This window comes from Microtus oregoni, unplaced genomic scaffold (genome assembly GCF_018167655.1).
Source record: "Microtus oregoni isolate MIOR12 unplaced genomic scaffold, Mior012 000094F_ref0000399, whole genome shotgun sequence".
NCBI classification, from domain to species: Eukaryota; Metazoa; Chordata; class Mammalia; order Rodentia; family Cricetidae; genus Microtus; species Microtus oregoni.
The window spans coordinates 1,845,922-1,990,100 of record NW_024544707.1 but is presented as its reverse complement, the minus strand read 5'-3'; the positions used below and the strand labels follow the sequence as shown (position 1 = coordinate 1,990,100).

Sequence of the window (144,179 nt, the reverse complement as noted above, 5' to 3'; positions counted from 1 at the left end):
GACATGCAAGAGCGGCTCAGTTATTTTAATTCTCTTCAAAACTGGGCTCAATTTATAGTAACTGACTCCAAATTAACGTCCCTTTTGTTTTCTTCAGAAGGATTTTTGAGGTGTGGTCCCCAAGCTAGAAGCACCAAAACTATTCTGAGATCTTGTTTAGAAAGGTAGAATTTTGTATTCTGCCACAAATGAGCAGAAAGTACTAGAAGGAAAACTCCCACCCAAGGAGGTCGGGGCTACATTAGCAATCTATAATATATTTTAAGTGAGCTAAATAACTTGCTTCAGAGGAGATGTAAGTCCCACTTTAGAAAATGTAGTATATGTGTTTACCACTTAGCATTGTCTGAGAGCTCCTGCAGATAATTAAAGGAGCAGACTGCAGGGAAACTGTGAAGTTGAATCAGGCATGCTTTTTAAGCTGTTTCGCTCTGACCAATCCTCCATTCCATAATTCTATTTTCTATGCTTATTCCTCCCGAGTTTTTTACCCTGTCTCCTTTAAAACTTCCCGAACTCCGCCAAAGCGATAATTAGTGCACCTAAACACCTCTGCACATCTTGAGGAACGTTTGGTTATTGCGGCCATCTCTGTCTAAACTAGCTCTTGGCTATTGGGCTTCTGGGGCTTGCACTCTGTTGGGTTTTCCTCGAACGCTTGCCCCAGCCACCTGCAATAAGAGCACACATTCCTCAGACCCTAGCAGTTCCAGGTGGAAAGGTCCTTAAATTGAAAATCCCCCTGGAAGTGCGCAGGCCTGTCAGGTTTCTTATGCCCTTATAAGGTCTGCTGAAAATCTGCTAACAAATTAATGGTCCAAAGGTTAAGTGACAGTTTGACAAACATGTGTCCAGGAGGGAAGGCACATGCCAGAAGAGTGCCCTTGTGACACTCTGCCTGTGGGGGGCAGTTAAGGCAGCATCAAGTTGCAAGCTTTGGGGCCAGTTTAAGTAACACAAAAGAAAACAGTGTAACATGTGGCAGAGACAGACCCACAGAGAGGAAAATAGCGAAAGAAACGGCTGTGTGTAGCCAGTGGTAAGTCCTCCTTGCTCAGCTCTCACCACTTTTACAATAATAAACAATTATATCCCCTGTGCTTGGTGCACAAGCAGGTATGATAGAGGAAGTCACTGCAGTGTCTAATAGCCAATTACATCAAGTTCTGCTTCAGCCATTTAATATAGCAAAATAAATGTAATGGAAACAGGCTGAGCTAACCATGCTCCATCCTATCTTGTGAGTTATTTATCCTTCCTCGCAGAGATTTTCCCTTTGAGTTTCATGTAGTATCAATAGGCCACATGGCCCTATGAAAATCATTTCAGGGTAGTTAGTAAGATCTCCAGTTTAAAAGTATGTGTGCATGTGAAACTAACATTTTCTGAAAAATTCATGCGGGACCTAAACTTACATCTTACATAATCTTCTGAAAAGATCCTGAGAGAAAGGTGTAAGTATTACAAAGAAGAAAACCAAAGTCTAAGTGACATACTAAGAGATGTGGCTAGAATTTTAGAATGCTGCGCCAACACAAAATTCTGTTCAATACAATGTAACGCAAAACTGAATACATTTGAGAGATGGGTTTTTTTTTGTTTTTTTTGTTTTATTTATTTATTTATTTATTTATTATTTTTTTATTTTCGAGACAGGGTTTCTCCGTAGCTCTTTTGGTTCCTGTCCTGGAACTAGCTCTTCTAGACCAGGCTCGCCTCGAACTCACAGAGATCCGTCTGCCTCTGCCTCCCAAGTGCTGGGATTAAAGGCATAGGCCACCACTGCCCAGCTGAGAGATTTTAAAGTACATTTTATTTCAAAGTCAATCCTCAACGAAGCAAGCTGTTTAGGTCACTGAAAACATTATATTCTTTTGAGTTTTACACAACAAAACCGTTTTCTTTACATCACCGGCGTGTTTCTCTCATATGTAGAACAGGATTATCCATTTGTTCTTGTCTCCTGAGTAACCTAAAGCAAGATTTCTACTCTTTGGACGACTCCTTTTTAATCTGTTCCTAATTGCCAGTATGTTCTCTTCTGCACTGTCCCACTGTCTTTAAACTTTACTAACTGTACTGTATTCCCATCTTCTTCTGGTAAGCCGCACAATAATGTTGTGGACAGTATGGCACTTAGCTCTTTTTGCATCAGCTGCATATCACACACATACTACCTCACAGTCTCAGTAAATCAGGAGTCAAGCCACGGCTTAGCTAAAGTCCCTGCTTTGGTGCCTTGCAAAGCTGCAAAGGAGCATCACCTGAGGCTGATGCAAAACCATGCGGGTTTCTACTGAGGAGAGCTATTACTCTGAGTTCACATGAGCTCTTTGAAGCATTCAGTTATTTGTGAATCATTGGATGAACTGAGGCTTTTGCTGCGTGTAGGTAGGCAAAGGCTTCCAGAAGTTCATTATTATGTATATCTCCTAACATGTCTCCTTGCTTTTCCAAACCAAAATCAGCTAAGAAGCGTCTTCTCAGAAGATATATAGTATAAACATATACAATATAATAATGTTCACACAAGACACAATTCCTGCCTACACTGAAGGAAGTTGTGATACACAAAATCATGCCTACCAGGAGACAGGATCATAATGGCTACCTTAGAATTTTTCTTTCACAGTGACTTTTCAAAATCAAAAAAAACAAAAGCAGATTCTGGCTTCTATTCTACCCTGCACCTCTTTTGTTTAATAAGGTACCTTCCATATCTTCTCAAAGCAGTGCACAGAACTGTATCTTGTACTTTGTAGGAGTATCCACACTATAAACGTGATTTGGTTTATTTAACTCTTGGTCCCTTATTAACAGTTAAATTGATGCCACATTTTTCTATAGACATCTTTGAATATATATCATTGAGCACTTCTATAAGCCCATGTGCAGATAAAATTTGCTTCTAGCCGGAGGAATGACTCAGTAGTTAAGAGCACTTGCTGCTCTTTCAGAGGTCCCAAGTTCACTTCCTAGCACCCCAATCAGGAGGCTCACAACCACCTGTCACTCCAGCTCCAGAGGATCCAATGCCTTCTTCTGGCCTCCATGAGCACCCATATCAATATCCAAATATATGTACATAATAAATAATAAAATAAATGCTTAAAATTCTGTGACACTTCTGTTGTTTTGTGGTACTTGGTTCTGAACCCAGGACCTTGGGCATAGCAGACAAACATTCTACGAACTGAGCTCTATCGTCTTTTTTTCATATTTTTTTTATTTTAAAAAATTACTTTTCAATTTACATACCAACCACAGTCCCCCTTCTCTCCCATTTTCCTGCCCCTACCTCCCCCATTTTCATCCCCCATCCACTCTTCAGAGGGTGTAAGGCCTTTCTTGAAGAGCCAACAAGGTCTGGCATACCAAGTTAAGGCATGCCCAAGCCCCTCACTCCTGTATTGAGGCTGAACAAGGTATCTCACCACAGGGAGTTTCAAAAAAAATAAAGTGCATGCACCTGGGATCTGTCCTGGTTCCCATACAACAGATCAAGTCACATGACTGTCATCTGCCTTCAGAGGGTCTAATTCAGTCTTATGTAGTTTCCACAGCTATCAGGCCAGTCTGTGAGCTCCCACTAGCTGTGGTCAGCTATCTTTGTGGTTTTCCTCATCATTCTCTTGACCCTTCTTGTTCATATGATCCCTTCTCCCTCTCTTCAACTGAAATCCAGGAGCTCAGTCCTGTGCTTGGCTGTGAATCACTGCATCTGCTTCCATCAGTTACTGGATGTAGATTTTATGATGACAATTAGGGTGGTAATTAATCTGTTTATAGGGGAAGGCCAATTCAGGCACCCTCTCCACTATTGCTAGGAGTCTTAGCTGGGGTCATCCTTGTGGATTCCTGGGGTTTTCCTAGCAGCAGGATTCTCCCTTAACCCATAATGACTCCCTCTATCAAGATACCTGTTTCCTTGCTCTCCTCCTCTGTACCTCTCCCAACTCAATCTTCTTGATCCCTCATGTTTTCCTTCTAATTCCCCTCTCTTTTATACCCTCCCAGTTTACCCAGGATATCGTAACTATTTTCTATCCTAGGACCCCATGTGTGTCCTTCTCAGGATTCCCCCCCTCCTTTTTTACCTAGCTTCTCTGAGGTTGTGGACTGTAGGCTGGTTATCCTTTGTTTTATTTCTAATATCCACTTATGAGTGAATACAAACCATATTTGTCTTTCTCGTTCTGGGTTACCTCACTCAAGATGGTTTTTTCTAGTTCCATCCATTTGCCTGCAAATTTCAAGTTGTCATTGTTTTTTTTTCCCTGCTAAGTTGTACTCCATTGTGTAAATGTACCACGCTTTCTTATTTATTCATCAGTTGAAAGGCATCTAGGTTGCTTCCATGTTCTGGCTATTACAGATAATGCTGCTATGAATATAGTTGAGCAAATATCCTTGTGGTATGATTGTGCATCTTTTGGATATATGCCCAAAAGTAGTACTGCTGATCTTGGATGGTTGATTCCAAGTTTTCTGAGAAACTGCCATACTGATTTTTCTGAGTGGTTGTACTAGTTTGCTTTCCTACCAGCAATGGAGGAGTGTTCATCATACTCTGCATTCTCTCCAGCGTAAGTTGTCATCAGTATTTTTGATTTTAGCCATTCTAACTGTTGTAGGGTGGTATCTCAGAATCATTTTGATTCGCATTTTCCTGATAACCAAGGATGCTGAGCAATTCCTTAAATGTCCTGTGGCCATTTGAGTCTCCTCTGTTGAAAATTCTCTGTTTAGATCAGTAACCCATTTTTATTAATTGGATTATTTGGCATTTTGGTGCCTAGTTTCTTGAGTTCTTTATATAGATTGGAGATCATCCCTCTGTCAGATGTGGGGTTGGTGAAGAACTTTTCCCATTTTGTAGGCTATCTTTTTTTCTTGTTGATCATATCCTTTCCCTTACAGAAGTTTCTCTGTCTCGGGAGGTTCCATTTATTTATTGTTGCTCTCAGAATCTGGGCTACTGGTGTTATATTTAGGAAGTGGTCTCCTGTGTCAATGCATTCAAGGCTACTTCTCACTTTCTCTTCTATTGGGTTCAGTGTAACTGGATTTATGTTGAAATCTTTGATCCACTTGGACGTGAGTTTTGTCCATGGTGATAGATATGGATCTATTTGCATTCTTCTGCATGTTGACATCCAGTTATGCCAACACCATTTGTTGAAGATGCTTTCTTTTTTTCCATCATATAATTTTGGCTTCCTTGTCAAAAATCAGGTGTTCATAGGTGTGTGGATTAGTATCAGGGTTTTCAGTACGATTCCATTGATCCATGTGTCTGTTTTTATGCCAATACCAAGCTGTTTTCATTATTGGAGCTCCATAATAGAGCTTGATGTCAGAGATGGCGATGCCTCCAGAAATTCCTTTATTGTACAGGATTGTTTTTGCTATCCAGGGGTTTTGCTTTTCCATATGAAGTTGAGTATTGTTCTTTTGAAGTCTGTGAAAAATTGTGATGAAAATTTGATGGGGATTACATTGAATCTGTAGCCTGCTTTTGGTAAGATTGCCATTTTTAGTATGTTGACCCTACCTAACCAATGGCATGAGAGATCTTACCATTTTCTCATATCTTCTGCAATTCATTTCTTCAAAGACTTAAAGTTCTTGTCATATAGGACTTTCACTTGTTTGGTTAGAGTTACCCCAAGATATTTTATGTTATCTGTGGCTATTGTAAGGGGTGATGTTCCTCTGATTTCCTTTGCAGCTCATTTATCATTTGTATATAGGAGAACACATGATTTTTTTGAGTTACTCTTGTATCCTGTCTCATTACTGAAAGTATTGCTTTCTTTGTTTTTAATTTATTGATTTCAGCCCTCAGTTTAGTTATTTCTTGGCGCCTACTCTTCCTGAATGAATTTGTTTCATTTTGTTTTAGAGCTTTCACATGTCGCGTTAAGTTGCTAGTGTGAGATTTCTCCACATTCTTTATGTAGGCACTTAGTGCTATGAACTCATCACTGCTTTCATAGTGTCCCATAAGCTTGGGTATGCTGTGCTTTCATTTTCATTGAATTCTTGGAAGTCTTTAACTTCTTTATTTCTTCCTTGACCCAGTGATCATGAAGTTGAGCATTGTTCATTTTCCATGAGTTTGGGGACTTTCTGCAATTAGTGTTGTTGTTGAATTTTAACTTTAAGCATGGTAATTAGATAAGATACAGGGGTTTAGTACAATTTTTGTGTGTCTGTTGAGGTTTGTTTTGTTACCAAGTATGTGGTCAATGTGCTGAGAAGGTATATTCTTCTATATTTCGGTGGAATGTTCTATAAATGTCTGTTAATAAGTCCATTTGAGTCATGACATCTGTTAGTTCCCTTATTTCTTTGTCAAGTTTCTGTCTGGAAGACCTTTCCAGTGGCAAGTGTGGGGTGCTGAAGTCTCCCACTATTAGGGTTTGGGATTTGATATGTGATTTAAGTTTTACTATTGTTTCTTTTACAAATGTCAGTGACCTTGGATTTTGGGCATAGATATTTAGAATTGAGACTTCATCTTGATTTTCTCTGTGATGAATATGAAATGTCATTCTCTGTCTCTTTGATTAATTTTAGTTTGAAGTCTATTTGATCAGATATTAGGATAGCTATACCTGCTTGTTTTTTAGGTAAATTTTCTTGGAAAATCTTTTTCCAACTCTTTACTCAGAGGTAATGTCTGTCTTTGAGGTTGAGGTGTGTTTCATGTATGCAGCAGAAAGATGGGTCCTGTTTTCATATCCATTCTGATAGCCTGTGTCTCTTAATCGTGAATCGAGACCATTGATATTGAGGTATTAATGGCCAGTGATTGTTAATTCTTGTTATATGTGGTTTTGTTGGTGGTGATGGTGGTGTTTATGTGTTTCCCTTCTTAGGGGTTTGCTGGTGTGAGGCTATCTGTTGCCTGTGTTTTTGGAGGGGAGTTTAACTTTCATGGGTTGGAGTTTTTCTTCTAGTACTTTTTGTAGGGCTGGATTTGTGGATAGGTATTGTTTAAATCTGCTTTTGTCATGGAATATCTTGTTTACTCCATCTATGGTGATTGAGAGCTTTGCTGGGTATAGGTTGTCTGAGCTGGCATCTGGAGTCTGCAGCACATCTATTGAGGACCTTCTGGCTTTCAGAGTTTCCATTGAGAAGTTGGGTGTAATTCTGGTAGGTCTGCATTTATACGTTACTTGGCCTTTTTCCTTTGCAGCTTGTTAGGCCCCATGAGACCTGGGCATGAGGCCCAGCCTAACTTCCCAAGCTTAACTTGAGTTTGATGAGGCCCAGTGTAACTTCTTGAGCCTAACTCAAGTTTGGAGACATTTCTCTGGCTATAACTTCCACACAGAAAGTGACTCAGCATAACTCAACCTAGGCCCGCCTCTGCTCAGCCACCACTAACGTGGTAGAATATATATTGGCCCTTGTTCCTTGCTCTGCTTCGACCCATCCTAGGCTTCCCACCCCTTATCTCAGCCCATTTAAGTTCCTGCTTAATACAATTAAATGAGATCCTGCTTTGACAGACTCCCTACTCAGTGTGTGTTTTTCTCCCAGGTGACTAGAGGGGAGGTCTGGGTAGTCCAACACACACCATCCCGCTCAGCCCCTGGGAAAGTCTCGCAGGTCCACCTCTGCCCCTGCCCTTTCAGCCAGAGAACCCAGCAGCAGCTCTTAGTAGTCTTTCTTTTATTCCATATGTTTAGTGTTTTGATTAATATGTGGCAAGGGGACTTTTTTTTTAGACTAATCTATTTGGTGTTCTGTGAGGTTCTTGTACCTTCATAGGCATAATCGTTAGGCTGGGAAAGTTTTTTCTATGATTTTGTTGAATATATTTTCTGTACCTTTGAGCTGGAATTCTTCTCCTTCTATCCCTATTATTCTTAGGTTTGGTCTTTTCATGGCGTCCCAGATTTCCTTGATGTTTTTGTTAAGAATTTGTTGGATTTACCGCAGCGTAGTACACTAATGTGTATATATTCCACACTTTCTTCATCCATTCTTCCATTGAAGGGCATCTATGTTGTTTCCAGGTTCTGGCTATTACAAATAATACTGCTATGAACATAGTTGAACAAATGTTCTTGTCATATGATAGGGCATCTCTTGGGTATATTCCCAGGAGTGGTATTGCTGGGTCCAGGGGTAGGTTGATCCCGAATTTCCTGAGAAACCGAAATTGGATGGAAATAGAAAACACTATACTGAGTGAGGTAACCCAGACCCAAAAAGATGAACATAGGATGTACTCACTCATAATTGGTTTCTAGCCATAAATAAGGGTCACTGGGTCTACAATTGGTGAACCTAAAGAAGCTAAGTAAGAAGTTGAACCAAAGGAAAAACATATAGTTATCCTCTTGGCTAGGGGAAGTAGACAAAATTGCCAGGAAGAAAATTGGGATCTTGGGGGTGGGGTGGGATGGGGGTAAGAGGAGATGGGGAGAGAAAAGGGAGAAGAGGAGGATGGGGAGAACTTGGGGAAAAAGGATGATTGGGATAAAGGAAGGTTGGATAGGGGAGCATGGAAGCAGAATTCTTAGTTAAGGGGGCCACCCTGGGGTTGGCAAGAGACTTGAACCTAGAGTGGCTCCCAGGAGCCCAAGGCGATGTCCCCAGTTAGTTCCTTGGGCAGCTGAGGATAGTGAACCTGAAATGACCCTATCCTATAGCAATACTGACGAATATCTTGCATATCACCATAGAACCTTCATTTGGTGATGGATGGAGATAGAGACAGAGACCCACACTGGAGCGCTGGACTGAGCTCCCAAGGTCCCAATGAGGAGCAGAAGGAGGGAGAACATGAACAAAGAAGTCGGGACCACGAGGGGTGCACCCACCCACGGAGACAGTGGGGCTGATCTATTGGGAGCTCACCAAGGCCAGCTGGACTGTGACTGAAAAAGCATGGGATAAAACTGGACTCTCTGAACATGGCGAACAATGAGGGCTGATGAGAAGCCAAGGACAATGGCACGGGGTTTTGATCCTACTTAATGTGCTGGCTTTGTGGGAGCCTAGCCAGTTTGGATGTTCACCTTCCTAGATATGGACGGAGAGGGGAGGACCTTGGACTTTCCACAGGGCAGGGAACCCTGACTCCTCTTTGGACTGGAGAGGGAATGGGAGAGAAATAGGGGGAGGGGGAGAAGGGTGGGAGGAGGGGGAGGAAAATGGGAGGCTGGGAGGAGGCAGAAACTTGTTTTTTTTCCTTTTCTCAATTAAAAAAAAGAATTTGTTGGATTTAACATTTTAGTTGACTAATGAATCTGTTTCATCTATCATATCGTCAATGACTGAGATTTTCTCCATCTCTTGCATTCTGTTGGCTATGCTTGCATCTGTAGTTCCTGTTCATTTACCCAGATTTTCCATTTCCAGAATTCCCGTGGTTTTTGTTTTCTTTATTGCCTATATTTGAATTTTCAAAACTTGCACTTTTTCCTTCACTTGTTTGATTGCTTTTCTTTGGTTTTCTTGGCTTTCTTTAGGGGATTTATTGATTTCTTCCATTTTTTTGTTTTTCTTTTCCTCCATTTCATTAAGGGATTTTTTAAATTTCCTCTTTAAGTGTCTCTATCTTCTTTATAAAGTTATTTTTAAGGTCATTTTCTTCTGCTTCATCTGCATTGGGATGTTTAGGTCTTGCTGTTGTAGAACCATTAGTTTCTGGTGTTGCCATATTGCTCTTTATGTTGTTGTATGTATTCTTACAGTGCCATCTCCCCATCTCTTCCTCCAATTGGTTCAGGTGGGGTCTATAGCTCCAGTGGTTGCTCTTCCTTCAGGTACAGTTGGGGTCTGTGACTCCAGTGGCTGCTGTCCTTTCAGGTGCAGTTGGTGCTAGTGGGACCAGTGGGGTCACTGGTCACTGGTGCAGTGGAGGATAGTTAACAGGAAAGGGTGCTGCTTCCTGGTCACTGGGGATGTCATGGGTGAGGGTGGAACAGGGACTAGGGCCTTTGGACAGGGCTCTCCACCTGGGATATCAGGTATTCGTCTGTTCCTCCAGGTGCATGTTGAAATAGGAGCAGCGGGCTGCCTCCCCAGCACCCGACCGCCCCCAGAGCTAGCTTTACCTGAAATAATTACACGGAAACTGTATTCTTTTAAACACCGCTTGGCCCATTTCTATCTAGCCTCTTCTAGGCTAGCTCTCGCACCTGGACTAGCCCATTTCTAATAATCTGCTGAAGCCCATGAGCTGGCTTACCAGGAATGATCTTAACCTGCATCTTCCTGGAGTGGGAGAATCATGGCGACTCCTTGACTCATCTTCTTTCTCCCAGCCTTCCATTCTGTTTACTCCTCCCACCTATGTTTTAACCTACGAGGGCCAAGCACTTTCTTTATTGCTTAACCAATGAAATCAACAGATTGATATATGACACTCCCACATCACTTCCTCTTTTTCTGTTTAAACAAAAAAGGAAGGCTTTAATTTTAACATAGCAAAATTACATATAACAAAACAGTTATCAAGCAAGAATTACAGTTACAATATTTATATCTATTTTATCCTTTATCATAACTAAGGAAAACTATAACTATCTATCCATTCTTCAACTCCATCAAAGACTCCAGAAGGATATAATATTACCTAAGTAAACAAGAAATAAGAAAACTCTAGAAATGACAGAAACATCTCGCTGCCTATACAGTCACCCAAAGTTCCTCTGTACCGTTGGGGCATCCATCTTCAGCCTTCAGGCCCATAGTATCCAGCAGACATTTCCATGAAGCAGGAAATTCCAAAGACAGTTCAGTCACTTTCTGCTGTATCCTGCAGAATGTCTCGCAGACTCTTTCATGAGTCAGGAACCCCGAAAGACCACCTCACCTTTACGCAAGTTCAGCAGTCCTCTCTCTGGGGCTTCTCTTTGTCCAGTTTATGCAACAGTCCAGGCAAGAACAGTTTCTTGCCCAAATGGCTATCAAACTCCATAAGGATCCTCTTCGATGCCCATCTTCTTCTTGAAGTAGATTGGTGCTGCCAACAGCAGAGTGTCTCATTGTCATGAAAAGTCCTAAGTTATTGAAATATTTTAAATGCCATATTCTGCAGCCTTTGAGAGATATGAAGAATGCCTATCTGAAATATATCTCTATATATCTAGAAAATCTAACTAACATGACTACAAGCTTTACTATTATCGATGATTATCCATTAACAACCTATATTTCTTAATTATACAGTACATTTTTAAATGAACTACACAATCACAATACCTTAATTAAGATCAAGAAATACATATACATATAACAAAATTGACCTTAAAATCCACACAAATGCAAATTATTCATACCTATATCATTTCCCCCTTTAAATGTAAAAGAACATTTATAAACAATATTTTGGGAACATGGGCTCAGTTTTTTTCTCTCCAAACTGCTTCCTGCTGAATGGGGGCACTGTTAATCAGATCATTTAGGGTGTAACCTGTGTGCCAGGTTTATCTCAGTTCGTAGTTGAGTGAAGTAATTTTTTGAGGGTGTTCACAGGAACTTTTCGGGAGGTCGTGGTCTATCATACCATATCGGGATAGATGCAATCCACAGGGTCTGGTCCTCTGTGAAAACAAAAGACCCTCTCCAAAGTATCATATCCTTAGACCCAAATTTTGAAGTCATACCCTCATGATATCCGTTTTGGTTCCACTTGGCAGCCCATATAATGAAATGTCTCTCTGTACTTAGCTCCTTCACAGTCAAAAATTTTAAAGAAAACACAATGTACATAATCCAGACTCTCTGTGAATTTTCCATTTTTACATGATTTATTTTTCTTTATTTCTTTTAATCTCTTAACTATCTGTACTCTGTCTCTTTAAAGACTTTACCTTTTTTTAAACCATTAACTTTATTCTCTATATTCTTTTTCTTCTCTCTCTCAAGCCTATGTACATTCATCCAACACTGTGACTCATTTAGTGGTCTGAATCTGTCCTATTGTGAATCTGCAATTTTTTACTATCCAGGAGCACTTTTGATTTCCGCCTTTAAATCATTAGGCGCTTTAGAATCTAAGCTGTGACATTCCTAGGTCAAAAACTGGTACTGCCTGCTGGCCCCGCCCAGTCCAACATGGTGGAGCCACTTGTGCCTCTGATCCTTGTACATTTCACCACTAGCATGGCGGAGCTGCTTTTGCCTCTGAGCTGCGGCAACAATGTCCCCCTTTTAGGCACACAGCAGTCTAGTTGCCATCAAACAAATCGTAGCACTTTACTCCAAATGCTCCATTCAAAAGCTCTGTCTCCCGCAGGAACCAGACAGAGATTGCGATGGCGGCACAGCCCAGAAAGCCAGCATTTTAAAACAGCCAGTTTTTTTCCTGCTGCTGAGTCAGGAAAATTTCAAAATGGAGGACATACCATTTTGTGCTAGCTCTGGGGCCGCCAGGTAGGAGCGGCACTCAGCACTTTAATTCTGAGACTGAGCGTGCAGCACAGAAATTCTTTTCATCCAAGATACAGCCAAATCTGACAGGCAGAGCACTGAGCAGTCTGAAAACACTCCATGCCCTTCCGCCTGCCTAAGCCTGATTTGGCCATCTGCCCAGGCACGGTCTCAGAGCAGTCCTCCTTCTGATCCCAAGCGGGAACACAAACATCCAGTCCCATAAAAGCCATTGAAATGCTTTAAAGCCAGAGTTCACACTGGCAGCACGGCCCCAAGAGTGGAGTCAGTGGTTCTGGTGGGTCTGGTGGTTGCTGTTGTGGTGGGAGATGGTTGACTGGAGAGAGTGCTGCTGCCTAGTCACTGGGAGTGCCATGAGTGGGGGAGGGGCAGGGGCTAGGGACTTAGAGCAGTGTTCTCCAGTTGCAATATTAGATACTCACCTGTTCCTCCAGGCGCAGGTGAGGCTGGTGGGTCTGATGGTCACTGGTCTGGTGGAGGGTGGTTGGCAGGAGAGGGTGCTGCTGTCTCATCACTGGGAGTAGTACTGTGCATTCTATCTTCTTTTTAAAACTATACACTTTTCACTTTAATATTTTTGAAAATATTTAATATTTTCACTTTAATATTTAGTGAAAGGGTGGGGTGCTAAATTAAGCATTTTCATGGTTGCTGATAGAATATAGCATAATATTGCTATTTTATTTGGATTCTTTTAAAGAAAAAAGAGTATGCTTATGTTTTTGGAAGTTTACGCATAATTTTTGCAGTACCCTTGATTGGCTTTTCTAATGGTTTCTTCTGCTTTTCCCTTGGCTTTTTAGGAGTGGCTGATTCAGAGAATTTTATCCACCTGGAATTCATATATTGAAGTGTGATCATCAATGTAATGAATTTAAGAGGTGGGACCTTTGAGAAGCAATTAGATAACAAGTCTAAAGTTCTCATCAATGAGCTTTGTGTTCTTACAGATGAGGCCCAAGGGAGTTTGCTTTCCCATTCTACAGTGGAAAAACGTGGTGAAAGATGCAATCTACAAATCAGGAAGTAGACCCTCATCAGGCATCGAATCTACTGGTGTCATGATTCTTGGAATTTTCAGAGTACAGAACTATGAGAAATAAACGTCTGTTCCTAAAGTAGTCTGCATGTGGTATCTTATTATATCAGCAATAAAGGACTAAAACAAAGGTTTTTTGCATGTTAAAAATATTATACTTTTATTCTATGCATTTCACTTCTTGTAATTTTATATTTACCCCACCAACATGTTTGGGATTTTTGACAATTTTTAATGTGCAAGGCTTTGGTTTTAAATGCTAGGTTTTATCTATTTTAGTAACAGATATTCATTCTGTTTCTTTTAGGTTAACTGTTTCCCCCACTGTGTAAAAATTGTTTGTATATGTTACAATTCTAACACTGTTAGATTGCTATTAGGTCTTATGCCTTCATCTATTCATTCATTATTTTTTACATAAAATTAGAAAATCGGCCTTGGTTGCTCAAAGGGCTAAATGGTCCTATTGATCATCTTAATTTCTACAAATTTGAAATATTTTCTGCATTGTTTCTTTCTTGTTTTGTGTTGCTAAAATATCACTGAAGCTTACTGCATAACAAATTGATTTGCCTTATAATCCCCTCTAGCTATAGAATCTAGAGCTGGTGTCAGTATTTTAGAGAGGGCTCCTTGTCTGCATGAATGTTGCACAAGGGGTAAAGGAACTGTCCACTTGCAGAAGGGGGCATGTATTTTAGCAAACAAACAGAGCAGTGGGACAGGTGTTTTTCCTATGTATCAACCTACCCTCGTGGAAACTTTTTATGAGTTCTGGCTAACTCCTACATAACAGTGAACTTGTGAGGGTGAAGCCACCATCACTTTCCACCTTAGTTTCATCACTTCAGGACTGTCTCCACAAGAAGCAAACTTAGCATATATTAACTGCTGGGAAGCAAACTGAATCCAAAACACGGTGATTATATTTACTCCTTTTTTATTTCTTTGAATCTAATTTAGGGTACTCTTTCTATTCCTTCTTGTTTATCTTCATGGTAGTAGTAGATTGTTATAAAGCAGAGAATGTGCACAATATTTTTTATTTAAAACCCTTTACTATTATTTTATATGTATATTTTTCCATGTTGAGAATTATTACATGATTTTCAACACTTAATTGGAAGCTTCTTATGATAGCACCTTAAAATTACAGGATAATTAAAAGAAAATTTATGGCTCTTAAAAATTATAACACCTTCTCCCCACTTCCCACTCATCAACATCTGAGGTAAGTGGGAGAGCTGGCCCTGAGGACAGAAAGGCAGGAGAGCTGCCTCTGCCTGCCGTCAGTTGCAACACTTGGGAGAGCACGCCCTGCACCTTGTGTGGGCAGCACAATACAGTAAAAACCATTGGCAGAAGTGTAGGTGAGTCAGTTCTGAAGTTGTCAGCATGGAAGAGCTTTCCCCATTATTCACCTGTCATGAGTCTGCATGGGCCTGGGAGAGATTCCCTCCTACCCCGCCCAGTGCTGGCTTTAAGGTCATAAGATCAGAGAGCTTGTCCTGCCTCTCATCTGCTACAGCACTCAGGAGAGTGGCACCTATACCATGCGTGGGCAACACAAAACACAGTAGGGCTGGCCCTGTAGGTGTAGGTGAGGGAGATATGACCCTGAGGACAGACATGAAAGCAGGAAAATTGGCCCCATCCCTTGCTCATCATTGCAAGGCGATGCAGGTTGCCACTCTGGTGGCAAAGATGGGGGAGAGAAGGTAGGCTGACCTTCCAAGGCCCAGATCCAGAGCTATGTGTTGACCCCATCTGTGACATATTGAAGCACATGATGGGACTGGTCCTGCAGACCCAAAGCTGCAGGATTTCTGTAACACGGGGCAACAACAGGATAACCATAAGGAGTTCCTGTGAGAATTCAGCATCCATAGTGGAGCAGAAACCAGAGGCCTCAAACAAGACCTTCTGCAGTGCACACTTGCAAGAAAAGATATATGGACAAAAGGATTTAATGCGTGATTCACTATGTCACACTACAGCTTCCATGATGAGATTCTCTCACCCCTTTTCTTTTCTTTTCTTTTCCTTTCTCTTCTTTTCTTTTCTTTTCTTTTCTTTTTTCTCTTAAATTTTATCAGGGGTGGCTGCAAGAGCAGAGGGTGGAAACACAGGGGAATGAAATGAATGGGATCGGGATGCATGAAGTGAAAGACACCAAGAATAAATAAAAAGAAAGTTAAAAATCAATGGAACCTCAAAAAGAATAAAATATTTAATACAGTTACCTAACATATACACATACACATAGTTATGTGTTTCAACAATAAAACAACTATTTGGATGTCCTAAAAAAATTGAAACAACTTCTTCTTTCTAGGCAAGGAAAATAAAATCTCTTTCTATTCTGTCAAATTTCATTCTACCCTGATCCCATATAGATGTTAAGTGTTTCTTTATACAAACACATCTTGTAAAATGTATTATTAAATTTTGAGGTCAAGATATATGTTAAATTTCATAGAATTTTTCTGTGTCATATATTGAACTCATTATTTCATAATATATAAACTGACACTTACTGCATAAAATGTTATTTGCCTTATAATCCTCCTAACTGTAGAATTTAGAGCTGGTGTCAGTATTTTATAGAGGGCTCCCTGTCTGCATGAAAATTGCATGAGAGTGGCAAGGGGACTGTCCACATGCAGAAGGGGGCATGAATTTTAGTAAACGAATAAAACAGGAGGACTTGCATTATTCTTATGTAGTAACCTACTATTATAATTGGTAGTATAATTACTATTATAATTAGTATAATTATATATTATAATTATATTACGTATCAACCTAGTATTGTAGCGAGTTATATTCATAATACTCAATATATTTTCAAATTTCTATCATTAACATCTTCTTGTCATCCTAGAATTAAATTGTATTTGGCTAGAAGGTATTATAAAGAACAATGGTGTTATTTCCTAAGTGATTTACATTATACAAACTCAGCAGGCAGAAAACCTAAGTTAATAAAGAAGAGTTAATGACAGACAAAAAAAGATACAAAGATAAAATATCATTTAGATACTTAAAATGATTGCACTTACCATTCTGCAGAAGTGTGCATAACAGAATTTCATGCTCAAGACATGAAAGACTAATTAATGTAACCTGCTCCTTCAGTGGGTGACAATTTCCCAGTTCTGATTTCAGTATGTTCAGTGTTACTCCATTGTTTCAATTATTTACCTTATAACAGGATTCTGTGCAGCCGAAGGAGCTATGAATTGTTTCAAGGCTGAAGGGAAAATTCTAAAGCATTTATATATGTGTATCAGTATACATAAATGTATATGTGTGTATATACATGTGGAATATATATATATATATATATATATATAAACATGACAAGTCATATATACAATACTTTCTTGACAGTGCAATTTTAAATTGTGTATTGTAAATAACTAAAGGCAGGTCTCAAATATGATACTAGAAAAGTGACTGTGTGAATACAGATTAGTTACATAGCTTGATTTGTCTTCTGTTATGGTAACATATAAAAAATAGTTCCTCCATAATATATAATAAACAATTATGTTATTATATACAACATATATTTATTGTGAAGAAAAATTTAAAACTTACAATTGAAAACACATACTTGAAAGTTCAGACAGACAAATTTTAGTTGTTACATTATTCATGAGAAGGAAAGATTGCAACAAAATGTTAATAACTGAACAATTAAACAAAATATGATATGGACATTTGAATGTTATTCGGACACACAAAGGAATGAGCTCCTGATAGATGGAATATTATAAATTAGCTCCTTTGAACATTATGCCAAATAAATGAAAGAAGAATAAAATATGATAATTAATGTTCTTCCATTTGTATGGAGTGTACAGAATAGGTAATGCTGAAAGAGAAAACAGTGGATTCCAGGATCTGAAGAGTGGGAAGAAATTCAGAGTGACTGCTTAATAGGTAAAAGGGGTTTTCTTCTGGTTTGCCCAAAGTAGATTTAACAGTGATGGTTATACAACACTTTGGAACTACTAAGTGCTATTTAATTATATATTTGAAAATGGCTAATTTTGTTATTGAATTTCACTTTAATAAACATATATATTGAAATGTTAAAGAGGAATTTAAATCATGTGCATTTTCTTTGTTTGGTGACTTCAGAATTAATTTCTGACTTCATTATTTGTCTAGATTATTTGGCTACTAATTGTTTTAACTTAATCTTTTAAGTATTTTAGACTTTGATATTATTATATAATAATTAGTTTCTTCCCTCCAAACCTTTGTACCTCCTTTTACTTTATTTCAAAATTACCACCTATTTTTCTTTGTTCCTACATTTTTTGAATTCATATTTTTAAGTGAATCTTAGCTAAGTAGTTTTATATTTTTGTCCACTTATAATCTCAGATTAGCACCCTAAAATAGTTTAGTATATGTTCTCTCTTTTATAAAACTTTGTGTATCTTGTTTTGTAAGTGAACGTCTAGACTTATGGCTAACAATTGCCGGTGTTCTATTAAATGGTGTCATACCCAGGCATGCACTGGCAGCCCTACGTAGACACAGTAGGTTTGGTATTGGTGGTGGGGATAAAGGAGGAGCTGAACAGAGGAAATGACGTGGACTTGATTAGAATATATCATATGCACACATGGAATTCTCAAACAAAAATAAAATAATATTTGTAAAAATAAAAATATTAGAAGAACATGTGTTAATCTTTGAAAAGAAAACAAACTTTCTTTTGAGACTAAAGAAGGTAAAAGAAAGATGAGAAGGAAATAGTATTTATGATTGACAGCCCAAAATGAGCAATATGAGTACTCTTTTAAGTTTTCTAGTTCCTAGTTTTATTTTTTTTCCAAAAGCGTTGTATTTGCCTTAACAATTACAACAGTCTCTGCATCTTCTATACTACTATCATGTAGATCTGCATCCACAAATTTGCATCCAAGTCTCCAGAGTTTTCTCAGTCCACACTGACATTCAGGATGGTTACTCAGTCAGGGAAGAATAAAGGCCGTCAGAATTTGGAGATATACAAACCAGGAGCCTCTGCTTTGCAGTCCACCTTACCCCATCATGACAGAAGATTCCTCTTCTTTTGGGCTCCTGCCATGGCACCAGAGAGTATCAAGGTGCAGGGAACTCTCCAGCACCCGCATGTAGCACAAATCACAGCTCTCCTACATTAAACTATGTCTTTGCAGAGTATTAGATTCTTCATCCGTATATTTTGCAACAATTTTGTTTCTATAATTTCTTTAAACGTGGCTGCTAAGGGGGAGTTTTACCTTTCTCTACTTTGTTGCTGAGTACCCATTGTTAGAGTTCTGTTTTTTGTTTGTTTGTTTTGTTTACAAATGTAACATGCAGAATTTCTGGATTTCGCTTGGTTTAAAATAATATACTGTTAATTTTTCACTCCCTTCTTTATCTGACCCAGTCACTTCTCCCAGCACTCAGGAACCTTTTGTTTTATTTCAATTTTGGAGATGCTGGGTGTCAATAATTGGCCATCTTCTCTTAATATTACATCTTCTTCCTCTCAAATCACTTTTTTTCTTATTATTCCTCCAAATTTTTTAAATTTGATTAATTAATTCTTTTAGAAAACAGTCTTTTGTCATTTTACATAACAATCCCAGTTCTCACTCCCTCACTTCCTCTTGTTTCTCTGCCTTCCCCCATCTGCTCCTCAGAGAAGGTAAGGCTTCCCATGGGGAGTCAACAAAGTTTAGCACAGCACTTTAAGGCAGGATCAAGCCCCTCCCCACTATATCTATGCTGAGCAAGGTATGGGCTCCAAAGAGAATTGGCTCCAGAAAGCCTTTTCAAGCAGTTGGGAAAAATCCTGATCCCACTGTCAGGGGTCCTACAGATTGTCACCCACGTTCAGAGTTTGGTGCTATGCTGGTTCCCTTGTTCCACAATTTAATTAATGGACTTGTGAGAAACCTCAACAACAATCTCATCTCTATCATTGTATCCCAGTGAAAGTAAAGAACTGACTCCCCAAATTTGTCCCCTGACCTTCAGATACTTACTGTGGCATTGCTGCCATGAGGACCAACCTTCAGCAGCTCAGGGATTGAGGGGGATGCACAGAGTCAGCGAACTAATAACTCAATTTGACTTTTCTATCTGAGGGAGTAATACTTAATTCTCTGGGGTCTCTGAAGCCAGGAAAAGGGAAAACAAATACTCACACACATTCTCTCTCTCTCTCTCTCTCTCTCTCTCTCTCTCTCTCTCTCTCTCTCACACACACACACACACACACACACACCATATCCCTTTAGGGCCTCTCTATATCATCCCCTTTTATCTCTCTTTTTCTTTTCTTACCTCTATCCTGATGTATTCCTTCTGTTTCTCTCTTGATGTCTTCCTTCTAAATTAACTTTTTCCCTTACAGCTTATATACCCCAGGAATATTTTTCAAGCAGTATAAAAAGTACATTTTGGTTGCATTCTATTTTTAAGTAAATAATTACAATGAATACAAGTAAAAAGCATCACGTTTTTCATATCCCGTACATTATTAAAAATCTTACATTTTATAGGTAAAAAAAGTATCTCTAAGAACCCATATACAGTTAAACATTTGTCTTTCAGACTTCTCAAAAGCAAGGAGCCTTTTATTCATAACCATTTATATAGGCAGTAGTTTTTATAATTACCAGAAAAATAGGTTACTAGTTTCACTTTCATATTTTAGAGTTTTGTCCAATCACGTTAACTAATGATCGGATTCTTTGTTTTCTAGTTCCATGAAGTCATTTGTTTAGAGATTCATTTTAGGTATGTTGCACAACAAAACCCAGGAACACAATATCAGAAAGAAATGGAACTAACTCCTGGGACTAGAGTTTGCCTTAATCATTAATCTAAATCATAGTCTATATGACTCCTCAAGAGAAACTCATAAATCCTAACTGTGTGACACTTCCTTGATCCTATTTTATGTCTTCTGCAACCCCTGCTTATCATGTGTGGGGGCAACATTTTAAACAGTACAGCTTAAGAGGAAATCATCTTTGTAATAATTCACAAGTAAAATATCCCACTAGACTGAGATATTTCCATGAGATAATCTCACCACATTAAAGGCAGTGGGGATCCCCCCACTCCCATTCATACCATGCCAGATACCAGAGAAAAATGACAGTGGCAAACATGTAAAGGTACAGTAGTAACGAGAGACATTCTGGAACCAAAGCCTTTGCTGGGGGGCTTGCCTATCCAAGATTCACCCATCAGTTGTAGGCAATTCTTCTTTCCTGCCCACCAGTTCTCAAATTACCAACACGGAGACTCAATATTAATTATAAATGCTAGGCCGATAGTTCAGGCTTGTTACTAGCTAACGCTTATATTTTAAATTAACCCATATTCTACCCTCTGCCACATGGTGGTGCCTTCTCTCAACATGGCACATTTATCTTGCTTCTGCCTGTGTCTCTCATGACTTCTCTGACTCTGCCCTTCTTCTTCCCAGTGTCCTTAGTCTGATTCTCCTGTCTAACCTTATCCTGTCCAACCATTGACCACTTAGCTTCTTTATTAAACTAATCACAGCTATGTATATTTACATAGTGTAAAGGAATATTCCACAATCAGTGCCTTGCATTCTTGTGGGCAGATCTCCTTAAGTCATTTGCCACCTGCTGCTAGTCTGACATGGCCACTGACACCGTGGAATGTGTGCATCTGTATATCTGTGCCTCCACAATAACAGTAAATATGCAGTTAAATTTTGACTGTAATATTTCCTGTTTCACATAGACTTTTAATCAATGTAGTTTCTTTTGGAGCTGTCTGTGGGTAGGATGTTCAGCTATTTTTCTACATTTGTCTAGTTTTCTTTCATCATTTCATTACATACTTTTTTTCTTCTCTCTTTTTCTGTTCATTTGGAATTACCAACATGTATTCTTGTTTTGTTTTGTCCCATAAAGTTCCTTGTCCTCTTCCAGTTCCATTTTGATTGAGTTCCTTTAAATGGATAATTTATAACGAAATGACTCCGTATTTACTAAATTTTTTAAAAAGCTTTTATTACTATTTTATTCTTATTTCTATTTTCCACTGTGTATATGTATGATTGTGGGTTCCCACTTGCCACAGTGCATGTGTAGAGGAAGAGGACAACTTGTGGGAGGCAGATGTCCTCTTCTACTATGTGTATTCAGTGAATGGAATTCAGGTTGTCAGGCTTAGCATTGACTATTTCCCCCATTGAGCCACCTTAACATCTCACATCTAATAATTATATCATATATTTGGTTTGTTTGCTGTCAAAATTGTAGAATTTTTTGGTTTTGTCATTGTATTCTCCAATGCTCAATTTTTTATTACAATTTATACTTCTTGAATTTTTTGATATATTTTGGCTTTTTCATTCTTGGTTTTCTTTTTCTTTTAGCTCAGAACCTTGTTAGGCCACTATTTTTTATTCTTTGTTAGGCAGCTCATTGATCTCTGTTTAGGGTTGATTGCTGTGCTTTAGTTTTTTTCCCCTCTGGTAGTGTCACCTTTTCCTGATTTTTCATCGTCCTAATGTGGTCTGACTTTGGTGTCTGTACATTTGAAGCAATAAGTAACTATTCTGTATTTATAGACTACCCTCAGTATGGAAAAACAATTGCTAGGACTTAGAAATTCCTCTCTAGTCAGTCAGTGAAGTGCATTATCAGGTCCACAGAATGAATGCTTACATAGGCAGAATTTGGGATTGAGATAGTGTACAGGTAGGTCTAGATCCTGGGCTTACAGGTGTGCTCCTGAATTGTGAGTTTAGAGGAGCAATCTTGGAAACTAGTTATCTTCTGAAATAAGCCTCATGAATTTGTTGACATGTTCAAATATAGAACCTCCGAATAGGAGTTTCATCTTACTCCTGAGTCTTCAGGGATAGGGTTATAGATCATACTCTTGAAGATGGTTCTAAAACTTGAACATGTGAGCATTAGTCTAAAATAGGAGTACATAGGAACTGAACTGGTGCTGGTGCAGGCAAGGAACTTGACAGTATAGGAGATGGTGTGACAGGAGATAAGGTCTGGTCATAAGGCTGTGGGGCTGGCCTGGCATGAGGTCTGGTGAATGCTCTTATAAGCAAAAAAGTGACATATATTCTAAGGTCAAAAATCATAACAAAAAATCATTAAAACATTTCAGAAATCATTTCATTGATGAGCATACTGTTTTTGTTATTTGGGGACTACTTTGTCCACTGCGAATTAGTAAAAATACTGCATTTATGGTGGTATAACAGAATGTCAAACATTCTGGCATTACCCAAAGGAGATAAAGGAGAAGAATAATGAGCTTTAAAAAGCTGGTTAGAGTTTAACTTAAATTGAGCAAAACACACTATATTCATATAGTTAAGCTTTTTGTCTGTTTTTATTTAGAAATATACCATGACCTTGGTATGCCAAAATTCAACTTAATTCTGAGGGCTCCTTGGAACTTTGCGTTGTGAGATGTGTCTGTTGAAACACCATTATCAAGAGAATAGCATTGTCTTCTGCCATATGGGTTGTGGTCACAACCTCCAGAATGAGTAAATGCTTCCCTTGATTCTGTGTTGTTCATAGTCTTACATTTATGGAGGACAGTGGAGACTGCTGCCAGGTACGCTGTTCTCGAAGTTGGATGGGGATGAGTAGCTTATTTCCTATCTGTCTCTTCTGAATTGCTAGATGGAAAACTCACTGACTCTTTTGAGAAGGTTCATGTGGTATTCCATTAATCACTAACTTCAGAATCAAAGAATTGAGCATTTCAAATAGAGTATGCAGTAAAGTCCAATGCCTCTTTCTTTCTTTCTTTCTCTCTCTCTTTTCTTTCTTTCTTTCTTTCTTTCTTGTTTTGTTTTTTGAGATGGCAGTTTCTCTACATTCAACTACTCTCTAGTTGTCCTGAAACTCACTGTGAAGACCAGGTCGATCTTGAACTCATAGAGATTCACCTGCCTCTGCGTACCATGTGCTGGAATTAAGGGTGCGAGTCACCACACCAGGCCCATTTCATTTCTTTATTCAAATAGTTAAATTATTTTATTGCTCTACTAAGAATTTTGTGTGAGTACACATATGTGCATGTTTATATAGATGCATGTGTGTGCAGGGGCATGTACACACATGTCATTGTGTCATTGCTAGGGTGTCACTCTCAGATGCCACTTACCTTATTGATTTTGATACAGGGTCTTTCACTGTCCTCATTCAAAATAGAGGTTTGCTTTTGATTTCTATTTTCTTTTTTTTAAATAAATGCAAAGGATAAAACGTATAGAAAAAAATCAATCACTACAAGCTTGGTAATATTTCAACAAAATCAGTAATTTCACAGTTTCATGCATTCTGGTATGAATGTGAGAATATTAAACATGAGAAGCAAATATCATGTAGGCCATATAGGTTAGGTTGTTCGCTAGCTTGCCACAGAAATAATCTTGTCTCTGCCTTCCCAGAACTGTAATTTATGAGCTTGTGTCATTTCACTTGACATTTTTGTGGTAAATAATTTTTTTTCTAAATGATGTTCTTATTTAAAAAAATTATATAATACATTTGATCATATTTTCCCCTCCTCCAATGTCTTCCAGATTCTCTCTACCTTCCTACCCACCCAAATTTATGTTCTTTCTCCCTCATCCCCTCTTTTCCTCAAGGAAAGAAAACAAAAAATGAAAGTCAAGCCAAAAATGAGACAAAACAGGGCAGTGGTGACATACGCCTTTAATCCCAGCACTCGGGAGGCAGAGGCAGGTGGATCTTAGCCTGCTCTTCAAGAGCTAGTTCCAGGACAGGCTCCAAAACTACAGAGAAACCCTGTCTCAAAAACAAAAATAGACAAAAAAAATACTAAACACCAAAACAAAACAAAACAAAGAGTTTTGTACTGGCCAACTATTCCAGGGCATGGTGCTGGCCCTGGAGTATGGTTGGTATACACACTGGCAAATCACTTGAGAAAATTGATTTTTCCTTTTCCAGCAGGTATGAGTTGAAAAGAGTTTCCTGGCTAGGGGTGGGAATTTGTGCCCAGTTCACTGCACTGGGAGTTTGTATGGCTTGAATTTGTACAGGCTTGTGTGTGCTGTAACAGTCTCTGTAAGTTCATATGCCCATCAGTCCTTTTGCGTCTTCCCACTTCCTCTTCCACATAGATCTCCGAGTCTTGACGGGAAGGGTTTGATAAAGACATATGATTTAGGACTGAATGTTCCAAAGTGTTTCAGTCCCTGCCCATTGTCCTGATGTGAGTCTTGGTGTTAATTACTATCTACTGAAAGAAGTTTTAAATACATGTACTTAAATCCAAATGGCTATAGAAATTAGGTAGCTAGTAAGGGACTAAGGCAGAACGTATCTTTCTAGGAAGGGGAAATAGAGTATAGCGTTATGAAAAATTAAAAAGGAGACTGGAATGGGAGGAGTAAATGGTGAGGGGGGATGGGAGGACAGGATAGGGGAGGGAATATGTGGAAAAACACTAACTATAGGGAACTCAAAATATGGAAGCCTACTATTGTAGACGCTTCCTAAAATATTTACATATATGAAAGAAATCTAAAAAGAGTCACCAAATAACGGGGACGGTATTTTTGTTACTGTTCCATTGTTGTAAAGAGTCACATGACCGCAAAGGAAGGCATTTAACTAAGGGCTTGTTTACAGTTTCAGAGATTTAGTCCATTATTATGATGACAAGGAGCATGGTGGCATGCAGGCCTACTTGGAGCTTGAGAAGCAACTGAGAGCTTTATCTACTGATTCACAAGCAGCAAGCAGAGAGAGACAGACTGTCTGGGCTTTTAAAACCTCTAAGTAAATTTCCAGTGACACACTTCCTCCAGCAATGCCAAACCTATTCCAGCAAGGCCACAACTTCAAACCCCAACAGTTCATCAACTAGGCACTAAACATTCAAATACATGAACCTTCTTTTAAACCACTACAGGGAGACAATGTCCAAAGTAGACATCTTAAGCCATGAAGTAAAACCTCCAGTAACATGAGCAGATTACATCTTGTTGCATCTTTGGTCACAGGGGAACCTAAAGGCCCTCACAACATCACTAGTTATAGCCAAGGTAATTTGTTATTCTTCATAGCCTGATTGTAAGGGCCTATTGCTAAAAATACTTGTTACTTCTGCCATTGAACATAGAGAAATTGAGCTGGTGCCCAAATAGAAGCTTCATCCTCACTGACTAGCATCTATGGTTCTAGAAGGCATTTTACTACTAGAGGAGAAAAATTATCATCAGTATTACCCAGCTATAAACCCCATGACCTACAACGGCAACCTGCCTGCAATATATACTGGTTCGATAGTGGCCCAAATGTTATGGGAGTAACCAAACATTCTTTGTTTGAAGGCTCACTCCATGAAATAGAACCCATGCCTTACAATACTAAAGTGGCCAATAACTTGAGAATAGAAAGGTCATGGATCCTATGGGGAAACCTATTACTACTATTCTGTTAAAGAAACATAGCAATAAAATGACTCCTGATGACATAGTTCAGAGCCTCGCTCAAACCACATCTGACTATTTAAGTAGGTTTTGGGGATTGACCTCAGGTCCTCCTGGAATGCAAGTGCTCTAATGATTGTGCTATTACCCAAAATACTCTATGGTTTGATTGAACTGTTCTGTTTGACACATCGGTGGATCTCTCTTAATTTCCATATCTGTGATCCTGTAATGAACTGGCTCTTCCCAAGCATCTTTTCTGCTATTCCAGTGCAAAACACTCGATATTTTTTCATGATGCTTCTCTTTAGAAATTGTGCTGGATTACCTGGCCCCACCTCTCCCTAAGGGAAGGAGCTCAGTCCTGCCTCAATTTGAATCACCATGTTTTGTGCAAACCCATGGAAGGCCTATCCCTTTCTGGATGGATATGGAGGAGGAATGAATGGGAAGGTGGGTAGATGAGAGTCTGGGGAGGGAACAGGAGGAGATAAGGGAGGGGAACTGTGGTCAGTATGTAAAATAAATGAAAAAAATATTATTTAAATAAAAAAGAATGAACTTTTAACCAACTTTACAGCATTTTTAATGGATTTTTTTTTTAAAAAAAAGTCTTGTCAAATTGCAATTTGCTGAATTTTTTTCTGCTCTGATCCTTTTTGTTTTGGGTTCTTTTGGTAAACAGCTAAAAGAAACAATATCCATGACATCTGAATGCTCTTTCAATTACGTAGAAAGTTCTTTCAAGGTCACCTGGGAATTATTTTCTTAAGACTCATATTCCAGTGTTCAGGCATTGGAGAACTTGGACCACTGCAGCTGAGCTTTGGGTGGGCCTCTGTAAATACAGCTCATGCCAGTTGGAAACCTTAGTGTCATTGACATGACACTTTCGTAGAGTTTGTAATCTGAAAGCTTTGATTTCATGGAAGTTTCCAAGGAGATGGAAATGTCAGACAATGTGTGGAATGGTCAATTTTTTTAGGCCCACACAGACAGGGTAAAGTGTGAAGCTTTGATAGAGTAGGCTAATATTCACCAGAAACCCAAAGATAAGAGAAGCAAGGATGATGGTTTATTTCCCGAGGGAAGCTTTAGGCAACTAGCAAGGCCAGCGCAAGAGTGGTTGTATGTGCTTCAGCTAGCAAGATAAAGGCGGTGGTGCTATTGCTGCTATTTGGTGCTTATATCATGCCATCCAGCATCTAGAATGACAGACATGTTGTTTTAGGATTTGTAGTTAGCATCATTCCCTTTTACTGTGCCTCTGATTCAGTTCCTCCTTATTGTTTGCCTATTCTTCCTTTTGGCTTGAGGGTTTTCATCTTGTGTTATTTTGTCTTGGACATATACAACTTTTGCTCTGTTTTTTAATAGAAACTTACAGTGAGATTGCCTTGAGTTTGGGGGGACCATAAAACTTAGACCTTGAAGCAAAGATGCAACAATTAAAACTCTGGGACCTTTTGGAGAAGGGCTAAATGCATTTTGCATTATCAGATGGACAGAACTTGAATATGAAATGAATCGTGTGATAAAGGCTTCGTTGTCAGCCTGTGATGCTACTTAGAGGTAGTGGAACCTTTAACATGTGACCCTTTGTGAGGAACAGAAGAAACCCTGAGTGTGTGAAGTCCTGGGTGTTCTTAATATGAGCATGGGCATGTCAAGGATCCTAGCCTCAGACCCAAAGGGAACTGGCAAACAAAGTTTCCATTAACTGGAGTGCGGCCAAAAGGGTTCTGTCAAAGTCTTCACTGGGAGTCTGAGTATAGACGTTGATAGAGTGTACAGTAGATGTCCGCCATAGTTTTCCCATACCCCAGAGACAATTATAGCCTAAAAACTGTTCCCCTACTGAGGCTGCTCTGACTTTGCTTAGCTAAACCTGTCTCCTTGATCCAAATGTATGTCATAAACTCTGACTCCTTATTATTTGTATACAATAATATTGCTTCCATGTTCAGTTATATTCAATAACCCCACCCCTCTGTTCAACTTTATATATTAACTTGTTGAGCTTCCAAGGTGCAAAGATTTCTTTATTCCCAGCTTTATGTCTGTGTGTCTATTTGTCTGTCTGTCTTCTTCTTTCCCTCACCACTCCCAGTCAGGCTCAAGCCCCTGCAGCCACACACACACCCAAAAAATGACAGGCCCAACTGGAAGAAAGTTTACTGGTCTTGTCCACTGATGCTATTTTAGTTACATATTTGTGTCTTATGAGGGTGAGTGACTATGACTCTGTACAAGAAACATTTTACCAGTGTTCACCAAGTAGCAAACACTTACATAAAAATTTTTAACATATGTATCAATGACACAATGGGAAAACTGGATTTAATACTTTGTTGTATTCTAAATGTTGCAGAAAGTGACCAAATAAGTAACCCTGGACATTTTAAAGCATAGTTTCCCACAAAAACAAATCACAGTTTCTCAGAAAAGTATCTACTACCAAAGTCTAGGGCAAAATACATACATACATACATATATACATACATACATACATACATATAATGAATCTGGCTGATGTCCCTCACTTTTTAAAATTATACAATACATTTTAGCAATGATTTACTTAAATTTTTTCTGTGGTTTTTGTTTTTCTAACTGACTGCTACAACTCCTAATGAATTCCTAGAATTTACAGATAACTATAGAATTACTTAAAGAGAAATTACACTAAATCCTAACTGATAGAAAGAAAAATTGCCACATGAAAACTACCTTTGTTGTTTATAATGCACACAGTGGATAATATTTTGCTGTCGCTGCTTACATTACTTAGCGCAGTCTCTAAAGAACAGAAGCTTGGCTAAAGCAATAAGTTTTCCTATTTCATTGAGAACTTATTTTTAAGCCTTTAGACAGTTTTTTCAATTGGTTTATTTACATATTATATTAGTTAATTTGTTAGTTACTTAGTTATTGTGGTCGCATGTATTGTCATTTCATATGTGCAAGGATGAGACTACAGCTCAATGGTACTCAGGTCTCTCTCTTCACCATATGGATTCTGGGAACTGAACTCAGATTATGAGGTGTGGTGGTGAGTACCGTTATCAACTGAAGAAGGCTTTTCTCTGACTTGAGTGTTTTTTTCAACATAATATTTTTATTGATTATTTGGGAATATCACATAATGTACCCCAAGGACACTCAGTTCCAAGTCCTCCCAAGTCCGCCCCCAAACCTTGTGACCCCGTCCAAGAAAAAAGAAGATGAAAGAACAAAAAAGAAGTCTATTTTGTGTTTTCAAACTCCCAGTGGGTAGCCCCTTAAAGAAAACTGAGTCCTTTCCTACCCCTACTCCCACAAGAAGCCATCAACTGTGAAGAGCTATACTTCAGCATCTCTATCACAATTTTTAAGAGTTCTCTTCAATGACTTCCTGTCTAGGCTGTTTCTTTTGGTGGGTGGGGTGGGGAAGTTGTCATTGAAAGTCATTGATATTAACAAGGATTTAGGTGGCAGCACAGCCCACAGATATCCATATGGCCTTCAGTGGTAACAGAGACCACGGTCATCCACACTGTCTTCAACTGCAGCACAGTTCTACAAGCTACGCATTTAAATATTTGTTAATTGGAAGGAAAAGATAGATCTCTTCAAGTAATTTAAGTAATATACAATGTATACATATGTAAAATGTTACATGATATCTTATTATAACATATATCTTATTGTTTTAAAAAAGATTTCTTAAGAAATACTGATATATTTTTATGAGTATGAGTGTTTGCCTGCATGTACGTAAGCGTGGCATGGGTATGCTTGGTACTCATGGGGCTAGAAGAGCATGCCAGATCCTCTGAAACTGGAGTTACCAACAGTTGAGAGCCGTGTGATGTGGATGCTAGGAATCAAACCCAGGTTATCTGGAAGAGCAGTCAGGTGCTTTTATCCATGGATTCATAGCTTGAGTTCCAAATTTTGTGTTTTTAGTTATCAATTAAAAATTAAAGTAAAATTATGAAATCTGAAATTATATAGAGGCAAGTGCCAGTTTGTGAATGACTAAATATTGTGCAATTAAACCACATAAGGGGGGCCTGGATTGATGGCTCAGCTGTTAAAGGCTAGACTCAAAACCAAAATATAAGTAAACCACATAAGGGGATTATTGTAGTAGTATAATTGAATAAAGTATTTCTATAGGCAGTAAAGTGGAACTACCCCAAATAGAGAATTAAAGTTGCAGAAATGTATGAATAGTATTATACAAAACATTTTAAACTAATTAACAGATAATATTAAATGTCACTAACTATAGCTTGCAATAATTCAACTAAGAAACCTATCTACCTATAATTGATTTTAAGTGATTTCTATTTTGTGGGTACATTTAAGTGTCTCTAAATTCATGGAAAAGGTTATGAAAAGATACACATCAAGCTAATAAAAAGATTTTATTTTTAGAAGAATTATTTATTTATTCATTCTTCTCTCATCCTAATTGCAGTTTTCCCTCCCTACTCTCCTCCCAGTTCCTTTCTCCCCAGATTCACTCCTCCTCTGTTTCCCTACATAAAAGGGCAGACCTCCCAGGGATATCAACCAAGCAAGGCATAACAGGTTGCAGTAAGACTAGGCACAAACCGTCATATTAAGGCTGATTATTTTTAATTAAAAGCATGTGTGTGCTCCTGTGTGAGTTTCTGTATGTCATGTGCATAAAGGTGTTCATAGAGGCCAGAAGATGGCATCAGATTCCTTGGAACTGGAGTTACAGATGGTTGTGAGCTACTTAGTTTGGGTGCTGGGAACTGAACCCAGGTTCTCTGCAAGTGCAATACACACTCTTACCTACTTAACCATTTATTTCATAGCAATGTTATTAGTGAAGAGCATAAGGATGAGGTTTGGGAGTGGTGTTAAGAGCAGACTCTAGATTTACACTTAAAAGTGTAGGGGTTTTTTACATAAATGTTTATGTAAAAATTCATAATTTTATTCTAAGTGTCCCATGACTACCTAATTACACATCTAAGGAGTGCTTATTATGTGTAAGTCTGTTGTAGCAAAGTTATGCATACTTTTATGTTATTATTCTCCCAATTGAGATCACTGAATATTTTAAAATTAGGGTGTACTTTCAATGGGCCTTTAATGTCTTTCCAGTTGGAACTACACACAATGCATGCTGAGGATTAAATAGCATTTGTCATACAAGGACAATATTTTAAAATAAAACTTATTGAGCATCATTCAAGCACTTCTTCAAATTTGCCTCAATGCTCCATAAAGGCTAGAAAACTTTTACCATCATGGAGGAAAACATTTCAGTGGTGCTTCCTAGGTTGAGAAAACTCTGCATGCATTCCAAGCTACTTTTGGGGTGAGAAGGAAGTAAACTCAAGAGTGACCTGTCAGCAACTCCCTAGGATCTGAAGGAGCCTAACACATGCTCTGCACATTCTGACCTTTGCTGTCAATCACTATTCTCCAATAACCCATTCTTCTTATACAATTATCATCTGTTCCCCAGACGTCAACGTTTGGCTATAATTTTTGCAGGCTGCCATTTATCATTATTTGGGAGAGTAAAGACACTGTTAAGCATTATTTGGAGTGCATATCTCCTTTGCATTCCATATATTCTGTGCTTACAGAGTAGAAAATGTCTTCCTTTATATATACAGACACACTTTAGCAACCGATATGCTAAATTTCAATAGTAATTTAGAAGGAAAAAACTGTTATTTGAGGGCTTTTAAGCTTCTATAACAAGGAAGTTTTAACTTAAAATACTAAGCCACATAAACTGCATCAATTAATGTGCTAACACAAAGAATAAACAAACTAAAACAAATATGACTTTCAGCCATTTTACTAATTAATTCAATTATATTATTATTTGAAATGGGAAAAAGTCGTTGCACTAAATTGTTCATTTTCAAATTAACTCCCATTAAGTGATGTGACAGGCTTGTGAATTTTTTGCCCTTTAAAAAAATTCTCCTGTGAAAGTGTCAGGTATGATCTCAGCTCTGGTTTCCTCAGTATCTTCAAGTGAGTTTTGTTTTAAATCTCCAAAGGCCACAGAACTTCAGTATATTTTACATATGGAATAAATAAGTTAAAGACTCTCTATATTAACTTTACAAAGACATTTTTATTGAGCTCCAGGATATTATGAAATAATGGGAAATTACTTTTAAAAATTCAACTGCTTCTGTACACAGCTGCGCTCTCAGAGGAAGAATATGGAAGTGTCGTTCTCCTTCGCTATTTACATTATCAGCCACATGTATTTATACAGCATTCTCTTTTTCAAAAGGCATGCATTTCGTAAACATTATGTCACAGATGGAAGGCTTTACAGAAAGAAGAATGAAGAAAATCAGGGCAGAAAATCGCAGAGTGTCATAATATTAAAGAAGGAATGGAACTTAAAAATTACTTCCATATTTCATAGATTAGGGATCTGAGCTTTATAGGTCAGTTGCTTAACCAAGAGCACACAGCAGTTAGGGGCAGGGCTGAAACTGGAAATTGAGTTTGCTGACTTCCATACTAGTTTATTAGCACTAAAACATGCTAAGAAAAGATTTAAGAGAATCAGATAAAAGAAAATAGAAGATAAATATCAGCTTTTGTACAATTTGATGACAAACACTCTGAAACTGATATGGAAACCCATTCACACATTTGTGAGATTGGAATATAGTGGAAAGGAAGAAAAATAATGGGCTAAAAAACTCTAATTACTACAAAAACAATTCAAAGCATAGATTATTTACATAAAATTGTCATAGTTGGGTAGCCCATGTGACATGATTTATGGCATTATATTCTATTCTTTAAGCCATTTCTAGGGTAATGGAGACTATTTTTGAAGAATTTTATGCATGAGTACTATGCACTTTGATCATTTCCACCCCTTCCTTTCTCTTTACCTCCTCCTATGTTTTCCTCTCATATTTCACTCTAAAATTTATATCTTCTATGTATATCTATCATCTATCTATCATCTTTCCATATAAATGAATCCAATCAGTGGTGCCCATATTTATATGGGTATAAGACATGGGCAACCTACTTCTAGGGTATTCATTGCTGAAAAACCTGAATCTTCCTCCCTTAACAATTGCCAGATCTATGTAGTTCTTTTAATTAGTTAGGATTTTTATTGCTGTGAAAAAAAACACCATGACCAAAAACAACTTGTGAAGCAAAGAGTTTATTCCACTTACATTTCCATAGCATAGTTTATCATCATTGAAGGCAAGAACTAGAACAGGACAAGCACCTGGAGGCAGGAACTAATGTAGAAGCCATGGAGGAGTGCTGCTTACTGGCTTGTTCCTTATGATTTGCTTAGACTGGTTTACTATAGTACCCAGGACCACTAACCCAAGGGTAGCACTTCTCCTAGTGAGCTGAACCCTCCCATACCAATCATCAATCAAGAAAATATCCTTTTTATATTTGTATTGTCCATACCCATAGGCCAATCTGGTGGACATATTTTCTCAATTGAGGTCCCCTCTTCCCAAAAGACTCCAGCTGTATCAAGTTGACATAGAAGTAACCAGAATACTTCTTTAAAAAAACACTATTTGGCCGGGCGGTGGTGGCACACGCCTTTAATCCCAGCACTCGGGAGGCAGAGGCAGGCGGATCTCTATGAGTTCGAGACCAGCCTGGTCTACAGAACTAGTCCCAGAACAGGCTCCAAAACCACAGAGAAACCCTGTCTCGAAAAACCAAAAAAAAAAAAATACTATTTGCAGTGAAACTATTATAGTGATTATGACAACCAGAACAGAGATTCTGGCATCCTGTATGTTATATAACTCATAAAAAATCTTTATTTGCCTTTCATCTAACTTTAAAAGCTTTCAATATACTTTCTTTGTTATGTATACATAGTGTTTTAAATATGCTATATCCTGGGCATTTTCTGGTCTTCTCAATTTGGTGTTTCATGTGCTTCTGGTATGTGTATGGAGTTGTCTCTCTTTTGTTTGGGGAAATTTTCTTCTATAGTCTTGTTGAAGATCTGGTCTATGCCATTACTTTGGATTCTTCTCCTTCATTTTTGTCTATAATTTCAAAGGTTTGATTTTTCATGGTATCACACATTTCCTGTGTGTTCCTTTCCTATGTTTTAAAAAAAGTTTTCATGTTCCTTACTTATTTATCCTAGATCATTTATCTTCAAGATCTACTATCCTGTCTTTAGATTGATTAATTCTACTTATAATGTTTTCCTTTAAAGTTTAGAGTTGAGCTATTGTGTTTTTCAATTCCATCTTCATTTCATTTTGAGCTAGGCTGTTTTTATCCTGCCATTAATGGTCAGTGGCAGTTCCTAACAATGCCTAACTTCCTAATGGTTCTTAACATTCCTAACAGTACCTAATAAGTTCTAATATTTCTGAACAGTTCCTAAGAGTTCCTGAGAATTACCAACAGTTTCTAACAGTTCCTAAGAGTTACCAACAGTTTTTAACTATTTCTTTTTTGTTTGTTTATTATTTTGCTAGACTAACAGTTTCTATTTCTAAGATTTCTTAACAGTTTCTAATGCTTCCTAACTATTTCTAATATAATCTGATATTTCTAAATATGTATGCATTTTGAATTCTAAATGAATTAATATAAGCTTTTTGGCACTTAGGAATTTTCAAGGATAAAAATACATTGTAATTGTATATAAGTACCATGTTATCCAAAGGGTGCCCTGAACTTATTCCTCTCTATATAATTAATTTCATAATCATTTTAAAGGTATCAAACTTTCTCTGTATTCACCTTGAATATGTGAGCAATGAATATTTTGAAATCCAGGAGCTGAAAGAAACAAATTGAAGTGAGAGAACAAATACATAGATATTAACTTACTGTATTTCAGTTATTTGAGTAATCTGTATTTGTCACACTCAGTGTAATTTGCTTTTTATTTTTTAATTTTATTTATTTATTTATTTTTGGTTTTTTGAGACAGGGTTTCTCTGTAGCTTTGGAGCCTGTCCTTGTACTAACTCTTGTAGATCAGGTTGGCCTCGAACTCACAGAGATCCGCCTGCCTCTGCCGCCCGAGTGCTGGGATTAACGGTGTGTGCCACCACTGCCTGGCTGCTTTTTATTTTTTAAATTTCATATGTTTTCATCTTTTCTATCTTTTTTCATATCCACTTTATTCTCCTTTCCATGTTCTTTTCATCATATTTGCTCTTCTGTTGTTCTATCAAAAGTGCTTTGCCTTTTCCCTTTTCATTCTTTTCTTTTTTCCTCTTGACCCTACATTTTCGAATGATTTGTATTTGAGTTCACAGATTATTTTGCCTGATTAACCAGCAACTGAGTTTTTTTTTTTTTTTAGAATTTCTTTTGATGTTTCTTTTGTGTTTCTCAGTGCTGTGGCTTGTTTGGATTTCTATGATTTCTATCTTTTGCTGAATTTAAAAGCTTTGTTTGTTTCTCTGATAGTTGGTTCTTCCCACTGAAGTTTCTTTAAGTTCTTGCGAAAGTTGCCAAACTTCTTCCTAATTATTATTTTAGAATTCTTTGTTTCAAAGTTTCTATATAACAATTGTATTTGTGCTCTTCTCTGGGAGAGTACAATATAATCTTTTTGTGGCACAATGTCACCTTAGTTTTTCATCTTTCTTTTGTATAAATTTCTTAAAAATCCAAGCATTCCCTCCTGCAGGAAAGAGGGAGTCTTATAAGGCTCAGTAAGGTAAGACACTTTTAAGACTAAGGAAACTCAGAAAATTTCAAGATTCACAATGCCTAGAACCAAATTTATAAAAGTAGTAACTAATTTCTGGGCTGTTTAGTTGGAGCTGCTTACAAATTGGAATAAGGATCTCTGGAGATGGACCTTTCCTGAGTTGTCACCCCTGCCGGAATGGGAACCATTGTAAAGATGACCGTGAGTTCCCAAAATCCTGTAAATAATCTCTCACCTGTGCTTCCAAAAGTAACTCATCAGTACACTAAATTAGACTTGGATATAACTATTATAGCTAGAATAAATGGATATTTGTGTCTCCCCAGAAAAAAGTCACAACACTTGTCATATGTGAAGAAGTCTCCACTATCCCAGTCTTTGCAGACTGTGCCATCTGAGCAGCCTTCACCAGTTAGTTCAACCAAATTATTATTATTATTTATTTTACATCCTGGCTTCAGTTTCCCCTCCCTCCTCTCCTCCAAGACCCTCCTCCCAACCCTGCTCTGTTCCCACTTCCCAATCCACTCCTACTCCATTTCTGTTTAGGAAAGGGCAGTTCTCCCAGGAGTATCAACAAAGCATGGTATATCAAGTTGCAGTAAGATTAAGCATCCCTTATTTATTAAGGCTAGACAAGGTCATCCAGTATGAGGAGTAGGGTCTCAAAAGTCAGCAAAAGAGTCAGAGATACCTCCCCCTTTCACTGTTAGTAGTCCCACAAGAGGACCAAGCTACACAACTGTCACATATAGGCAGAGTGCCTAGGTCAGTCCTATACAGGCTCCATAGTTGTCAGTTCAGTCTCTGTGAGCCTCTGTGAGCCCAGATTAGTTGTTTCTGTGAGTTGTCTTGTGATGTCCTTGACACCTCTGACTCCTACAATCCTTTCTCCCTCTCTTCAGCAGGATTCCCCAAGCTGCACCTAATGTTGGGCTGTGGATCTCTGAATCTGTTTTCATCAGTTATTGTACGAAGGCTCTCTGATGACAATTGGGGAAGTCACCAGTGCAATCACAGGGGATGACCAGTTCAGGCTACATATCTACTATTGATAGAAGTTCAAGCTGGGGTGTTCCCTTTAGATTCCTGGGAGATTCCCTTGCTCCAGGTTTTTACCTGACTCCAAAAATTCCACCCCTTTCCAGCAGTCTCTTTTAGTACTTCCAGACCCCCACCAAAACCTGATTTCTCATATTCCCATCCCCATTCATCCTTAGACCACTCGGGAAATCTTTTTTATTTCCTCTTTCCAAGGAGTTCCAAGCATCCCTCCATGAATCGTCCTTGTTACCAATCCTCTCTGGGGCATCCTTTACTTTACAGCTAATATCCACTTACGAGTGAGTACATACCATGTTAGTCTTTCTCAGTCTGGATTACCTGACTCAAAATCATTTTTTCTAATTTTATTCATATGCATTTAAATTTCCTGATGTCTTTGTTTTTAACAACTGAGTAATACTCCACTGTGTAAATATACCATTCCTTGGTTGAGGGACATCTAGGCTTTCTAGCTTCTGGTTATTACAAATAAAGCAAGTGTCCTTGTGGTATGACTGAGTGGTATAGCTGAGGTAGATTGATTCCTAGTTTTCTCAGAAATCACCATATTGATATACAAAATGGCTGTACAATTTTGCACTCCCACAAGCAATGAAGGGGTGTTCCCTTGCTCCATATCCTCACCAGCATTGGCTATCACTTGTGTTTTTGATCTTAGCCATTCTGACAGGTATAAAAATTAACAAAAAGTAACAGTAAAGCAAAGTACCCATCAATAGGAAAAAACAGCAGCCTACAAAATGGGAAAAGATTTTCACCAGTCCCACATCAGACAGAGGGCTGACTTCCAAAATATATAAGGAACTGAAGAAAATAGATATCAACAAACCAGATAATTTAATTTTAAAAATGGGGTACATATCTAAACAGAGAATTCTTAACAGAAGAAGCTCAAGTGGCTGAGAAACACTTAAGGAAATGTTTGACATCCTTAGCCATCAGGAACTAAATTAAAAAATTAAAATCAAAATAATTCTGAGATTCTATCTTACAAAAATAAAAGTATCATCTCAATATATGCAGAAAAGGCCTTTAATAAAATTGACCGTGCTTTCAAGATAAAAAGTGTTAGAAAGAATATGATGGGAGGTGTACAAATAGGAAACAAATCAAATTATTCATAGTTTTAAATGATACAAAATTCCACCCAAAACTTTTTTTTTTTTGATTTTCAAGACAGGGTTTCTCTGTAGCTTTTGGTTCCTGTCCTGGAACTAGCTCTTGTAGACCAGGCTGGCCTTGAACTCACAGAGAGCCGTCTGCCTCCTGAATGCTGTCCACCCAAACCTTTAAAATGATCAACATACTCAGTGAAGTAATAGGACACTGAAATAATTTACAAAATCAGTAGACTTTTTATACATCAATCTCAAACACGCTGAGAAAGTGACCATGAACACACTCCTTTTTCTGTGACCTCTAACAATATATCTAGGAAGAAACCTAGCCAAGGACGTGAAGAATTTCAACAATCAAAACTTCAAATCTCTAAAGAGAGAAATCAAGGAAGACACTTGAAGACGGAAAATCTTCCTATGCTCATGGACTGGTAGAATTAATTTTGGAAAATAAATATCTGATTCAATATAATTTATAGATTCAATAAATCCCAAACAAAACCTCATGACATTCTTCACAGAAATAGAAAGATTCTAACATTATAGCAATCACGAATGATCCCGGATTGTCATAGCAATTCTAGGCAAAAATAATAATATTGGATGGATTTTCATGACAGCTTTCAAGTTATATTATAGGGCTATAGAAATAAAAACACAAAACAGACCTATTGTTCAATGGAAGAGAAGACTTTGATTTAGATCCACATAATTTCATCCACTTAATATTCAACAAAGATGCCAAAAACACACTGGAGGAAATATAGCCTCTTGAACAAATGGTGCTAGGAAAACTCTACATGTAGAAGAATGAATTAACCCCCTTATCTGTTATTGTAAACAAGAGAGCACGAGTAAGGACTGCGAGGGGTGCACCCACACACTGAGACAATGGGGATGTTCTATTGGGAACTCACCAAGGCCAGCTGGACTGGGTCTGAAAAAGCATGGGATAAAACCGGACTCTCTGAATATAGCGGACAATGAGGGCTGCTGAGAAGTCAAGAACAATGGCACTGGGTTTTGATCCTACTGCACATACTGGCTTTGTGGGAGCCTAGGCTGTTTGGATGCTCACCTTACTAGAACTGGAAGGAGGTGGGAGGTCCTTGGACTCCCCACAGGGCAGGGAACCCTGACTGCTCTTGGGGCTGATGAGAGAGGGGGAGTTGATTGGGGGAGGGGGAGGGGGAGGGAATGGGAGGCGGTGGCGGGGAGGAGACAGAAATCTTAAATAAATAAATAAATAAACTTTCAATGGATCAAAGACCCATAAGTGAAACAAGAAATTCTAAAACTGCTAGAAAACACCACAGGCAGAACCCTATAAGATATAGGGGCAGGAAAGGATTCTCAGAAAAATATTCTACTCATTCAGTAGCTAAGGGCCACAATTAACAAATGAGACCCCAGAAAGCTAGAGTTCTGTACAGCAAAGGAAATGAGCAATTGGGTAAAGAGGAAGTCTGCAAAGTGTGAAAGAATCGTTTCCAGCTCTACATCTGAAACAGGATTAATAAATATCCAGAATACAGAGTCAAGGAAACAAGCAAAGCCAATGTACAAATGAAATCATGACATTTGCAGGTAAATGGATATTATAATGGATGAGGTAATCGAGACTCAGAAAGATGAATGCCATGCATTCTCTCTCATCTATGGCTATAGTTTTAAATCATCAGATGTGAGTATATAACCTGGACTAATTACAGAAACCGGGGGAGTAAAAGCAGATTATGGGGCAAAGCAGGTAATTATTTTTAACCTCAGAGCTAACTTTCTAGCTCAGCTTTAATTTTAAATTAAATTTAAAAATTAATGCATTTTTATTTAAAATTAAATTAAATTTATAAATTTAAATAATAAATAAAATTTAATTTTTGAGAAAGAGTCCCACTATGTAGCACCACTGTCCTCAAACTCATTACTCAACCTCTTGCCTCAGGCTGGCAAGCACTGTGATTACAGGCTTATGCCTTCATGACTGCATGATCTTTTTTGCTTTATTTACACCTAAGCTTTCTCTTATATCTAAATCTATGTGATAAAAATTATGTGTCTTATGATATGAAAGTTGACAGAGGGCATGTTGAAGAATGCTTGAGGTTTTCAAGTTGCCTTGTTGTTACACTCGGCTCAGAAGTCTGTTCAGCTCTGTCGAAGCACAGCTACAACCCCGACTGTAAACTGACTTCGAGGGATTGTAGGACATAACAATTACTCTCAGTATTTGCTGTAGGCCAGTGCAAATTCCTTCCTCACCAACAGATACAGAATTGTGTGACTTCACTAGGAGTATGTTGAACTGTAAGCCCAGCTTTCGTGGCCTTGACGTCTCATTGTGACACACTTGTCCCTTCTCTTGCCATCGCAGTCTGATTCCAACATGCCATCAGGCAATGGCACAGCTGCCCCCACCTGTCCTACCTCAAGCCTCTTCGGGGTGAAAATCTGAGTCAGGGAAGAGATTGCATAGTACCCCGTGTCAAAAAAGAAAAGGAAAAAGGAGTACTCCCCAAAACTCCCTACCACAGACACAGAACCGTGAGGAGGGTGGGAATCCAAGAAGTAGAGGTTGCAGGAATTACAGTTCGAATAAAGATTCACCAAATAACTGGTAGCAAAATTATAGCTTGAAAAGGAAGATACAGATATCTTGTCCTGGTCAGGACTTCAATTTCCTCCACGTTTTTTTTTTTTTTTTTTTTTTTTTTTTTTTTTGGAGCTACTTGTTGCATGGGTAAAAGCTTGTAATCGCCATCTGCTGGTCACAGGATTTTAGTACAGGCTATGACTGAACCAGCAAGCTTGTTTATTGTACATCCCTGAAAGGAGATTCCAACCTTGGATTTCACAGCTCAAAGTGTTTCCTGACAAGGTTAGACTTGTTTGTCAAGGATAATTTCCATAGAATATGCAGCTGGGGGAGTTTTGACTACAGTTATCAAATTATAATTTTAGTAAGCCTCACCGAGAGGGGAGGGAATCCAAGCCAATTCACCAAAGTGCTTTTCCCATAGGAAGAATTTAATGAGTGTGTTCGAGTAAATGTTTTTGGAACTGTCCCCTTGACTCAGAAGAAATGTTCCCTTTTTGTTCCCATCAATGTTGACTGGCTATCCCAACAACGGCCCAAAGCAGTGCCTGTCTGTAATATCTTGCTCTCTAAGTCATTTCCCATTGGCTGCTAGCTTAATTTTCTTGAAGTTGAGCTCATTGTTGATATTAAAACATTTTGAAACGTCTCCACTGACTCCAGGAAGTCCCAGAATAAAGTTCAAAAGCATCCTTTGTCTTTCACCATTCCTTCTCCTTTAAATCTGAACATGTCCTAATTTACTGATTTCATGTCTTGTACATAACCTTCACAATCAAAATGAATTGCCGACCCCCAATACATGTTCACTTCCCTGTCTCTGTACCATAGATTCAGAGCTGAGCCGCTCCACTTTCTGCTCTGCACATTGCAGAGTTGATCCTGGTCACACACTTGGGGACTAACTGCCTTTCCTCTGAAGCCTGGTTTGTCAGCATCCTTTTCTTAATGCCTTTTTACTTTCTGTTTTCTGCTTTGTATCCTGTTATTTGTCTGCATACTCTGTTACACCTCCTATGTTCTGAGCTTCATAATCACAATAGCAAGTGTGAATAATTTATTGGACAGCAGTAACAGGCCAGAGTTTTTTCAGGGTAGTATAGGATCTACTATGTAGTAGTGGCTGACTAATGATTATTACTTCTACTGTTGTTTCTCTTCATTTAATACACTCTCAAATGTCCAGTGTTGTTTCAAAAATATTTAATTTTAGAATTCTATTCTCCAAATGTTTCCTTAACCATATGCTTTTTAAATTTTTATTTTTTGTAATTAATCTTTTGAAAAAAAAAACACTCGGAAGACAGTAACAATTAGCCATTCTGCCAGTTCTGGCTTTATCACTCCACAGCTATATGACTTTGTGTATATTAACCTATGTCTGCTTCAGTTTCCTCATCTACATAGTGGGATTAATAATCTATCTATTAGGCAGATCTCTGTAAATTTGAGGCCAGACTGGTCTACAAGAGCTAGCTAGTTTCAAGACAGGCCCTCAGAGCTACAGAGAAACACTGTCTCAAAAATCCAAAACAAAAAAATCTATTTAACGGGGTCCTTGTGATTATGCAAATTAATGTAAAGACATATAACAATATCTGAAGCAACAAACATTATAAATCTGGTAGCTGTAGTTATTTACAGAATAAACAGGCATCCAAACAGTTTTTTATTCAATACTCAAAATGACTCTGAAAAGTTAGATTTATTATTATTATGTTTGTTTTGCTAGCAGGAAGTCAAAAGTTTAAGAAATTTCGTATTCTAAGAGCACACAGCAGCAGGGCCAGAAGAAAATTCAAATCCAGGTACACAGGGGGCACACTAAAAATCTAGAGACCTAAGAACATTTGTAAATCATGGGGCGCTCGGTCCTAATGGACACATGTATATCAAAGCTCCTGTATCCGTAGCTCAGCACATATAGTGGAAGATGGGGACAATAGATTATAAGAGCCAGAATACCAGGAAGTCTGCTGTGAAACAGCCTCTCCTAAAAGTGGCTGCATGAATGAGACGAGACGGTGGCAATATCAATTGACATGTTAACATGCAAGAGGGGGAATGTCATGGGGTCTCACCCCTAGACAAAGAACTAGAGGCAACTGTTGACTGCTGGAGGATAATTAGCCTCTCCCAGACATGAGCCCCTTTATTGTTTGTCCAATGCAGAGTGGTCAGTCCTGAAACCAAATAAACTCAAACAAACAAAACCGACTCCGCGGGTAATATGAGACTCACCAAAAGGAATTGTATGGTATTCATAAAATGTATAGTAATTAAATCAAACTAATGGAAAAAAAAATAATAATTAAAGAAAAAAAAAACCTTATCACCAACTTGAGAGTGGAGAAACATAGGAGCAATTAGAGGGAGGGTAGCTAGGGGTGGGGAAAGTCATGTAGGTCTATTTCAATTAAAATGTATTTGAAATAAGAAAAAATAAAAAATAAAGAATAAGCTGCCCACAAAATAGATTTGAAGGAGACCTTGCTACAAACTCCTTTTACATACTTCCGTGCTACATGTTAGTAACATTGTCATTCCTTCCTTTTGTGAGTTAAGACTTGTCTTTTCACTCTTGGAAGGAATAAACAACTTAGCATTAGCATAAAGGAGCTTTTAACCAATCCATAACATCAGTAAGAATGCTTGAAAGAGAAATCTCCAAAGGGCTCTTTTTTTTCCTCAAACAAACTCTGCTATATTCCACTCCACTCAGAAAATCTGCTCCAACCCACTCTAACCTTAGATTGCTTCACACCTCGACGTGAAAACAGCCAGATTGGCGTAAGTATGATAGGCTTTCACACCCCAACTATGTCACTTCCTAATCAGAGCACCCTGGGCAAATCACTAAAACTATTTCCTTATCTAGTAAATGAAAATAAAAGTTTTATTTTTGCTGGGTGGTGGGGACACCCAGCACTCCCGAGGCAGATCTATGTGAGTTCAAGGCTAGAGCGAGTTCCAAGAATAGGCTCCAAAAGCTACAGAGAAACTGCTGAACATAGCGGACAATGAGGAATACTGAGAATTCAAGAACAATTGCAGTGGGTTTTTGATCCTACTGCACGTACTGGCTTTGTGGGAGCCTAGGCAGTTTGAATGCTCACCTTAGAGACCTGGATAGAGGTGGGAAGTCCTTGGGCTTCCCACAGGTCAGGGAACCCTGATTGCTCTTCGAGCAGATGAGGGGGGGGGGACTTGATCGGGGGAGGGGGAGGGAAATGGGAAGCGGTTGTGGGGACGAGGCAGAAATCCTTAATAAATAAATAAATTTAAAATAAAAAAAAAAAATCAAAATGTGTTATTTTTACTCTCAGATGATCACTACTCAATACATATGAATCCAAACATAATATTGTGACTCATAAATATGTAAAAATACAACATATCAGCCAAAAAGTAAAAATTTAAAGTTACAGTAATAAAATAATGCTCTCACATGGCTTGACAGGGCAGGTACTTAAAGAATATTAGCGATTTTGTTTTGAATTCTGTTGGCCCCAGTGTAGGACGTACCTTGTCTTCATGAAGGAAACTTTATCTTTGTGGAAACAATCCTCCTGACATCTGCATGGATTTGTTTTTAATAGAGTTTATAAATATTTTCTTTTATACAAAATTGTGATGAAAAGTTTATACCTATTGTATGTATGAAGGACTGAAGACACATACAAAAGGTCTAGACTTATTCCTGATTGCACTTTCAATGACTAATGAGCATGTCAAACTCACTCTCCATTCCATATATTTATCCTTCTTCACCAAATTAATAATAAAAGATTGAGATAGGAATTCTCACAGTTGTCAAATATCCTGCTTACTGTCCTTCCTTCCTTCCTTCCTTCCTTCCTTCCTTCCTTCCTTCCTTCCTCTCTCTCCCTCCCTCCCTGCCTCCCCTCCCCTCCTGTTCTCCTTCCTTCCTTCCTTCCTTCCTTCCTTCCTTCCTTCCTTTCTTCCTTTATGTTTTTGGTGTTGTTGTATAGCTCTGACTGTCCTGGAACTCACTCTGTAGACCAGGCTGGCCTCAACCTCAGGGATCTGTCTGACTATGTCTCCTGAATACTATGATTAAAGGCATGTTCCATGACATGGCTCTCATTTAGTTTCTTAACCATATATACTTTTTTTTTATTGAGAAAAGGAGAAAAAAACAAAACAAAACAAAAAAAAAACAAATTTCCACCTCCTCCCAGCCTCCCATTTCCCTCCTCCTCCTCCCACCCTTTTCCCCCTCCCCCTATTCCTTTCCCCCTCCCTCTCCAGTCCAAAGAGCAGTCAGGGTTCCCTGCCCTGTGGAAAGTTCAAGGTCCTCCCCGCTCCGTCCTTATCTAGGAAGGTGAACATCCAAACTGGCTAGGCTCCCACAAAGCCAGCACATTAAGTAGGATCAAAACCCCGTGCCATTGTCCTTGGCGTCTCATCAGCCCTCATTGTTCGCCATATTCAGAGAGTCCAGTTTTATCCCATGCTTTTTCGGTCACAGTCCAGCCTTTTAAAAACCAACGACCTTCCTGTTTGGTCCTGTAACAAAATACAAGAGAGAAATTTGCTAGCCACTTTGATATCTACTATCTTCACCAGATCTAGTTGTCAAGAAGTGACAGTCTCTACATGCATACACAAGTCTCTACCAGGAAGCAGTTCAGAGGGAGAGAACATAAGCAGACTATCCAGGAAGAAAATGACCTGTATTCAGCAGGTAAAATGCGGTAGAAAGGAAGAAAGAGTTTGTAATTTCCTGTTTAGTTCTTTCCCTCCCTCCCCCTACCTTTTTCTCTCTTCAAAAATACCAGTGATGCCAAACTTTTGAGTTTCCTGACTTGTCAGTTAAAACAGTCTTAAAGTTCTTAAACATTATTCTAGACAAGATTTGGGGATACCCATTTTTTCTATTAACAGCATATGTGCCTCATTATATGGTTTTCTTTTCAGGCATGTGGAATTATATTGCAATGAAACAGAGGTCAAAGAACTTTTTTTCGTTCATTCTTTTTTAAAATGGGTGAAATCAAGTGGGTTGTGATAGATAATTTTCAGAAAATAATCGCTAAAGAGAGAAAACTTTTAAATAATCAATTATCTAACAGGATAGCAATAGAAAGCAGATAACGCCTTTTTTTCTCTGTTTCCCAGCATCAAGGGAAAGACAACAAGCAGATGTTGACCTTCACAGGTCCGAGCTAGACGGATTTCATGACTGTCCTACCTCTCTGTCTCACGTTAATCTACTACCTGACATTAATCAATGTTTGGAGGCATCCTGTATCAGTACTGCATAATTCAGTTTGGTGATTTCCTGTCTGATTCTTTCAGCTCTTGTTTTCCTTTGTTTGTGTGTCACATGGGGTTAAAGAAGTCAGTTGGCCCAGGAGCTATGAGCAGCGCTCACTGCAGCTCCCATTTGTTGCTGTCAGTCCTCAGCTGCCTGTCTTTACAACCTTGCAGGATGTTTCTGCTCACCAACAGGAAGATGGTAATTGATTTGTAGGAGCCCTATTTTCAGTTCTGTTTAGGTCACCTACTAGAGTTTCTGCTTCCACTGAAGAGATTTCAATTAACACACCACAAGTGTGACAACCTTTCCACTGTTCAATACAGTTACCAGCTGTCTGGACTTCTCTAGTCGTCAGCGTGCTCACTGATACTGGGAAGACTCTTTCAACTTTTTCCTTTCCTCTCAATTTTGGTTATTCACCTATCTAATAGAAACTTGATTTATTCAGAGAAAAAAATATGCATGTATATATGTATATGTATATATATATATAAAGAGATAATGCATATATACATATAAATCAGATCAATACATTAATTGATCAAAATGAGGAAATACTGAGTTCCTTTCTCATTAAAGCAAAAACAAAACTCTGAAAACAACTCAGAGAATGCTACATTATCCTCAAACAGTGACCTAAACAATTTGTGTCTGGATACTGATACACATATTTATGTTTTTTGGTTGCTGCCAAAAACAATTCATAGAACTCTTTCTTCCTATTTCCAAGGCTCGCTACAATTAATAAAGGTGAATCATATTTGCAATGTATCCAAGTAGATTTTCAAATAAAAATGCATTGGAAAACCTACATGTTTTGGCTACCTACATCTGAAATTCTCAATATTTCCTTCAAAAAAAGGAGTGTTTGTTCAAACAGCAGCCTGTGCATTTTATGGACAAACAAATGTAATAATAATACTTAAGAGAAAGGGAAGGTTAAGAACCAGTTTTGACTCCCTGATGCAGATCAGCACATTTTATCGGTTTCTGCCTGTAAGCATGTATGGCATCTCACACATCCTCAAGAGGAAGACACACTATGGATGAGCTGAAGCCTTCATCATCTGAGTTATTTTGTCAACAAAAGCTGAATTTAAGGAAAAGATGCCATCAATATTTTCACTTAACTCTTAAGATTGGTTTTTCAAAAAGCCATCAGCTGGAAGACATGTAAGTTTACATGGCATCATACATGTTAAAAAAGGTAGACTGGAAGCCTGAACCACAGGTTTCTGTCCCAACCCTGTCAGCTTCCATCTGTATGGCCCTGAGGAAGGGAAATGTGACTTGGTGCTCTAGCCTGGCCCTGAAGTTAGAGATGGAAATCTGACACTTTTTCTCTTTCAGATAAACTAAAAACAAAATTTAATTATCTTTCTGCTTTCCTTTCTGAACCACTTGAGGGAGGCTGCAAATTATGACTCACTGACTCTAAATATCATAGTGGGTATTTCCAAAGAGTAATCACAGAATTTTATGAAACAATGGTACAGTTATCAGACTGAGAACTTGAAACACCGATATAATTCTATTATTCTGTGTACAGTTCATTTTCAAAACCTGCAAACTGCAGGAAGGATAAGCAATTTTTTAATGTCCTAGAGTGAAAGAGAGACAGGTTGAAGGAGACAAAGCCATTACGATGATTTGCTGCAATTCAAGACCTTCAGTTTCGTCTCAGTTACCCCTCAGCTCAAATGTTCCCTACAATATGATTACCTGGACAGCTGTTGCTTTCTCTCCTTTCCTGTCTTTATCCCCCTTCCTCACCAACTGGAGCATGATTCTTTAGGAAGCAAAGGGGCAACTGTTCACAAAGGAACATGAGCAGATGAAATTGTTATTGCTGAAACATAGAGTAGAATGGTCTTAAGAATCTAGCTGAAGAGCTTTTAGCATTCAATAGTTGTAAAAAAAGCGGCTTTTTTTGTTTTTTTTTTCTTTTTTCTTTTTTATTTATTTATTTATTAAGGATTTCTGCTTCCTTCCTGCAACCGCTTTCCATTTCCCTCCCCCTCCCCCGATCAAGTCCCCTCCCTCATCTGCTTGAAGAGCAATCAGGGTTCCCTGACCTGTGGGAAGCCCAAGGACCGCCCACCTCTATCCAGGTCTCTTAAGGTGAGCATCCAAACTGGCTAGGCTCCCTCAAAGCCAGTATGTGCAGTAGGATCAAAAACCCACTGCGATTCTTCTTGAGTTCTCAGTATTCCTCATTGTCCGCTATGTTCAGCTAGTCCGGATTTATCCCATGTTTTTTCAGACCTAGGCCAGCTGGCCTTGGTGAGTTCCCGATAGAACATCCCCATTGTCTCAGTGTGTGGGTGCACCCCTCATGGTCCTGAGTTCCTTGCTCGTGCTCTGTCTCCTTCTGCTCCTGATTTGGACCTTGAGATTTCTGTCCGGTGCTCCCATGTGGGTCTCTGTCTCTGTCTCATCGCCTGATGAAGGTTAATATTCATGGGGATGCCTATGTGTTTGTCTTTGGATTCACCTTCTTATTTAGCTTCTCTAGGAACATGAATTATAAGCTCAATGTCCTTTATTTTTGTTGCGTTTGTTTTTGTTTTGTTTTGTTTCATTAAATGACGTGATCTTTGGTAGGCTGACCACATATCAGAGCAGACCCCAATGACAAATTGAGCTTGAAAACACAAATTAGACTTGAGGGGCAAGAAAATAAAAAGAAAAAAGAAGAAAAGAAAAGAAAAGAAATAATCTCGAAGTTGGTTGGGAAGGAATTGGAAGGTTGGAATGGTGATAAATGGTGAAGTCGTGGGAAGTGAATATGCTCAAATTTGTAGGACATTTTCAGAGAATCAATATATGTAATTGAAAAAATCTTGCAGCAGAGATGGGGAGATGGCTCAGTGGATAAAGCATTTGCTAAGCAATCATGAGGACCCTAGAATCCATGTCAAAACTGTAACGCTAGTCTCACACTATAGGAATAATTAAAAAAAACATCATTTAAAACAGATAGTAAGCCAAGCTGACCTTGAACACATAAACCTCCTGGCCCTGCTGCTTCAGCATATTCTACCAGCATGCAACCATCAGAAGGCACCACGCAAGCTTCCAAAGATAGGGGGAGGAGAAACCAACAGTCCCACCAAGCTATGACAGCAATGCAGCACATCAGTGACCAGCATGGGATAATAACCAGGGTCACACATATCTTGGTGGTAACTAACAGTTCTCTAATTGAACCTAAGGCATTTTCAACAAGAGGGAAACCATTCGTGGTACTGGGAACCTAGACAACTATCCAGAGACAGTGAAGTCATGGATCTTGGAGGAGAATCTACAATGACTAATTTACTAAACCAGCATAATCCCTAATGGCAATCTATAAACCTCTATCCTTATATCCATAGATAAGAGTAATCTTTACCCCTCGTCAAGAAAATTTTCTCTTGCAACAGATGGAGAACCTTACAGAAAACAACAGCCAATCAAAATGCGGAGTTGTGGAGGCCAGTTCCAATGGATACATCCACAAAACACTTCTACACTGAAGGCTCAGGGGACATTGCAGAAGAGGAAGTGGGAAAAAGTAAGAGCCAAAGAATCAGGAAATTTGCTGTGAGATTGTGTTTTATAGTAATATCAAAAGCTACACCTATAAAGCCTTACCAACATGACCGCCCAAATGTGCGCTGAACCATGAAGACATAAAGGACATGCCAAAGTGGATGGGGAAATGCCCACGAGGCCTCAATCTTACACAAAGAATTATGGGTAACTGAGAAAAGCTGGGAGCACGAGAGATGATATTCCCCAGGGAAAACCACATCAATTGGTTGTTCAGTGCCAAGTGGTCAGCCCTGAGAACATACATGCATGCATCATTATATGGACTGAGCAGGTTATGTTCTGGCATATGCATGTACATATACATATATGTATGCATGCAGCAACAATTCATATAAAAGAGGTCATGAATTTTAAGGAGAGAAGTGAGGGGGTACATGGGGGGGTTGGAGGGAAGAAGTGGAGTTGAAAAATATTTTTCTCAAAAATATAATAAAAGGAAAAATTACAGAAAGGAAGGAAGGAAGGAAGGAAGGAAGGAAGGAAGGAAAGAACTAGAAAAGAGGCAGTAGGCAGAATCAGGAGAGTTCCAGGGCTAACAAGCTAGCTAGTATGACCTATGCAGAGGTATACAAGACAACAAATCGACCCTGTTTCAAATAAGGTGCAAGATGAGGACCCAAACCTGTGGTTTTCTTTTGGCCTCCAAATTCACGCCATGGCACATGTGTACCTGGACTCATATAAGACCCCTAAGAGCACCACCCAGAGAGTCCAACCATAACACAATAAATGAACAAAGATGGACAACACGGATTCCTTTTTTTTTAAACAGCAAAGAATGAATGCTTCAAATGCAATGGCTGTCAGTCCTTCATAAATGCAAGTTACTAGAAAGAAAAAAAAACTGAGAGGAATATTTACACAATAGTCACATTTCTTAACAAATCAACACTGCCTGGTGCTATTATAAAGAGTTAGTGTGGATAGGATCTTAGGATCAGATTGATTGCTAGCCTTGTTAAATCCTAGTTAGACTCTGAAAATCTTTGATATATCTATGGAAGTGTTTATAAACCGAAGAAGACAAGGGAGGATATATCATAGGAGCATGTCTACATATGGGTGGGAACAAGCTGTAGGTATCAGCTGCTCATCTTCCTTTATTTCAAAGGCATAATGTCTGGAATTTATTCTTTTTTAAATTAATTTTTATTGATTTTTTTTATTGAGCTCTACATTTTTCTCTGCTCTCCCCCCTACCTCTCCCCTCCTCTTTAGCCCTCCCCCAGGTCCCCATGCTCCCAATTTACTCAGGAGATCTTGTCTTTTTCTACTTCCCATGTAGATTAGATCCATGTATCTCTCTCTTTGAGTCCTCATTGCTGTCTAGGTTCTCTGGGATTATGATTTGCAGACTTGTTTTCTTTGCTTTTTGATTAAAAAACCACTTATGAGTGAGTACATGTGATAATTGTCTTCCTGGGTCTGAGTTGCCTCACTCAAAATGATGTTTTCTAGTTCCATCCATTTGCCTGCAGATTTCAAGATGTCATTATTTTTCTGTGCTATGTAGTACTACATTGTGTAAATGTACCACATTTTCCTTATCCATTCTTTGGTCAAGGGAATTCAGGTTGTTTACAAGTTCTGGCTATGACAAACAATGCTGCTATGAACATAGTTGAGTAAATGTCCTTGTGGCACGATTGAGCACTTTGGATATATACCCCAAACTGGTATTGCTGGTTTTTGAGGAACGTTGTTTCCTAATCTGAAAATTTTCTTAGCCTGATGAAATTATAAATTTAGATTGCTATGTAAGATGTTCAAGAAATCCAACCACAAAAAACATAAACATTCTGAATAATAAATATATATAATAAAGACATAAGTCTTAAAATCAGTCAGAGAACAAAATACTCTATATACAGAGGCAAAAGATGAGGATAACAATGTTTTTCTTCTCTAGAGCAACATACAAACAGTATCACACTGTAGCAAAACCTTTAGAGTAGAAAAGCAGGAAAACTGTCAATCTGTAATATCATACTAAATGAAAATATTTTTAAGGATTAAAGATACAAGACTTTAAGCCATAAAATGATGGAAATACTCCACCATCAGAAGATTAATGTTACAAGCAATGTTAATGGGAGTACTTGAATTAGCAGGAAAATAGTATCCAAAGAAAATTTGTATGTGCACAAGTACAAACCATTTATAAAGTTAGTCACACTAAGGTTATATATACATGCAAGTATGTGTGTGTGTGTGCACAAGATCTACAATTATAACAACCATCATTAAAATTGTTTAGGTCTCTTTAAAATATGCACATTTAGAAAAATGATTAAAACAATATGCTTAAAAGATGGCAAAAATGTAAGATGTAAGGAGAAATGGAAGTTATACTATACATAAAGTGATATATGTTTCAGGTAGGTTCTAACTACAGCTAATAAGCCTTCAAAGCATCTAAGACATTATTGCAAAAAATTTCTCAAAATTGGAAACAAATGGAAAATAAAAGGATCAATTTAAGGCAAAATGTATTGCTAACTTTCAAAACCTGCCACTTGTTTAATAACATTAGTCATATGATTAAGAATAGTCTAATTGTCCCAATTAAAAGAGAGACTGTCCAGAGAAGTAAGATGTAAGTTGATACTACCTATAAAATATTCACCTCACATATGTAATAATAAATAAAGTAAGCTATAAAATGATGTAAATAGAAATACAATAATATATTAGTCAAATAAAAACTGAGGTAATTACTATCTCACAAGCGATGTTTAAAATGGAGCCAAAGTGCTGTCCTTACAACAGACACTTGCAGATGTCAATAAACAAGTGGCCCATTTTGAAAGTAAGCAGTTGTCAAAGCTGATAAAGTTCTAACAATTTACTGAAAGCAAATTAAAATTTAAAAAGTGTTAATATATTCTTGTGTGTGTTCTTAGCATGGCCAATTACAAGTCAACTAGGTCACAAATTTACTAACAATTTAATCAGAAGGATCTTCCAAGTCAGTTCTGCATCTCACTGATGCCATGTGATCTCAGTATTCATTATATTTCAGTTAAGTGGCTCTCTGGAAACAAGCACACTTAAAGCTGAAGTTTAGAGTTTAAATAATGAAAAACTAAAGGTCAAAGGATACAGAGCAGAGAGAAAGTAGTATGTTCTAACTTTGAAAATAAAAGTTTCTTTCTACCAGTATTCTACACTCTCCTTTGATTTATTGAACAATTTAGTCTGTTGGCATTAATATAATATTAGGGTTTGCTGTCCGAGCAATTAAAATTTGATATAACATTAACATGTAATCATGAAAACTATGTTTGCCTGCAGAAAATGTGAGTGTAGGTCTTTTGGTATGTTCAAGGCAATTCTCTGTTAAGTGTTTGAAGAGAAAGTTAGTGTTTAACTGTCATGGGTTTTTATTAATTTCCAGGTCATATGAATTCGTCGCAGTCTTTTCTAACAGGCTGGAACTAATGTATAACACTGATGGAGGGCAAATTAAGGTTTCCCATGATATATGTTAAAAGAAATTTTGATAGGTGTGAACTCTTCAATTATTTGTTAATTGCTTTGCAATTTTTAGTATGTAGGGCAGGGAGAAAAATGTAGGTGAATTTTTTCTTTTGAAATTATTAATTTTATGTGTGATATGAGGTAATGACACTTGAAGATAATGATGATTTTTCAGAACCATATCTTAAAAATCAAGATCATTTCTCATAAATAACATTTTTATGTGTTCACGCACAACCTCTCCATGGGCATGAACTTTATCTGTTTCTTTGACATAATGCTTAACTTTTAAGACTAAATATACTATTCCCCATCCAGTCCATTCTTCTTACTACATTATATTTAGCACCAAGATGTGTGTGTGTGTGTGTGTGTGTGTGTGTGTGTGTGTGTAGAGATGAAAACAATTCTGAGGTGTTGTTTCTCTGCTTCCATTATGTGAGTTCCAGGGACCGAATTCAGGTCGTCAAGCTTGCACTATTAAGTTCTCTGTATCTGCTGAGCTACCTCATTGTTTACTTCTGCTTTATTAATCCCCAAATTTAATCCTTTAAACTAATGCTAAAACAATCACACACACAAACTATTTATTTTATCTGGAAGCAAAATAATTGATGACTTGTTCTAGGATGCAAATTTTATGTTTGGTGTTAGGAAATGAGTCCCAGTTTGAACTACATGAGAAATGCCCCTCAGCACAAACTTTAAGAACTATGCCCCAATCCACATCTTACTTCAAGATAACCACACTTCTGATGCACACAATCTGTATAGCACACAGGGAAATCTTAACTAATCACATGAACTCCATGGCTGCTAAAAAGCAGTTCCTGCAGTTTAATGGCTCATGCCATCAAGCTCTTTGTTTACAGTCTGAGACATAGAGAGCTTGGATAATGGAGGAAACAGGGACAGAGGAGGGTACAGAGTGGGAAAAGGCAGCAAAAGCCTGGGACTCAAGATCAGCTCTTACATTCAAATCACCTAGTAGCTACGTCACTATTTCCTGGTGACATCAAGTATGGTATTTCCTCAATTCTTCCATTTGTACCATATAAACAGGAAAGGTGTTAGAGGAGTGACAGCTAAAGACCGTCTAGACCACGGATTCAAGAACTCCAGGAATGCTAACAGTGACACTATCTTTACCTTCGAGAGAAGAAGATTTCCTAACCCCTTTTAGATACAGGGTTTAATTCATGCTTCAAAGCATACACTTGGATTTTATAGTATTTGATTCTATAAAAAGTCTTCTTAGAAACAGAGTATCTTTGTTCTGAGTTGGCAGGTGAAGAAAGTGAGGCTCAGAGTCGGACACTCATCAATTAACACTTTGACACCTCAATACTCAATGAGAACATGTCCTCAAACTGTTCCTTTAAGAACTTTTATGTTGGGTAATGTAATAATTTATGCGTTAATAGAGAAGATGTCAATGCACAAAGAAATTCACTTGGGGTTCCTATTGCTGTTAAGAAATACCATGACCTTCTCTGAGGAGCAGATGGGAGATGGGGTGAGGGAAAGTTGGTGGGACTGGGAGGAGAGAAGGGAGGGGGAATTGGGGTTGGTATGTAAACAATAAAGTACTGTACAATATAAAAAGCAATACCATGACTAAAAAGCAAGTTGTAGTGGTATTTCATTTGTATTTTAATAAATAAAGCTTGCCTGAAGATCAGAACACAAAACAGCCACACTAGCCAGCCATACAGGCCAAGCAGTGGTGGCACACACACCTTTAATCCCAGAAGACACGCTAGTCAGCCATAGAGGCCAGGAAGTGGTGGCACATACCTATAATCCCAGCAGCCACACTAGTTAGCCAGAGAGGCTGGGTGGTGATGGCGCATGCCTTTAATCCCAGCACGAGAGAGGAATATAAGGCAGGATGAGACAGAAACTTGCTCTTTGTCAGTCTGAAGATTTCATAAAAGAACTCTCTAGTGCCTTGGCTGATTTGCTTTTTTCATCTTCAGGTTGAACCCCAATATCTGTCTCTCTGTTTTTATTATTCATGCTACATAAGCTATGGAGGGAAGGGTTTATTTGGCTACACTTTGACATCACTATTTGTTATCAAAAGAAATCAGGACAGGAACTCAAACGGGGCAGGAACCTGGAGGCAGGAGCTGATGCAGAGGCCTTGGAAGGGTGCTGCTTACTGGCTCACTCCTCATGACTTGCTCAGCCTGCTTTCTTACAGAATTAAGGACCACCAGCTTAGGGATGACACCATCCACAACGGGCTGGGCCCTTCTCCATCAAACACTAATTAAGAAAATGCTTGAGAAGGAACTGGTGCCTGAGGGCCAGAACCTAGAGGCGGGACAGAACCAAACATAACTGGCAAAAAAGTCAATGAAATGATTCTAAATTATGCAAATTATATTTTTGCTATACCTATAGATTGGTGCCTAGCTCAACTGTCATAAGAGAGCCTTCATCCAGCAACTAATGGAAACATATACAGAGACCCACAGCCAAACATTAGGTGGAGCTTGGGGAATCCTTGGGAAGAGGGGGAGAAAGGAGTGTAATAGCCAGAGGGGTCAAGGGCACCACAAGAAAACTCTCAGAATCAACTAACTTGGGCTCATAGGGGCTCACAGAGACTGAACTGACAACCAGGGAGCCTGCACGGAACTGACCTAGGCCCTCTGCATATATGTGACAGTTGTATAGCATGCCCTTTCCATGGGACTACTAACAGTGTGGGCAGTGGTAACTTTTTTTTTTGCTGGGGATTGCAACCCTATTTGTCATACAGGGTTGCCTCGTCAGTGTTAATAGGAGAGGAGGTGCCTAGTCTCACTGCAACTTGGTATACCATGGCTGGCTGACAACCATGGGGAGTCTGCCCTTTTCTAATGAGAAATAGAGTGGGTGGGGTGGGGTAAGGGGAAGTGAGGGGAGGAGAGGAGGGGAAACTGCTGTTGGGATGTAAAAAGAAGAGGAGGAGGGGGAGGAAGACTAGGAAGAGGAGGAAACTGTACCCAGTCATAAGGAGGCATTTTCTTAATGAACAACAACAACAAGATTTCTAATGATATTCTGCTACACTCATAGATTGGTGCCTAGCCCAGTTGTCATCAGAGGCTTCCTCTGTCAACTGATGGAAACAGATAGAGACCCACAGCCAAATATTAGGATGGTGTTTGGGGAACTGTGTGGACAAAGAGGAAGGAATGTAGGAGCCAGATGGTTCAAGGATATCAGGGGAACACAGCCCATAGAATCAACTGAGCATGGCTCACAATGGACTCACAGACTGAATTAGCACACACGGAGCCTGCATGTATCTGCACTAGGCTTTCTGCATATATGGGTGTTGAAGTTTTTGTTGGACTCCTTACAGTGGGAATGGAGGTATCTCTGACTCTTCTGTCTTGGTCTTGTTAGGTTCTACCCTAGTCCTTGGAGCCTCTCCTACCCCCAGCTTCTGGATCCTGGCCATCCATCCAGGCAGTGTCAGGCATGGGCTCCCTCTGGTGGCTTGGGCCTCAAGTTAGACAAGTCATTGGTTGGCCACCCCCCTCAAGCTCTGAATCCCCATCGCCCCAGTGCATCTTGTTTAAGGAAAACCTAAACATATTCTGGGAAGGCATATACTTGGTAATATTGTGAACCTATGTTATAAATTTCATTGTCCCCTGGCATCTCCATTTCTACTAAGTCACACACACACACACACACACACACACACACACACACACACACAATAAAACAATGAAGCTGGACTTATTGCTAAAGGTTCTACTCTCTGCAATGCAAAGAGGTAGAAAAGAAGTTTCTGGAGCAGAAACCTACTGGTCAGACCAGCACCTACTGGTCAGGGGTGAACATTTAAAACATGCCGCTCTTGGGAATTATATTTAATGGGTGCAATTTTGATTGAGAATGTTGTTGTAAATTATTTTATATATTATAATCACATAATCTCTCCTTACTACCTCCAAACTCTCCCATATGCCCCTCCTTGCTCTCTTTCAAATTCATCGCCTCTGTTTTTAATTAATTGTTGTTAACTAACAAAAGAACGCTAAGAACAGGAGTAATAGTCTTCTCCAGGGAAGAGCACACCAATTGGTTATCCAATACTAAATGGTCAGCCCTGAAAACATACATACAAGTGACATTATACAGACACAGCTTCTGGACTTACATATTTAGGAATGCACATACACACATGCACTGTTCTTACGATTTTAGGAATTTATAGACACACATACATATGTACTTGTATTTTTAGGAATCTCCACCTCCAACAGAGTTTTTAAGCCTCCTAACTGTAATGTGTAGCCATGCTTCAGAACAAGTATTTTCAGTCCAGAGCCTGAAATCATGAGAACTTTTAAAGGTTAGCCAGTGTCCAACTTCCAGAAAATTTTGTAGCAATTGGTCTAGGGTGTAACTTCGACTTTTGTGATTTTTCATTAATTATTTATGAGACAAAGTCTTGCTATGTAGACTCTTTGACCTGGAACTCACTATGTTGTCCAGGCCAGCCTTGAACTCAAGAGATACATCTGGCTCTGCCTCTGAAGTGCTGGGATTACTGGCCTCAAGTAATGTTACTGTTTTTTTGTGATGGAAAATCATGATCTAGTCACAATAACTAAGATGCACTATATAGTTTACCACATAGTCTAAGTAACACTGGGAAATTTCTAGGAGGCATGTGGGCAAGGGAGTCATTATTCTCTGCAAAAGACATAGTGAAAATCCACAGGTGAGTTGGACTTGGTCCTATCATCTAGAAAATGAGAATAATAATATCCTGCCCCTCTTTTTTCTTCAGCTTAAAAAAACAGTCATAGCACATGGCAAGCACACTCTCAGATAGTGTTAGAGAAATCTGAGTTTTGAATAGCTGAATAATAATTAGGATGGTGAAAAAAATAAGCACAAGAAATCCTTGTCATGAAAAAATAGGATGAGTTAATATAAGTTCAAAAAACATTTATTCACATTTATTCTCAGTGTACATGTTCAAGCATGTTCATGCACCACGCGTGCAGAAGTCCACAGACATTGAGAGCAGCTAGGCTACTCAGAGACTGGAGTTACAGAAGATTTATGTGGGTGCTGAAAACCAAACCCACGTTCTCTGAAAGAGTTGCCAGCGCTCTTTACTGCTGAGCCATCTCTCCAGGTCCCATTAGGATTTTAAAAAGGGACCATTTTTCAGTTTATCTTGAAATTATTAGCAACAAGCCTCATTAATCCACAGGAAGCTGTCGAGATTGCTTCTGTTAGTCTGTCACATTTTTGGCTTTCTCCAAATAATTCATATGCTCCTTCCTGAGAATTAAACTCCACAGCAAACTCCCTCATTCTCAGTTACCTGTTCCATTTCCCATTCCTTCTTCTGCATATGGTACTCCTGAGAAATCAACTAACCAGGTAAAATAACCTAGTCCATAATGCTACCTAAAATGGTTCACAGGCAAGAAGATGAATTTTAAGCATTAAGACAAATGAACAAATGAGAACTATCATTAGCCTCTTTAGCCAATGGGTGAAAGGGTAACAGGATGTTCTGAACACTTGAGTATGTATGTTCAACCAAATGATAATCATCAAATGCTTAGGACACACATCAGAAGAAAATAAGATTGGCAGGGAACTAAAACTGGAAGCAAATGCAAAAAAATACTATTCTACTTTTCATGAAAGTAGTCTGATATGTTACTTATACATTTTTGAAGTCATCAAATTAGAAGCAAAATTATACTGGAGTCTCTGAGGTTATTGGTTTAGGAAAAAAGTCTAAGAGGTGTGTTTTTATTACATTAATAAAAATGAATAAAAGAAAACCTTAGTGCTTACCAATGTATTTTTCCCTTTCAAAAGTGTATTTGTGTGTACATAAGTGGATGCATGCACGCAATGGGATGTGTGGAGGTCAGAGGACAGTTAGGAGCTGCATCTCTACGTCCACGGTGTGGGTCACAGGAACCCAAGTGATGGCATCAGGCTTGGTAGCAAGTGGCTATACCTATTAAACTATCTTACCTGCCTTACCAATATTTTCCAAATAGTTTTTTGAGACGTGGCCTCATAATGTATTTCTGCCTGGCCTGGAGTTCACTATGTTGACCAGGAAGGCCTGGAACTCACAGTCTGTCTCCTGAGTGCAGGGGTTAAAGATATGTGCCACCATGCCTGGTATGTTTTTATTTTAAAATAATGCGTATGTGTATGTAATGCATCTGTATATATGAGTGCAGGGGAACAAGAAAGGCCACTAGATCCCTGGAGCTAGTTACAGGTGGCTGTGAGCTTACTGATGTAGCTGCTGGGACAGAGCCCAGTAACTTGGGGTACTGTAACAGTAACAGTATACTTGTAACAGTAGTATGAGCTCTTCACTCTCCAGCCCCAATATCAATACTTTTAAAAGGCAAATTTGACATAGTTGCAACATAAAAGGATGAGCAGTTAGCTGTGAAGTTAAGTGGTAGTAAGAAATCTGAAACTTTTATTCCAGTTAAAAGAAAAGAAGCTACTTAATTCACACCAGTGGAAACCACGTTTTTTATATCATAAATATCTTAGGCCATCAGAATCTCTTCTAAGGTTATCTACTGTGTTCTAATACAAACTTTGTCTTTATTTATTTATTTATTTATTTATTCATTTTAAGCATAAAGGAAATACAAACACTGAATTTATTTTGACTGAAATAAACTGAGATCAGAACAAAGTTCAGAATTGCAAAAAAAATGAGTGAGAAGTACCCTAAATATCCAAAATATTAAGCATGGTTGGTAGTAACTATATTTATGTACATCTATATAATGAAGTGAACATATGTACATGTTTTTATTTTAATCCTTTAAACAAGGTCCTAAGAAAAGAAAATACAATATATTTTAGTATGTATTCAAATATACTAAATTTATGAAGAAAAAGATATGTTCTGAAAGTTCTGCAATCACCATAGGAATTGGCTTTTAATTGTATGTATATTTCATAATTCATTTCTGTTTCTTGCTTTTATTAGGAAATTCATATGTCATAGCTTATTTTAGATGATTGTTCTTACACAGTGAATATTTCTGGCATTTTTTATATATTGATTATGAAGCTTAATTATTGCATATTTTGTATATTCCTATAATATGAAATATATGTGTAGATATAAATAAGCATTTATGGAAAAAGTTTTCTGCTATTACTTTAAGAAATTATTATATAGTCAGTTTACATTAAGTAATGTGATAGATTATTTTTAAAAACGTCATATATATTTGATTTGTAATAAAATTTAGTCACTGTTTCTGAGCTTCCAAATAAAGATATAAAATATTAACAATACTGTAGTGATATATATATATATATTACAGTTTTTTTGTTGGATTATTATTGTCTTATTAAAGAAATGTTTTATTCACCTAAAATAGGACAAATCAATTACAAACAAAATGAAAATATATATTATGGCCACAATCATATAATCAAGCACTATGGAAGTTAAAAAGTCTAACAAAAATTATAAAGAGAAGTTCTTCAACTGGTAACCAGTAAACATAATTTTCACTTACATACGCTCTTGTGCATAAGATAAGGCACGTATGAACAGTTAAGAACTTAGAGAAAAAGTATCTCTATGGTATCCTTTTTAATATCTTTATGACTTATGAGGGAGACAACAATTTGTAGTGCTGGGGATGGAACACAGGGTATTAATTCTTTAATTGACTTTCAAGATATACTAGAACTTTTTTTCATGGATTGGTCTTTCAGTAAATAAGAGAAGGCATATGTTGAACCTAGAGTAGTGCTATACTTGCTAACATATAATTTTGTTACTTTTCCACAGTTGTTACTGGAACATCAAAAAGTGCAAATAAGTGTTAAAGTGTTTTTTTCTGCTTGGTAGAATATAAATATTCCTGAGGATATTACAAGTAGTACAGCAGGTGTTCAAAGGCATTCTTCTAAGGGCCTTGGTTTATCAGTCTGTACTATGTATAAGCCTGCCTTTGGTGGCCCTTAATTCTATCTTATTTTTCCAACTTCCATTAGGATGGAAGATGTTTGCATGACAGAATTGAACAAAACATCTTATCATATCTACTTCTACTCATTTTGTTGTTGTTGTTAAAGGTTATTGTCTTAAAAGAATGGCTCTGGGAAACAAATCATTAATCACATGGAAAACTGTGACATTAATATCATGTAAGCTAACCTCTTTTTAAAATAAAACATAGCAATAATTGGGTATAAATAAATGAACCCTTAAATATGTTAAAGAATTTCATTTGAATGAGTGCCAGATGAACTGTTTATCTACATTATCTCATCAATAAAACTTGGGAGTCAGATATTAGAGTAAAAGTCTGATTGATCAAAAATTGATGGAGAAGTGACCAGTGACTTCCCCTCTCTCTTTCCTCAATCCAAAAGGATCTTTGAATCTAAGCCTCTCCCTACCACTTTCTGTGTCTCTCCATATGTCCTCTTTCCTCCAAAAATCTCTATAGATAATTTGGTTAGCTAGCAGCTAGATCTGCCCTCCAATTCAAGGTAAACGTTATTGTCAGTCCCAGGAGTGTAAAGAGTGTGATCAAAATATCCCACAACAACGTATAATGCATCCCTGAACAGATTTGTGCTTTTTTCTCTAATTCGTCCTCGCTACAACAAGAATAACCTTTCCTCAACAGCAAGTGCACTCTGGCAAAGGTCAAGATGCCTGGCTTCATTGGAAAACCTTGTTTGTTCTTCTCATCACAGATCCAGACTACATAACCTCTCCACTCTTCTTCACCCAGAGCATCAGCAGCGACATCTGTGGCCAAGTACTTCTCAGAAAAAGTACAATGTTCGTGGTCACTGTCTACTTCCATGACTTTCTGATAGCTGGTGGCTAAGGAGACATTCAACTTCACTTTGGCATGGCCAATCACCTAGGAATTTCCAGAAAAAAAAGAGCTTCTTGGGGACTGTAACAATAATATGTTGCAAACAGGAAATTCAAAAAGGAACATGCCTTCATTTCTTCAGATTAGTTTTGCAGAATTTTCCTAGTAATGTAACAAATTGTCAATGAAAAGGTCTCAAAACTTGAATGAATAGCCAGGTGGTGGTAGCACATGCCTTTAATCCCAGCACTTGGGAGGCAGAGGCAGGCGGATCGCTGTGAGTTCTAGGCTAGCCTGGTCTAAAGAGCTAGTTCCACAACAGGCTCCAAAAGCTATGGAAAAACACAGTTTAACCAATAGTCATCATTGGTGGATGATGACTTAAACTACTGGTGGATAAAACTGTAATAATTTAAACTTAACAGCTGACAAAAACAAAGTAAACACTAACCGTGTTTCTCCTTACATAATGTGGTGGTTTGAATGAGAAAGGTCCCCCATATTTGAAACTATGATCACCAGTTGGTGGTGCTGTTTGGAAAGGTTATTGTACAGGTCACTGTACAACTTTGCTGGAGGAATTACGTCACCAGGGACAGGTATTGGGAGTGTATAGCCTAGTCCCACTTTCATTTTGCTGGGTGTGCTTCATGTTTGTCATGCAAGATGTGATCTCTCAGCTTCCTGCTCTTGCTTCCAAGCCTCCCCCTGCCTTGATGGACTCTTTCTTATCTCTCTGGAATGGTAAACCAAAATAAACTCTTTATAAATTGCTGCTGGCCATGGTGCTTAATCACAGAACGGGAAAAGTAACTAATACAGAAATTGGAACTAGAGAGCACGCTGTCGTTGAATGCAGCACAGCTCGGAGGTTAAGCCATCTAAGTCTTTGAAAGTAAAGTCCCATGTTGCTGAGACCTAATGTCTTCCTCAGGGGAGAGGGCAAGACGGCTCGATGTCAACAACAGACTCAAGGAGTCCGGTGAAAGGGACACAGCAGACTTGTTTATGTAGCAATGGGGAGAACCTTATATACCCTCCTAGCACACAGGCATTCCGATCCATTGACAATGTAGGGCCACCCCTCATTGGCCAGGCATGATCAGGACCTCTGACAGCACCAGGCAGACTCCAGGTTGGCTCCTTTTAGCCTGGTAAGCATTAACTTCCTATAGATCTAGACATTAGACAGGGAGCTACAGGTTTTGCTTGTTTGCCCTGCTAAGTTTCAGTCTTTCTGCAGTCCACTACTTCCTCACTATGCTCTTATTCCTCCCCTTTAAAATGATGTTTATTTTGTGCCATTAAATGTTAGAAGTCTGCTAATTGCTTTTAGATTTATAGGTGGCTAGAGTTAAGGGATTGCCTTGAGTCTCACAAGAGATGTTGGACTTTGAAATTTGAAATGGTGTTCATACTGAGAAAGACTATGGTCACCTTTAAAGTTGAAATAAACATATTTAACATTATGATATGGCCACAGGCCTATGGGAGCCAGGGAGAGGATTGTGGTGGTGTGAATGAGAAATCTTGTCCACAAGTCCATGCATCTGAATACTTGTTTCTCAGTTAGTGGTGAGGTTGGGGGAAGTTATGCTAATGTGAGAATTTGCTGAACAAAATATGGCACTGGGGTGGGTTTTGAGAGCTTATAGCCCTGTCCCATTTCCAGTCTGTTTGCTCTGCTTTGTATTTACCAGTGAAGATGTGACAGCTCAGCGTCCTGTTCCTGCTGCCATGCCTCCCCTCTATGATGAACCTGCATCCCTCTGGAATCCTAAAGTAAAATAACTCCTTGCATCCGTAAGTCATTTTTGGGAGATGGTATTTTATCAAAGCAATAGAAAAATAACTAAAGCACATAGTGAAAAACCCATGAATCATAGCAAATGAGCTGGGTGTGATAGCATACACCAAGAGACCACGGCTGAAGGATCACTGAGTCTGAGACTACTCTGCATTACATATTCCCACTCTGACTTTAAAAACAATCCTACAACAAAACTAAACAAAATGGGCTGGGTATATGGCCCAAGAGTTAAGAGCACTGGCTATTCTTCTGGAAGGGCTGGGTTCAGTTCCCAGCTTCCACATGTTGGCTCACAACTGTCTGTAACTCCAGTTCCAGGGGATTCAATGTCCTCTTCTGGCCTCTGTGGGCACCAGGCACACAAGTATTATTACAGTTATACATGCAGGCAAAACAATCACATACAAAATAAAAATAATTTTTAAAAGTCCTATAGAAAATGATACAGCCTATTTTGTGACGCTTGGGGCTATGTAAACATATTAAATAAACATGCTTTCCTTGTTTTTATTTTTACAACATCACATTTCATCACAATGACTGAAAATTCCCTAAAAACAAAGCCTTTATTCTGACAAAATTACTTTAGTTAGTAGGTGCTAGATGTTTTCTCTACTATTTGAGGAAGACATATAATATAAAGAAAATTAATGCTAGCTTTGTCAAAGACATCTACAAAAATATGTCCCTTACACCTTTACAAATAATATTCCGAATTATAAAATCTGCCAATGTGGAAATTCCCTGGAATTTCTTAATGCACTGCAAATTACACAAGGCAAAATAAAGCATCATATATAAATAATGTTCAAACATTCTGGCATGTATAATGTTTTTCTCACTAGAGTGCAACTTTATATACAAACACAGAGGCTGTTTCAGACACACGTGGAGGAAACAGAAGCACCAGTTATTTAAGTTACACTTGATCACGAAGACGAGCAAGCCTCTGTGACAGTTCATCCTAGAGAAAGCCAAATTTACAAATCATCGAAGGCTGTAACAAATATGAACCATTAAAACGTGTAATCCCCTTAACATTTTAAATACAATTTAAAATCTTGTTTATAAAATTTATATAAACATTAGGCATTTAGTTTTCTTAAACAGCTAAAAAGAAACTTAAAAACTTAGAACAGCAACTATAAAGATTATCAAAACAGTCTACAAAATAAAATGTGCATGCAAATTGAAAACGCCCACTATTACACAGCTATTGGCTGTTCCGGTTTTGTTCATTTTAATGATGTGTCATAGTAGAAAAATACTCTTTATAAAAAGTGAATATATATTTCCTTATATACAAATATATACATATCTTATAAATCATACATTTCCCAAATTTTTAATTTAAATATGAATAAGTATATTAATAAAAAAATTCAACCTCTACCTGCTCCGTAGAAGCAACACTTGCACCAACAGAGCCTGTCTGCCCCTGTGGGAGCTCCATATTGAGATCAAGGCTAAAGATGAATTTACAAATAATCATATCAAATGATGTTAATATAGACATTTTATAATAATCAAATAGGTACTGCAAATTTGGCTACTATATCCTTTTATCACTTTAAATAAAAATTGTGTTTACATGTAAATAGAACTTGAATGTCTTCAGAACACCTTTGGATACTTTAATGATGATTTTAAAGTATTTTTCTTGAGTTCAAATAGTGATCAATAGAGGTGGTATAATATTGGAATAGAAAAGCTGACTAAAGACTGAGACATAATCTAATGCACTAAACAAAAGAGCAAAATAATCATCATCTGTTGTACTCTATTTTCTGGATATTATTTGTCTCCTTTACTGTGAAGGCAAATTAATAAACTGTCAAAAAATTCAAAGATAAATGTAGCCTTAACACCCAGATTCAGTTCCTAAATTCTTTTAGTAGGAACCAGGATTTTCTTTCTTCTTCTTTGAATTAAAATTTTTAAAGATTTTTTCATTTTATTTATTTTAGATTTAGTTTTTTATGCTTTAAATGTTAGGTATAACTTTTCACTTATTAAAAATAGATTTTCTCATATAATATACTTTGATTGTAGTTTCCGCATGGTCCACTCCTCCCAGTTCCTCTCTCCTTCCCACCTCCCCTCTCCTCTGCATCCCTTCCTTTTCTGTCTCTCATTAGAAAAGAATAGGCTTCCAACAGAAGAAAAAGAGCCCTAAGAGAAGGTGCAAAGATCAGAGCTCGTTCACACACCCAGGAGTCCCATAAAGACACTTAGCTGAGAGCTATAATATATACACAGAGGACCTGTTAGAGACCTGTGTAGGCTGTGTCGTTGCTGTTTCAGTCTCTGTGAGGTTATACAGGCCCTGTTCAGTTGATTCAGAGGTCCTTGAGGAACCAAGGATTTCAACCAACTACACAGCTGAGGTTTAAAATATTTAATGCAGCTCCCCAAGTTCACATCACCCAAGTGAAAGAGATTTGTTTGTTTACTGCTACAGGAAGGTTTTAAAGACAAAATTTTCAATCCATAGTAGTGCTTAGTAGTACTATGCTCCAGTCCAGGACCTCACATATATTAGGCAAAAACACTTAGCCACACTCTAACATTGTTTCATCAAATTTTAGACCCTCTATTAAATCAAGATTATTCAAAAGCACTAGACTAACAACACCTTACCCAGCTTCATCTGCCATTTCCTGAAGCAGCATATCCACTTGGTTCTGAAATAAAAAAAAATGAATTCATATTATTGTCTTATTACCTTTTGGGTGGGTTTTGGGTGTGTGTAGTTTGGCTTTGGAAACTGACCTACAATTTTTAAAATAGGAGCTACAGAGATGGCTCAGCAGTTCAGTTTCTAGTAGCCATGTCCAGAGGCTCACGTCTCTCTTTAATTCCCAAAACGGGGGGGGGGCGGTATACTACCTCTGTCTTCCACAGACACACGTATTCACTGGTACACAACTACAAACATAATTAAAGGGAAAATTAACAAATATTTTGGAAAAAAGCCCAACTCACTGTTCTGCAAAACTTTTAAAACAAACCTTTGAAAAATACTTTCCTGCCACAAGAGGGCGCTGAACCATCTCAGAGAGCCACATTCTAAACTTTAAGCATTTTAACTTGTCTGAACAATATTGGCAGACAGATTCATATATAATTCACATCTGAGTAATATAACACTCTAAGGGAGTGATCAAACTTAGAAATCCCAATAATAATCCATTTTAGTTATGTGTAATAGATTTAAATTTAGCTTAGATTTATTATTCTGCAAAACCACAAATAAGACATTAAAATTACTTTTCAGAAAGAAATATCAGTAGACAAAATATACCTAAAGTCTGTACCTATGGCACAGAACCCTATGAGGGTTCAATTATGGGCTTAATTAATTGTAGAACAAAAGCATTCTGAGTAGAAACTGACTTTTCATCTTGTTATCATTCCAACAACCCAGAAAGCTGTTTACTTAGAACTTACATTGTGCTAGACATTACATGTAATCAAGAGGTGATTTAAATAATATGAGATCTACATATTCTACATATAGACAACAGAACTACAAACAGGGAATCTGAGCATCATTGGGTTTTGATGTCTAATAGAGATAGTGGAGCTAATCACATAGGGATTTCTGGTTATTTTGTTGTTGCTGTTGCTTTCGTGAGATAGGGATTTCACTATGTAACTTAGCGTGGTCTGTAATTCCTGAAACTCGAAGCTCACTGGTTTCCAGCTTCCAAGCACTGGGCTTACGAGTACACACCATCAAAGCCAGTCCGATTGTAAAACATTTACTGTGGTTGAGGAGTTCTCAGGAAATACAGTATGCTTAATCAGAAACCTCTTCTCATTTTAACATAGTTATTAAAAATATTTTGAATATGCAAGAAGAAATTCTAAAATGTGGACACAGTTTAAAGCAAAAGATAAATATTCCTGTTGGGACTTTCCTTCCTCTTATTCTTTCAACTACTACAGAAATGTTTCCAAATATAGAAAAGTTTCAAAAAATAATACAAAAACAATCTCTGTCTTTTAAAAACTCCATCTGTAAAGTATTACTGTGTCCTGAAATTTAAATATTGTATTGTATTATTCTACAGCTTACCTTCCTTAATCTTGTAAGATTTAAATTTTTGCTATCTATATATTTAGTTCATCCAATGTAACTCTTTTCTGGACACTTGCAAAATCTAAATACATTAAATTTAGCAAATATACTCAATTTCTGGACATTTACTTTTTTATTAATTTCTATCACAGGCAATGGTCAAATATTCGTGTGTGTGTGTGTGTGTGTGTGTGTGTGTGTGTGTGTGTGCGTGCGCATCTTTGTTCACATGCCAGGAAATTCTTGGTGCATGAACTTGAAGGTGGAACTCCTGGATTATAGGGTATGTATATTTCCATTTACCCAGCTATTGAAGGGAGCAGGCAAAGGACCTTGATTTGAGTACTGCCACTTTACTTCAAATTACCTGCAGGGTGAAGTAAAGTTCAGGTTCCCAAGCCCTAGGGGTGATGTGGGAGTGTCAAATACCAATCTGTTTATTTCATTGGTTAAGCAATAAAGAAACTGCCTGGCCCTCATAGGTTAAAACATAGGTGGGTAAGTAAACAGAACAGGATGCTGGGAGAAAGAAGCTGAGTCGAGGAGTCGCCATGATTCTCCCACTCCAGGCAGAAGCAGGTTAACATCATTCCTGGTAAGCCAGCTCATGGGCTACACAGATTATAAGAAATGGGCTAGTCCAGGTGTGAGAGTTAGCCGAGAAAAGGCTAGATATAATGGGCCAAGCTGTGTTTAAAAGAATACAGTTTCCGTGTAATTATTTCTGGGCATGAGCTAGAGCTAGCCATGTGGGTGGCCGGGTGCCAGGGATGCAGCCCCACCGTTCCTATTACAACAGAGTGGCGCCCAGCGTGGTAAAGAACTTCACGTAAAACCTGAGAGAGCTTAATTTTAATCAGAAAAAAAAAACAGACTTTAACACAGCTTTTGGCTGTTAGTTGGTGACTAGCTGTAGAGAGATTTCCTGATTCCGCATCAGCAGCAGAAAAAACGCTGCATCATTTTAAAGCCCGGCTTCTTGGGGCTGTTCTGTCAGCGTGAACTCTGGCTTTAAAGCATTTCAATGGATTTTATGGGACTGGATGTTGGTGTTCCCACTTGGGATCGGAAGGAGAGTGCTCTGAGCCTGTGCCTATGGCTCAGCACTCCCTGCCTGCACCTGGGCAGACAGCCGAATCAGGCTTAGGCAGGTGGAAGGGCATGGCGTGTTTTCAGACTGCGCAGTGCTCTGCCTGTCAGATTTGGCTGTAACTTGGATGAAAAGAATTTCTGTGCTGCACGCTAAGTCTCAGAATTAAAGTGCTGAGTGCCACTCCTACCTGGTGGCCCCAGAGCTAGCACAAAATGGTATGTCCTCCATTTTGAAATTTTCCTGACTCAGCAGCAGGAAAAAAAACTGGCTGTTTTAAAATGCTGGCTTTCTGGGCTGTGCCACCATCGCAATCTCTGTCTGGTTCCTGCAGGAGACAGAGCTTTTGAATGGAGCATTTGGAGTAAAGTGCTACGATTTGTTTGATGGCAACTAGACTGCTGTGTGCCTAAAAGGGGGACATTGCGTGCCGCAGCTCAGAGGCACAAGCAGCTCTGCCATGCTAGTGGTGCAATGTGCAAGGATCAGAGGCACAAGTGGCTCCGCCATGTTGGACTGGGCGGGGCCAGCAGGCAGTACCAGTTTTTGACCTAGGAATGTCACAGCTTAGATTCTTAAGCGCCTAATGATTTAAAGGCGCAAATCAAAAGTGCTCCTGGATAGTAAAAAATTGCAGATTCACAATAGGACAGATTCAAACATAAAAGACTACACTGTTGGATGAATGTATGTAGGCTTGAGAGAGAGAAGAAAAAGAATATAGAGAATAAAGTTAATGGTTTTTAAAAAAAGGTAAAGTCTTTAAAGAGACAGAGTACAGTTAGTTAAGAGATTAAAAGAAATAAAGAAAAATAAGTCATGTAAAAATGGAAAATTCACAGAGTCAGGATTATGTACATTGTGTTTTCTTTTAAATTTTTGACTGTAAAGGAGCTAAGTACAGAGAGACATTTCATTACATGGGCTGCCAAGCTAAACCAGAATGGATATAAGGGTATTACGATTTCAAAATTTGGGTCTAAGGATATGATGCTTTGGAGAGTGTCTTCTTTTGTTTTCACAGAGGACCAGACCCTGTGGATTGCATCTATCCCGATATGGTATGATAGACCACGACCTCCCGAAAAGTTCCTATGAACACCCTCAAAAAATTACTTCACTCATCTGCCAACTGACATAAACCTGGTACACAGGTTACACCCTAAATGATCTGATTAACAGTGCCCCCATTCAGCAGGAAGCAGTTTGGAGAGAAAAAACTGTGCCCATGTTCCCAAAATATTGTTTATAAATGTTCTTTTACATTTAAAGGGGGAAATAATATAGGTATGAATAATTTGCATTTGTGTGGATTTTAAGGTCAATTTTGTTATATGTATATGTATTTCTGATATTGATTAAGGTATTGTGATTGTGTAGTTCTTTTAAAATGTAATGTATAATAAGAAATATAGGTTGCTAATGGATAATCATCAATGATAGTAAAGCTTGTAGTCATGTTACTTAGATTTTCTAGATATATAGAGATATATTTCAGATAGGCATTCTTCATATCTCTCAAAGGCTACAGAATATGGCATTTAAAATATTTCAATAACTTAGGACTTTTCATGACAATGAGACATATCTGCTCCTGGAGGCACCAATCTACGTCGAGAGGAAGATGGGCATCAAAGAGGATCCTTATGGAGTTTGATAGCCATTTGGGCAAGAAACTGTTCTTGCCTGGACTGTTGCATAAACTGGACAAAGAGAACCCCCAGAGAGAGGACTGCTGAACTTGCCTAAAGGTGAGATGGTCTTTCGGGGTTCCTGACTCATGAAAGAGTCTGCGAGACATTCTGCAGGATACAGCAGAAAGTGACTGAACTGTCTTTGGAATTTCCTGCTTGATGAAAATGTCTGCTGGATACTATGGGCCTGAAGGCTGAAGATGGATGCCCCAACGGTACAAAAGAACTTTGGGTGACTGTCCAGGCAGCGAGATGTCTCTGTTATTTGTAGAGTTTTCTTATTTCTTGTTTACTTAGGTAGTATTATATCCTTCTGGAATCTTTGATGGAGTTGAAGAATGAATAGATAGTTATAGTTTTCCTTAGTTATGATAAAAGATAAAATAGATATAAATATTGTAACTGTAATTCTTGCTTGATAACTGTTTTGCTATATGTAATTTTGCTATGTTAAAGTTAAAGCCTTCCTTTTTTTGTTTAAACAGAAAAAGGGGAAGTGATGTGGGAGTGTCATATATCAATCTGTTGATTTCATTGGTTAAGCAATAAAGAAACTGCCCTGCCCTCACCTCATAGGTTAAAACATAGGTGGGTGAAGTAAACAGAACAGGATGCTGGTAGAAAGAAGCTGAGTCGAGGAGTCGCCATGATTCTTCCACTCCAGGCAGATGCAGGTTAAGATCATTTCTGGTAAGCCAGCTCGTGGGCTACACAGATTATAAGAAATGGGCTAGTCCAGGTGCAAGAGTTAGCCGAGAAAAGGCTAGATATAATGGTCCAAGCGGTGTTTAAAAGAATACAGTTTCCGTGTAATTATTTCTGGGCATGAGCTAGAGCTAGCCATGTGGGCGGCCGGGTGCGGGGGATGAAGCCCTGCCGCTCCTATTACCACAGAGCGGAGCTAAGAACTTTGCAATGGCTGATCCACCTCTTCCCTAAACCACAGAAATCGTAATTATGCATAATTAATTTTTTAAGGCTGTTCCTAACACAAAAGTAACAAATGAATCTGATTGGTTGAACTTAAAGACTTGCATTGTATATTGGTTGACAACGATGGGACACTCAAGGAAGCCCCTTGTCTCTAATTCCAGATTGGTGGAAATTGTAACCATAGCCTGGCACCAAATGTTTGTGATTTTTGTGCTCATAAACCCCATTTTTGCCCTAGCTTGGTGCTGTCAGGAGAAACAAAGCTCCTGAGTCCTTATCCTGCAGCCCTGATTGATCAGTGTCCCACTTATGTGGTGATTCAATAAAATCTTTGGATCCCATAGGTGTTGTCTCTCTCCTTCCTCAAGACACCTAACAGGCTAGGTGTAACACTCTGTCCAAGAAGTTAACACCTGCTCATATTATTGTATACACTACTGAGCTGTTGATAAGAAACACATTAGGTCTAGGAGAGGGTAGGGAGGAGATAAAAGAAGAAAAGCATTTGTGTTGCCTATGTAAATGTGTAACTTTGCTTTGTGAGGACACATGGGGGGACACGTGTAGTTGCATACGAGAGGGCAGAGGAGGCCATCAGGTGCCCTGTGGTATGTCTCTCCACCGTCTTCACTGGACACAGGGCTTCTCATCGAACCTGGACTTAGACTGGAGGTCAGTAAGCCCCAGGCATCTTTCCTGACTCTGTCTACTGCAACACTGGGGTTACACAATGCTTCTGCCATATCTATTTACACTGGTTCAGGAGACTTGAATTCAAGTCCTTGTGCTTGCATGACAGGTGCTTTTACCCACAGAGCCATCTCCCTAGGTCCAGGGAAACTTAAAAAACCATTGCTGGATGATTTATTTGCAATTCTATACATATTATATTTAAAATAGCTAAAAAAATATGGAGAAAGATCTTACATAGAGGAGGAGGCATAGGCATTGTATAGCAATCCTCATCAAAATTGTAATGGCTACATTCATAGAACCAGGCAAAGGATCCTGAAATCTATATGAATATACAAATCAATGCATATAGTCAAAGAAGTGAGACATAAAAGATCAAAGCTGGAAGGATAACAGCATCTTCCAAGACATACATCTGAAATCTAGTAACTAAAGTAGCATTAAGGTACTGGCCAAAAAGAAAGACACCAAGACCAATAGAACTGAACTTAAGCAATTGGTACAGGACAATTCTATATTCTGTCAATTATATTTTAAATAAATGCTGATTGATCGGTAGACTGGCAGGAAGTATAGGTGGGAAAACCAGACAGGAAGTAGAGGTGGGACAATGAGAACAGGAGTATTTTGGGAAGAAGGAAGCTCTTGGAGCAGTCCTGGCCCATCCACTGAAGAAGCAAGATGTAACCTGCCCTGATGAGAAAGGTGCCAAGCCATGTGGCTAACATAGATAAGAATAATGGGTTAATATAAGTGACAAGAACTAATACAAAGCCTGAGCTAATGGGCCAATCAGCTTATGATTAATGTAGACTTCTGTGTATTTTCTTTGGGATTTTTTGGCTGTGGCAACTGGGAAGGACAGAAACTCCAATAAGAAGAACCTCGTTTTATAAGCAACTACTACATTAAAAATATTTTTTGACAAAGGCACTGGAATTGTACACTGGAAAAATATCAGTCACTTCAAAACATGATGCTAAGAAAGCTGCATTCAAAATACAGAAACTTGACCTTCTTTCATGCTATATGAAAGTCAACTCAAAGTGGGAAAAACATAAATATAAGACATGAAGCTGTGAGAGTATTTAAAAACACAGGAGAAATACTTTCCATCATACTGAAAACATCTATACAGGAAACAACTGGCAGAGTGAAGAAACAGGAGACTAGGCGAAAACATTGTTAGATGCTCATCCATACTAGAATATACCAGGAGCTACAAAAAAAAAAAACAAAAACAAATAATCCTAAATAGACCAAATAAAATGGGCAATAGATCTAAATAGGCATACCTCAATAGAAGACATACAAATCTCCAATAGACATTTGAAAAATGCTCAATGTCACCAACCAGGGTAAAAGCAAATCAAAATCAGAATGAGGTATCATCACAACCCGTAAGAATGGCTCGTATCAAAAAAAGAATTCAAACGTTGTTGTGGTTGAAGAAATGGACGCCTTGAACAACTGTTAGTGAGAATGTAAATTAGCACAGGTACTGTGAAAAACAGTAAGGAGGCCTCTCCAAAAATTATATAAAGGGCTATTGTTTGATACTGAACTATTCTACGGAGACTTGAAAACAAAGGACAACCACAATTCACGAATCCTACAAACACTCTGCATCACATTTAGGCAGTAGAAGGTATGGCCTATGGTGGCTTCAGAGCCACCTTTACTGGTGTAAATTCCTTCAAGTTAAGGTCACAGTAGACACTGATAGGCCTGAGTCCATGGTGGAGGGACTTGGGAGCTGCTTCCCCATTGTGTTATTTGCTGACAAACAGGAGCCAGAGCTCTGAGGGCAAGTCCAGTGAATTCCTGTATTTCCTCTTTCATCTTTCACAGGATAGTTAGTCCCTGAGTGGGATATGAAACACCGAGACATTCAAGTAAAGTACCAGGTTCCCTGAGCAATTCCCATCCAGTATAGATTTCTGTGCTGTTTGTTTTTCCCACTTTCTGTGGACTTGGGGACCAACTTATGGTCTACACATTAGCTACCCCAGGATGAAAAGTCTCAAGGAATCTCTTGGGTGAGTAAGAACATATTAAGGACACATACTCAGAAAGCTAAATGTGGCTGGCCACCAATGGCTCCTGAAATTAAGTGATGTATTAAAAAGACTGTATACCTTAATAAGTGAGTTTCATTCCAGAGATACCAAGAATAGCTCAACATATACAACAAATCAACAAATGTAACATAGCACACAAATTAAGGACTAGAAATTAGATGATAACCTAAACAGATACAGAAAATGCCTTGACAAAGTTCAACATCACTTCATGACAAAAATTCTACGGATACTAGGAATAAAAGGAATATATACCAATGCAACAAAGGCTATATTAATCTATGTCAATATATACTAAATGGGGGATTTAGATGTACACAAGACCCTGACTAGATAAAGCAACTGATTTCACAGTGTATCAAACATCCATATTAACAAAACAGCACAGCACACAGACCAACAGAAATGATTTATCACTTTAACTCAACTATCCATTTCTTCTACTTTTTATCTTTGTTAGGTCACAAAACTGGCCCCAAATGGCAGTCCTGGGGATAATGTTTTAAGATGAAGGCTGGACCACCATGTCACCTAGATTTTGCTAGAAAACAGAAACCTTAAATATATCTCAGAGGCCTTTAAAAGTTGCCTGATCTTTCCTAACGGCAATTGTTAGGGCCTCATCTTTCTAAAACAGTTCCTATACTCACTAACTGGCTGTTCTGGCCCCCAAACTGTTTCCCCTGTTATCTACCCATATAAAACTCAATAAGCTTTTGTGGCTGGGTGCTGTACTGTGCTACTTGATACAGCCTGGCAGTCTGCCCCAATAAACTGCTTTTCTTTTCATGGAGTAGCTTTGTTTAGTAGATTTTTGTGCCTGTTTACAGTCTTCAAGAACTGAAATTCTCTCTGATATGTCTTGTAATATATATGTTGAGAAGGCTTTCTGCTGAGATTTTTGTTTTACAGTCTACATTTTTAAATTTCCACTCTGGGTTTTATTTCAGTTTTGGTTTCTTTAGTGTTTCTATTTCTTTGTTAAATTGTACTTTCATGTCTTAAAATTTTTTCATTCAACTATTTGCATTTTCATAAAGGCATTTATTCAAACTCTAAGATCCTTGAACATATTCATTGTTATGATTTTGAAGTCCTTGCCTGTGCTTCAACTAAATAGCTTTTCTCAGGGCATATTGCAATAGGGTTGCTGGCTTCTGGTGGAGAAATGTCCTACTGTTCATATTTGTGATATGCACTAGGATCTAGGCATCTAGAGTTATATGATATCTGAAGTGTTTGGAGTAGATAACTGGTCTCCTCTTTGTTGTGTGGATGTTCTGTTATTTGGTTGCTGTTGCCTATTCTAGGTCCTAGCTATGTGCAGTGGATTTGGGGTTCCTGATAGAAAAGAAGTTTAATGGGTTAGAGGGTAACTCAAAGGAATGAAGGCAGGCTAGGAGAAAAGACTGAGAAAAGTAGCTGGAAAGAGCTAGGGGAATCAGGGGCCGCATGAAGAAGTGTTGTTCTCAGGGAGTGAAGCTAGGTGGGGAGGGTCTCTGCAGGCTGCTTTAGGATGAACAATAATTCTAGGGAAATCAGAAGAGGATAATACAAATTGCCTGTGTTTCAGCTCTGTGTGTCTGAGTAGAAAGTGTGCCTGTGGCTTGGCAGGTGACATAAAGAAATGGAGATGGGATAGAAGGTAAGGCTGGAAGGAACAGTGGGAAAGAGCTAAGGAGATCCTGGGTCCTGCAACAAGTGGTGGAGCCCCAAGGGAATGAAGGTGGGGTGGGAGGCAAGAGGACAAAGGGTAAGTCTGAGGAGAAAGGGATGGAAGGGTATACACCAAAATCCTCCCTTCAGGGAATGGAGGTGGTGTGGGAGGAGAAGCTCCTGAAAGGAGGCTGAAGAAGAATGAAAAGTTGGAGAAGACAAAAGAATAAAGGAAATGAAAAAAAAAATCACCACTTATGTCACCACTTAAGTCATCTGATTGTCTAGGTCTAAAACCATAAATTAAAAGAGATATTTCAATAAATTTTGCTGAGAAATCTGGGAAAACTGGATATCCACATTTAAAAGAATAAAACTAGACTCCCATTTCTCATCCTACATAAAAATAAAATCAGAATGAATTAACTACCTTAATGTGAATCTTGAAACTGAAAAGGAAAATATAAAGAACTCCCAGTAATAGGAATAGACATGACATTTCTGAAGGAGGAAATGGTAAAGATAACCTGAAGATGGGAGGGAATTTTTGCCAGCTGTGTTTCAAAGAGGTAATTAATATAAACTTAAAATCTTAAGCAGTCAAAATAAATAAAGTGAACACAGAGTTTTGAAAAGAAGTACATATGGCCAAAAATGTATGAAAAGACACCCTAGCACTGACTGCATGAGAATGACTATCATAAAGAAAACAAATACAGGAAGGCCACCTTCACTTTCCTTCCCGTCCAACATTGCAATTTCCCCAGGCACATCACCAGCCCTTGTAACAGACTGCTCACAGGGTCTTGTCCTCTCTGTCTTCCTTCCCTGGAGACTCCACCTAAGCTTGCAGCAGACCCATCTTTCTTTCTTCCTGCTGACTCTCTCAACCCTACTTGTAGTCTATCCCCTTTCTTTCCTGTCAGGCCCCAATCCTAAAAACACTTTCTATACAGAATCCCCAGTGGCCACACCTAGCAGGAACTCAGGTGGGTAAACCACACTACCCTTCCTGTCTTCCATTATGATCTCTCCATTCCCACCCTCAGTCCTGTAACAAACAGCTTGATTCCATACGCCTCTCCTACCTCAGCTTAATTCGCGTTATACTGCAACACCTGGTTCAGACCCAGGGCACTCCTTCGCCTTTCATCCCTACCTTTCTAGATAATTCTAAGCCTTCCTGTAACCCCCTTCCCACCACACCTCCAAGTCCCTGTGAAGCACATCACTAGGTGTGAGTAGGATCCCCTTAGCTCTTTTTTGAAGCCTCTCTCAGCCTTTTCTCCTGGTCCACATCTATTCCTCTCTACAAGCCACCAACATGCAGAAGCACTCCCCTCCAGGAAACACAGAGCCAGCACACTTCCCGAAGATCCAGAGACAGAAAGAGAAACCAAGGAATGAAACACCCACCCAACTGGGACCAAATATCAAACCTAGAATCCCAATAATTCCAATTGCAAATGCATAGGCACTTACATGAAAGCATAATATTTAGCACATAACTACATCAGGCCCTGAGAAATGCAAACAGAAGACAAGAACTTCAAAATAGCTATTATGAATATGCTCAAGGTCCTTAAAGAAGATATAAATGAAGTCTTTAATGAAGTCTGTGAAAACACAAACAAAAAGTCAACTGAAATGATAGAGTTCAATACATGAAAGTAGAAATAGAAGCACTAAAGAAAGTCCAAACACAGGAATGGGACTGAACCAGTGACCTGGGCCAAAGCAGGCCTTGGACAGTGAACTCCATGAGAGCAGGAGCAGATTCAGACCAGGGTCATTTGCAGAAACAGGACTGGGACAGCAACCTAAGCCAGAGCAGGCCTGAGGTGGTGAGCTCCACGGAAAGCAAGACTGAAACAGCTACATAGGCCCTAGGACGGCGTGGACATGAGAAACTCAGATACATGGGAGGGGGAGCAGATCCAATCCAGGGACATTTGCCAATGCAGGACTGAGCCACCAACCTGGGCCAGAGAAGACCTGAGACAACGAACTCTACAGGAGCAGATACTGGAGAGCAACCGCTGAGCAAGTAAGCCAGAGCAAGAGACCACTGTGGGTCTGGATGTAAATCTGGGACCTTCAAGAGGGTAGATCTAAGCCAGGACTGTGGGTCTGGATGTGAGTTTCAGACATCCAAGGAACTAGGTCTGAGCCAAGACCCCTGCGGGTCTGGGCGTGAATCTGGAATCTCCAAGGGAGTAGGCAGGAACTAGAGATCTCTGCAGGTCCAGGCGTGAGTCTGGGACCTCAGAGGTCGTAGGCCTAAGTCAAGACTTCTGTGGGTCTGGGCATTGGTCTGGGAATAGGCAGGAACCAGAAACCTCTGTGGGTCCTAGTGTGAGTCTAGGACCTTTGAGGGAGAAAGCCTGAGCCAGGTCCTATGCAGGTGTGGGTACACCTGATCTCGGGAACTCGGGGTGAGGTATAGATCAGAGCCAGAGTCCTTTACAGGACCAAACTTAAGCCAGGAACCTCTGCAAGAATGGATCTAAACCAGGGCCATTTACAAAAACAGGTCTGAGCCAGCAACCTAGGCTAGAGCAGGCCTGAGACAGCAAACTCCAAGGGAGTTGAGGAAAGCCCAGGAGTGCTGAGCGACCTCCAAGAACCAGGAGTGTTGCGGGAGGTCCTTCCGCTACTCCAGCCAATAGCCGCTGAGATACCAGCCCATTGGGGCATGGTCTCTCTCTTTGAAAAAGCGGCGTCTTCCCTCCTCGCTCTCTCTTACTTCCTGCTCCGCTTCCAGCAACTAGACTCCTTCCTGATTGCAGAGAGGGCTGTTGTCTGGGATGGTGATCTGTAAGTTTTTTTCCCCTATAAATAAATACCACCTTATTAATCATAATTCCAAACTGCTGTGGGATTGTTTGTGATTTACGCCTTCAAAGGAGTGACCATGATGGTAATTATAACCATGGTACTGACTGTACCACAAAGAACAACCATCTGAGCTTTGGATTCACTGGCACTTAGAACATTAATCAACAGAATCACTGACAGCTCCAACCTCACCTACTAGAGGAAAAGATGAGTAGAAAAGGTAAGAACACATGCAACACCACAAAGAGCAACCATGACACCAGTAAAACCTAAAAACTCTACAGCAGCAAGACTTGAACAACCAAATATAGATGAAGCAGAAGAAAATGACCTAAAAAATAACTTCAGGAGATTGAGGAAATGAGAAATTCCCTCAAAGAAATGGAGGAAAAGACAAACAAAAAATTTGAAGACATAAGCAAATCAATTAAAGAAAACCAAGAAAAAGAAATTAAACATATGAAAGAAACTATTCAAAACTTGAATACTGAAATAGAGACAATAAAGAAAATACAAACTGAGGGAATTATAGAAGCAGAAATCATGAGAAAATGATCAGAAACCACATAAACAGCAGAATACAAGAGATGGAAGAGAGAATCTCAAGCGTTGAAGATATAATAGATCAAATAGACTCATCAGTCAAAGAAAACATTAAATCTAATAAAAGCTTAACACAAAATATCCAGGAAATATGGGACACCATGAAAAGTCCAAACCTAAGAATAATAGGTACAGAAGAAGGAAAAGAAGTTCAACTCAAAAGCACAGAAAATATATTTAACAAAATGATAGAAAAAATGTTCCCAACCTAATGAAAGATATGCCACTGAAGATACAAGAAGCTTACAGAACACCAAATAGACTGGTTCAAAATTAAAAAAAAAAGTCCCCTATCCACATAATAATCAAAACACTAAGCCTACAGTATAAAGTAAGAATATTAAGAGGTACATAGGAATAGGCCAAGTAACATATAAAGGCAGACCTATTGGAATTACACCCGACTTTTCATCAGAGACAATAAAAGGCAGAAGGTCGTGGTCAAAGCGTTATGCAGACATTAAGAGACCATGGATGTCAGCCCAGACTACTATACCCAGCAAAACTTCAATCATCACAAAAGGACAAAACAAGATATTCCATGACAAAACCAGGTTTAACCAATACCTAGCCACAAACCCAGCCCTACTCAAAATACTAGAAGGAAAACTGCAACCAAAGGAAGTTGGCTACATCAACAAAAACACAGGCAATTGATGGTCTCATAGTAGCAAATCCCAAAGAAGAAAAAAATACACAAATTAATATCACCAACAATGAAAACTAAATTAACAGGAGATAGCAATCACTGGTCATTAATATTCTTTAATATAAATGAACTCAACTAACCTATATAAAAAGGCACAGGCTAACAGACTGGATACAAAAGCAGAATCCATCCTTCTTCTGCATACCAAAAAACAACACCTCAACCTCAAAGACAGACATCACCTCATAGTAAAGGGTTGGGAAAAAATATTCCAATCAAATGGACCTAAGAAACAAGCAGGTGTAGTTATCCTAATATCTAACAAAATAGACTTCAAGCTAAAATCAGTCAAAAGAAGGTAATTTCATATTAGTCACAGGAAAAATCCATCAAGAAGAAATCTCAATACTGAACATCTATGCCCCAAATACAAGGGCACCCTTATATGTAAAAGAAACATGTCTAAAGCTTAAATCATACATCAAACACCACAAACTAATAGTGGGAGACTTCAACACTCCCTTATCACCACTGGGCAGGTATGTCAGAGAAAAAAATGAACAGAGAAATAAGAGAACTAACAGATGTTATGACTCAAATGGACTTAACAGATGTCTATAGAATAGTCCATCCAAACAGAAAAGAATATACCTTCTTCTCAGCACCTCATGGAACCTTCTCAAAAATTGACCACATACTTGGTAACAAAACAAACCTCAAAAAATACAAAAAAAAACTGGAATAACCCCACGTATATTATCAAATCACCATGGTTTAAAACTATAAGTCAACAGAAATACTAAATCCAGAAAGCCCATAAAAGCATGGAAATTAAACAATGCTCACCAGAAAAATCAATGGGTCAAGGAAGAAATAAAGGGAGAAATTAAAGACTTTCTAAAATTCAATGAAAATGACAACACAACATACCCAAATTTATAGGACACGATAAAACCAGTGGAAAGAGGAAAGTTCATAACACTAAATGCCTACATAAAGAAGCTGGAAAAATCCCACACTAGTGAATTAACAGAACATTTGAAAACTTTAGAAAAAAAAAGAAGCAAACTCACCTAAGAGAAATATATGGCAGGAAGTAATTAAATTGAGAGCTGATATCAACAAAATAGAAACAAAATAAACAATAAAAAGAATCAATGAGACAAAGAGTTGGTTCTTCAAGAAAATCGAGAAAATAGATAAATCTTTATCCAAACTAACCAAAAGGCAGAGAAAGAATATCCAAATTTACAAAATCAGAAATGAAAAGGGGGACATAACAACAGACAAGGAGGAAATATAAAGAATCATCAGGTCATATTTCAAAAACCTGTACTCCCCAAAATTGGAAAACTTAAAGGAAATGGACAACTTTCTGGATAAATATCACTTACCAAAATTAAATCAAGACCAGATAATCAAAGTAAACAGACCTATAACTGCTAAAGAAATAGAAACAGTCATCAAAAGTTTCCCGACCAAAGAAAGCCCAGGACCAGATGGTTTCAGCTCAGAATTTTACAGACTTTCAAGAAGAACTAATACCAATACTCCTCAAATTATTCCACATAATAGAAACAAAAGGAACATTGCCAAACTCTTTTTGTTAGGCTACAATTACCCTGATACCAAAACCACAGAAAGACATTACTAAGAAAGAAAATTACAGACCAATCTCACTCATGAACATTGATGCAAAAATACTAAATAAAATACTGGCAAATCAAATCCAAGAACACATCAGAACCATCATCTACCATGATAAAATGGGTTTCATCCCAGAGATGCAGGAATGATTCAACATACAAAAATCTTTCAACTTAATCCACCATATAAACAAACTGGAAAATAAAACCACATGATCATCTCATTAGTTGCTGAAAAAGCTTTTGACAAAATACAACATCCCTTTTTGGAGAGAGCAGGGATACAAGGAACATACTTAAACATAAAGTCAATATACAGCAAGCCAATAGCCAACATAAAACTAAATGGAGAAAACTCCCAGTGATTCCACTAAAATCAGGAACAAGACAAGGTTGTCCACTCTCTCCATATCTACTCAATATTGTTCTTGAGGTCCTAGCTAGAGCAATAAGACATCAAAAGGAGATCAAGGGAATACAAATTGGAAAAGAAGAGGTCAAACTCTCACTGCTTGCTGATAATATGATAGTTTACATAAGCAACACCAAAATTTCTACCAAGGAAGTTCTAAAACTCATAAACACTTTCAGTAATTGTAGCAAGGATACAAGATTAACTCAAAAAAAATAAGTAGCCCTCCTATACAAAGATGATAAAAGGGCTTGGGAAGAAATCAGAGAATCGATACTCTTCACAATAGTCACAAATACCATAAGTAACTCTATTCAAACAAGTGGAAGACTTGAATGACAAGAACTTTAAATCTTTGAAGAAAGAAATTGAAGAAGACACCAAAAAGTGGAAAGATCTCCCATCCTCTTGGGTAGGCAGTATTAACATAGTAAAAATGGCAATCTTACCAGAAGCAATCTACAGATTCAACACAATGCCCATCAAAATCCCAGCAAAATTCTTCACAGACCTCGAAAGAACAGTACTCAACTTCACATGGAAAAGCAAAAAATCCAGGATAGCCTAAACAAACCTGTACAATAAAAGAACTTCTGAAGGCATCAAAGTCCCTGACTTCAAACTCTACTACAGAGCTACAGTACTGAAAACAGCCTGGTATTGGTAGAAGAACAGACAGGAGGACCAATGGAACTGAATAGAAGACTTGGATATCAATACACATATCTACGAACACCTGATTTTTGACAAAGAAGCAAAAAATATCAAATTGAAAAAAAAGCATATTTAACAAGTGGTGCTGATGGTTCTTCTTCTACATGTTGATATCCAATGATAACTGGATATCAACATGTAGAAGAATTAAATAGACCCATATCTATCACCATGCACAAAACTCAAGTCCAAATGGATCTTAAAGTCCAAATGGATCTCAACTTAAAGCCAGCCACACTGAATCTTACAGAAGAGAAAGTGGGAAATACACTCTTTTGGAGACCTTGGGTCACTGCTAGGATCTGGGAGTCTCTGATATAAACTTTTAATTGTCATAAATGCCATATTCTGCAGATCTCTGAAGTACTTAGGGCTGCCCAGGTATTAGACAAACTTTGTTACTAATTCCTTGTTTTAAGCTTGACTTTAAATACATATACAAGGAACTAAGGCTTATCCCTTTAATTAATTATATCAGTACCTTGAGGATATCTGACTACTAACTTGTATTTTTTAAATTGTCTACAGTAAGTTAACGGCTTTTAAAGATTAGAATTTTATGTTTCATGTTCGTCAGGTTTTACCCTTAAAAATCCTTTAAGTATCAATATGCTTGTGGGACTGCTAACAGTGGGAACAGGGGCTGACTCTAACTCTTTTGTTGTTGGTTGGGCATCTATTCCTTATACTGGGTTGCCTTGTCAGCCTTAATTACAATGGGAGGAACTTAGTCTTACTGCAACTTGATATGCCTGCCATATTTTGTTGATATCCATGGGGGGGGCATGACTTTTTCTGAATAGAAATGGAGGAGGAGTATACTGGCATGGGATAGAAGGGAGGTGGGGGGAGAGTAACTGGGAGGAGAGGAGGGAGGGAAAACTGTAGTAGGGATGCAAAATAAATTTAAAATAAAAAATTAGGAAGATGTGATTATAAAGGTACAAGAAGCACACAAAACACCAAATAGACTGAAGCAGAAAAGAAACTCCCCACAACACACAATATTTAAAACACTGAAAGTACAGAACAAAGAAAGAATATGAAAAGCTGCAAGGGAAAATGAGCAAGTCAACAATAAAGGCAGACCCATTAGAATAACAACTGACTTATCAAAGGAGACTCTAAAAGCCAGAAAGGGCCTGGACAGATGTTCAAAAAGCTCTAAGTGATCACAGATGCCAGCCCAGACTACTATACCCAGGAAAATATCAATAAAAATCTACTATAGCTAAATCTAGATCATACAATCAACCTAAACAGACCCACGAACCCCAGAGACATAGAAGTAGCAATTAAAATCTTTCAACCAAAAAAAGCTCAGGGCCAGATGGCTACAGAGCACATTCTACCAGACTGAAATTCAAAGAATTAACACCAATACTTCTCAGATTATAATGAAAGAACACTGCCTAATTCTGTTTATGAGGACACAATTATCCTGATACTTAAACCACACAAAAATCCAACAATGAAAGAAAACTGTAGAACAATTCCCCTTATGAATGTAAATGCAAAATTTCTCAATCAAATGCTCTCACTGAATATAAAAACACATCAAAAAGATTATTCACCATGATCAAGGAGGTTTCATTCCAGAGATGAGAGATGGCTCAACATACATAAATCGATAAATGTAATCCACCACATAAATAGACTAAAAGACAAAAACCACATGATCATCTCATTAGATGAAGAAAAGGCTTTTGACAGAATTTAACACCTCTTCATGATAAAAGTCCTGAAGACACTGGGGATACAGGTACATACTAAAACATGATAATGATCATATACAGTAAGCCCACAGCCAATATCAACCTTAGTGGAGAGAAACTGATATCTAATCTCTCCATATCTATTTAATATAGTACCTGAAGTCTTAGCTAGGTCAATAGCACAACTGAAGATCATTCGGCTATAACTAGAAAAGGAAGAAGTTAAAGTCTCCTTATTTGCAGATCAATATGGTTTGATAAGTCACACCCCCAAAAGGTTGCCATGAACACCCTCAAAAAATTATTTCACTCAACTGCTGACTGAGATGAACCTATCACACAGGATACACCATGAAAGACCTGATTAACAGTGCCCCCAAACAGCAGGAAGCAGTATGGACAAATCTATGCCCATATTCCCAAATATTATCTATAAGTGTTTGCTTACATTAAAGGGGGATATGCCATAGATATGAATAATTTGCTTTGGTATGGATCTTGGCTTATTGATACAAATTTAAGGTAAATTTTGTTATACAGTGTATGTATATTTCTACCTTTTATTAAGGTATTGTGTTTGTGTAGTTCATTTAAAAACGTAATGTATAATTAAGAAATATAGGTTAATAGACAGTCATCTATAATAGTTAAGATTGTAGTCATCAGATGAAGGTTCTATGATGATATGCAAGGTATTCGTCAGTATTGCTCTAGGATAGGGTCATTTCAGGTTCCCTATCCTCAACTGCCCAAGGAACTAACTGGGGACCTCAGTTTGGGCACCTGGGAGCCCCTCTAGGGTCAGGTCTCTTGCCAACCCTACAGTGGCTCCCTTAACTAAGAATTGTGGTTCCGTGCTCCCCTGTCAGACCCACACTGGAGCACTGGATTGAGCTCCCAAGGTACCAATGAGGAGCAGAAGGAGGGAGAACATGAACAAAGAAGTCGGGACCACGAGGGATGCACCCACCCACTGAGACAGTGGAGCTGATCTATTGAGAGCTCACCAAGACCAGCTGGACTGTGACTGAAAAAGCATGGGATAAAACTGGACTCTCTGAACATGGCGAACAATGAGGGCTGATGAGACGCAAAGGACAATGGCACGGGGGTTTGATCCTACGTAATGTGATGGCTTTGTGGGAGCCTAGCCAGTTTCGATGTTCACCTTCCTAGATATGGACGGAGGTGGGAGGTCCTAGGTCTTACCACAGGGCAGAAAACCCTGACTGCTCTTTGGACTGGAGAGGGAAGGGGAAAGGAGTGGGGGGAGGGGGAGAAAGGTGGGAGGAGGGGGCGTAGGGTGGGAGGAGGGGGAGGGAAATGAGAGGCTGGGAGGAGGTGGAAACTTGTTTTTTTTTGTTTTTTTCTCTCCTTTTCTCAATTAAAAAAAAAGAAAAAAAGATTGTAGTCATATTAGTCAGATTTTCTAGATGTATGAAGATATATTTCAATTAGATAGGTAGTCTTCAACACTTTCAGAGACCTTCAGAACATGGCATTTAAAAATGTTTAAGAATTTAGGACTTTTCATGGTAATGAGACACATCTGCTCCTGGCAGCATCAGTTACTTCAAAAGGAAGATGAGCATTGAAGAGGCTTCTTAGCCATTTGGGCAAGAAACTGCTCTTGCCTGGACTGCTTAACTGGATATGCAGGACACACAGAGAAATGACTACTGAACTTGCCTAAAGATGAGATGATCCTTCAGGAAAGTCTGCCAGACATTCTGCAGGATACAGAAAAAAGTGACTGAACTGTCTTTGAATTTCCTGCTTCATGGAAAAGTCTTCTGGATACTATGGACCTGTAGGCCGAAGATGGATGTCCCAACAGTACAAAACAACTTTGGATGACTGTCCAGGCAGCGAGATGTCTCTGTCATTTCTAGAGTTTTGGAAGTTGCTTACAATGCACTTCCTGTTTACTTAGGTAATATTATATCCTTCTGGAGTTTTTGATGGTGTTGAAGAATAGATAGTTATAGTTTTCCTTAGTTAGGATAAAAGATAAAGTAGAAATAAATATTGTAAATAACTGTAATTCTTCCTTGATACCTGTTTTGTTATACGTAATTTTACTATGTTAAAGTTAAAGCCTTCCTTTTTATTCAAACAGAAAGGGAGAGGTGAACTGGGAGTCTCCTCTGTGTGCTAAGATTACTATTAATTAATAAAGAAACTGCCTTGGCCTGTTGATAGGGAAGAACTTAGGTAGGCAGGAAACACAGAACTGAGTGCTGGGAGGAAGAAGGGTGGAGTCAGAAAGACACCATGGACCTTCTGCCACCAGAGATAGATGTGCTGAAACTTTGCTGGTAGGCTACTACCTTGTGGTGATGCACAGATTAATTGAGATGGGTTAAATTAAGATGTAGAAGTTAGCCAATAAGAAGTTAGAGTTAATGGTTCAAGCAGTGATTTAATTAATACAGGTTCTGTGTGGTCATTTTGGCTCTGGGCAGCTGGGACAAACAAGTGGCCCCTTGTAATAGCTAATGACATTCTGCTATACATATATATCTGTCTTACTCAGTCATCATCAGAGAAACTTCTGTCTGCAGTGGATGGGAACAAATAAAGAACTCACAACTGTACAGTGTACACAGAGTAAGAAGCCTTGGAATACACAGTCCTAAAAGGGATGTCTTTATCAAACCTCTCCACTCAGGGCTCAAGGAATATGTTGAAGAGGAGGCGGAGAGATTGTGAGAGCCACAAGGGAGGGAGGACGCCAAGGAAACAGTGACTTCAAGATACAACAACTGACAGACATATGATCTCACAGAGGCTGTGGCAGCATGGACAGGACCTATACAAACTCCCAGTCAGATATGAATCCATCACTGAGAGGACAAAGTGGACATGATCACCCACCCCTAATGAAGAAACTATCTCCAACTGACAACAGCTTGCAACGGAAAAATTAGTTTTCTCCAATACAGTCTCATTGGGTATATAGACCATGTTTGAGGACAGGCCCCATGCCCAGCAGTAGACAGCCAACACTAAATTGGTGTGGGAAGTCCTTCTACATATGTGTTGCTCTTATTGGTTAATAAAGAAGCTGCTTTCGACAATGGCTTAACAGAGTATAGCCAGGGAGAGAGGGAGAGAGAGAGAGAGAGAGAGAGAGAGAGAGAGAGAGAGAGAGAAGCCACCCATAGGAGACAGGCACTGCACTAGAACCTTGCCAGTAAGCCACAATCACATGGTGATACACAGATTAATAGAAATGGGTAAATTTAAGATATAAGAGTTAGCCAGAAATATGCTTAAGCTATTGGCCAAACACTATTACAAATACTATGTTTCTGTATGATTATTTCAGGTCTGAGCTGCAGGTAATGAATGAACAGCCTCCCTCAACAAATCGGCATGCCAACATGGTTGACTATATCCACATAAAACCTGAGAAAGCTTAAAAGGAATTCTAGACACAAAATAGAGTTAAGCATGGCATTTTGTAGTAGCATTTTCTTGGGTGGACTCTGTTTGCTAGAAGGAAGCTGAGGCATGATTCTTTTCGGAGAAGGCTTCCTGACTCAGCAGTAGCAGCAAAACCTGCATGGCTTCTTTAAAAAGGCTTCCTGGTTTGTGCTAGTTGCAAGAAAAGCTCTGACTCTTTTGGGAGGTCTGGCTACAGAGAATTTAAATGGGGTTTGTGGGCAGAGTACTATAACGTGCTTAATGGCAACAGAGAACTACTGTAACCTGACCCTGGATCTGGGGCAGAGAGAATGGCTTCAGAGGAGTGAGCATGCCTCTGCCATGTTGGACTGGGCAGAGCCAACAAGCAGTGCCAAGGAGTTGGTCCTAGCCACACCTGCTATTTGTAATTTTTCTATGTTAAAGTTAAAACCTTCCTTTTTATTTAGACAGAAAAAGGGAGGTGATGTATGCTGTGGATATGTTTTATTGCCATTGGTTAATAAAGAGGCTGCTTTTGGCCATTGGATTAACAGAATATAGCCAGGCTGGAAGATATATATCGAGAGAGAGAGAGAGAGAGAGAGAGAGAGAGAGAGAGAGAGAGAGAGACCATTTTTCTTAGGAAGAATTTAGGTTTTAAAAGTCATAAATATGAAACAGTGTTCATAACAGAAAAGTAGCCATGAAAGAGTAATGTGGATAATGCATGTATGCTACACATGCATTCTACCTACTGAGCTACAGCTTTAGAACCTTGGGGTAGTATTTTAATCCAATTCTCAAAGTTAAGTAGCAGCAGAACAGGAATGGAAATTCAAATATGTTTATTTAATCCAGGTCATCTTCCCAATTAATTGTGTTTCTAAAATCAGACTAGTGATAAAATCAGCTCTAAGTGACATAACGTACCTTCATAAGGAAATGTAGAAAAAAAGAGACTTGTATATACTATTAGTGGAATATAGATTGCATGGCCATCTTGGAAAACAGAATAATAGTTCCTCAAAATCTTAAACTACTATTTGACTGAGTAATTTCACTATGAGTTATACATTCCAAGGAAATGAAAATATTATTTTAAAGAGACATAGGTACTTTCACACTGATTGAATATTCAGGAGAGCCATGAAATAGAAACAACTTTGGTGTCTATCAACCATTGATCAGAAGAAGACCTGTTTATCAACCAATGATTAGAAGAAGACCATGTACTACATACAAAATACTATTTATTCCACCCAAAGAATAAAATTCTATTGTTTATCACAAGATGGGTGGAATACAAAATAATAAGTGAAATAAGCTAGGCAGAGAAAGTCAGGTACTGTATAATATCAGTTATATATGCAAATTGAGGATAGAAAAATGGTTATCAGAGACTGAATAAGATTGAGTTACAGAAAAGGTTGATAAATTAGTATTAAATAACAGTAAGGCTGGAGCAAGAATTTCTGGTGTGCTATAGAACAAAGAAGTAACTATAGCAACAGTAATGTATTATTTACTTATTTTTTCTTTTCTTTCTTTTTTTATATACCTTTTTTTCCATTTATTTATTTATTAAAGATTTCTGTCTCTTCCCCGCCACCGCCTCCCATTTCCCTCCCCCTCCCCCAATCTAGTCCCCCTCCCTCATCAGCCCAAAGAGCAATCAGGGCTCCCTGCCCTGTGGGAAGTCAAGGACCACCCACCTCCATCCAGGTCTAGTAAGGTGAGCATCCAAACTGCCTAGGCTCCCACAAAGCCAGTACATGCAGTAGGATCAGAAACCCATTGCCATTGTTCTCGAGTTCTCAGTAGTCCTCATTGTCCGCTATGTTCAGCAAGTCCGGTTTTATCCCAGGCTTTTTCAGACCCAGGCCAGCTGGCCTTGGTGAGTTCCCAATAGAACATGCCCATTGTCTAAACACTAAAAGGGTTTTCCAATTTTAGATCATTAATATATCAATGTTTGTGTATATATATATATATATATATATATATATATATATGGACATTGATTTAAACATTAAACAATTCATGTAGCAGTATCATACTATCCAAATACTATGTACTTTTAAAGTTTAATGTTATTAATAAGAGCATTAGGAAACATGTAGAAACAGGCTCTAGATTCTACATGTGTGATCCAATAAAATAATTAGAATTCCAAAGTACACTAGGTGCTAGGTAACATTATCCTCTAAAACATTCCCCAGAATCCTTGGGCAGAGCAGTAGCAAGCTGCCTGCCTGCTTCCTTCCCTCTGTACTCACACAAGGTAAGAGATTTATATTCATAAAGCCATTACATTTTGAAAGCAAGTCATTTGTTGCTTTGAGACAGGTTCCCACTATGTAACTCAGGCTGACCTGGAATTTACTCCATAGACAGGTTAGTCTTGACTTCATAGAAATCTTCCTTCAGTTCCCAAGCACTAGGAAGCTGAGTGATTGGATTAAAAGTATGTGCCACTACAGCCAGATCAAGTCATTTTAAGAAACCATTTTAAGTAAAGAAATGATTCTTACCTGTGGTGTTGTTAGGGTTGTAGTGCTACTCATTGTATCTTCCATTTGTTGTGTTTGAACATCCAATGTTTCAAATTGATGTTCGAATTTGTCCATTAAGGCAGAAATCTATAAAGATATGATCATAAGAAAAATGTACCGTGAAAGGATGCTATCTGAACATCAAGTAATAATGATAATTGTTTGTTTTTACCTTTTCAAGGTTCATACTCCTCAATGTAGCATCCATAGATTTAACTACACCTGCCATGGATTTTGTCACCTATTTAGAAAATAAAACTGATTTAGTAACATGAAAATTTTATAAATTTTTAAATATATTATCTCTATGTCAACTTAGGAAACTTGTCTATTACTGTCTTTTTTTAAATTTATTTATTTATTAAAGATTACTGCCTCCTCCCCGCCACCGCCTCCCATTTCCCTCCCCCTCCCCCAATCAAGTCCCCCTCCCTCATCAACTAGAAGAGCAATCAGGGTTCCCTGACCTGTGGGAAGTCCAAGGACCACCCACCTCCATCCAGGTCTAGTAAGGTGAGCATCCAAACTGCCTAGGCTCCCCCAAAGCCAGTACATCCAGTAGGATCAGAAACCCACTGCCATTGTTCTGGACTTCTCAGCAGTCCTCATTGTCTGCTATGTTCAGCAAGTCCGGTTTTATCCCAGGCTTTTTCGGACCCAGGCCAGCTGGCCTTAGTGGGTTCCCGATAGAACATCCCCATTGTCTCAGTGTGTGGGTGCACCCCTCGTGGTCCTGAGTTCCTTGTTCTTGCTACCTCTCCTTCTGCTCCTGATTTGGACCATGAGATTTCTATTACTGTCTTTAACAGTAAAATCACATTCTGTGTCTAGGTCTAGGAACTGTCTATTTTAGATTATTGATACTTCTTAGTATTCAGCAAATAAAAGAGTTGATAAGTCCTCTGCCAAAATCTTTTTCCTTACTAAGTCTAATTTTCCATGAAGTCCTTTATTAACACCATATAATACCTTGCAATACTCAAATTTGCTATTTTTGTAAGTCTTCCTACTCTCATTAAATACCAGTCAAGTCTTACCTTGCCCATTGTTACTGCAGTTTGAACTCTGGCTGCCACAGCATCAACCCTAGCACTCATTCTCAAGAAATTGATTGCCTGGTTTTTCTGACGGATTGCATTTTCAGCATGAATTCTTGCAACTTCTGTATTGCCTTTCTGAATGGCCTGTTTTAAGCAGAAGTAAAATAGTGTTGAAGAAAAATAGCAAACCAAGATACTTGTGAAGTCAAAGAGCAAAAGTATAGCTATTTTTAAAAATTAAATGCTACTAAATTAACTATAGTCTATAAGAGGTTGTAATTAGCCTTTTGGCAGCTAATTATTATAGTAGCTAAATAATAATTTACAATCCTATTCTCTTTTAATCTCATGATTAGAAAATACACATGTATTAATAGTTTAAGAAATTGGAAAATGCTGGACATGGCACATGCTTTTAATCCTAGCATTTGGGATGCAGAGGAAAGCTAATTCTGAGTTTGAGACCAGCCTTGTCTACATAGCAAGTTCCAGGCAAGCCAGGGCTACACAGTGAGACTTTGCCTAAAAAGTACAATAGAAAGAAACTAAAAGGTAAAATTGTTCCTAGTTATATTATGATGCTATTTTCATTGTTATTATTTTAGTACAAATGATCTTAATATATAAATACATTTATTACTGTATAGTTTATAACCAAAGCAAACACATAGAATATAGTTTCAAATCTTGTTTTCTTTCATGCTAAAAATATCACTTTAAGCTAAAAGCATACTTATCTACATCATTGTTTCCTAAGGGTTGCATCATACAAAGGTCACTGTAGTAAAAGAATTATTAGTCATACATAAAATTATTCTAGAAGTTACACAGACATTAGGTAGTTTCTATATGATTTTACTGAATAGGCATATGAAAGTGCTGTGTAACAGGAATCCAGCCTTTTCCTGGTATAACAATCAGATCAGGTATACAGCTAAAAGAAAATTAATTTAAAGAAAAAAGCATTAAATAAATAGTTCAGGAAAAAAACAAAGTGAAATATTAGAGAAACTACAGAAATTCAAGAGTGAGATCCTAATTTTTCAATAAAATAAATAGCAATTTAAAAACTCTCCTAGTATATATAACTTTACACACTTTCCAAATGCTTCTATAAGACAAATACCTGGATATTGATTACTGGATGTAGATGTATATTTAAATTTAATTAGATTCCCTATGATGCTTATAATAAGTTTCGCCTTCCAGAATAGTGCTATTGCTTTATTCACAGGTAATCAACATAGGCATATTATTATTGTAGTCCATTATGATCTAAGAAGTAAAATGTAGTATCTCTCCATGAGATGGAACGCATATCTCACATTGCTTGGGTAACCAAGAACCTGAGAATAGATAGGCCGATGACCTAGGAGAAAACCAAATACTACTAGAGGAATGTAGCAATAAAATGTCTGCCAATAATATTCTGCTATAATCATTAATCAGTGCCTTGCCCAGCTGATGGAGGAAGGTCATTGGCTAATAAAGGAACTGCCTTGGCCCATTTTATTGGTTAGAAGATAGGTGGGAGGAGTAAACAGAACAGAACGCTGGGAGGAAGAGGAAGTGAGGTCAGACTCAACAGCTCTCCTCTTGGGAGCAGACGCCTCAGAGAGACGCCATGCCCCACTCCCGGGATGAAGCTCCGACCCAGGACGGACATAGGCTAGAATCTTCCCGGTAAGACCGGTTCTCACATATTATTAGAGATGGGTTGATCAGGATGTCAGAATTAGCCTGTAAGTGCTAGAGCTAAAGGGCCAAGCAGTGTTTAAAAGAATACAATGTCCGTGTAATTATTTTGGGGCATAAGCTAACCAGGTTGCTGGGGTGCTGGGGATGCAGCCCCGCCGCTCTTATTACTACACCCAGCCATCATTAGAGAAGCTTCTTCCTGCTGCGGATGGGAACAAATACAAAGACCCACAGCCAGATATTATTTAGTGTGACAGATTTTGGAATACTTGGCCCTAAACACAATGTCTCCATCAAATCTCTCTAGCGCTTAGAGAATCCCACACAAGAGGATGTAGAAAGCGTGTAAGAGCCATACGAAATGCTGGACACCAAAGAAACAAGGCCTTCTAAACACAATAGGACTGACTTACATATGAACTCACAGAGACTGTGGCAGCAAATACAAGGTCTGCATGGGTCTGTACCAGATGGGGTCCTAGAGCAGACAGAAGTAGACAGCCCCCCACCAGGTCCAATCAGAACTTAGTGCCAATTGATATCCACTTGCAAATGAAAAATTTGTAATCTCCAAGGGAATCTCATTGGGGAAAGAAAAACACTCTTAAGGGAGGGTGGGCTGTTAGGAATCCGGTTCTTGAATTTTCAGACCCCAATCGGGACATTTACCATAGTGAGAGTGACATGAGTGAACATGTAAAATATAAAATGGTTCCTATCTTAGCTATAGAAAAAGAAACCAGTCATGTGGATATAAAGCACAGAAGGTGGAAAACCAGCAGTGAGAAGACTCTGTATAACAGGTTACTACTAACACACCAGGACCATCAAGACAACTGAAGACTACAAAAGGAGAAATCAGAAATTAAAAGTTCAGTAATAAATCGGATATGGCTTTGGAGCCATTTTAAAACCCTGACTTTTTACTTAGAGATAAGTAAAGACAGAAGAGATAAAGATATAGTTCTGAGCGGAGCACTGACATGCTATGACTTCTCTTAAAACACTTCCTCCGGCTGCTGGGTTAAGATTACTTTTATGGGGTCGAGGGGTGGAGCTCTGTAGTTCAGTGGTAGAGTCCTTATCTAACAGAAGTAATGTTTATTGGGCTTGATTCCTAGCACTGGGGAAAAAAAAAACACCTCTAAAACAAAAGCATTATGGGAACAGGGTCAAAACAAAGAGGCTAATTGGAAGCTTGTTTGTAATAAGTGAGGTTAAGATAACCTGGGTGGGGATATTGTCTGGGTGGGGATGGGTACACTGGACTTGGTAAGAAGTGATCCAATTTTAAATACCTTTGAAAGATTTTGCAAGACTCAGATGTAGTGTATAAAACAAGAGGTTAAACATAATGCCAGTCTACGACTATTTGCTTTGTCTAAAAGGCACACTAGGAATGACAGTTACACCAGGAATGCTGTACTGAAGGATGTCCAATAAGGAACCCTGTTTCAAGTTTGACCATCCAAGTAGAAAGAATAAAGCAGCTGAAAACAGGAGTGTTCAGGTCAGATATACAGGCTAAGCTAGAATTATCTATCACCATGCAAATAAAGCTAGAATACTAGATTAACTCACTTCTGGAGTCAGTATAGGTTGGAAATCACAAAAGAAAACAGTAGTAAAATGTGCTTGGATGGGCTGTGGTAAGTATGGTTTCCTAAAAGCCAAAGCACAGAAGTGTTTGAAGGAAGGAGTACTGAACACTGACAAGAACTACTGATGGTTCTAATAAAATATGGATTCAGAACTGATTGGACTGAACAGTATAAACATCTTTAGTTTCTATTGAGGTAGAGGTCTAAGTGTAAATGAATAAGAAAACAAAAAATAACAAAAATTGAAGTGGAAAGAATTAGAGTTAACAAAATTAGGGGGCTATTTGAAAGGGTTTTGCAAATAATGAAAACAAAGCAAGGAAAGTATTGGTGACAGAAACTGGTTGCCAATTGTTTGCCTCATAGAAAAACCAAATAAACAAAACATCTCCCTCACCCCCAAAACAACCCTCATGCAAACAACAGCAAAAACCACAAGAGTACCGAGAGACAGAAGAGGCTCTCACACAAAAGCTTCAAAAGATTTAAATAAATATGGTTGTGTGCTAACACAATGTATTCGGCACACAGGAGAAAACTGTTAATGTAAAACAGAGTGCTATCTGAGTAATGCTACCTGGAACAGGCCTTAGCAGAAAAGAGAAGACTCTTAATTCTCAGAATCATAGTCGGTTTATCTATTTTTAAAGGAGGAAAAAGACAGACTATGGCAACCGAAGCAGCTATCTATAGTGATCAAATATTTCTTAATGAATTAGAAAGGAAGAGCATCAGTCAAATTTGAGAATGAGAAAGGGGGGACCAAAGGTTACAAAGAAAGAGGGCACGATGTTACTGAAGTGAAAGTTAGAAAAATGGATTAAAAAAATGATCCATTGTCATATCATGGTGATTCTCTTAAGTCTTTTCACATCTAATAATTTGGAAAGATGTAAAAAAAAATCAGGCATATTTTTATGTAGCATTTTTACTGCTAAAATCTATCCTAAGGATAGAACTCCACAAAGGTTTATATGCAATAATGAAGTATTTAAAATGTCAGAAGAGCTGGGTAGTGGAGGCATGTATTTTTAATCCCAGCACTTAGGAGGCAGAAGCAGGCAGATCTCTGTGAGTTCAAGGCTAGCCTGGTCAATAAAACAAGTTCCAGGACAGTCAAAGTTATACAGAGAACCCACGTCTCAAATTAACAAACAAACAAAAACAAAACAAAAAACTTTGCCAGGCAGAGGCAGGTGGACCTCTGAATTCAAGGCCAACCTGATCTACAGAGTGAGTTCTAGGACAACCAGGGTTGTTACACAGAGACCCTGACTTGAAAAAAACAAAAACAAAAATAGAAAACAACCCAAGGCAAAATATAGAATTCAAAACTATCTGCTGAATATGACCAGCAGGAAGAAAATAATAATTTTAGTAAGAACAATTTTAGTGGAGTAGAAATGAAGGCCTGGTTACATCAAGTTGAGCTATGAGTAAGAAAGAATATGAAGATATATGTCCTCTTGACTAAAGTTCTGCCCTCTGCTCCAGACTTGTGTGTTTTCTTATGAACGTATTGTTTCTACTTAACTCACTTCTCAATTCTCCCTAGTTAAATACTTAATTTGAACTTTTTGTATACACAGAACATTACCTGGTTCTGATCCATTATTCTTTTATTTCAGTAAAGAACTCATGCTCTTGAAAAAGCCAGAAGCCAGAGTCACTGTTCCTTAATGTTTCAGCTTACTTGTTGTCCACAACTAGTCTACATGCAAAATATATCCTGAACTCAACTAGGTCTTACCACTTCTGTCACTCATACCCTAAAATCAGACCACATCATTTTTTGTCTGCCTTTTCAGCTGCTGCCACTCTTGCCCTACCTCTCAGCTAGTTTATTTGTATCTACCATTGTACACTTTGCCCATTTCTCCTGGGTATCTAACCATAGCGGTCATTTTAAACAGCATAATATGATTGTGTCCTTTGGTTTACAGTTTCCAAGTGCCCTTATAAATATCTAATGTAAGTGCTTAAAGCCCACCTAGAGTTCTCGAAGGCCCCTGTCTGATGGATTCTGCCTACATCCAGCTTCATCTCCTTACTGTGGTCCAGAAAACAGTGAGTTTCTCAGCACAAATAGTTAAACCCTTACCTTCAGGTTTAACTATGTCCTTTTACTAGACATAGTTTTCTCCCATGTATTTTCAGGGCTCGTTCCTCTTAGTCATTCACTTTAAATGGCATTTATTTTCAAGGGATTTCCTTAACTACTGAGCTGAAAGTACTTTAATCCACCCTGTTACCCCATTAGATCACCATTTTATTTTCATTAAGGCACTTATTATGCTTGGTATATGTTTCACTTACTCTTTTGTTTCCTTATACCTGTAGGGAATATCTCTTGCTAAATATTTTAGCATTTGTACTGGATCCACAATATCCACTCAGCAGTTATTACTTGGAAGAGATTTTTCAAAATGGCTTATATATTCCTACTGTTATTAAATTGTGAGCTTGCCTGCCCATGCCATAAGTTAGTTATCTGCAGTCCTTTTCTATTTATAAAACACTATTCTGTCATGTGGATATATTAAATATCTTTAGATATTTAATTAATGGCTCTTTGAGTATTTTGTTTGTTTGAAGTACTGGGGATTGAACTTAGGGTCTTACACATATTAGGCAAATACTCAACAACTGAGCTGTATCTCAGTTCCTCAATTCCGCATTGTATCTGTTTCCATCACTACTTCCCTAGAAAAGGCAGCTCATTGTTTGTTGTTTAGCAATCACCATCCATATTTTGAGCAAGATGAGAAAATGTTAGCTCAAAAATTTCCCTTCACCTGTCTGTATTATTTTGTTTCTGAAAGCTTTTTGAAATTTATTTTAAAATTTTCATACATGTATACTATATTAGAACCTTCTCCCTTCATCCAGCTACTCCTGTGCCCTCCTCATTTCCTCTCAGACAACTTAAAACATTTAAATGCTTCAAAGTGTGATTAGAACAGGAAAATATATTATAGCTGAGACAGATAAACACCTTATATCGTTTTAGCTTCTAATAGTTAAGTGTGTATCTTTAGGTGGGTTATATATGGGTAGAGACCTGGAAACCAGAAAGGTGTCCATAAAGGAGATAACAAGAGGCTTAGAGAGACGTGAGTAAGAAGAGAGTCCATCATGGAATGAGAAATGATGGAGGAACAGGGGGAAGAGACACAATTGAAACTAAAACATGAAAATGCCATAAGGAAACATTCTATTTTAAGCTAATGATAAATAAATTAATAAATAACCAAATAAAAACACTTTCATTCAAGGAAGTTTTAAAACCTATTCATTGCTGCAACCTCAGTGGAATTCTAAAACACAGCTTGCTACAATACTGAGGGGACCATGAGCTTACTGTAACCCTAAGGAGACCAAGTGAGAGGACCACGAGTGTGAACCAGGAGAGAAGATCAAGAGAGCAGGCGTAGAGAGACCTCAATGACTCCCTGAGACACAGACATTGACAGTATCGAGTAGACCAAGAATAGTTCCCAAAGACTCAGACAGCTACTGCAAGGACTGGGCCAAGACTCAAAGACACTGCCGGTCTCATGTGAAGGAAGAGAAGGGTAGGCGCCAATGCAAGAATTCATCCAACAAAAGCAGTGTGACGGTTTATCAGGAAATTCGGGATCAACTTACCCTTGGACCCAGCAATACCACTCTTGGGAATATACCCAAGAGAGGCCTTATCATACAACAAAAATATATGGTCTACTATGTTCATAGCAGCATTGTTTGTAATAGTCAGAGCCTGGAAACAACCTCGATGCCCTTCAATAGAAGAATGGATGAAGAAAGTATGGAAAATATACATATAAGAGTACTACTCAGCAGTAAAAAACAAGGGCTTCTTGAATTTTGCATGCAAATGGATGGAAATAGAAAACACTATCCTGAGTGAGGTAAGCCAGACCCAAAAAGAGGCGCATGGGATGTACTCACTCATATTTGGTTTCTAGCCATAAACAAAGGACATTGAGCCTATAGTTAGTGATCCTAGAGAAGCTAAATAAGGAGAACCCAAAGAAAAACATATAGGCATACTCCTGAATATTAACCTTCATCAGGCGATGAAAGGAGACAGAGACAAGACCCACATTGGAGCACCGGACAGAAATTTCACGGTCCAAATCAGGAGCAGAAGGAGAGAGAGCACAAGCAAGGAACTCAGGACCTCAAGGGGTGCACCCACACACTGAGACAATGGGGATGATCTACCGGGAACTCACCAAGGCCAGCTGGCCTGAGCCTGAAAAAGCCTAGGATAAAACCGGACTCGCTGAACATAGCGGACAATGAGGACTGCTGAGAAGTCCAGAACAATGGCAATGGGTTTCTGATCCTACTGCATGTACTGGCTTTGGGGGAGCCTAGGCAGTTTGGATGCTCACCTTACAAGACATGGATGGAGGTGGGTGGTCCTTGGACTTCCCACAGGGCAGAGAACCCTGCTTGCTCTTCGGGCTGAGGAGGGAGGGGGACTTGATTGGGGGAGGGGGAGGGAAATGGGAGGCGGTGGCGGGGAAGAGACAGAAATCTTTAATAAATAAATAAATTTAAAAAAAAAGAATTCATCCAACAACCTAAAAAGCAACATGGTAACACCAGAACCCAGTGGTCATACAACAGGAAGACTTGATCATCCTAACCCAGAAGAAACATAAGAAAATAACTTTAAACGTAACTTTATGAAGATGATGGAGACATTTAAAGAGGAAGTGAAACTTCCCTTAAAGAAATGGAGAAAAAGACAAATAAAAAAATGGAAGAAATTAATAAATCCCTCAAAAAAAAAACAAGAAAAAAAAGAATCAAACAGATGAAGCAAACAGTTCAAGACTTGAAGACTGAAATAAAGGCAATAAAGAATACACAAACCAAGGGAATTCTGGATATAAAAAATCTGGGTAAATGAAGTGGAACTACAGAGACAAGTATAACCAACAGAATACAAGAGATAAAAGAAAGAATTTCAGGTGTTGAAGATACTATAGAGGAAATAGATTCATTGGTCATAGAAAGAATTAAATCCAAGAAATTCTTTCAAAAACATTCAGGAAATCTGGGACACCACGAAAAGACTAAACCTAAGAATAAAAGAAATAGAAGGAGAAGAACTCCAGTTCATTGGCACAAAAAATATATTCAACAAAATCATAGAAGAAAACTTTCCTAACCTAAAAAAGGACACACCTATGATGGTAGAAAAAGCTTACAGAAAACCAATTAGACTGGATCAAAAAAAATCCCCTTGCCATATAATAATCAAAACACAAAACATACAGAATAAAGAAAGAATACTAAGTGTTACAAAGAAAAAAAGGTCAAGTAACAAATAAAGATAGACCTATCAGAAGTATACCTGACTTCTTAATAGAAACCATGAAAGCCAGAAGGTCCTGGATAGATGTGATGCAGACACTAAGAGACCACAGATGCAAGCCCAGACTTTTATACCCAGCAAAGCTTTCAATTACCATTGATGGCAAAAACAAGATATTCCATAACAAAACCAGATTTAAACAATACAAATCCACAAACCCAGCCTACAGAAAACACTAGAAGGAAAACCCCAACCCAAGGAAGCTAACTACACTTACAAAAACTCAGGCGACAGATAATCTCCCACCAACAAAACCCAAAGAAGGGAAACACACAAACACTACTACTGAAAAATAACAGGAATTAACAAAATATGCTCATTAATATCTCTTAATATCAATGGACTCAATTCACCTATAAAAAGACACAGGCTAAGAGAATGGATACAAAAACAGGATTCAACCTTCTGTTGTATATATGAAACACACCTCAACCTCAAAGACAGGCAGACACATTACCTCAAAGTAAAGGGTTGGGAAAAGGGTTTCCAATCATACGGACCCAAGAAGCAAGTGGGTGTAGCTATCCTAATATCTAACAAAATAGACTTCAAACTATATTCAATCAGAATCGGAAGAAATGGAGAAGGACACTTTATACTCATAACAGAAACAATCCATCAAGATGAAGTCTCAATCCTGAATATCTATGTCCCTAATAGAAGAGCATGCACACATGTAAAAGAAGCATTACTAAAGATTAAATCACACTTTAAACCCCCACACACTAATAAGAAGAGACTTCAATACTCCACTCTTGCCAATGGACAGGTCAACCAGACAGAAACTTAACAGAGAAATAAGAGAACTAACAGATGTAATGAATCAAATAGACATAACAGACATCTAACATTCCACTCAAATAGAAAAGAATATACTTCCTCAGCACCTCATGGAACCTTCTCTAAAACTGACCACATACTCGGTAATGAAGTAAACCTCCACAGGAACAAAAAAAAATGGAATAATCCGTAAATCTTATCAGATCACCATGGTTTAAAGTTAGAATTTAACAACAGTACTACTCTCAGAAAGCCTACCAGTGCATGGAAAGTGAAGAGTGAACTAATGAACCACCATTGGGTCAAGGAAGAAATAAAGAAAGAAATGAAAGACTTCCTAGACCTCAATATCAGCCCGAACACACTGAACCTGATAGAAGAGAAAGTGGGAAATAGCCTACAACAGATGGGCACAGGAGATCGCTTCCTATGTATAACCCCAGAAGCACAGACATTAAGGGCAACATTGAATAAATGGGACCTACTTAAACTGAGAAGCTTCTGTAAAGCAAAGGACACGGTCACTAAGACACAAAGGCAACCTACTGACTGGGAGAAGATTTTCTCCAACCCCACAACAGACAAAGGTCTGATCTCCAAAATATATAGAGAACTCAAGAAACTAGACTTTAAAATGCTAATTAACCCAATTAAAAAATGGGGCACTGAACTGAACAGAGAATTCTCAACAGAAGAAGTTCAAATGGCCAAAAGACACTTAAGGTCGTGTTCAACTTCCTTAGCAATCAGGGAAATGCAAATTAAAACAACTTTGAGATATCATCCTACACCTGTCAGAATGGCTAAAGTCAAAAACTCCAAGGATAACCTTTGCTGGAGAGGCTGTGGAGGAAGGGGTACCCTCATCCATTGCTGGTGGGAATGCAATCTTGTGCAACCACTGTGGAAGTCAGTGTTTCGGTTTCTCAGGAAATTCGGGATCAACTTACCCCTGGACCCAGCAATACCACTCTTGGGAATATACCCAAGAGATGCTTTATCAAATGACAAAAGCATTTGTTCAACTATGTTCATAGCAGTATTATTTGTAATAGCCAGAACCTGGAAACAACCTAGATGTCCTTCAATGGAAGAATGGATGAAGAAAGTATGGAATATATACACGCTAGAGTACTACGCTGCGGTAAAAAACAATGACTTCTCGAATTTTGCATGCAAATGGATGGAAATAGAAAACACTATCCTGAGTGAGGTGTCCCAGACCCAAAAAGATGAATATGGGATGTACTCACTCATAATTGGTTTCTAGCCATAAATAAGGACCACGGAGTCTACAAGAGGTGAACCTAAAGAAGCTAAGTAAGAAGGTGAACCCAAGGAAAAACATATAGTTGTCCTCTTGGCTAAGGGAAGTAGACCAAATTTCCGGGGAGAAAATGGGATCTTGGGGATGGGGTGGGATGGGGGTAAAGGGAGATGTGGAGAGAAAAGGGAGAAGGGAAGGAGGGGGGACCTGGGAAACAGGAGAACTGGGATAAAGGAAAGGTGGATAGGGGAGCACGGAAGCACAATTCTTAGTTAAGGGAGCCACTTTAGGGTGGGCAAGAGACTTGACCCTAGAGGGTCTCCCTAGTGCCCAAGATGAGGTTCCCAGTTAGTTCCTTGGGCAGCTGAGGATTGGGAACCTGAAATGACCCTATCCTAGAGCAATACTGACAAATATCTTGCATATCATCATAGAATCTTCATCTGGTGATGGATAGAGATAGAGACAGAGACCCACACAGGAGCACTGGACTGAGCTCCCAATGTCCCAAGGAGGAGCAGAAGGAGGGAGAACATGAGCAAAGAATTCGGGACCACGAGGCGTGCATCCACCCACTGAGACAGTGGAGCTGATCTACGGGGAGCTCACCAAGGCCAGCTGGACTGTGACCGAAAAAGCATGGGATAAAACTGGACTCTCTGAACATGGCGAACAATGAGGGCTTATGAGACACCAAGGACAATGGCAGGGGGTTTTGATCCTTCTTAATGTGCTGGCTTTGTGGGAGCCTAGCCAGTTTGGATGTTCACCTTCCTAGATATGGACGGAGGGGGGAGGACCTAGGACTTACCACAGGGCAGGGAACCCAGACTGCTCTGTGGACTGGAGAGGGAGGGGGGGAGAGGAGTGGGGGGAGGGGGAGAAGGGTGGGAGGAGGGGGAGAAGGGTGGGAGGAGGGGACGGGAAATGGGAGGCTGGGAGGAGGTGGAAACTTGTTTTTTTGTTTATGTTTTTTTTTCTTCTTTTCGCAATTAAAAAAAAATGAAAACAAGAAAAAAAAATGAATGCACAATGTACCCAAACCTATGGGACACTATGAAAGCAGGGTTAAGAGGAAAGATCATAGTACTAAGTGACCATATAAAGAAAACGGAGAAAGCTCACATTAGTGACTGACTTAACAGCACACATAAAAGCTCTAGAACAAAAAGAAGCAGACACACCCAGGAGAGTAGATGACAGAAAATAATCAAATTGAGGGCTGCACTCAAAAATAGATCCAAAGAAAACAATACAAAGAATCAATGAGACAAGGAGCTGGTTCTTTGAAAAAAATCAAAAACATAGACAAACCCTTATCCAAACTAATCAAAAGGCAAAGGCAGAAAAATCAAAATTAACAAAATCAGAAATGAACAGGAGGACATAACAGACACTGAGGAAATTTACAAAACTCAAATCCAAATGGATTAAAGACCTCAATATCAGTCCGAACACACTGATCCTGATAGAAGAGAAAGTGGGAAGTACTCTACAGCACATGGGCACAGGAGACCACTTCCTATGTATAACCCCAGCAGCACAGACACTAAGGGCATCATTGAATAAATGGGACTCCCTGAGGCTGAGAAGCTTCTGTAAAGCAAAGGACACTGTCGCTAAGACAAAAAGACAACCCACTGACTGGGAGAAGATCTTCACCAACCCTGCTACTGACAAAGGTTTGATCTCCAAAATATATAAAGAACTCAAGAAACTAGACCGTAAAAGGCTAATCAACCCAATTATAAAGTGGGGCACTGATCTGAACAGAGAATTCTCAACAGAAGAACTTCAAATGGCCAAAAGACACTTAAGGTCATGCTCAACTTCCTTAGCGATCAGGGAAATGCAAATCAAGACAACTTTAAGATACCACCTTACACCTGTCAGAATGGCGAAAATAAAAAACACCAATGATAGCCTTTGCTGGAGAGGTTGTGGAGAAAGGGGTACACTCACCCATTGCTGGTGGGAATGCAAACTTGTGCAACCACTCTGGAAAGCAGTGTTTCGGTTTCTCAGGAAATTCGGGATCAACCTACCCCTGGATCCAGCAATACCACTCTTGGGAATATACCCAAGAGAGGCCCTATCATACAACAAAAGTATATGCTCAACTATGTTCATGGCAGCATTGTTTGTAATAGCCAGAACCTGGAAACAACCTAGATGCCCTTCAACGGAAGAATGGATGAAGAAAGTATGGAATATATACATATTAGAGTATTACTCAGCAGTAAAAAACAAGGACTTCTTGAATTTTGCATACAAATGGATGGAAATAGAAAACACTATCCTGAGTGAGGTAAGCCAGACCCAAAAAGAGGAACATGGGATGTACTCACTCATATTTGGTTTCTAGCCATAAATAAAGGACATTGAGCTTATAATTCATGTTCCTAGAGAAGCTAAATAAGAAGGTGAATCCAAAGACAAACACATAGGCATCCTCAGGAATATTAACCTTCATCAGGCGATGAAAGGAGACAGAGACAGAGACCCACACGGGAGCACCGGACAGAAATCTCAAGGTCCAAATCAGGAGCAGAAGGAGACGGAGCACGAGCAAGGAACTCAGGACCACGAGGGGTGCACCCACACACTAAGACAATGGGGATGTTCTATTGGGATCTCACCAAGGCCAGCTGGCCTAGGTCTGAAAAAACATGGGATAAATCCGGACTAGCTGAACATAGCGGACAATGAGGAATACTGAGAATTCAAGAACAATTGCAGTGGGTCTTTGATCCTACTGCACGTACTGGCTTTGTGGGAGCCTAGGCAGTTTGGATGCTCACCTTATGAGACCTGGATAGAGGTGGGCAGTCCTTGGGCTTCCCACAGGTCAGGGAACCCTGATTGCTCTTCGAGCAGATGAGGGAGGGGGAATTGATCGGGGGAGGGGGAGGGAAATGGGAAGCGGTTGTGGGGACGAGGCAGAAATCCTTAATAAATAAATAAATTTAAAAAAAAAACCTGTAATCCACAAAAGAATCACTAGGTCATAATACAAAAACCTGTCCGCCACAAAACTGGAAAACGTAAAAGAAATGGGCAATTTTTTAGATATATACCATATACCAAATTAAATCAAAACCAGGTGAACAATTTAAATAGACATATAACCTACAAGGAAATAGAAGACTCTCAAACAAAAACAAAACATAATAAAACAAACAAAAACAAAACAAAAAAAAAGCCTAGGGCCAGCCAAATGGATTCAGTGCAGAATCTACCATAACTTCCAAGATGAGCTAATACCTATACTCCTCAAAGTGTTCCACATAATATAAACAGAAGGAACACTGCCAAATTCCTTTTTATTAAGTTGCAGTTATCATGATACGAAAAACCACATAAATACTCAACCAAGAAAGAGAATTACAGACCAATATCCCTCATGAACATGGATGCAAAAATATTCAATAAAATACTGGCAAACTGAATCCAAGAACACATCAAAAATATCATCCACCATGATCAACTTAGCTTTATCCCAGAGATGCAGGGATGGTTCAACATGCGAAAATCTATCAATGTAATCAATCATATAAATAAACTGAAAGAAACAAACCCTATGATCATCACATTAGACACTGAAAAAGATTTGACAAAATCCAAAACCCCTTCATGATAATGGAGAGATCAGAGATACAAGGAACATATCTAAACATAATAAAAGCAATATACTGGAAGCCAACAGCCAATATCAAATTAAGTGGAGAGAAACTCAAAGCAATTCCACTAAAATCAGAAGCAGGACAAGGCTGTCCACTCCCTTCATATCTCTTCAACATAGTTCTTGAAGTTCTGGCTATAGCAATAAGACAACAAAAGGAGATCAAGGGAACTCAAATTGGAAAGGAAGAAGTCAAACTTTCGTTATTTGCAGATGATATGACAGTATATACAATTGACCCCAAAAACTCCACCGGGGAACTCCTACAGTTGAATAATACCTTCAGTAATGTGGCTGGATACAACATCAACTCAAAAAAATTCAGTAGCCCTCCTATATACAAATGATAAAGAAGCTAGCAAAGAAATCAGAGAAACATCACCTTTCACAATAGCCACAAATAACATAAAATATCTTTGGGTAACACTAATCAAAGAAGTGAATGACCTATTGGACAAGAACTTTAAGTCTTTGAAGAAAGAAATTGAAGAAGATACCAGGAAATGGAAAGATCTCCCATATCTTGGATAGGTAGCATCAACATAATAAAAATGGCAATCCTACCAAATGCAATCTATAGATTCAATGCAATCCCCATGAAAATCCCAATACAGTTCTTCACAGACTTTGAAAGAACAATAATCAACTTCATACGGAAAAACAAAAAACCCAGGATAGCCAAAACAATCCTCTAATAAAGGAACTTATGGAGGCCTCACCATCCCCAACATCAAGTTCTATTAAAGAGCTACAGTAATGAAAACAGCTTGGTACTGGCATAAAAAACAGAGGCTTACCAAAGGAATCGAATTGAAGACCCGAATATTAATCCATACACCTATGAACACCTGATTTTTGATAAAGAAACTAAAATTATACAACGGAAAAAAGAAAGCATCTTCAACAAATGGAGCTGGCATAACTGGATGTCAACCTGTAGAAGTATGAAAATAGATCCATATCTATCCCCATGTCCAAAACACAAGTCCAAATGGATTAAAGAACTCAATATAAGTCTGACCACACTGAACCTGATAGAAGAGAAAGTGGGAAGTAGCCTTCAATGCATGGGGGGACATAGGAGACCACTTCCTAAATATAACCCCAGTAGCACAGACACTGAGGTCAACAATAAATAAATGAGACATCCTGAATCTGAGAAGCTTCTGTAAAACAAAGGACACAGTCAATAAGACAAAGAGGCAGCCTATTGAATGGGAAAAGATTTTTACCAACCCCACATCAGACAGAGGATTGATCTCCAAAATATATAAAGAACTCAAGAAATTAGACATCAAAATTTAAATAACACAATTTTAAAAAACGGGGTACAGAACTAAACAGAGAATACTCAATAGAAGAATCTCAAATGGCTGAAAGACACTTAAGGAAATGTTCAGTATCCTTTGCCACCAGGGAAATGCAAATCAAAACAACTGAGATACAATCTTTTTTTTTTTTAAAGCAGTCAGAATGGCTAAGATCAAAAACAGCAATGCTGGAGAGGTTATGGAGTAAGGGGGAAATCACCCATTGGCTGGTAGGAATGCAAACTAGTACAACCACTTTGGAAATCAGTATGGCAGCTACTCAGAAAATTGGGAATCAACCTACCTCAGGACCCACAGATCTTGGGCATATAACCAAAAGATGCGCAATCATACTATAAAGACATTTGTTCAACTATGTTCATAGCAGCATTATTTATAATAGCCAGAACCTGGAAACAAACTAGATGCCTCTCAACTGAAGAATGGATAAAGAAAATGTGGCGCATATAGACAGTAGAGTACTATTCTGTGGTAAAAAAAAAATGACATCTTGAATTTTGCATGCAAATGGATGAAACCAGAAAACACCACCCTGAGTGAGATAACCCAGACCCAAAAACATGAGTATGATATGTACTCACTCATAAGTGGATACTAGCCATGAACAAAGGATATTGATCCGAGCTAAGCTAAGTAACAAGGTGAACCCTAAGAAAAACATATATACATCCACCTGGAAAGTCGAAATAGACTAGATCACGTGACAAAATTGTGAATATAGGGGTGGGGGGAGAAGGGAGGGTGGAATGGGAAGAGGAAAGGAGAAAGGGAGGGGGGAAACTTGAGGGAATGGGATAGTTGAGGTGGTGGAAGTACAGAGATGAGAGCAAGGAAAGAGCTATCTTGACTGAGGGAGTCATTATGGGGTTAGCAAGAAACCTGGCTCTAGAGAAATTCCCAAGAATCCACAAGGATGATCCCAGTTAAGACCCTAAGCAATAGAGAAGAGGGTGCCTAAACTGCCCTTGCCCTGTAGTCAGATTGACGAATATCTTAAATATCACCATAGATCCTTCATCTAGCAACTGATGTAAACAGAGGCAAAGACCTACATTGGAGCACTGGACTGAGCCCCGAAAGTCCATTTGAAGATTGGGAGGAATGAGAATATGAGCAAAGAGGTCAAGACCATGATGGGTACACCCACTGAAACAGTCTACTTGAGCTAATGAGAGCTCACCAACACCAGCCAGACTGGGAAGGAACAAGCATAGGACCAAACTAGTCCTTCTGAATGTGGCTGACAGTTGCATGGCTGGGGCAGACTGAGGGGCCACTGGCAGTGGCACCAGGATTTATCTCTACTGCTTGTACTAGCTTTTTGGAAAACTATTCTCTTTGGATGTATACGTAGCTCAACCTAGATATAGTAGGGAGGGCCTTAGACCTTCCCCAAAACAATGTGCCTTACCCTTTCTGAAGAATGGAAGGAGGTGTGTGGGGGGGGGGGAGTTAGAGAGAATAGAAGGAGGGGCGGGAGTAAGAACTTGGATTGGTATGTAAATGAAAAAAGATAGCTTTTCTTTTTTAAAAAAAAGTTTAAAAATAAATAATTATAAAAAGGAAAACCTACTCATCACTGTTTTGTTAAAAATGACCCAAAGAGCTGCTTAGGGCCAAAACCTGGCCACAAAGCTAAAAGAGCAACTGAGAACAACAGATGGTACTATTTATTCATTTCTGCATAAAGCTAATGAAAACTAAAAGGCAAACTCACAGTATTCCATCTGTTTAGCTATTTCCTATCTCAAACATCTATTATGAATTTTAGAAAATGAAAGATAAGTGATTGAGTATAATGTTAAAATCAAGTGTAATGGGATGTAGTTATTTCTTCCTCAAATGGCCCAAGAGGTAAGCAGTTTCACACCTAACCCTCATGTCAACCAGGCAAGACACAAGTTTCATGCCCATTTTAATAAAAGCATTAACAAAGACTCAGGGTAATTGGTTTTCCATTCCTTTCTCGGTTAGTTTACCAAATTTGCTCCCTTTTAAACAATCCTTTCTATGACCTCTGGTTTTGTAAAAAAAAAAAAAAATTCTCTTCACCTTTCTAGCTGATTCTAGTTTTTGTGTGGGAATATATGGTAGGGCATGAGTCCCTAAACTTAGACTCCTTTATTCAAAAACTCGGGGGAATTCCCAGTTCTGCAGTAATATGACCTTGCCAGCAACTACTCAACTCTTAACTGCAGCACAAAATATATGCAGGAATTAATGTTGCATGTTCTTGTTATGCCTGTCATATGCTTTGCTATATGCCTGGCCCTTTATGATATTGGTCACATAAGAGGCCAGTTTTCATAGTCTAAAGAAGGAAGGCCACGAATCTCTCTCTCTCTCTTGGGGACAGAGAGTTAAGAAGTTCCTCTGTGGTTGTGCTGAGTTGCTTTACACCAAATTTATAGCCTCCCCACCCCTCCAGAACCTGGCTCCTCCAATATTCTTACCATGTAGGCTATCCCACAATAATACTAAACCAAATGTTATTATTGTAGAACTTAGACATCCCCATTTGTTTGGGGAATTCTCTGAAAACTCTCTTTTCTGAACAGTCCCTCACGTATCATCCTGTCCATGAAGGCACGCTACCCTCTCTTCTGCTTTCAACCATACCTTTAAAGGAAATTTCTCTATTAGTTTTAAAGGAAAGCTTTGTTTTTAATGCAATGTACTGTTCCTTTTTCATGTTATCCTCCCTTGACATCTGATCACAGCTCCAAGGTCCTCACTCTAAAGCTAATTCCTGATTGGCAATTATGTGTCAGCCTCTTTGATAAATCAACAACTACAGTGTTCTTTTTCCTTTCTCTAACTTTTCTTTTGAAACTTCTTTTATAAAAGAGTGCAAAATGAATCAAAAGTGTAGACTACGCAGTATGCTTGCTGACTTCTGCTATAACACATTCATGTCAATATTTGACTGAAAGACTCTACCTTAATGAATAAAGTGGAAGAAAGCTCTAGGATGATTCCTGATGTCGATTTTACACTTCCACATACATGCATACCTGCACATACATGTATATAAGAGCGCATGTACACACATACACAAGCAAATATATATATATGCCTACATATATGCACACCACATACACAAAAAATGGAAAGAGTTTGCATTTTAATATACACAAAATGTTTTTGGAATAAAGGTTTGTATAAACAATCTATGTTTAAATGTCCATGGAAAATTATTTTGACACATTTTAATTGTAAAAATATAAACAATGAGTTGGAACATAAGGAAGAATGAGGAACAGAAAACTAAGGATGGAGTAAAGGACAAGAAAGTCCATAAAAATAAAAGGTAAACTGAAGAATGGTATAAGGTAGAATATTTTATACAATTAATGTGATTGTGCTTGCCTGGGACTTGATACCTTAAGAAAATCATGGTTTATTCTTATTGAAATCCTCAGCATATAAAAATACTTGATCAAAAATCTATGGGGGTTTTCTTATTAGAGTTGAAAACGAATTTTAGGAAAGGTTGAACCTATAATAAAATCTGACACAAAATACCATTGTTTGCACAGAGTTCAGAGACAGTAATTGGCATATATTCGTTACATATAATGTCGGTCTCAAGGTATTTTCAAACAAGTATATCATGTATTTTGATCATATTCATGTCCTGTATTTTCCTTTATCCTCACTCTTTACTTTAAATTCAAAGTCCACACAAGTGTTTCCATCTCTTTCTCCATTTTATTCCATTATAATTCTCTCAAGCAAGGACAAAATATTCAAAAGGAGCTTAGGATATAGATACTCTCCTCCCCCACCCCCACCACCGCAAAATTACAAGCTATAGTCACTGCTCTTGATCTTGCTGGTAAGACCTTATTGCTGAAGATACCACACACTTGAGTCACTTGAAGAAGTATCATTCCTACTGGTTAGCTTTCATTGTAGAAAGGTACTATTCATGCTATGGAGGGAATTAAGTAATTAATAGTATTAGCCAGCTAAGCTGTCAGTGAGTGGCCTGGTAAGAGATGCCTGCCAGTGCAATAGAACGATATGGGAGTAAGCAATCAGTTTGTGATTAGATTGAAGATTGTTCCACTAGGTGGAACTCATGCCTGTCACCTGGCACCTTTAATGGGCCCAGGAGCCTATAGCTGGGTAAACCAAAAGTCCCAAATGGAGAAACTACTACTATTACTCTGCTGAATGGATACAGTATTAAACCTATTCTAATGATACTTTTCTTTATAATCAGTGATCAGTGCAACTTTCAACTTTCTTCAGGGAAGCTTTCTTTCTCAAACTGTCAGCCCCAAATCATAACACAGAGAATTGTTAGTTATGAATGCTCAGTCTTAACGTATGCTTGTTCCACTAGTTCTTATACCATAAATTAGCCTGTTTTTCTTCATCTATGTTTTGCCTTGAGGCTTTTTACCTTTCATTCATTCTGCATGTTCTCCTCCATGACTGGCTGGCTGGTAGCTGCCTGGCTGACTGGCTCCAGGCGTCTCCCTGGCTTTCTACATCATTCTCTCTGGAGCCTAGATTCCTCCTCTACTTATTCTCTCTGCCTGCCAACCCCACCTCTACTTCCCAGTTATTGGCCATTCAGCTTTTTATTGGATCAATTAGGTACCTTAGGCTGGCAAGGTAAAACAGCAACACATCTTTGCCTAGTTAAACACATGCAGCATAAGCAACTGTAACACACTTTTATACAGTTAAAGTAATATTCTACAATAGTGATTAATACAAGGACACAACTAATCAGTATGAAGATAATGAGAGACCATGGTGTGCTCAGCCCTAAATGATAGATCTATATATCACACACCCACAATCCAAGGTTCCAGGATCATTCTGAAAGAGTGGGCAAAAAGACTAAGAGCCAGAGGTAGCAAGTGAGTACAGTGAAGCACAACTATCTTGATATGACAGGGCCACATGAACTCACAGATGCTACTGACTGCATGTGCAACACGTGCAGAAGATCAAGGAAGAAAATCTCCCACCTCTAGTTGAGCAGCTATACACCACTGATGGCTTCTGGTAAAGAAGAGGCAGATTTCTTCAGGGATGTGGCCCACTATGTACCAGTAGACAGCCCTATACTTAATGCACATTTGGGCATCACCAAGTAGACTTTGTGGGTTTAAAGAGAAAGCAGAAGAAATTCTGAGGGAATAGTGGAGGGGATATGGGAAGAACTGAGGGGGAAGGAATGGGAGTGGATTTAACCACACACATTATATGTATGTATGGAATTCTCAAACAATAAAAAGAATATCATGTAAATACATATGCACACAACCTAACTAACACAGCATGCTTAAAAATATTATCCTTCAAAAGTTTTAATTCTAAATCTAGTACTTGCCTTAGTAACTTTGATTTAGAGATAATATCCAGAAATTCTAAAAATGGCTTATAGTCCAAGCAATAAATGGCATAATAAAATGAGCAAACAGGTTTCAAAAGATAAATTAAAAAGGTGCACATCATTAAGAAAAAATGTTCAACATCCTTAGTCACTAGGGCAATAAAAATTAAAACAAAACTGAGATTTCCACCATAGCTGCTCAGAATTGCTATCATTAACCAAACATTATTAATAATAGGATGTGGAGAAAATGGAACCCTCATATACTACTGCTGATAGGAATATAAACGGAGTCACTCTATCCCTGGTGATATACTCAAATGTCTCTAAATCAACATATAACACAGTAATGTGCATACTCATATTTACCTCAGCAGTATACACAATCAACAAGTTACTGAATCAGGTTAGGTATCCACTAAGGGATGACAAAAACTATTTTCCACACACACAAAATGGAGTTTATTTAGCCACAGAGGAGAATGAAATTGTGCATCCGGGCAGTGGGACAGTGGTGTACACCTTTAATCTCAGCACTGAGACGGCAGAGGCAGGTGGGTATCTGTGAGTTGGAGGCTAGCCTGGTCTACAGAGTGAGTTCCAGGACAGCTAAGGCTACACAGAGAAACCCTGTCTCACAAAACAACAACAAAATGTATGGGATTGAAGAGCATAATAGTAAGTGAAATAAGTCAGACTCAGTGTAAGCCTATTTCCCTATTTGCTGAGTCTGCTTTGCATCCTTTTACTAGATCCCTAGGGAAACTACCTGCAGTGCCCTGTGACTCCTGCTAGTAAATATGAAAACACTATATACATTAATTATGTGCAATGTTTAGATAAACATCTTAGAATGTATAGACACTAAAATCAGCTGAAAGAAGAAATATCATTTTATATACCAGCTTCTCAAGAAGAATGAAATTAGCTAAGGACAGCTTTTACTAACACAAGAATTATAAAATTTTGTGATCTATATTTGCATAACAAAAAACATTTAAGAAGGCATTATTTACTATGTAGGATGACATATACAATTAACTACCCCTTCCATATCTATTTGTACTTCTCTTGTGAATTAAAAAGTAAAAATATTGGTGGTTCTGCTTCCACCTGAGCAAGGTGGTCATGGCCCAGCTGCCAGATGGATAGAGCCCAGAGACCAGCCACTCTGGTGCTGACCCAGGCTCGCTTCGCCAGGGGCAAGTGTTCCTAGGCACAAGCACTGTACTTGGCTTTCACTGGCCAGTGCACGAGTTGCAGGAGCAAATGCAGCCCCGAGGATTTGGTCATCACATATAACAACAGGGGACAAACCAAGTACCTCAGCGTTGATTTTTATGAAGCCATGGATGACTACAAATCTGCTGTAGAAACCCTGCCCAACTCTGAAGTTCCGTATTACAACAGGGGCTTGATATGCTTTAGGCTGGGATATTTTGACAAAGCTTTGGAAGATTTCAAGAAAGCACTAGACCTCAATCCTGAATTTCAAGATGCTATTTTGAGCTTAAGACAGACTATTTTAGACAAAGAAGAAATGCTGAGAAAAGTTACTGAAACTTTTTTTTGGGGGGGGGGATTTTGAGACAGGGTTTCTCTGTAGCTTCGGAGCCTATCCTGGAACTAGCTCTGTTGGACCAGGCTAGCCTCGAACTCACAAAGATCCGCCTGCCTCTGCCTCGCAAGTGCTGGGATTAAAGGCATGCGCCACCACCGCCCGGCATTACCAAAACTTTTAATTTATTAAAATTTTAACTCATGATCCTTAAACCTCCACTAAGATATACATGGAACTATTTTGATTATATGTAAGAGACTGAATTTTAGAAGTTAAAGCAAAATAATTGTTTAATTAGAGTTATTCATTTCAAGAAAGGCCATGTTGGTTAGATCTCTTAATAGAGTAAATAAGTAATATCAATGTACATTGTTATGGTAAAATATTTAAATCAAAAAAGTAAAAAGATTAAAAGCAGTCTACCTTTTTTATCTTGGCCTTTTCAGCTTTTTCTTCTTTATCACATTTCTTGGCATTCCTATTAAGTTCTTTTGCAGCAAACTTCAAGCTAAATAAGTGTTCTGAAAATATAGGTTAAGGCCAGCTAGTCAGAAAGTCATTTTTCTAGCATAAAGACCCACAAACTTGACATTAAAAAAATCATCAAAAAATGATCAGATAGTATTATAATTTAACTAACCATAAAACTTCAGAAAGAGAACTATTTCTTTTAAACTTCCTTTCATCCAAAATCAAGAAAATAAAATATTAATTACAAAGGAAAATAACTATTCTAAAGAAACTGGGTAGACTTCATTTTAGGAGTTTAGTGTCATCAGTAAGAAAGCATGTCCATATTATTATCTTTCTGAAAGAGAGGAAGGCATCATCATCATGGCACTGTTGCTATAAACAAACTCATTTGTTGTAACCTTTCAAGAGTCAAATTCATGAAGAGCAAGGAACAACTCAATAAGTGTCACAAATTGGAGACTACAGAGACAAGGTGGTTGACTAATGAAACTCTACTGGAAAGCTCTGAGAAACTTTACCAATATGAAGGCAAAGCAAGAATGTGGAGGCAGAACTAAAGCAGAGAGCATGGAGTAACTGCTTACTAGCTTGCTCCGCTTGCTTTGCTTTCTTATTATCACCTAGGGCAATGTGCCCAGGGACAGCAGAACAAACATTAAATCATTAATCAAAAAATGCCTCAGGGAGCTGCCTACAGGTGTTCTCTCTTCCCAGATGATTAGCTTGTGTCAAGCTGAACAATAAAACCAACCACTACAAGTAAAACAGAAAACTGAAGAAAGCTGAGGAGAAGATGAGCTACCTGGAATACAGATCTGAATTACAGGGAGAAGAGAAGAGCAACAGAAGTAGACTAAGATGGTTTTATAGTATCTGGAGTACTTGGGCTAGAGGACTGAATCTGTGGTTTTGTAAAAGCACTGCTGGCTCTTCTAGAAGACCCGAGTTTAATTCCAAGCATTCATAAAGGAGCTCCAACTGCCTATAACTCCAGTTTCATGAGATTCAGTGTTCTTCTTTGGCTTCCAAAGTCAACAGGCATGTATGTAGGACAGAGATACACATGCAGGTAAAACACTCCTACACATATAACAATAAATTAAGAATAAAAAAATTTAAAAATCTGGAATCCTATGGGAAAAGATAATAACAGTGTGTAAATGATGATACTTAATGAGAATGTGTGACTATTCTGTAACTAATGAGCATAATAAGATAGTTACAAACAGGCCAAATAAGCGTAACTCATATCTAGATGCATCATAGTAAACCTACAAACATCAAAGACTAAAATAACTTTGAAAGAACCACAGTCAAAGTTCAGACAATTTATAAATGATATAGCCAAACAGAGTAGAATTTCCAAATAAAACTCCTAAGTAATTACCAAAGGATTTATGGTTGTACACTATTCAAAGTAGTAATAGTCTATCAAACTGCCATAAATACCAGTGGCAAACACTGAAGTATTGCTTCTAAAGAGAATCTAGGGTTTGGTTCTTATTTGTTACATTTTCATCAACTGATGTATTTTATGTGTATTTCTGTTTTAACAACTATTTAATACATATTGTTGATTCAGTAATAGCAAATTCTTAGCTAAAAATTATTAAGTAATTCTTTAGCTATAATTCATGACTGAAAACTTACATAAAATAATAATTTTATCTACAAGGCACACCACAGCCTTCTCATACTAAAAACACTAAATAGCACATCAGGACCTATAGTTGGGGACTATTTTAAATAGTGGAATTATAAACATAAGGCACAGAAATACAGAAAATATGGTATTAAACAGAGAGCAGTAGATACTCATTTACAGTAGAGGCATTCATTCCCTTTCCTAAGTGGGAAATAGGAATATTGGATGAGTCCAAAGTTTACTAATCTAGGCAAGTTAAAAACATCATTTGTGCTAGTTTTCTGTTAAGTTTTGTCACGTAAGCAAATTTGCAAATACAGAATATTTCAATAATAAACTTAGCTTCTCAAGAAACTAAACTAGATCTAACAAAAGGCTTAAAGAGCACAGAATGTTATCCAGGAAATGCTGTTTACATTAGAGAATCACGGTGTCCAATTTTAAGATTAAAAATGCAGAACACAAGCAGAGGAAAATACCTAAGACAAAGGAAAGGAGGAGTTGAGTATGTTAAAACATTCGTGCCATTCACAAATAAACTGTCATTCATTAAATTTAACATTAACTATGCATGTTAAAATTTCAAGGGTAGCACTAAAAAATAGTATGTAACTTCCAAAGTAATAAAGGAAAAAAAATGTGAACCATTTACAGACTCAACAGAAAGCAACAAAAGAGTAACAAATCTAGAGATAAAAGGCCAAACAGAAATTATACATTAAGTAGAAACTTCTTTCAAATGTGGGCTGGCCAAATAGCCCAGTGGGAAAAGTGCTTGCTTAACAGGCCTGATGACCTGAGTTTTATCCCCAGAACCCATATAAAAAAGGAGTTCCATTCCCAGAACATACTTTAAAAAGCTTCACGGGGTGATATGCATGCATCTGTAATCTCAAAACTCTTACTGAGAAATAGGAAGAGAAGACTAGAGAACTGCCCAGAAGTTCTTGGTCAGCTAGGCAGGAATACACAGTGCAGCAGAAACATTAAGAAAGACTATGTCTGTATAAGGAAGAAGAGGAGAACTGAGTCTCAAAGGCTGACCTGTACATGTGTACTGTAGTGCAAACACAAATGAGTGAAGATAAATAAAACTCAACAAGAAGAAACATTCAAAAATTATGATGGATTAAAAAATAATGAACCAAATGATATACAGGACTTTACAATGCAAGGACATTGAATGATAAGATGGCAAAACACAGAAAAAATAATCAAACAATATTCTAAAATAAGAAGCCACGAGTTTATTATTAATTAAAACAATACAAAAAGTCAGTAAAGAATCTGGAATCAAGAAATATATCAATATACCTTAAGAGTATACATATATGATTAATATATAAAGAAATGACCTGCAATCATTAATGTTAACTTTTAGATAGTAGCATCTGCAGTAAAAGAAAAGAGGAATTTAACTGATAACTTTATAGTATCTTAGGTCAAATAGAAGGCTCTCAGGAACGTTTTACTCTTTTTCTTAACTTTCTTAAGAGGGAAGGATTAACATTACACGTTTTAAAAAATCAATTTAGAATAAAAAGTTAGTGTTTGTTTGGCATAAAATATGCATTCAATAAGTTATATTATCATTTACTAAATTTCAATTTTAATAAAGAAATTTATTTAGAAAGTATATCAAAAGTTCAAGTTTGTCTTTAGAGCATTATATAAAACTAGTATGCGCTATTACACTGTTTTTCTCCATTACAGCTTTTCAAAAATCATTAGGATTCCAAGAATTCATTGTATATAAAGAAGACTTAGTTTAAAATAGCATTCATCTCCTTACTATAGAAAATCTGTGACAGTTCACTATAAGCTGATAGTAAGATCTCTAAATACAGTAGTTTAGAAGCTATTTTATTACAAATGCCACCAACTAGATTATACGATTCCTGATGAACAGAAGTAGAGGTTGAAAAAAAATACAGGTGAGAGGTAAAAAAGAGTTTCCAGGAGAGTGTTGGGCTCTCGTGAGAGATGGCTCAGTTATGGTTAGCATTTGCCAGTCCTGCAGAGGATCAGAGTTTCCCATGCCAGGTAAGTCAAAATCATCTCTAGCTACAGCTCTGCCAGGATCAGACACTCCTTCGGTCTCTGCATTCATGTGCTCAGACCCAGACATACACATAAACACACATTAAAATAATTAGAAATAAATCTTTATTTAGTTGTTCCACTAATAGCTGTCCTACGATAAAAATAATGGTACCAATATCACGGGACATTTATTTGATAAGTGGCATTATCCTTTTACCTTTCTGTCATTGTAAGCACCTTAAGTACTCCTGTGTATGTTTTAGGGAGGTAAATTTGGAATCAAAGAATCAGGTGAGGTCATCTGAACTAAAAGCAACTTTAGAGATAATTTTACTAATTTGAAAACATAAACTTACAGATGGATAAGCATGGAGTAACTAATGAATATAGAAACAAAGAGGAACTCAAAAGCAGCTTATCTCTTAGGTCATACATTGTATTTTAACAATTACAGGGAATTGTTCAAATTGTCCTTTAAATGGTATGGAAAGGAAGACCCAAAGTAACGTTTAATACTTCTTGTAAATGACAGCATTCTGTTGATCCCACAAGCCATAAATTACGTACATATTAGCAAGGAACCAATTTAATGATACTGTAAACACTGGAACTAATTCCAGTAAAGAGACTATGCCTCCCACTGACCCTTCAGAAAGGTTGACTTAACTGATTAGAGTTTCCTTGACTGAGGAGAGCTTGGAATTTTGCAGGTCCGGGCCCTGCTTTACAATTTCTCTTGGGCTATCTTTAGTCCCCTTAACAGCCATTCCTTGGCCACCTGGCTGACCTAATATCCTGTGACTAACAGATAAAACATTCTGAAATATATTAACAGATCAGCAGCTTCCACCAAGCAAAAGGCTGACTGTTCTCGGATATATCTGAGGCTGGGATTTTCCCTCTTTGCTGTGACCCATCTAGCTGATGTCTCCACTGATATGTTAGGAAAGAGTCTCGAATTACAACTTTATTCTATTACTATCAAAACGCATTAAATTATCACCACATTGGAACATGGAGTTTGGGAAATCCTGAATCTATGTCCTTAGGCCGTGATTACTCAGATTTCACTCATATTTAACTAGGACGCCCCTTTCAAGTGAGAATGGTTATTTATGTTGACAGTACCTTGATAAAAAATACATCATAGTGTATTTTATCAAGTCTCACAAGTCTGGTACCAGTATATAACTCGTTCTGTTTTAGGATTTAAAGTGATTCATAAGATCTGCAATGACTAACAGCTATTTTTAAGGAGCTAGCTATTTTTGTGTACACATAGCCCCGGGTGATAGCTGTCCAGAACTCCCTTTTTGAACTCAGAGTTATGTCCAGAACTTATCATGAACTTCATTGGTTCATAACCTCCTTCAAGTTAGAATGCATAGAAATAATCATGGCTACAGACAGTATCCCTAGCAAAAAAAGGCACATAGTAATATTCAAAACTGTGCACACAATTTTAAACCATTTAGTTTAACTCTACACATCATCATTCATATGATTCAGTAGGAGTTATTTTGCATTAGTATTTATGTTCATATATATGTGACCTCTGGCCCCCAGATCCAAAGCTGTTAAAAGTTGGAAGTAGTATGTATGTTTACGCACATGTATCCACTATATAGGTATATGGTTTAGTCAACTAGCTCCGTTCCTTTCCAAATTTCTAGGAAAAGAATTAACAATTTTAAGCTATTCAAATAACTCACACATCAGTGTTTGGTCAAAAATACAATTTGGTAGGCACTACCATTTCCTTTTACCTTAAGAATACCTTCCTAGGGTTGAAAGGTCAGTTAATACACTTTCCGAATGAGTCAAGTGGGTGACAGAGGATGGATGCCATGCCTTAACTCGGTTTTTTCCCCTTTGGACATGGGGGAAAGAAAACTTATCTTCTGACTCATAATTCTGAGCCCTTCACTTTACGGTATTATTAAAAGTACACTACATTCATTACTTTTTCTAAAGTGCAGTAGAAACTGGGCCTTTCTTAATCATCTATTCTTTTCAATGAAATGACCTATCTGCATCCTTCCTCAAAGGATAACATTTTAATTTTCGACATATTTTGGCTAGTGCTACACAAGTTATGTTAGCAAAATTTTATGTGTGACATAAAATTTAATTCATCAAAAAGTTTGCCTGTATAAACTAATGAACCAAAACACCTTCTAAAATAGCTACTGAACAGTTAGCTACATTTTACCTTCTTGCCACTTTGGCCTGGGGGGGAAAAAGGCCTGGAAAGAAAAAGCCAATTATTCTACCTCTAATGCCAACTTCAGGAAGAAGTAAGAATTACAGCAACATGGAGTTGCTGTGATGGAATTTTAGTAGTGAAAAAAACATTCATACTCATGACATCACGAGGCAGCTTCATTCTTATCCCCTAAGTGTCCACACAGGTATGGCTGATGAGATTTCAAGGCTTCAGGAATGACCTTAGTTTCCTCAAGTGTTTGTTAAATTAGCATGCAGCAGGTTCAAAAAGCAATCAAGAGTTAGTGCGGAGGGCTCCTGGCAATTGCTCAACCTTATCACCTCAGTCACCTGCAATCGGAAAAGGGCAGCTCGCCAGAAACTATTCGTCCACGCAAAGCACTCAAACCCAACATCTCCGCCTCACAGCAAGCATAGGCAAACTCCAGCCGCCTCCCCTCTGTTCTGGCACCATTCCCTGTCAATTTCAAAGATGACAAAATTCACTGATAAGGCAGGTGACAGAAGTGCTCAACAAGAAGCAGGAGGAGCTCAATTATCTCCATCTGTCCACAGGATTCCCTGACCCTCCCCACATTCTAGGATGGCGGTGGCGGCTGCAGCAGCAGCGAGGGGGGGGGGGGCGAGTCAAACCCCCGCTGCTCCTGGCTTGTGCTTGAGCGCCTGCACGCCACCCGCGGACCTAAAAGGTCAAACCCCTGGGCGTGTCTCCTGCCCCTGCCTTTGCCCTTTCCAGGTTCCCAGGGCCCCGTAGCACCCCCGACCGTTGGAAAGGATACTCTCCATGTTCGACATGATCTCACGAGTTCGCGGGGCTCGGAGGGGGGTGGGGGCTTTAACACTAGGGACAGGGACTGGACCGGTGGCTGGTCGCTAGGGTGCGGGGAGGCAGGCGCTGCTCCAGGCTTCTGGGGTTCCGAGCCCACTTCCTGTTTCGGTTCGGGGCGGGGGGGGGGGGGGGGGGGGGGGGGGGGGGGGGGGGGAAGCAGTGGTGGGTGGAGTACCGTGAGCCACAGAGGCGGGTCTGGGAAGACGCCAAAATGGCTGCAGTGAGTTGCCTTGGTTAGGACGGGCTCCATCGCTGGGGGGCGGTGGAGATCCAAGAGCCCTGGCCGCCAAGGTCCCTCCCCCTCAGAAGCTTCACGTGCGCTCAGGATAACTCGGTGCTCAACCTGGTCCGGCATCCCACCAGCCTTCTAGTTCTTTCTTTTGTCAACCGGGACTCCGCTTAACGTCCTGCCCCACCTCGAACCTCAGATTTCACACTGTCTTTGGCGTCCCCCATCTCTTTTTCTCAGAACTTAAGTCTTAAAGGATGAAGACAAAGGTATAGGACTTTTAAAGTACTTTTTAAAAAAAAATCTAACAGTGTAAAATAAGGGCTTGAGGGGTTAGTGCAGCTGGTAATGTTGAGGTTTTCTAAAGGCTCTGATCCTTCGCGTTTGAGACTAGAAGGGGAAGGGGGAAAGTGAGGCTCTGCTTGCAAGGTAATGTTGCTGCAAAATACCTTTTCTTTAGAATAGACAATGTGTGATGTAAAATTAATATAAAATCTTTATAATGGGTGGGAGTGGGTTATTATAAGCAGTAGATAGTGCTTGGCGTTTTTTACATGCGACTTATGAAAATGTCCAGAGGTGAATGTATTCGATGTCCTCTCTGGACTTAGGAAAAGAGGGAATCTTAAGCATTATTGGGACGTTTTAATTTTGTTATGATAGAAATTACATGTACTAACATATAACTTTGAAAGTTGGTATAATTATCGTAATTGATAAGTGTCAGAAGTTCGTCATTTATTGCATCTTTAAATTCAACCTGTGGAAATGACATATTTTTATCCTTAGGATTATTTCTTTAAAAAAAAAAGCTGGCTCTAAAAGGGAATATTTTGTTTTGTGCTGATGGTGGTTGGCAATGAGTTTCAGACTGTCTTCTAACTAGGAACTGAACTGTCGGTGCTTCTTTAAAGAAAAAAGGGGGAAAAAATCCTTTCTCAAGACAAGGCTCTGAGGAAGTGCAATCTAGAAATCATTTCAATAGACGGAACAGTGTAAAGATTATTTTTAGTTTTGTGTCTCACTTTATAGTTGAAGAACAAAACTTAGGTTATAAAAAGTAAAACTTTGGAAGTTCTATCAGTTTTCCGTGTGAGTTCCACAGTTGTATTCACTGCTGGAAAATTTGGGGATAAAGGTAAAGGTATGTTTTAAAAGATCTTTCCCTTAGCATTTACTATTTTTAGTATCATTCTGTCAGTAAAACCATAGGACAATCTACCAAAACTTAAACACTTCTAGGCTTTAAAAGCTGTGAGGTTGTTACAGTTACATGTATATAATGTATAAAAATAAATATTAAATCTTAATTTTTTTCAAATTATAGAATTTCCCAACAGTCATCTTCTTGGAATAAGACCATTTATTAAATAAGATACTTGTTTAAAGAGAGTATTTGCTCTTGCAAATACTCTTAAATTAAAAAAAAAAACCTGTTGTATAGCCTGCACTAAACTTAATAGTTTTTTTTTTTATTTTTAATGAGGTCTTTAATGCTTTGAATGCCAAAGTTATCCTCATACTTTCCTTGAATATCTGAGTTTTTAAAGTGAGTTTTATGAAAAAAATTAATTTAGCTAGAAAAATTGAAACTGCTTAAACTCTGTGTGTTGCGTTAGAATGACTGCTATAGAAAGAAGTGGCTCCCTGTTAATATTACAAAGCAGATTAGAAAAGTACAGAAAACAGACTACAGCTTGAATTATGTAGTAAGTGTTTGATACATTTAAACAGTATTTCTAAAATATATGCACCACAGTTTTCTGTGTATGGCATACAAAGTAATTCATTAGTAACCTGTCACCCAATTTCAGGAAATAATCCTATTTTCTCTGACTTCACCTGTGTTCACTTAGCAGGACGTTCCTAACTCCAGGCCTCTTTTCAGAAGCAGCTTCTTGTTTGAATTCATGTATAATCTCTCCACTTTTAAAAAATAGTTTTGCTGTAGTGTTTGCATTTCGAATCAATATATTAGAGTAGCCAGCTTTTTAATTTTCTTATATAAATGAAATCATACTGCTTTGTGCTCCTGTCCTGCTTTTGTAGCTCATCATATAGTTGCTAAACTGTGTTAAAATATACAGTGGTGATGGATTTATTGTGCTGCTCTAAAGTATTCCACTGTATGAATTTATCATTAATTTATCCATTTTCCTAATGATAGTATTTGGATTCTTTCTAGGTTGTTGTAACCTCTAGAAATATATGTGCCTAACATATATTTTGATGAAGAGTAACTTTCAAAATGCCCTGTGATATTTGTAAAAAAATTTTGTAAACTTAGGCAAATTTATTTACTTATTTTTATTATAATCATATTTCCTTTTGTTTGGGATAATCTTGTTTTTTTTGCCTATGCCTTTCTACTGGGTGTAGCAAAAACCTACTACCTTGTCTCATCAAATAGGTTGCTTCCTTTTCCTTTTTACTATGGTTATCCATAGCTTCTTTTGGGGCCAAACTATCTATGAAGATTTAAATACAGCAGTCTAAGTCCCATGTGGGATAGTAAAATATGATTATTTTCATCTGCTTGTACTTGGAAGGATGAACTGTAATTTCTATGGCTTTCTGCAGTAATGATGAAGATCTAAAGAAAGAGTGAATACCTTGTCTTAAGATGATTCCATAGCTATTGCATGTGTTAAAACTTAGCCTAAACAAAGCTAATGTGGGAAATTATAATAATTCCTCAGGAAATTGAGTGTTTTTCATGATTAATCATGGTTAGTTCTATTAATTGAGTTAGTTACATGAATAAGCCTTTTAAATGAAAATATTTATAAAATAATCTTAACATAACTACTAAAATTTTAATATTTGATGTGACTGCTTTGTGACAATGGCTTTTGTAACTTTTTAGCGAATGATTTTGAAGTAACTAGAAAGTATAATGGTTCATTACAGCTAAGCACCATTGAACTGGAAGGAAAGGAATGCTCTACAAATGAGAATAGTGTAGTTTTATACAATATTTTTCAGATTTTCCTGTCCTGTTAAAGTTGCAGGTCTTTCTAGATGTTCTCTAGGGAAAGAAGTTCAGTTGTAGAAATGCTGGAGAAGTATACACTGAGAAGTTTTCCCGTTTAGATCAGAAAACCTTTTTATTATGCCATTTCGGATCTCATTTGCAAATTGTAGCAGCAAAAAAAATATTGAAGTAACTGATGAAAGAGATTAGAGCTACTGAAGAGATAAAGCTCTATTTGTGCTAGCAAATAGAAGACCAGATGAAAACATAGTTTAAACACAAGCAATATGGTCAGGTGTGGCGTCACAGGCCTAGAAACCTAGCACTCAGCAATATGGTCAGGCATGGTGTCACAGACAGGCTTAGAAACCTAGCACTCAGGAGTCAGAGGCAAGAAAATTGCTGAAAGGTTGAGGTCAGCCTGGTCTACATAGTGAGGTCTAGGTTAGCCAGGGCAGCATAGCAAGATGATTTCAAAAAAATTATTCTCCCCAAAATAAATAAATAACACTAACAAAACTAATACAAACAAAAGGAATAGGTATGATTGATTGACATAGGTGTCCTAAAAATCATTGAGTTTATGATTAGAAAATGATAAATGAATTTATGAGATAAGATATATAAAGAGATAAACATAAAGGTAGGCATGGTGGTGCAAGTCTGTAGTTCCAGCACTTAGGAGGCAGAGGCAGGCAGATCTCTGTGAGTTTGAGGCCAGCCTCGTCTACAAAGGAGTTCCAGGATAGCCAGGGTTCTTATACAGAGAAACCTGTCTCAATAAAATAAATAAATAAACAATATGTAGATATTTAATCTCTAGATTTCATTCTTATTTAAATAATAAAGGGTGATATTTGATCATTACAGTGTCTAGAATCATCAGAAGAATATTTTTTCAGTAACATCTGATTTTCACAGAGCAATCAAGACAAAATTTTCCCTCTGTCAGGAAACCTTTTGAATACTTTAATAATCAAAATAAAATTACACTTTATCACTAAAAGATGTGATTGATTCTTAAAAAATGGCATGATAAGAAAGAATAAAGCATTTGTTGTCATTAGAGATACTTTATACTTGAGAATAGTTCCACATTAATTTTAGAAATTGCACGATTGACAAATTGTTTAATATAGATATTAATATGCTGAGAAACCCATTATTAAATAAACCTTTTTCTTTATTATTTTTTCATGCAGACACTGTTTGAAGAAAATTGTTAAGTGGAGAAGTAAAAAGAGATTTTTTTGAGAAGTGCAAATGAAGACAAAGTAAGAAAAGATAGTTCCTAAAAAAACTGTCATGTATTCTTACATTCTATTTTATTGGCCACTGAACCAGCACATTTACCTATAGATAGTGAATTTCTTTACTACTTTGTTATGAGCATACAACTCTTCACTCCATACTGATTTTCAAGTCAGAACTCCATCAAAGTCATTAACATGGCTCTTATTAGTTTATCTAGTAAAATTAGAGAAACACCTAAAATGGTTTTTAAAATTTGAGTCTTCTGTATTTATTGCATTAAATAATTTTGGAATATATATTATATTCGATAATTATATCCAGTGGTTCGGGGATATTATTCTACAGTGTGATCACAAATTTTTTCTCTGGCCAAAGATTTCTCATATGTTGCTATAGGCATTTGAGGTGGGACAGTTCTTTTGGAAATGGGGTTGTCATATGCAGCATAGGATGCTCAGTATCATTTCTGTCTCAGTCTGTAAACCAGTAACCCCCTCCAAGTTATGATATAGCTAAATATGTCTTGAGATATCACCAAATATTCTCCCTGGGATGCAAATCAGTCCTAGTTAAGAGTGACTTAATCTCACTTTAGAATTTTTTTAACATTACCTCTCTATTAAGCCATCAAGATTGACAACAGTAATAGCAACAAAAATAGATTTTATCCTGTTTTTTTTTTCCAAAGCTAAGCGAGCAATATTATTAGGTCTAACTTTTGAAATACTATAGTTGGTAAAATTAGAGTCCACGCAAGTGTGTTTTTGTGTGTGTCTGGGCGTGCATGCACCTGTGTGTGGATGTGTACTATGGAGACTCAAATTTGGCCTCAGGTTTCTTCCTCATCACTATTTATTGAAGCAGAGTTTCTTGCTAAGCCAGCAGTGCTCACAAATTTCTGCTAGTCTAGCTAGCTAGCTTGCCCCACAGATCTTCTGTTTCTGTTTACTGTTTGCTAGGATTACAGGTAGCTACCATGTCTGTCCAGCTTTTAGTTGGATTCTGGGGATCCAACTCTAGTTGATCCACAGAGGCATCTCCCCAAACCAGGAAAGAGATTTTGAAGTCCTCCTAATTTCTATTCCCTTTGAAGGCTGAGTAAAGAACAAGACATTTGGAGTCATTAATTCAGAGTTAGGTTTCACTTAATACACAGTTAATCATCTTAGTTTAACAGGTATGGATTTTGTTTGCTAAAGTATGGAAAATTTTGATAGTTTTATTTTTAGGATTAGATGCTATAGTATTAAAATTATTAAATTAGAAAATCTGAGAAATCATAATAATCTTTGTAGCTCCTAATCTAAAAGTTAGCCATCATTAATAATGGTACTTGTAAATAAAAGTAAAAGATATATGATATAAACACATGGTACTTAGTACTTAGAAAGTATCTAGAGAAGGCCAGCTAAACAAGTACTATAAGGGCATTAATTAGATATAATAGACTATTAATAATATATATATGGAGAGAAATAATGTATATAAATTTAATGAATTAAGGTGAAAAAAATAGTAAGCCTGTGTAGATCACATTTGAATTTATATTTATGAAATCTCTACAAATAAGAGTACATAGTCCATTGTATAGCATATTATTTACAAAAAGTATATATTTACCATGTATGTGCAAGTTCCTGTGAGGCCAAATGGTATTGGATTCCCCTGTGCTGAATTAACAGGAGATTGTGAACCACTTGATTGCTGTGGGACAATGGTCTTGTACTTTTTGTCACTTGTATTTTAATAAATAACTGGTTGGCCTATTGGCTCAGGCTTCTTATTAACTAATTTCTACATCTTGACTCATAATTCTTGTCTGTGTTAAGCCACATGGCTTGGTACCTTTATCAGCGAGGCATTCTCATCTTGTTTCCTCTGCATCTGGGTGAAGGCTGCAGACTGAGGCTTTCCTCTTCCCAGAATTCTCCTGTTATTCTTGCCCTGCCTCTATTTCCTGCCTGGTCGCTCCACCTCTACTTCTTGCCTGGCTACTGGACAATCAGTGCGTTATTAAAATATAAGTGACAAGTCTTTACAAAGTACAAGAACATTGTCCCATAGCATTTGATGTGGGTTCTGGAAACCAGAATGATGTTCTCTTCAATGGGAACAGTAAACGCTTTTAATTGCTGAGCCATCTCTCCAGTCTGGAAAAACTTTTAAATATAGAATATATAAAGAATTATTTGTCAGCCATTTTAATTCTTTCCAAAAGATTAAACTTTTTTATTTCATTTACTTTCCTTTAAAAATGAAGCACCATAATGAGGTTAAAATTTTGTTTGACTGCACTCATGAATATTTTATCTCTCCCTCCTGCAACAGCTTTTTGCATAAAGTGTTGTATATTATTTTCTTTATACAAGCATGTATTTTGAAGCAATACACTTTGTGATTTAAAACATATGGATATTTTACTTGAATGTCTAGTTTTCAAACCATTTTTTTAAAATTATTTTGAGATCTACTTATATAATTTATTAACATTTATGTATAATCTACCCTAAATATTGAAATTTGTATTTATCTGTTTACTTTTTTGTGATCATGCAGCTTGCTTTCCTTTTTATCAGTTACAAGCACTGCTGCAATTACTCACCGGGGCATGCCTCTCTCTATGTATTTGCAAGACTTCTATGAAGTATATACTGTAATATTGAGACATAGGGTAAAAATAACTAAGGAAAATAAAACAAATACTGATTAATATGATAAAAAGGTTTTCTTGACTGAAAAATTAAGATTCATGAAATAGTTAACTTCACATAAATTTTATAATGGCTTTTCTGATCGGGTTCACTCAGAAAGAGATTTTTCTCTGGGAAACATTAATGTATTAGACAAAGGTTTGTAATGTGTAAGCTTATCAGGCCAATTGTCTGTTTCATTTAAATATCCTTGATATAAAGAGTTTGCCATATTTTTTCATCTTCTTTAAATCACACAATTTTAAAACCATGTTGGTAGCTATCACAGATTTACTGCAAGTTAATATTTCCATGTATACCATTTTGTTCTATAATAGGGATATGGGTAAAACATTAATGTTAAATATCATTGCCATAGCATTAAAATAAAAGACATTCAATTAAAAGATAACTTGAATATAGGAATTTAGGAAAATATGTAGAAGTATGAGAAGCCAAGCTATGGGTATTCCTTTTCAGAAATAGCACCTATTTCTTTGAATAATAAGTATGTTTCCTATAGATGTGATTTTGAGATAATCATTTTTGTGATACAATGTCCCAAATTCTATACTGAGTCAACAGAGATTCACAATCTTATTTCACAGGTGATCGTGTATTTATATTGTCTGAAAACAAACAAAAATGTGAATTGATATGATAACTAAATTCAACTGTGTATTTTTCTTTTTGAATTTTTGAGACAGGGTTTCTCCGTAGCTTTTGGTTCCTGTCCTGGAACTAGCTCGTGTAGACCAGGCTGGCCTCGAACTCACAGAGATCCTCCTGCCTCTGCCTCCTGAGTGCTGGGATTAAAGGCGTGTGCCAGCACCACCAGGCCAACTGTGTATTTTTAAAGCAAGTCCTTAATAAAAACTTAGTAAGAATTAGACAATGATTCATATTATATGAAAAACAATAATCTTAGGTCCTAGGGATAGTTCAGTGGTATAATGCTTATCTAACCTGGAATTCATAACCTCTGAATTCCATCCCCAGCACCAGATTTAGGGAGAGGGAATAGGGAGAGGGATGATGAGAAGAGAGGGAGGGAAGTAAGGGAGAGCGGATACAATAATAGCCATGTGTTTTATCTCATTTTCAGACTTCTTAGTGAAAAATTGTCTCGTGATTCAAGTCCATCTCATTGAAGTTTTGTTAACCAGAGGTAAGATATAAAGTTTAGTAAGACAAGTTTAAAAATTGCAGGTTATTTTACTTGTACAAGAACATATGCCATGCTGATATGAATTAAGTCTTTAATTTTCAAATGTTAGCCTTCAGAAAAAGATGTACTTACGGACAGTATAGAAAGATCATCTTAAGAAATCTCTGACAGTTGCATTAAGAAAAAAAAAGAAATGAATGTTCAACTTTGAGAAATAGCTGTAAAAATTATGAGCATGTATTTTGAAAAACAGTGAAATTTATTCAAGGTTGGTTTCTGTTGCTGTGATAAAACACTGACCAAAGTCTACTTGGAGAGGAAAGGGTTTATTTCATCTTAAACTTCCAGGTCATGGGAGGAAGTCTGGCCAGGAACCAAAGCAGAGACCACAGCGGAATGCGTCTTAGCGATTTGCTTCCCATGGCTTGTAGGCTTGCTTTCTAATACTACTCAGAACTGCCTTCCAAGGGATACCACAGCTCACAATGGTCTGACCTTCCACATCAGTCATTAAGAAAAATGTCCCCACAGCCTTGCCCACAGGCAAGCTGATGGAGGCAATTTCTCAATGGAGGTTCCCATTCTCTAAGAGCACCTAGTTTGAGTCAAGTTGACAAAAACTAACAAGCACACTATTCTTTTCTCCTTTCTTATGATTCTAATTTTTCTTTCTTTTTCTTATCATCTGCCGTAATTATTATCTGCTCTATACACCTTTTAGGTACTTTAAAAGCCAACTAGAAAAATGGCAACTCAAGCTGAATGTATTTTCCATACTTTAGATGCAAATTGTGGTTTGTTGGAATTTTGGGGAGGAATACATTTAGTTTGAAAATTTAGTCAATGTTGTTACAGTGTACAAAAGAGGTTCAAACCAAGTACACGGTACTTTGAGGTTCAAATACTTCACCTTTCTTCTTCTTTTTTTTTGCAACTTATTTGATATAAAAATCACTTTATTTTAATGAACTCACAAACAAAAGTTTGCATGAAGCTACATCAAGGTAACCCCTCAAAGCATTTGCCTGTAACCAAACTCTCTGATTCAGTGAATTTCAGTGTCTTTCTGTAGTCTGTGCAGAGGATAGCTGTGGCTATGGACGTTCTATAGTCTGTGTGAAAAACAATTACCTTTACATTCTTTTATTATTCATGTGTCTTTTTGCCTATATTCAGTCTTTCCTCACCCCTTACTATTAATTACCATTTTTGGTCCTCTTTCTAAATGATATACTATACACATATTTATGCCGGTTTACATATGTGCATATGTATCTGTTATGGGCTAGAATATGTGTATGATTTTTTCCCTGAGATTGGGTCACTTCAGAATTAGAATTGTACATATTTTCTATTATATATTGAGATCCTTTAAAACTTCTGACAATGTGCTGTATAGAAATTTGAAATCAAACATTCAGAATGGTTCAATCGTTGTAACATCTTCTAAAAAGCAACATTAGTTATTACATACATTATATTTATACTTTTATGTGTACCCTTTCTCTTTAGTTAGTTTATATTTGTCTTAAGGATGAAGTCATTTTGCTTTTCATGTGCTTTTGAACAGTCAAACCAACATAATTCCTTACCAATAATCAAAACTTAACATGTTTTAATATTCATAAGGTATTAACATAGAGCTATAATAAATTAGAGATATCTTTTTTATTCAAAGATATGTTTTCATATCTCATTTCATAACTGGAAAAAAGTGTGTAAATACCCAAGAAATAAGAGATAAATTCAATCATTTAAAAAGTTTATAATCTATTTTCAGTGGCTAATATGGCCCTTTTGAATCATTTTACTGAAGTGAATGCATTCAGTTGAGGATTACTAGTGTAAGATAGATAGCAAATTATTTTTACATGAAAATTTTATTTTATTTTTTGTGTATATGTATGCATATATGTTCTTGCCCGTGCATGAGGAAGATGTACAATTGCAGGCAATAATTATCTGTCTTCCTGGTGATAGAATTTAGGACATCAGACTTGGCAGAAAATTTCTTTACCTATGGAACCATCTCACTGGTCCAGATAGCAGATTCTTTCTATTTAAGATATACTTTTGATAGCTCTTATGGGCTAGGCATAAATCTGCTTCCAACAAAATTAACAATATAAAATACTTTCATGAATTTTAGTTGTCTTTTCCAATAATGAAAAAAAATAAATTTGTTGCTAGCAAAATTGTTTATAATTTCATGAAAATATAATTAAGAATGAGTTAATACTGTGTTATTTGATTAATGAACCTATAATTTCCCAGTTATTAAGTTTCTACTAGAATACTTTTCTGATCAGTTGCTCTTTAAGAGCACCATACCCAGACACAAAAGAGCTTTTGTGTTATGAGTAGCCAAAAATTTCTCACTCTTTCATGTTGGTGCTATAGAAAGTAAGTTCTAGTTTTTTTATTGTTTTATCTGTATGAAGCACTTTTACCTATAGAAATACAGGAAGGACTTAAAAAATTGTGTCATTTCTATGTGGAATAAGGAAAACTATTTTGAAGTTTACAGTCATAAGAAAATGAGATCACATACATTGGGGAATGCACAGATTTTTATTACACTCAGTAGTTTACATAGATACCTGTATCTGACTTATAGGCTCAATTTCATTTGCCGAAAAGTTTTCTGTATATATTCTTATTAATGTTAAGAGAGCCAAGGGATACCTGTGTTGAATCAAATTACTTGGGATATATTTCAGATTACTCTTGGTTTTTGGAGTATTTTTATATTTTGAGTCATTCAATTTAGAGATTAATAGTAATAGTTTTTGTAAAACAGGTTAACTGTTAAAGATTTATGGCATAAACAAAATTAATTTTAATTAATTTTGGATTTACCCTAAATTAGAACTAGAAACTAGTCTTTAGAAAGTTATAGTAGTGTTTTTCTTAAAATCCTGGAATGAAGAAGCCACTGGAATGTTTCAGCTTGTTATGTATTTGTGATATGGGAGAACAACGATGTGCTGTATTTAATAGCAGTTTCAGAGATAATATAAAACAGTAGCTCTGCTTCCCTTCACATTTTCGATAAAGGCAAACAAAGACCAAAGACTGCTTTGTTTGGGACAGACTGGGTGTCAGCAATTATAGAGAAAAAGAAGGAGATTCTCTATATAGAAATGTGTAATTTGTAATTCACATTTTATGCAGTAGAAGTAAATATTCCTCAACACTATATAGGGCTTAACACAGAATAATGTATTCAAGGTTTTGAATTCTCAATTTAACATATATTTCATATATATTTATATATTTTGTATATGTAATATACTATCTCATTTTAAAGAAAAGTATTAAATATTATTTCCCCAAACAAGGGAATTAATGTATGTATAGATGGCATAATTTGAAAGATAGGAGGAAGTACTTTGTACTCTCCCTTTCTCACAAGGAAGTGTAGCATAAAGCACTAAAAACTTTGCCTAGAACTTCAAAATGGAATTTCTCATCTAGAAAAGACAGGGACAAATTTTTCTCTAGGAGATAAAATATCACTATATATTAATATCAGCAAACAAAGATCAAAATATTATTTTAGAATTAAATAAATATGTGTGTGTGTGCGTGTGCGTGTGTGTGTGTGTGTTTAGTGTAGTGTGGGGAATGGAACCCAGGGCTTTGAACACACTAGTCAAATGGTCTAGTACTAAGTCATGCACCTGATACCTGTGAATTTTTTTTGAGACTGGGTCTCACTGCTTAGCCCTGGATGGCCTGGAACTCACAGACACCCACCTGCCTGAATTTTATATCCTGACTCTGCCACCTATAACTTTGGGAAAAATCAGTTGTCTGAGCTATAAAATGACAGAAATACAACTATAAAATGTCAGAAATACCCTTTCCATAAAGATCTCATAAGTATTAAATGAGATGATTTATTTAATATATTTAGCAGAATACAAGAAAACAACTAATTTTAATAACTATTGGGAGTGACTATTTTACATTTATGAGCAGCAAAATGGTAGTAGAATAATTATAATAGTAGTATATTGTGGCTACACTTTCTTATGCCATAGCATGTAAACATTTACTCAGCTTTTAGTTACTTTGATTGGTTTAAATCTCACTTGTGGTATTTAATAGATTTGTATTACAGCCTAAAACAAGTTGAAATTACTGTGTCACTAAACAGATTGCCACAGTGCTGACTGAGTGACATATGTATGTATATTTCTTCTGGAACTCATTTTGCAAATTCATCAGAAATCCTTAATTTGCCTGCAAGTCCAATAATTAAATGTTATTACTGAGAAAATAATGAAGTGTTTTATTTCCCTAGTTACCTTGACTCTAATATAGATCAGGACATCATTTATTGTATGAAATACAATTAGGATTATGTTGATTTATGAAAGTATACTTAAAATTGGAAAGCATTCCAAAAAAGTTTAAAAAATATGGTTTTTGCTATAATTTCTTGTAAGGATTTCAGTGTTATTCTTTGACAGTGGATATGAAAGCTAATTGCTTTCTTTTTCTCTTTGCTTCTTTTTTCTTGGTTTTTGAGATAGAATGTCATTATGAAGCCTACACTGGCCTCAAACTCCTGTGATCTTCCTACCTTAGCTGCCCAAATTCTGAGGTTATAGATGTGAGATAGCACATCTGCTTGTAACTCTTGTTTTGGTTCGACATGAATTGATTTGTATTTTGAGCATAGGGTCTTACTCTAACAAAGGCTTGCCTTATAATTACTTGTATCTGAGGCTGGTCTTGAATTTACAATTGTCCTCCTATCTCAGCCTCTCAGTGTTTATTAAAACATTCATATAATCCTCTTTATTTCTTTTGTTGTTGTTGTTGTTGTTTTTCAAGACAGGGTTTCTCTGTAGCTTTTGGAGCCTCTCCTGGAACTCACTCTGTAGACCAGGCTGACCTGGAACTCAGAGATTCACCTGTCTCTGCCTCCCCAGTGCTGGGATTTAAAGTGTGCCATCACCATCCAACTTCTTTTTTATTTCTAGTGAAGGATAACAGTTTGGATTTGTATTCAATTGTCTATTGTTTATTTTTTTCCATTTAAACATCAATAGTCATATGAAGAATATTATTACTATTCCATTTACAGATGAAAAACATGAACAAATGTTAAATAACTTACTCATAGTAACATTGATTTCAAGTTACAAATATTCAGATTAAAGCACAATTATGTTTGGCTTTCAAGAAGACCATATTACCCTTTGTCTATGCAGCACTGCTTTATTTAAGACTATCTAAGGTCTGATGTACTATGTTGGGCACTTTAGAAACTACTGTTTTAATTTTCATGGCATCCATGAGATTTAAACATGCAGTTTTGTAAACAAGAGATGTGAAGCCTTAGTAATTCAAATAATTAACCCATGATTGCATAGCCATTAAACCAGAACTGAAATGTGAATCTGTTAACAAAATGGCAATTCAAGTCTAATAAACGTACCACACTTTTTAGTTCAAATAACTAATGAGAAGTGACCACAATTCAGTAGTTTTTTGTATGCTATCATAACACAATGTCTTTTACCACAATTAATACAAGTTACAAATATGATTTTATATTTTCCAGTTCAGTATTATATGGAACATGATACCTTATGATAATTTTTACAGAGCTATTGTTAAATATATTAAGGGGTTTCTTTGATTTAAAACATAGTTTATTACAGATGGGCATGTCTGTAATTCCTGTGTCAGGAACAATGAGCCAGGAGGATTACCACTAATTTGAGAATAACTTAGTCGACATAGCAAGTTCTAGGCCTGCCAGGACTATAGAGTAAGGCCCTGTCTAAAAAAAATCAGGATAATTAATAATTAGCATAGTTTGTTTTATTTTATTTTCATTACAGGACTTTGCTATATAGTCTTTCAGCTCATTGTGTAGCTAACTCTTGCTTCAAACTCATGCCAGTCCTTCTGCCTTGTTTCCCCTAATACTGGGATGTCAGGTGTATGCCACCAAACCTGACTAATTGTAAATAACTCAACAATTTCCAGTGTTGCTCAATTAGTTATGCATAGTAATCTAAATATCTATGTGCACTATGTGATGACTATTAAAAATACCCATTAAGTAAAGTGAACTTAGAGGTTAGTAGGGGTTGGGGAGAAGGAGAAAGAAATGGAGACTTCTTCCATAAACTTATAAATCATAAAATGTCAGGCTGAGGATAGCTCTGGTTAATTTTGTATTTCCTCTTATTTATAGTAAAATTGAATACCTGATTGTATTGACTAAGCCAATAAACATCAGGTGCCATATGGGTTTACATGTTATTTGGTAGAAAGAGATTTTTTTATCGTTCATGATAAATAACATAATATGTTTACACTATTGGGCTAGATGGGAAATGTAAAGGCTGGTTCTTTTTGAAGGATTATATGATAAATCTTTGAGATTGTTTAATATTTTACTGCATGTAAATGATTAAAGTTTATGTTCTAATTGTATATTTCTCCTCATTTTAATTTTCCTCCTTTGAAAGAACAAGAAATAATTTAGATACTGAGTTCTAATTTTTATAATGGTAATGTCTATTTATAAAGCCAATAAAGCACCAAAGATTTTTTTGTATTTTTAAAATATTGTTAATTTTTCTCTACCATGATTGTAAACAAATTTATGTTCTAGGACTAGGTAGAATCAGAGAGTCACTTATTCAAACTGGTGGCTAAAATTTATCCTTCGGTCATTTTCTCCTTTCATTTATTCCTCTCAAGTCTATTGTTTACCCAAACATTCTTTTCAAATGGAATGGAATGCATATTAGGTACACATGTTTTTTCAACATGTGTTTTGAAATTAGGTAAATATTATGTTAGGATATCAGTTTTTATGTTCTGTTCTTACTGTTTTGTGAATAAAATCCTTTCTAGACTTTCGGCTTTTCCCTTCTGTCATTGTGTTATTATATAGGTTGTTGTTGTTGTTGTTTAGGTTTTCTAAGTAGCCAATATATGTACATGCAAAGTATATAATCTAATCTTACTATTTTTCCTAATCAGAAAAATGCATATAAACATGAATTTTCTTCAAAAATCTTCCATGCATGTTAAGATTAAACAGTTTGGAGGGAATTATCAAGTACTTTGAATCATCTCTGTCTTTGTATACTTTATTGATCTTAAGCAACAGCAGGTAATCATAGATAATAATAAATAATTACAGTAGAAAATTCAAGGTATGTTAAGAATATAATGAACAACTCAGTCAGGGACAGGGTACTGTCAGTAATGATAAAAATCTGTTTGGCCTTCCAGGCTTGTTTGCATATTTTACCAAATGTTCCGAGGATATATGCAAAAGAAATAGCTTAGGTCTCCAAAGTCACAGAATGAATGTTCATGAGAAGTAGGAAATTGTCAATTACTTAGTTTGTTTCACATTTGATTTAGTAGATTGCTTGAATTTCTTTGCAATTATATTATCTCCATCTCTAAATACCATAAAACATTTTCTGCATCAGTTTGTTTTTCTCCAGGCAATCATATACATACTCATGCCAAATAAATTTTGAAAATGTATCCCAATTCCTTTTGCTGCATAATCTACCCAAGCTACTTGATTTTAAGTGATTTTGTAGTTTGAACCTTATTTTCTAACATGAATTGAAAATGTTGCATAGTTTTTACATATATGCATATCTTCTTAAACATGTGTACATATAATACAGATAATAACTTAAAAAACACTTGTATATTTGATGGAATGTCCAAGAAACAAATACAATCATATATGTTCACAATATCGTAGAAATGGAGATAATATGCTCTACATTTTATGTGTTTAATTTACTTAGATAAATTCCGAATAAGTATTTTAAGGCCAGACAAGTGGCATGTACTAGAAACTGGAAGAAAATTCACTTGTGCTCCAGGGTTATTACTTCTTCAATGATTGTTAATTTTTCATCTATTGCTTAAATCTGCTGTGTAATTCTCCCTCACATTTTAAACTCCTCTTACTCTTCTTACAACCCACTTTAACAGGACTTGTATTTTCTTTTCTTATGCATCTTTAATACCTTTCCCTTCCTCTCATTTGTTTTGTACCATTTATTTCATAAAGCATAATCTCAAAATTCTCATTTTCTAGGAACTATTCCCATATGAATACCTCCTTATTCTAAATACTACATGACTTATTCATATATTGTTTTAGTGCTTTATTGCTTGTTTTATTTCTGTTGCTTTTAAATTGGATTTATATCAGTGCCAGGTGTAATTTTTGACTCATTTTCAGTTCATATATTTCACTTTAACAAATGTAGAGAAAACAGTTAAATTTCTTTTATGTTCACAGGGGAACTAACTAAAGAAACTGAGTAGATAAACATTTTATAATATACCACATAGTAATTCACTTGCTTTGTCAGCATTTGGTTGATAAGGAAGATATAGATTATATTGATTCATATTATATTCTGTGAAGTTCTACACAGAGCATTTGGCTTATATTGATGAAAAATTATAATATAGGTTTATTTTTTAAGAATTTTTTTTATTTATTATGTGTACAGTATTCTCAGTATTCTGTCTGCATGTATGCCTGCAGGCCAAAAGAGGGCACCAGATCTCATTACAGATGGTTGTGAGCCACCATGTGGTTGCTGGGAATTGAACTCAGGACCTTTAGAAGAGCAGGCAGTGCTCTCAACCGCTGAGCCATCTCTCCAGCCCCCAATATAGGTTTATTTTTAGTTTGATTGAATGTGTTGTGGCATATTTTATGAAGAAACGGAATGGTCAGTTTTTCTCATAAACCAGTGGTCTTAGAACATGATGGTTCTAGATAAAGAATAGTGGTTCTCACCATTGACTAAACTGTGCAGTCATCTGAGAACTTCTAGAGCAAGCCAATTTCAGAATATTTTTATGTCATCCAGACATCAATTTCATTTGGGAAGATGTTTTATTGTTAACTTTTCCTGGATCCTGAAGAATTACACTTCTGGCATTCTTGGACATGCCTGCATGTCTCATGCACATGTGACTCTGTGCCCACACACCAAAGATAAGTATGTGCATGCTCACACACACACACACACACACACACACACACACACACACAAATACATAAAGACAGATGAGGTTACTGCCGTCACCAACATCATTTTGAAGTATTACACTGTATAACCTGAGCATAATCTAAGGACAGGACTGCTTCCTTAAGTCATACTTAATTCATAGCTATATGGATTATCATGTATAATTTGCTTAGTATAGGATTTTATTTTACATATCTGTCAATAAAGCAGCTTTTGCACACAGGATAAATTCAGCTTTTTTAATAGTAAATGCTTGATTAATACAAGATAAATCTTTTCCTTATTATATAATAAAGGTAAATGTTCATATTTACACTGTTTACGATTTGATACAGCATATCTTCTGAAATTGATAACTTTGGTATAAACTTTAGAAGTTGTTTTACCTAAGGTTTCTAATGTTGTGAGAAACATCTTGACCAAAAAACAACTTGGGGAGAAATGGGTTTGTTTCACCTCACAAATTACAGCCCATCATTGAGAGAGGTCAGAGCAGAAACACAACACAGGAACTTAACAGAAGTAGGCAGGACTTACCGGAAGCCATGGAGGAACACGGTTTACTGACTCCACATTGCTTCCTCAGCCTCCTTTTTCATAACTTTGAAGACCACTCACCTAGTGGCCAACCCACTATCATTAATCAAGAAAATGTCCCATAGTCTTGCACACAAGGCCAGTTTGGTAAGAGTAGTTTCTCAACTGAGCTTCCACTCTCCTAAATGATCCTAGCCTATGTCAGGTTGGCATAAAAATTATCCAGCACATTAACCATTGAAAAAATTGACCATGCAAAACAAAGTAAGATACCCTGGGGGAAAATCCACATAGGATTGGCAAGTTGGCTCATTTGGTAAAGGTGCTTACTAACAAGACTGAGGACCTGAGAAAGATCACCAGGACCTGCAAGGTAGAAACAGAATCAACTCCTGTGAGTTGTCCTCTGACTTCCATATGTGTCCCAAAGCATATGAGAACATGTGCACAGACACATATATACAAATAACAAATGTAATAATGTTTATTCCACATATAATCACAACCCTTGGCCTCCACAGGCATCCACATGGACATATATACTATATCCAAAAAGGCTAAAAGTACATATTTTTCTCTTCTTGTGATGTCTTATATTAATTTATTATTCAAACTTCATTTTTTCACAAAATATTAAGATAACTACAATATCATCTTTAAAGAAAAAATAATGTTTGAGAATTCTGAAAGCTGGCTAGTTATATTCATAAAAGTGGCATCGACTCCGTTCTTGCTTTATGCAGCTAACTTTTAAGCTTATATCGCAGCAAGAATTGACAAAATCAAAATAAGCAGCATAGTGACATGCTTGTCAGACAAATTAGTCTCTGTTCTTAACTCAAAGCAGCCTGTGATGTACTTTTTCTACAGAATAGATTGAATTTTTAGCAAACTAGTCTAATTTCAGGTTCCATTTTCATTCTCTGATAGTTATATTGTAATGGCTACCCATCACATAATCAAGCAAAAATATATGTTGGACATGACAATATACACGTATGTATGTATGTATGTATGTATGTATGTATGTGTTGTAACTATGAATTTGAAATCTTTGAATTAGCTTACTGGTGTAATTTGTGAGCAATAAACTTAAGTTTATTGAAAGGTATTTTGATTAAGTCAGTACAGATGCCATTAATGTTTTATCATTTCTCTGAGAATGTAAGTTATTATGAAATGATAATTCAGACATTAAAATGTTTACAGGATCTCAGGATTATCGATAGATAGATGGTTAGATAAGGTATAGAATATATAGCTAAAGATAGAGTAAACTTATGATAGATCATTATATTTTATAGTCTGATAAATTCTTCCCCTCTGTTTTCTATGAAAAAATGTACAAAAATTTATTTGTATTTTAAGATTTTTTAATGAACAAAATTAAATAGAATATACTGTTTCTCTTCTTGCCACTGGGGAGATGGTTTAGTGGGTAAAATGTTTGCCACATGAGCCTGAAGTCCTTTCAGATACCCAGCATTCATATGAAAGGCTTGCCATTACAGCCTGTGTCTAATTTCAGCCCAGGGGAGCAGAGACAGGTAGCTCCTTGCGGCTTTCTGGCAGCCCGCCTAGTTGAATTGATGAGTCCTAAAGTCAGTGAAAGATTCTGTCTCAAAAAGATAGATGGAGAGCAACTGTTGAAAAAAATCCAACTTTCATATCTGTCTTTCACTGAACCTAAAAGAATATTTTCCTTCGCACATAAATACATGTACACATTCATATACCATACACATGGAATTTTCAAATATGTTATTTTTCTTCTTAAATTTATTCTAATTTATTACTAAAAGCTTTAAATATGGAAAAGTTAGAAAATAAGAGAGAAAAGACCCGCCATACTGAAAAGTTAATGTTAAATTAAGACCTGAGGAAAATGTGAAAGGTATTCTAAATGAGGTAAACTTCAGCTTTAGTGTGCTATGTGTGTTTACAGAGCACAAAGATGGACAGTATAGTTGGAGTAGATATGGAAAGAACAATTGGAATACATTAGGTAAATAAAAAGGGAGTCGAGTCATGAGGCTTTGTAGGTCATAGTCAAACTTACTTTTACTTTTATTTTATTTGGCTTAGTACAAGTGGGGATCTTCTATAGAGGATTCAGTCTTTGAGTTTCAAAGGATTACTCTAGGTTCTTTATTGACAAGATTTCTGGGAGTTAAAGGCAAGTACATGGAGACCAACTAGGAAACTTGCATTAATATATGCAAGAGATGATAGCTTGGATTAGAGTGAAAGTGATGGGTGGCAAGAAATGACTTGGAATCTGATTATATAGTGGTGGCAGAAATCAACAATTCATTTCGATGGTTTATATTTAAGTGTGAAAAAAATTTAGAGTCCGTGATTGATGTGGTAGTGTCTTCTATCTATCTGTTGCTTTCATTGGTTAATTAATAAAGAAAACTGCTTGGCCTGATAGGGCAGAATTTAGATAGGTGGAGTAGACAGAACAGAATGCTGGGAAGAAGGGAAGTGAGGCAGACGCCATGATTCTTCAAACTGAGACGGATGTAGGCTAGAATCTTTCCTGGTAAGCCACCACCTCATGGTGCTACACAAATTATTAGAAATGGGTTAATCAAGATGTGAGAGTTAGCCAGCAAGAGGCTGAAGCTAATGGGCCAGGCAGTGTTTAAAAGAATACAATTTGTGTGTTGTTATTTCAGGTTTAAAGCTAACCATGCAGGAGCTGGACAAAACGAAAAGCAGGCCAGCTCGCCTCTTCACTACACGTGATGACATGGTTAATTAGGGTCTTGGCCCAATGCTTAACTGCGAATCTCTGCATCTGCTTTCATCAGTTACTAGATAAAGGTTCTATGATGGCATTTAAGGTAGTCATCAATATGGCTACACCTTTCTCAGTCTAGATACAGGGGGGACAACCTTGGTCCTGTCTCAAGTGATGTGACTGACTTTGTTGACTCCCCAGGACAGGCCTCACCTTCTCTGAGTGGAGGGAAGGTGGGGGGAGTATGAGGAAGGGAGGGAGAGGAAACTGGTATTGGCTTGTAAAATGAAAAAGGTTGTTTTTAAAAATGAAACAAAAGATTAAATAGGGAAATTAAATCAGTAGAATTGTTTAATTTAAAAGAAATAATATGAAATGCTGTTAGTGAAAAAAAAACCATCAAATGGAGATGGGGGGCCTACTGAGATAGTATCTTGTGTATTTAAGAGAATAGATTATGACCCAGAGACAGGGAATTTCTTTTGCATGAATGTGGATAATTCAGTCATTACTAGAAGAGGATATGTAAACCTATGTAATCACACATAAAAGGAATATAAATAAGTTAAAGATACTTATAGAATAAGTGTTTTCTTACTAAGGCAGGAAACAAGGTGCTCAAGAGTGAGGACTAGGGGACAGGTATTAAACGGTCAAGGAAAAAAGACACACTATAGGCAGTTGTTTGGGAATGTGGGAGTGTGAATAAACTGAGAAGCTTTAATAAGATCATGTGGCTATAATACAATTTTACTTGCAATTAGTCTTTATTAATTTTAAAGGGAGTGTTGTTTTTTCTTCACAAGACACCTAATCTGAAGGAAATTGATTTTGAATTAAAATATTCAGTTTAATGTTCTAGAATTTATTCATTTCCTCATGCACCAAAATTTTTGAGTGTTTTAATAAGATTTACTCATTTTAGTTTATGTGTATGGGTGCTTTACCTGTATGTGTCCTTGACACCATATCCATGCAGTGTCCACAGAGATCAGAAGACGGCAGTGGATCATTTGCAACCTGAATAAGAGTTCTTAGCCTCTATGTCAATACTGGGAACCAAATCTGTCTTCACTTCAAGAGCAACTAGTGTTCTTATCATCAAAGGCATCCCTTCAGCTCCTGGAGCATTTTTAAAATTAAATTTGTTTTTATTTTTATCTTATGGGTGTTTTTCCATAGGAATACATATATGCCTCTGTACCTAATCTGCATTCTGATGTTCATGGAGGCCAGAAGTGGATAACCTGTAGCTAAAGTTACAGATAGTGTTAAAAACCTCCGTATGGGTGCTGGGAATTGAACTTGGGTGCTCTGGAGGATCATCCAATACTTTTAACAGCTGAGTCATCTCTCCAGCTCCAATGTTTTTTAAGCATTTAAAACATACTAGACATGAATTCAGTGTTGTAGAATATAGTAGTTAGGAAATATTCAGAGTCTGTTTCTGTGGGGCTTTCAGTCTTGACAGTGTGGAATAATAAAGAAATTGTCACAAGAAAGCAGATATATTCATAGGAAATGAATAGTTCCAAATCTGTACTTTAGTGACTGGCCATAATTAATAGAGTGAAAAGTAAGTTAAAAAGGGTTGACAAAGTCAAACCATTATTAGCTTCCACAAGATACAATTTTTCCAAACCTATCTAAATTGCAAAGAGTGATGCTAATGCTATTCTTATCAAAACCTAAAGGTAATTTTTAAGAAAGGAATAAGTATATAAAGAAATATTACCTGGAAACAGCTATGAGGAGTAGTATATTTCTTAAATGTAATTGAGGAAGATGCTATATGGTCACTAATCTGGGTTTCCAAGAGGAGAAAATTAAAATCAATTATATACTTCATCTTATATGAAACATATAGAAATAATTTCAAACAAATATTTCGATGTTCTTTAAATTCTTGGAGGATTTATCTTTCAAATTTACAGAAAAACTATTTTTGCATCTTACTAAAATTAATATAAAACAGCTCTGTGATTTAAGTTAAAACACTGTAATCATGTCCTTTTGATGCTTCTCGGTAACCTTCGGTCTCTATTTTGCATTTCAGTTAGTTTCCTCCATTAAATATATTCCCTACAGCCTTATTGTTTTTCAGTGGAATTCACTTGTATTAGCTTATTTTATATATCTATGTTTGCAACTTATATTCCAACTGTAGTTTTCCCTTCCTCCTCTTTCCTCCAGTACCCCCACCTCCCTTATCCCCAAGATCCATTCTTCCTTCATTTCCCTTCAGGAAAGAGCAGGCCTCCTAGGGGTATCCACTGAACATGGCTCTCAAAATACAATAAAACTATGCACAAACTGTCTTATCAAGGCTAGGAGAGGCAAGCCAGTAGGATCCCAAGAGCAGGCAA

The 144,179-nt window shown here is 37.6% G+C and overlaps 1 protein-coding gene across 1 annotated transcript; it reads right to left on the bottom strand.

The window, feature by feature from the left end:
• Positions 1–64,318: 64,318 nt before the first annotated feature.
• Positions 64,319–121,184, bottom strand: LOC121442731 (charged multivesicular body protein 1b-2). The gene is made up of 8 exons (XM_041644331.1): positions 121,107–121,184; positions 114,363–114,460; positions 91,269–91,415; positions 90,404–90,472; positions 90,211–90,318; positions 66,101–66,144; positions 64,854–64,926; positions 64,319–64,424 (listed from the first exon to the last, which is right to left on the bottom strand). The coding sequence occupies exons 1-8, from the start codon at positions 121,120–121,122 to the stop codon at positions 64,380–64,382; spliced, it is 600 nt and encodes a 199-aa protein (XP_041500265.1). The 5' UTR covers positions 121,123–121,184; the 3' UTR covers positions 64,319–64,379.
• Positions 121,185–144,179: the final 22,995 nt, after the last annotated feature.

Excerpts from the sequence above, each read along its gene's own strand:
- LOC121442731 (XM_041644331.1), bottom strand. Across the intron at positions 90,319-90,403 it reads GGAGTATGAACCTTGAAAAG|ATTTCTGCCTTAATGGACAA; the intron begins GTAAAAACAAAC and ends ATATCTTTATAG. Across the intron at positions 66,145-90,210 it reads CAACCCTAACAACACCACAG|AACCAAGTGGATATGCTGCT; the intron begins GTAAGAATCATT and ends TTTTTATTTCAG.